Raw genomic sequence first — 144,179 nt, 5'->3', positions numbered from 1 at the left:
CTCGCCCGCAGCTCCCTGTGGCCCACTCTGCCCCCCTGCACTTGGGCAGACCACACGTGGGTCCGGGGGCAGGGTGGCGGTGGGATGCTTTATCTTTTATGCTCTGGGGCTCTTGATAGGATTCTTTGTTTTACTGCTTTTCAAATCCTTTGCGTTAGGTTGTATAGGAAAGAAGAAAGAAAGCCTTGTAGCTCTGATCCACGTCTGGTGTGGGTCTGTATCTGGAGTCGTGTGGACACCTGCAGAGCGTGCAAGGGCACCCAGGAAGTGGCAACCAGAACAGACCTTGCCTTATAGGGGTCTCCCTCACCCCACTTCCAGGAACAGGCTGGCTGCAGCCTCGGGACATGATGTTTCCAGGAAAGGGGGAAGGCGATGCTTGTGTCTGTGCAGAAACACCTAGCATGGGGAACACTTACCTCGACGGAATCTTCTTAAGTTGAGCAGAGGAGTTCAACTTTGCCAGCCAGTCTTCCTCCCGACACCCATCCCCCAATTTGGCCCATCCTCCCAGCACTCCCTGGAGGGTTCTTCCTGTGCTCGCGAGGCTGAGATGTGGGCCCCACACTGTGCTGGCAGGGCCCATGGAACAGAGACTGCATGTCACAGCCATCCCAGTCTGGCCCTGATCTGTCCCTACTCGCATCCCTCCCCTTGTGTGGAAGAGGGGCGACCAGTCTGCCCAGAGCTGCTGACAGAGGCAGCAGGGGCAGATGCATGGGAACTTGGCCACAGGTCCTCTGACTCCGGTGGTCAGGACACGTGGGCCACACAGACTCCAGGTCCTCTGGGTCCTACCCCCACGAGTGATGACCACAGAAGCAAGGTGCTCGCTATAGCTGCAGGAAGAAGAATGCTCTTCACCACCTCCAATGATTCAAGAATAGAATTCACTGGCTCTCCTGCTGTTTCTCAGCGATGATGCCACTTTCTACACCCCTCCTCTCACCAGAGCCCCTCCCGCGGCCCCCCCAGCCCACGTGTAAGCAAGGGCGCCCACAGCTGATGGACGGCACAGATTCTGCCAGGCCTCCGAAGTGGACGCCCCTGAAGCAGCTCTGCCAGAAGCAGATTTTATAGAAAAGGAAAGAAATGCAGAGGATCTGGGGGCAATGGAACTACTCTGTATGATACTGTAGTGATGGATATATGTCGTTTTACAGTTGTCAAACCTATGGAATGTACGACACAAAGAGTGAGCCCTGATGTAAACTATGGACTTTAGTTAATAATAATGGTAAGGCTCATCGTTGTAACAAACGTGCCACATTAATGCAAGATGGTAATAATAGGGAAGACTGGGGAGGGTGGAGGAGGGCGTATATGGGAACTCTTTGTACTTCTGGTTATTTTTCTGTAAACCTAAAACTGCTCAAAAAAAGTCTATCAATAAAAAACCACCTAGAGGGAAAACAATCAATGAGTCATAAAAAATGAGAAAGGAAAGGGGAAGGGTGCAGGGCACTGTCCGTTCCCAGAGGACTGCTCATGCGGTGTAGACACAGCCAGGCCTCGTCAGGAAGCAAGCGTCTCCGTGAGCTCTGACAGCTCGTGAGATTGGGGCTGAGGCCTGGCGACAGGACACTAGGCTGATGACAGTTTCTCTCTGGCCCTTGGCCGCCGGTGGGATTCCATACAAAACCCTGATGTGGATGGAGATGAGACCTGCCTGAAGGGAAATATGTTGCCTTCATAAGGAGAGGTCCTCTTCAGGTCCGACTGGCCCATGCGGGGGGGGGGGGGGGGCACGGGGGCACACCCAGCCTTTGGTTACCTCACCGCCCGGGCACCCCAGTGCAGCCTCCTGCTTCAGAAGGCGGGGATGCTGCATTCCTGGTTTGCACAAAGATGACGCCCTGTGGCTGGCATAGCCTGGTCCAGGTGAGCAGAAAACGGATATGACCAATCCTGGAGTGTTCACTGGACCATTCCAAAGTCAGGAGAGAGACTCTTAGCTGTGGTAAGCTAACTTTCTGGAAATTGAAAGGAAAGATCTTAGGGCAATACGGGTTGTCACATAGAAATAAAATAGCATTAATAGATTGCTATAAAATTAATAGAATAGAAATGTTTATCGAGCACCCACTCTGAATATGGTACTGTGTAAGGTAGCTATTTAATAAAACGTTGGCAGGGATGGCCTTTATTAGTTTGTGTAATATCTGACCCTCGCCGTTAGCATTTGGCCGGCTGTCTTCTAGTGGGCGTTTCACTTCACTTGTTTCTTGTTCACTTCAAACGCTCGTTGAGTGACTTCCAGGAGGCAGATGTCATGCTGGGTCCTGAGAATGTGGTGACTCCAGGCTAGAGCTCCCAGAGCAGGGGAGGAGCTGCCCTGGGAACCTGTGCTGATACTATTGGTAACTGCTCTGGGGGCCGGTGGGGTGGTACCAGGTGGGGGAAGGACACAGACACTTAGGGAAGAAATGGCTGCCCTGTCAGCTTGACAAGGCTAAGAGGGTGTGTAAACCCGTATCTCTCAAGCATCCCATGACGTCCTGGTGATGCTTGCCTTATCCACGCACTGCCAGCAGACTGTTCACTTGGTCATTTCCTTTATGATGACTCACTCGTGCATAAATAACTGGATTTAGGGTGCATACTTTGCACTGCTATCAGAAATGAAAAGCCAGTATCACTTGTCATTAATAAATATCAGACTGAACCATATGATCAACTTTATATTGATAGAAAAAGACCGCAATGAAACAAAGCAATGTTCTCCATTCTCTGGCCCATTGGAGCCTGAACCTCAGGCTTGTTCTCTCTGTGGAAAAGATAGATCAGCAAGAACACAGACCAGTAAAAGCAGCCACTTTTTCTCCTTGATGAGGTCAGAGTTCAAAGAGAATGGAATAGGACAGACCTGTTTTCCTCAAAGACCCAAGGTCTAGGAACAGCTAAATCTTCCACAGCAAACAGTGCCTATGGATGAAATCGTGTGTGTGTGTATTGCTGGTTCATTCATTACTTAATTCCAAGAACGTCCTTAGATCATCTAATACATGCGAAACATCCTGATAGGTCATTGAGGAGAACATGAAAGAGACGTGACCCTCGCCCCCAAGGGACCAACAACCCTAGTTGGGAGATAGTAACTGTATCCCCCAATGTGGTCCAACACACATGGAATAGGAGCCCTAGCTAGGCCAGCACACACTGCCTGGGAGGGGGCACTGGGAAGAAACAGGCTTCTTCTGTTGGGCTGAGTGAGCTGGACAGGCTGCTCCAGCAGGTCCTTTGAGCTAAATCCAGAGGTCTAATTGGGATTTGAGCAGAGGCTTCAAATGAGAAAAGGTAGTGAAGAATTCAGAGAAAGCCTTGCTGATTCATTAGATTTTCAGGCCACAGGAATAGGGGCTTCCAGAAGATGTAAAGGGAGTTTGGGTCAGATCCTGGAAGGCCTCGAATATCACTGAGGAGGTTGGGGTTTTGGTAGACAAAGGGGACCCGCTGAAAGTATTTGAGCAGAAGGTGACACAGAGCTAGTCTTTTAGGAGTTACTTGGCAGTGCTGTAGAACCATGAGTGGGAGCCAGGAAAATGACACAGGAGGTGTACTGAAGCAGTCAGGGCCAGAGGAGAGAGAGAGCCTGTGCTTGGATGTACACTGGGCGCACATAGGGAGCATGCCCACGAATGTTGCAATTGGGTTATTACGAATAGCATGGCGTCTGCACATTATATAACATGTGGCTTCTGTATATTTCATCTACACTCTTGGAAATGAACACACAGAACATGGCAAATTTTATTCATCTTTGAAAACTCGCTGTATTGAACATTTGATATTCCCAATGACAATATAGTTAGGCTTTGTGAGTACTAACTACATCCAAGGTGCTGTCCTCAGCCCTTCAAACGTATTAATCACTTAATCCTTACAACCACCCAATGAAGTAGGCACTATTATTATTCTTGTTTTATCTGTGGGAAACTGATGCATGCAGAAGTTAGGTAACTTGCCTGAGGTCGCAGAGATAACCCCAGAACTTCTCTAGGATAACTCATAATGGACTTCCTTTAAATAAAATTCCATTCAGGCATTCACGATGTAATTCTTTCCACAAAGTGGATTTCACAACTTTTTTTGGAACAGAGAACTTGAGCGCAGGGAATAAGCACCCAACAGGTGCGGGTTAGATGTGGAGGGATGCACTGGAGAGTTGGCCCTTAAGCTTACTGGTCAGACATTTCTGAGAAGCTTCTTCACCAAGGTTTACAGTCAGTTTCAGAGGTGAATAAACCTTTTCAGATGATCGGAAAGATGTGCTCTTTTAGTATCCTCTGAAGAATAACCTTCCCTTCTGTAGTTTGCTGATAAAGCAGGAGTCAATCCATGATATTATCATCATGACATGAATGTTTTGCTCAAGTTCAGATGTCTAATAAGAGCCATTTTTTTTCCGAGGGCGTGTTATCAGTTTCACGAATATATGCTCTGTATTTCATTAGTATTCTTCTAGCAAAACACGATTCTGAGTCATTTCTGAAATATCTGCTCTCGCCTGCATGTTGTTTCTCAGTTTTTACAAAAATTGCCTTTTCTACTTACTGGCAGAAAAATTTAATACCACACAAGCCTAAAATGGGTGTGCTGAGAAAAACACAGCACACCTATCGAGTTGTGACCACCCAGCCCATCATTCTTGATCACCCATCTCCAGGGAGGAGCCTTGAGAGGGAAGACTAAGTGGGAGGGATAGAGGAAAAGTTCTATAATATGGTTGGATATTCACCATCATGACTTCCTCAGATATTGAGCCAAAATGAGGTTCAGAGAGCTCGTCAGAGGATGTCGAGTGAAGAGAAATGGAAAATTGGAACCAATATGTGAAGAGCGGCTTTATTCATCACAATCAGATGATGTCTGATTAAATACCACTCACTTGCATTCAGTGGAAAGCAGTTCTGGCCCAGCCTGGTTCCCTGTCCCAGGTGGACACTTTCTCTAGGATGAACAAGAAAAGATGTTCTCTACTGTACTAACTAGTAATGTGTTTCTTTCAGCTGGAGGTACCTAGGTCCCTCACTCTATCTCATTATTGTCACAATGGTCTAGCTCACCCCTTAGAAGCCAACCAAAACATTCTCCTCTGTGCTGTGCCCACTGGCCCCTTCCATAGCAGTGATGCCCTAGTGGGTCTCTGTCCCAAGTGATCACCTGTATTTTAATCACTTGCTTTGGAAGGACCCTGAAGTTCAGGCACTGTTCTGTGACTCTGCCCCTCCCATTTCCATCAGATGCAGATTCTCCATCATTTGAGTTCCATCTGTTTTCCAAAGTGCGTGTCTTTGAGATGGAAGCCCCAGACAGGGCTTCCTCTCCCTCTGCAAGTAGGGTTTTGACAAACTCATCTCATTGCATAGCCACGAAAGACCCCCAAGAAGTTCTAGAAACTTCTGATCATGAAGGCCACCTGAGCAGACCCTCTCTGGGTGTAAATCAAGTTGTTTTCAGTGGGTTTGTCTTTGCACAAGTCTCTGATGGGAGGCTTGGTCTCCTGAGCCCCAGACTGAAGGCAGGATCTAGAGAGTGTGTTACTGGATCATTTCAGTTTCTTTCAGCCCATGAGAGTGGTTCTTGCTTCTTCCTGGACCGTTGCGAGAAACTGAATGTGACGGCTTGGAAGTGTCTCTGGTTGGTCCTCCAGTCCCCATGTTGCTAGCTGACTGGCTCACACCTCTGAGAGCTCAAGGCTGGTAGAGCTGAACACTGAGGACCCCTTTCCCTCTGGTAGGTGGAACTAAGAACGAACTGGGAGGAGGTTGCCGCCTCCAGAAGAGGTACAGGTGCCTCAGGGAGAAGCTCAGTTAAGGAGAAAGCAGAGAGGAACCCCTTCACCCCTCTGTTATCTGTTACCGTGATGAGGCTCTCGACCCAGGGAGTGAAGCCTCAGTCAGCTTGGTCATCGGCCACTCACAGACACATTGTCAGGGGAGAGGGCTTGGGGCCCTCTTGGATGCGTGAGTCAGTGCCAGGAGTGGGAGGGGAGGCTTGTCTGGAGGCCCAGGAGGCTGGAGCTGCATTGCGTCCAGGTACTTCAGATGCACATCTCAGGCCATTTAGGTGACTGTCTCCTGGCTCTTCACCCACAGGCCTGGGACCTCCCCCTGCCTTTCAGGGCAGAGCAAGGGCTGCTCAGTACTGAGGCTAGCAGTCCCGGGTGTGGAGCCTGGGATTCACAGCCCAGAAAAGATCAAGAAGCAAATTTCACGGTCAAGTCATTTCAACACTTTCTTTTGGACATTTACTATAGCTCAGTTGTATGCAAAATACTGTGGAGGATATGATATGACAAATCCTACCTGCCCTCCCCGCCGAGGATACGAAGTTCTAGCAAAAGTGACCAGCCAACAGGCCAGCTCTAACCAAGGTTAAATCAGATGGAGACCATCCTGGACTTTTATATATGCCTTTAGAATACATATACCTTTAAGAATAAATAACCTTGAACAAGTGTGGTCATTAATATATTGGGGCCTATAATAGGGACTAAATTTGTCCTTTCATGAACTGGCTGAGAAACCCTTCATGACAACCTTCCCCCCTAGGCCATCGAAGTCAGTTTCAGGAATGTCCTCCAAGCCATGTTGGTACAGTTTCCAAATGGCCCATTGCATTTTGCTTCTATGATTTTATAAAAATGAACAGGAAACAGAATGAAAGTGTTGTATGCTTGTGATAAGAAGCTTCAACTGTATACATTAAATAGAGGGAAGGCCAAGTTGAAAAATCACTGAAGGCTTTCATTCATTCGTTCACACATGCATGCATTCACCCAGCAGATGTCAACTGACCACCTACTATGTACAGACAACTCTTCCAGGCAGACTGAGGTGCCTGCCCTCAGGGAGCTGACAGTCTAGTGAGGGAACAGGAATAAACAACACGCATAATGTGTAGAGTGTAGACAATGAAGTGGGTCATGGATGAAGAGCAAAGCAGGAAAGGGGTGAAGAACTCACATCGGGAGAATGGTACAATTTGAGAAGGGTGCCCGGGAAGGCCTCACCGGGAAAAGGCGACTTTGGGGTAACACCCAAAGGAACAGAGAACATGATGTACTCAGATTCCCAGGGGGAAGCGAGCTCACGGCAGAGAAAGCAGCAGATGCAAACGCCCTGAGGCCGGCGCCGATGGTGAGGCTGTGGCCTTCTTCTGGTGTTGTGTCTGAGTCTGTGTTGGTCAATGGGGAGCACTTCCAACAGCTGCTGGGGCAGAACATCTGGAAAATGGGCTTTTCCTGAAAAGTGTTGGATGAACATAACTCACATGAACTTCAGCGCAAATGACCAGTCTGTGAACATTGGACACCAAACGTGATTTGTTTAGTAATGAAACATTACTGAACATGATTTCTCTTCCTTTGCTGTTCTTGGTCACTTACTCCCAGTGCCTTGAGTGGTGCTAGGCCCGTAGCCATGACTCAATTAGAGTTTGTTAAGTGGCTATTCCAGAAGACACATGAGGGCCATCAGTGTGGCATTTGTCAGTGGGCATCCGGGGCCTTAGGTGAGTGCCCCATGGGGCCTGTACTGTCTAAGAGCCAAGCATGGGAGCCCACGGGCCAGTCACCTGAGAGGTTCTGAGAAGCCCTGAGCACAGGGGCACGGGAGAGGCTACACTGGCACCTTGCAGGTTCAACCAGCCCAATCGTCAGTAAAAGAGTTTTGCCAGGTCACCTTAAAAATAATTACTCAGGGCTTCCCTGGTGGCGCAGTGGTTGAGAGTCCGCCTGCCGATGCAGGGGACACGGGTTCGTGCCCCGGTCCGGGAAGATCCCACATGCCGCGGAGCGGCTGGGCCCGTGAGCCATGGCCGCTGAGCCTGTGCGTCCGGAGCCTGTGCTCCGCAACGGGAGAGGCCACAGCAGTGAGAGGCCCACGTATTGCAAAAAAAAAAAAAAAAAAAAATCCCTAATGTCTTGAGTATGCTCAGTATCATGGAGCCTCTGTTTCCAAATTTCCAGGCAAACTGTTTTTTCTTCTCATCAGCACACTGGAGGGAGGACTGGATTCCCCTTGCTGCCAAAAGTGCCCTTGCTTTCAAATTCAAACCCCAAAGCAGCAGCAGGGCTGTTCTTTAAGCTGATCCGTTCAGAGTAACCGCAAATGCCAGCCCGGGTGATGGTTTCTAATTGAATGTGACTTTCTTTGTTAACGCCTGTCCTTGCCCCCAGCAGCAAACTGACAACCAGGACCTGCCTTTGTGAGCTGAAATGATGTGGCTGATAACCAAAAGCTTGTATTAGTTTTTCCTGATAATCTCACAGTGCTTTTAATGAGATTGGTGGCAAACATGCCGTTTCTGGGGCAAATTAATTTGTCCTTGCAAAACAGAGTGTCAGCGATTTTTATTTCCTTTGTGTCTGACATACAAGTGGTGGTGTTTTCAATGGCAATCGATACAACCTAGTATTTCGGCTGCACTGTGGGAAGGACAAGATTTTGCCAAGGGCCATAAAATCAGCATAACCACAATTAAATGTCAGATGACTGACATTTGGAAAATGGTATGCTGGTATTTTTCTCCCTTCATTCTCTGTTCTGTGACTTAGCAAAGGGCCAAAGAGATAAACAAGGCAGCTCAGGTAGTTGGCCACGGAGGAGCAAAGTGGGCATGAAATGCAACCCTCTGTCCTTTCTGTGGCCTCATCCTCAGTAGATGGGTACTTGCATCCCCTGTATATGTGCTGTTTGGTGACTTGCACTGATGCTGTTTTGCATTGCTGAAGCCATGAAGGTGAAAACTGGCATAAGAGTTGGAAATACAGCACCCAGCTCTTCCAATCTCTCATTTCCAACGTATTGTTGCCCCCATCCCCAAACAAAAATCAACTCGAATTTTCTATCATAGTTGGAAGAGTTTTGGCCCCAGTATCAGTCATGACAGTTTCCATCGTCTCTGCTGCACATCTTTTATACTACCTCCTTGAATCAAAGTTTAGGATAAAGTTTTGATTTGGTTAGATCATGGAATAACAATGAGAATTAGCCGTCTCTTTCTGAAGTTAGGCAGAAAAGAACTTGCATATTGAATCCACCAATGCAGTTTTAAAATTCAGCGCTCCCAGGATGTTAACTGGGGCATTTTCTGCTGTTAAGGGACCGATCACAGAAGAGAAAGGGATGCTAATATCTTCTTTGATGAGCATTGGGGGATATGAAAGGATATGAAAGACCTGCAGGGCAGAGTGGGGTCTCTCCACCGGCACAAGGTAAAGAGTAGGCGGGTGTGGTAGATTTCATTCTACGCTCTATTTAATTTCATCAACAAACCAGTCAAGAACATGAGAGGCTGTTCCCAGAGCTCCTTTGTCCTGTTAGGGGCTGGCCTTGCTGGCATGGCTGGCTGTGGGTTAGATCACACCTGCTAAAAATCAGCAAAGAAAGGTGATATTAGCAACCTGAAACACTATGTAAAACGGGGCCATGGATCAACTCTCTTTCCTTTCTAACTTTTTTTTTTTTTTTTTTGCGGTACACGGGCCTCTCACTGTTGTGGCCTCTCCCGTTGCGGAGCACAGGCTCCGGACGCGCAGGCTCAGCGGCCATGGCTCACGGGCCCAGCCGCTCCGCGGCATGTGGGATCTTCCCGGACCGGAGCACGAACCCGTGTCCCCTGCATCGGCAGGCGGACTCTCAACCACTGCGCCACCAGGGAAGCCCCCCCTTTCTAACTTTTGATTGACAACTTGGAGCGGTCAGTGGTGACAGCTGTGCCCAGAAGGTGAACGTTTTTCCTTGCGCTGAGGTCTCAGTTCTATTATTCTTAACTTGGAGTTAAAAGAAGCAAATCATACAGGTGAATAGTTAGGAGTGGCTTAGAATCCTTTATAGCAAACAAAAGCTGGGTATTTTTAAACATTTGCAACATTGGCATGGACAACAGAGCTACGTAGAGCTCTGTAGCCCCAGTATGGGCATGACTCTTTCCTGAGCCACACAGTCTGCTTGTCCCCTGCTGACATTCCTGTGTCCTTGATAGAGTCCTTAGAATCTATCTCTGAAGAGAGTTCTCCAGCTCAAAAATCATCATGTTCAGGACCCATGCATGGGAGAGCATTTTCAGTCATGTATCTTACCCAAGACTTTTGGTTCAAGTGATTTGGGGGAAAACATGGGTGGGTCCTTCCAGAGTCCACAGGGCATGTGGATGTATAATTCAGTTGGTCTTTCAACTGGGCAGGATTAAGGACAAATTAAAACATTTTTCACATCAGCCAGACAGCTCTGTCTGTTTCAAGCAGGCTGGGATTCAGGTACTTGAATCTCACCCTGCCCAAATCTTTATAATATGGGAACTCAGATTCCCTTGGCTGGACCCTTCCCTCAGGCAGCAATATTTTTTTCTTTAATGTAAACCTGCCAAGATCACTGATGATCGCATTTACAGCTTGGAATAAAACGTTGTTTATGATCCTATAAATAGGACAGCATATGGTTTTGCTTTTTACCTAAGACCATTGATTTCATTTGTCTTCATATTCAAGAGAAGGATAAATAAACTGCTTCCCTTGCTCAGTGGCTTGGCCACCTGAAAAGCCAGTATCTGAAGTCAGTTCCCAGCAGGAGAACTGTGCTTCGCCACATCTCTCTAAATCAGTCTCAGATGTTCTGGTTCTGACTCAGGATGCCACCCCGTAAACGCCAGCGTCTTCCATACTAGACGAAGACCGTGTTGCTTTTTGGGTGCTCATGGAGTCACCTCTGTGACCGAAATATTGATCATGCTCAGAGGTAAAGCGAAATGCTTGCTGTTACACACGAATGGTATCATTTAACCTATCCTCCAAATTATCTTCATTTGGTGGTTAGGCCAGGTTCTTTCTGGAATTTCCCCAATTTCACCCAAGCAAATCACATATTTTCATAGGCGCACCAATATAAATGTATTTAATATAATAAATATTGATAAACATATAAATAAGTACAAGTAAATATAATGTATATAGCACAGCTAACAAGTATAAATACAAAATATAAATAAATGTATTGTGAATGTGTACTTACAATACAAATATCAATAAAATGTTGTTGAATGAATAAATGGGTCCTTCCCTAAAACAGTCTAAGTGTCTTGAATAGTCGCCATGATTCATTCGTCTTGTATAAGCAGTCTCTCTCTGCGCGTAATTAATATGACAAATTGAAATTTTTTTTTTTTTTTTGGCCGCGTGGCTTGTGGGATCTTAGTTCCCCGACCAGGGATTGAACCTGTGCCTGTGGCAGTGAAAGCACGGAATCCTAACCACTGGACCACCAGGGAATTCCCAACAAATTGATTTTTATTTGTCATCATAAAATGGAAAATTGTTTTCTGCTATTCTGACTCTCCTAAAGTTAAAATAGAACAATGTTGTAATTTTAGGGTTTATCATTTTTTCCACCCAGAAAATCAATACTTTATATCTTCCTGATTTCTTATTTAAAAACAAAAAAGAAAAAATTATGACAAACACAACCCAATGACTATTCATACTATATGTAAACACCAAATCAATATTTAAAATAATGTTGCTAAAAATTAGTTCCAGATGGCTGACAGGTTTAAATGTGAAAAGCAGAACAAGTCTTGAGAAGAAATCATAGGAGACCGTCTTCATGTTCTTGGCAAAGTCAAAGGTTTCTTAAAGCGGACACCAAAAGCAACATAAAAGAAAAGAATGGATAAAATAATGTCATTGATGTCATGTTGGGTACTGAAATTAATTTCCTCCACCTGGATGACAAAGAAGGCTATGAGAATCAGAAAGAGCCTGTGGGTGGGACATTTTCCTTCTCCTGGAAGAACGGGCTTTGGAGAAGAGTGTTAATTGGCAAACAGGTAAACACTCTTTGGGGGGCAGAAAGGTTCATGGGTGGCAGCAGCAGCCACTACCATGTGGGGCTGGGGAGCTTGCAGTGTGCTGCCCCTTTATGCACGATATCTCTTTCCATCTTAATGGTGAGCCAGTGAAGTAGATAAGATGCTAAGCAAGGTCAAATGACTAGCCCAGGATCAGGCAGCTCTTAAATGGTAACTGGGAAATTTGAGCCCATGTGGGTCCAGGAGGGCACCATGCCATACGCCCCCTGGGTGCAGGCCATGGGGCTGTGCCCTTGACCACAGCCCAGTGATTGATTCCCAAGCTTAGCATGAGTTTCTGTCTGCTCCATCCCTGCTTTCTTCTGATGAGACCTCCTGTTTGGCCACGTGTTCTGTTTTGTTTCATTCTGAGTATGGAGGAACTGTTTGATTAAAAAAAAAAAAAAAATCACAACGTAAATTCTAAACGAAGCATGTATTCAAAGAAACGGTGCTGTTAACTTTCCTTACTTCTAAATTATACTTTCATTGGAAGTTTTTTCAGTTTGAGGATCATATGACACAATTAGATGACAGGGAACAATGAGACCAGCTCCTCCCCGTAAGTTCCAAGGTAATTCAAGGTGACAGTTAACTACTGAATGATTCGAGAAAGGCCTGTTGGGACCTGGCCCAGACTCAGTGTCCTTGAATCTCCTTCCCTCCATGGTGTCTGGTACACTTCACGTTGCTGGCAGTCAACAGCTGTAAGATTTACGAAGAACGAGGTGATGACACTCGTTTTGGGGTCTTGGGCTCTGAACACTTGAGTGCCATGTAGCATGTTAATATCAATTAAAAACTCCAACACCCGTCTGCTGAGGTGAATGGTATTAAAAGACTTGGCACATATGCCTGGATATCAGAACGTATTTTAGACTTTTGCTTTTAGGAGTTCCTCCTATGATTTAGACTCAAAAAGAAACTTCAAGAATTAATGTTCAAACTTCCAGATTGAATGTATCACCCATGTGCTGTAGGGTGTGAATAAAAATTTGTAGCATAGGTTTTGAATAGATGCCTTCATGTGTGTGAGCAACAGTGTGTCTGTGTCTGTGTCTGTGTGTATAACCCTTGACAATTTCAGGACGGGGCCAGGCTCTGTTGGTGCCACAGTTTCTCTGCACACCTCAAGTCCCAGATCAGAAGCCGTGTCGCTCATATCCGTAGCTCCTGCTTGGTCTCTGAATTGCTCTAGACCCTTTGCTACTCAAAGCGCAGTCGTGGGGCCAGCAGCAATCGCCTCACCTGGGAGCCTGTAAGACGTGCCGAATCCTGGGCTTCCTGGAGACCTTCAGAGCCAGAATCCTCAGGGCATCTGAATGGGGAAGATCCCACATGCCGCGGAGCGGCTGGGCCCGTGAGCCATGACCGCTGAGCCTGCGCGTCCGGAGCCTGCGCTCCGTGACGGGAGAGGCCACAACAGTGAGAGGCCCGCGTACCGCAAAAAAAAAAAAAAAAAAAAACAAACAACACTTCTCCCCAGCAAAATCTAGATTAAAAAATATTTTAAAATCCTATTTTGCCACTTTGACTTTTTACATAAATGACTCATGGATTTAAAGGCAACTAGTTCGAAGGATCCATTCTCCATCTTGGATTTACCCACATATCCCCAGCTTGATTGCCTTGAGTTTTCATAAAATTTGCTGTGTCGCATTAGTGTGACTTCAGTGCAGCTGTCATGCTTGGCCTCCCTTTCCTCTCCTCTTCCCTCTCACCAGCCTCCATCTCTGGCTACACACACCAGCTTCATTCGCATTTACTCCCAGCCTTGACTCCTAGGTTCCCAGCCCCGTGCACACAGGTGCCTTGTGCCCAGACGTTCTTCACTGGGCCCTCAGTCTCACGTGCTGGAAGGAAAAGCCTGAGTCCCTTCCCTGTTTACCACCAAGAAGTGACTCCACTGCAGCTCAAATCCAGGTTTTGCTGTTTCTATGGCATCTCATGGACTTGTCAACCGCGCTATAAGGCTCGGTAAGAGACAGCCTCACAGAGACTCAGCCAGGCTTCAGTTCACGCCGTGCCCCGGGGTGAACAGGTTGTGCAGGAAATCTGGCCCAGCCTCATCAGCTTGGAGACAGGGGACAAGGGAAAGGCCTCTGGGGACTCCAGAGTTAGCCAGGGCCCTCCCTGGCTTCCGTGCAAATCAGCCCACACATTCACGACACGGGCGGTGTGTTCTCAAGCTGTAAGGAAATCAGCATTTTGTAAGCAGAATAAGATTTTAGTTGCACTGGAAGTGGAGGATGGGATTATCTTGCAGCAAAGTGTACAATGAGGAGCCCTCCTATGATGCAAATGCAGTTCACTTAATAAAAGCCTTCGAAAAGCAATGCACAAACCCCACGTGTCCATAGATACATTTATAGACGAGCAGATACATCAGATAGAGTCACACCAGCAGCTATAAACAAAGCCCTGCATCCTGGTGACTTAAGTCTCAGGAACCATCCAACCACGTGGTTCCTAGTCGTCAGGCCCCCTCCTTCCCCTAGTGATTCAGAGACCCTGGCTCCTCCCATCTCACAGCCCCCATTGTCCCGAGCCTCAGAGGAAGGCGTCTGCATCCAGCCAGCAGATGGGAGAGCTGGAGAAACCCCACGTGCCTCTCAACAGCCTTGGCCTGGGTGGGACGCACTTCTCATCACCCCTCATTGGGAAGAACCGGACGCACGGCCCCAGCAGGCTGCAGTGGGGCTGGGTCACGAGTTCTGGGCACAGGTCACAGTGTGCAGAGGGAGTCCCACATTTTGGTTGACAAACACCTTCTGCACCACATCTTATGTGCTTATTCAAGGTCTTAACAAGCAAATCTCCTCTAAGATGTCTGGTACTTCTTATGTGGAAGTTTGAGTGACTGGTGTATCTTTATTTATGGAGAGTAAATCGAAGCCCTAGGGAAATTTATTTGTGTTTTGGCAGCTGTGGGAGGAGAAACAAAGATTCCAGGGACTTCTTGTGCTTTGCAAAGCCTGCTGTTTTCATTGCTATGGTATTGATTTTAATTTTAAAAAAAAGAAAGCAAGCAAATGAGAAAGGAATTAAGTGCACAGAAGCCGCTCTGTGGCCTGCTGTCTTAGACAGGGCTCAGGGCCGTGCGGGCCCCGCCGGTGCACCCACCATCTGGTTTATCTCGAGTCTGTTTCTTGAGAATCAGGGTTGCAGAGGAGTTGCTGAGCCTTTGAAGAACGGGCCCAGGGCTCAAGCCAGCTTGGCACTCTTTACTTCCCTGGATTTCACAACTTTACTGGAACCTGCAAAGAGTTTTGTAGAGCTTTTTTCCCCCGCTAAAACACAGATGTACCAAGTTCTTGTGAGACTAAAAGTCATCCAGTAACCAAATCCCAGCCCCAATCTCCTTTGTTCTGAGTGCAAACATCTCAAAGGGCTGGGAAGGATGCAGCCTTTGCCTGGAGACATAGGGCTCTAGAGGGAAGGACCCAATAGTGGAGTCCCACAGACTTCGGTCTTGACCAAGTTCTGCCACCTGATGGCATCTGACCTTCGGCAAGAATCCTCACTTCTTAGGCCTCAGTTGCCTTATCTATAAAATGGGGCAACATTCCCCACTTTGCCGAGTTCCCAGGTTGGATGGAGGTATGGGGTGGGGAGCGGCTCATGTGTCCAGTAAGCCGTGGGTGGGAAATGGTTTACATGGAGTCCACTCCTTCCCTCTGTCTCCTTCCCACACCCCCTGATGAAAGAGTCCTCCTCAGGCCCCTGCTCCCTGCAGCCCAAACCCCATATCTGGTTCTCTAACCCCAGCTTGCTTGCCCCACCCACCCTTTTGTTCTCCTATCAGGGAGCATCTTCTCTCCAGGGTCTCGGGCTGCAAATACACACGCCACAAACCAGCTGGCCTCCTTCCCAGGCGTCTCGTCCTTCGTCCTCCATTCCTGTTTCATTCCACCATCCCTTCTCAGGCGCCTGCGGGCACCTCTGTGTGAGTTTCAGTCTTCATCTCTGGTGATCTTTTTTCTGCCCGTCCCACCAGCCACTGCTCCATCCCCGGCATCCTCTGTCGCTCCAGTCTGCCTTCCACATCAAGGCCAGATGCGCTTTTTTTTTTTTTAATTTTTATTTCACATTGGAGTAGAGTTGATTAACAATGCTGTGTTAGTTCGGGTGTACAGCAAAGTGATTCAGTTATACGTATACGCATATCTATTCTTTTTCAAATTGTTTTCCCATTTAGGTTACTACAGGGTATTGAGCAGAGTTCCCTGGGCTGTCCTGCTATATTTAAAATAGATACCCAGCAGATGCGCTTTTCTTACAGCTCTTCTCCCCCGAGCAGCCTGCTGAGGCCACCTGCTTCCCACAAGGTAAGAGACTTGCTAATGACCACCAGGCCCTAAACATCCTGGGTCTGAAATAAATCTTTTTTTTTTTTTTTTTTTGCGGTACACGGGCCTCTCACTGTTGTGGCCTCTCCCGTTGCGGAGCACAGGCTCCGGACGCGCAGGCTCAGCGGCCATGGCTTACGGGCCCAGCCGCTCCGCGGCATGTGGGATCTTCCCGGACCAGGGCACGAACCCGCCTCCCCTGCATCGGCAAGCGAACTCTCAACCACTGCGCCACCAGGGAAGCCCTGAAATAAATCTTACTCTGATGGTCAATGTCCTGCAGTCTAATCCCATCTTGTTCTTCTATCTCCTTCGCCTCTCCTCCCCAGCTGACGATTTCCAGTTCAATCTGATTGAACTAAACAGGAGCCAGTCGAAGCCACTGACATTCATGGAAAGAATGAATGCCTTCCCCCTCCTGCTCTCTGGACCCACCTCCTTCACTCTTGGTCTTCCAGTGCCTCAACTGCATTCTTCATTTCCCCCCTCATTTTTTATTTTATTTGTATCCTTACCCCCACCCCTGCCCCAACACTTACTTACAGAATCACCACCCACTGGTGTTGACAGTACTGGAGAGGCAAGTATGACCAGAGAAGACAGGTGCAATTGAGTGAGGTTTAAAAATGAATGCTAGAATTATTAAACATCCCCAAACCTCGTTTCCTTAGGCTTTAGAGTTCAAATTTATAAATTTGAATAAATTTCATTTATAAATTTCATTACTTTATTTACTAATCCAGTTTCACAACCAATAATTACATCCCCTAAATATTTTAAACTGCATTTAACATCTAATATATTTTATTGTCCTCTTAAGAATTCCCAACGTCCGTAACAAGCAAAACTTTCCAAGCATTTAAAACAATTTCTGTAACTCTGTTGAATTCAACTTGCCATGTATGTTCAATCCACGTACAACCTAAGACAAATCATTTTCTACCTTTGAACTTATATCCTGATTCGAAAATCAAATACCCAATTATATCTTCTACAATCAGTAGGCTAATCTGTTAGATTTGTTAACATTTCCGAAATATTACAAATCTTTTAAAGATGCAGCATGCGCTGATTGCTTACTAAAATTAATGCGGTTCATTTATGGGTTTGATTTACTGCCTCATTTCTCTGCTTAATTGTGACCTTGTGTGTTAAGAGACACATGTGCACCGATTTCCCGGAAGGAGCAAGTTGGAGTTTCCGTCTCATGGACCCACCAAAGGGATTTGGTCTCAGACTCAGGATTTGAGTTTTCCCAGCAATGTTTGTATCCATTCTGGCACAGATACCACGACTTACCCAGAGAAGTTCCTCTGACCTCAGCCCTTATATCAAAGGTGTACATTGCCCTGTTCTTGGTCCCTTTGACTCTGTCATTGGCTGAGTGTGCATTTCTGGTTTTCTTCTTCAACCCCACTCATCTGGCTTTAACAACTCTCCACTCACCTCTCTTCAGAAATTCACCTCCTCCTATCAACCGGCAGAGGCTCTAATTTCACACATGGTTTCCATGGAAGGGAGGCTGTGATCCGTTCCCATTTTTCTTCTTGGGTAAGCCCCCAAACTCTTAGAGGTGTTAAAATGACATGGAGAGGATTCTCCATCTCTTGCAGGCTCTGTCTCTGGGTTTACACACTGAAACCCTGCAAGGACAGGGGTCTTGGCAGGATGGGGGTCTGTCTCTTCTCTGGGCCTGTTTAGGACCTACTGCACATGCCAGTCAGACCTCATATACCTTTGAAACTGCAGTGGGTTTTCTGTGATTCATATGCTGTCCTCCCCCGCCCCATGGTACCTACCATGTTACAGGCAGGTAATAAATTACGGTCATCTTGCTGAATGCATTTACCCTGGAGGGAGGGCCAGATGGGAGAGTGATTCGCTCAGGGCCACACAGACCACTGATGGCAGGAGTGGGATGGATGTCTGCTGCTGTCAGCTGCACCATGTTGGCTGTGCTTTGCACCTCTAATTCAGCTGCTCACATAAAACCAATGGATTTGCTCTTATCCCCGTATCCTCAAGGCGGCTTTTAATGATAGAAACACTAATTCACATTCCCCAAATGAGAGAGGCTCTGAGATCGTAAAATGTCATCATAATGTTGGTCCTTGGGGTTAAAACTTTGGTCAGTCACTGCAGCTGTGGAAAATGTTCAGCTCGTGAAGTTGTAAAAATTACATGAAATACTGTCGTTTGGTGTGCTGGGTACCTTGGGCTGCAGAAAGGTGGGGTGGGGGTCAGATATTGTGTTTGTTAGGCTTTTTTGGTAGCAAGAAAGAGAAAACTGGAGGTCACGTAAGAAAGAGAGTTTATGGGAAGATTCAGGAGTATCTCATAGAATCAGAAAGAATTTTGAAGAGTGAGGCCTGGGAAGGGGTGGGGCACAAGTCAGTCCATGTCAGCCCTGGTCCCCGGAGGGCAGAGGGGCTAGCAGAAGCACAGCAGATGGGGACGCAACCCTGTGGATGGTGGCAGGGGTGGGTATGTCATTTTCTAGATTTGTAGACACCCTCCAAGGTACCTGCTCTATCAGTGCAAACTAACCTGGCCTTAGAGAAAGCGCTGCTGGAGTGGAGGTTTGATTACCACGGAAAGGATTGCTAAGTCACAAAGATGTTAGGAGGAGGACCTGGGAGAGACAGAAACAGGTGTGCATGTGGAAACAAGGCTCCTTGGTCCTTGAGCAAAGAGACACAGCCCCTGCCGGGGAGGGCGGCTTTCCCTCAGACCCTGAGTCCACGGCACAAGGTATATACTGAAACACTATATAGATATAGATACAGATATAGATATAGATATATAAAACTTTTCCAAGTTCTTTTCCATTATAGGTTATTACAAGATATTGACTATAGTTCCCTGTGCTGTACAGTAAATCCTTGTTGTTCATCTGCATCTTTTTAAAATCTTTTTTGATTAAAATTTTTAAAATCGTGACAAAAATATATATAACATAAAATTTACCACCGTAGTCATTTTTAAGTGTATAGCTCAGTGGTATTAAATACGTCATAATATTGCGCTACCCAGAACCACCATCTGTCTCTAGAACTCTTTTCGTCACCCCAAACTGAAACTCTGTACCCATTAAACAGTCACTCCTCCTTCCCTCCTCTCCCAGCCCCTAGAAACCATGGTTCTACATTCTATCTCTATGATTTTTGACTACTCTAGATGCTGCATATAAATGGAATCATACAGGATTTGTCCATTTGTGACTGACTTATTTCACTTAGCATAATGTCCTCAAGGTTCATCCACATGGCAACAGGTGTCAGAATTTTGTTTCCTTTTTGAGGCTGAATAATATTCCATTGTATATATAGACCACATTTCGTTTATCCATTCATGTCATGGACACAGGTCGCTTCCATCTTTTGCCTACTGTGAGTTAGCTGTAACAAACATGGGAGTACAACCATCACTTTGAATACCCTGCTTTCCATTCTTTTGGGTATACCCAGAAGTGGAAGGTCTGGATCATTTGGTAATTCTATTTTTTTTTTTTTTTTTGCGGTTCGCGGGCCTCTCACTGTTGTGGCCGCTCCCGTTGTGGAGCACAGTCTCTGGACGCGCAGGCTCAGCGGCCATGACTCACCGGCCCAGCCGCTCCGCGGCATGTGGGATCTTCCTGGACCGGGGCACGAACCCGTGTCCCCTGTGTCGACAGGCAGACTCTCAACCACTGCGCCACCAGGGAAGTCCTGTGCGTGTTTTCTTTAGCCACATGTGTTTTTTTTTTTTTCTGGCTGGTTCTCTCACAGGCTTTCCCTCGCCTCCCTCTAGCTGTGGGGATGGGCCGTTTTCCCAGGCGCACCATCTCGGCCTGGGGAAGCCGTGAGAACGGATGAGTGCCTTTTGAAGGAGGCGTTTGGCTTTTGCAATGGAAGAACCTTGGTGTTTGGGGAGCATGGGAAGATTTCCTTCTGCGGCTGGGGAATGACGTTGTCATGTAAACAGGCTAATAGACCTGAGGAAAGGGCTATGGCTTTAGAACGATGAGGATGGAAATGTACCACGATAAGAGCTGCCGGGAACTAAGCAGCTGTGGGATTGAAGAGTTCCTTTTGTCTCGTGGGCCAGTAAGGGAGCTGGTAGAATGATGACAGAGTTTGCCTTATCCAAGCAAGCCTGGGTCTCCCAGAAAATTTCTGTCTTCCACCAGAAGGTCAACGTAAGAAATTATTTCTCAATGTTAACTAGTTCCTTGAGTAATTCGGTCAACTTCCTTTCTCTTCTGAGGCCAGTAGCAGAACCCAGTTATGTTTCCAGGATGTTCCTGCTTAGGATCAAATTCTTTCGAAGACATTCAGGGGATGTTTTCGTGCCAGGCATGGGAGCCCTGTGTTACAGACCAATAAGGCCCTGTCCTGGGGTAGGGTGGGAGCGCAGGCGTGGAGAGAATGAGGGGGGCATTGAGGGGGTGGGGGGACTCGACTTGCCGCCAAAATAAATACCAGAGAAAGCCCCCAGGCTCCTTGCTGTGTAGAATTTCCTCTCAGCCAGCTCTCTGCAAGACCCAGTGACAAAAATTCATGTACTTGACACATTTTAGCAAATCATATAAAAAGCCTAGACAGATTTTTCTCTGAATTGAAAACCAGATTTAGAGAGCAGATTAAGAAATACTGTCCTTGCCGCGTGAATAGCTTTTGAGGGAATGGTGTCCCCACTGCATAGAAGTGCTGTGGCTCCTGCCCATAGGCATTTAGTGTGTCTTTCTTGGCGAGGGGGGATCAGAGCCAGACACGGAGCCCAGCCACCATGCCCACCCCGCCACGCATCCTCCTTGCCTCTCCTCTCCCCTCCCCAGGGCCCCCAGCAACCAGCATACTTTCTATCTCTATTTCCCCAAATCCTTTCCCCCAACCCCTCTAATATAAAAATAGAATCTGGCAAACCATCACATGTTGACACAAAGCTTTTACATAGTCTTGCTTTTATTTATTCACTATCGACATATAATTGATTTACAATGTGTTAGTTTCTGCTGTATAGCAAAGTGATTCAGTTATACACATCCACTCTTTTTTAGATTCTTTCCCCATTAGGCCATTACAGAATTTTGGGGTTTGTTTTTTTTATAGATTTATTTATTTATTTTATGTTTTGGCTGCGTTGGATCTTCATTGCTGTGCGCGGGCTTTCTCTAGTTGTGGCGAGCGGGGGCTACTCTTCATTGCGGTGCGCGGGCTTCTCATTGCGGTGGCTTCTCTTGGTTACGGAGCATGGGCTCTAAAGCAAAGCCTCAGTGGTTGTGGGCACGTGGGCTCAGTAGTTGTGGCTCGCATGCTGTAGTTGTGGTGCATGGGCTTCGTTGCTCCACGGCATGTGGGATCTTCCCAAACCAGGGCTCGATCCCATGTCCCCTGCATTGGCAGGCGGATTCTTAACCACTGTACCACCAGGAAAATCCCATTACAGTGTATTGAGTAGAGTTCCCTGTGCTATACAGTAGGTCCTTATTAGTTACCTATTTTATATACAGTAGTGTGTATATGTCGGTCCAAATACACAGACATGCTTTAGACCAAAGCCCACTCTGGGATTTACAGTTTACCCCAGGCTGCCATTTAAATGTCTTGGATGATGAAATAAAAAACTGGATGAACGAACCTAAGAGCTTTGTCTGCACTGGATGGCAAGGAATGAGCCCTCATTGCCTCTCACACAGCTGACATTGCTGTTTCCACAGCCCTTGAAGCCGATTCTGAAGTCAGCTCTTACCTTCTGCGTCTGTTTTTACATTATTAGGGAAATTGGTGAGTTTTTGCATTTGCTGTCAGTTCGTTCATGGGACTTGCCACTCCCGGCCTTCACACATCATATTAACGCGTTGTTTAGTTGAGCACGGTAATAAATAAAACTTTGGTTTATTCTTAGACCCAAAGATAAACGTTGGGAGCTATTAAATGCTCTTCTAACTTAATAAGGCCTCTCAGGAGGAATTTGCCTTCAGTAAATCTCAGAGTGAAGTCTAGAAGTGCCGACCCAAGTAAAATTACTGACGCTCTAATCATGGTTGGCTGATTTATGCACGTTGTTATTTTCCCCTCATCTTTCCCAGTGTGCTTTGTTCAACATTTATTGAGGCTCCAGGTTCTGTAGAATAGCTCAGCAAGACACAGTCTCTGTCATTCATTCATTTATTCATTCATTCATCTGTCCATCCATCTGTTGAGCAGAACTCTATGCCAGGAGTTCTATTCAGGTGTCAATAATTCAGTGAGGATGGTTTGGACCAGGGGTCCCCAATCCCCGGGCCTCAGACCACTACTGGTCCATGGCCCGTTAGGAACCGGGCTGCACAGCAGGAGATGAGTGGTGGGTGAGCGAGCAAAGCTTCATCTGTATTTACAGCCGCTCCCCATCGTTCTCATTACCGCCTGAACCATTCACCCCCACCCTGATTCATGGAAAAGTTGTCTTCCACGAAACCGGTCCCTGGTGCCAGAAAGGTTGGGGACCGCTGGTTTGGACTAAGACATACAATGGAATACTTAGAGAACGGACACTAAATTGGATATTCACCCAAGAAAACTGTTGTTTGGAGAATGTATTAGTCATCTAAAACAGGCTTTAAGCAATAAACTTTTATTATTTTCCCAGTTTCTGTGGGTTAAGAATCTGGACATGGCTTAGCTGGATGTCTTTGGTTTATGACCTCTCATGAAGTTGCAGTCAAGAAGCTGTTGGTCGGGGCTGTGATCTCACCTGAAGGCTCAGCTGGGGCTGGTGGTGTCTGCTTCCTGTGGCTGCTGCCAGGCCCTGACCCCTCACCACTTGGCCTCTCTAGAGAGCAGCCTCGTGACGCGGAAGCTAGTGTGAGAGCACGCGAGGCAGAAGCTACTGTCTTTTTATAACTTAGAAGCAGGTCAGTAAGTCCAGCTCAGACTCAAGGAAGGGAAAAACACAAGAGTATGAATACCGGAGGTGACTTTTGGCCTTCACACATCATGTTCATGTGTCATTTAGCTGAGCACAGAAATAAATAAAATTTTGGTTACTTTTATATCCAAAGATAAATACTGGGCATTATTAAATAGTGTTCTAACTTCATAAGGCCTCCCAGGAGGAGATGATGGGCCATGATCAGATGGGGACTGCCTACCACAAAGGGTGCGTGGGTCAGGGGTTCAGCTGCTAATAACAGACCTGATCCAAGTGGCTCAAACACAGCATTTATTTTTCTAACATAATGAGAAATCTGGAGGCAGGTAGCTGCTGGCCTTTGCTCAGAGGCTAAGGGCTTTGTGGCTCTTCTAGCCTTTTGCTTACAGCTCCAAGATTGCTGCTGGAACTCCTGCCATCATGTCTGCATTCCAAGTAGCAGTGGAATACATTGGCAGTGGAGGAAGGAGGTAAAAAGAGTGCCAGCCCACCATCTATCCTCTTCATTCTAGGGTGTTCCATTCAAAAGCTCAATTCACATTTCCATGGCCATCCCTAGCTGCTAGAGAGACTGTGAAATGTAACCATATCCACCATTATCTCAAAGTGCCCATTGCCTCCAGCCCCTTCCCACTGCTCCTGGCTACACATAGACCTGACTACCCTTCTTCTGTACCACCATGCCTGCCCCTCTATCCAATGTTGTGCCCCTGAAGTCACAACTTGACTAATGATTGCTCTTGTGTTTTGTGAGTTTGTGTGACTGAGCAGGGGAACCTCAATACCCCCTCCATCCCACTCACTCTCAAGCCCACAAGGAAGGCAGCATTAGAGCTTTATCACTGTCAATGGGGGCACAGAAATCACAAGCACAACCTCCTAAATACAGCTCAGGAAGTTAATTCAAATATCTGAACACAACTTGGGTAAGTTCACGTTGCAAAACAGACTGAGGAACTGGGTTATTCATTCAACCATCAGAAGCTCTCTTCTGAGCGTCTGGAGTGCGCTTGGCACCGCCTGGGGCCACTGTGGAGAATAAGAGAGGCAAGCATGGAGTAACTCGGAGAGTCCCAGACCCACCCTGCTCTGCCAGGGGCTTAAATGAGTCCTGGAGTGCCATCTGCCTGGCTTCTGTCTTCCTTAAAATAATGAATAGCTAGGAGTCCAGGTCCTGGAGGAAGACCATCTAGGTGTGGGTCCTCGCCTTAGCACTCCTGGGTCCCCTTGGGTGAGCTGCTGAATATCTCTGGGCCTCAGTTTCCTCATTTATAAAGTGCCCGCCTTAGAAAGCCATTGGAGAATTATATGAAAAGATGCACGTTGGTTAGCATAGTGTCAGGGGCATGGTAAGAGCTGTGCTCATATCAACCAGAGAGATAATTGTGGTGATGATTTGGGGAGAATAATGATTGTTTCCATTTTAGAATGTAGTTACCCTTTCCTTACTTATGAGGATATGTCTATCTGTATATATTGTCTATTGTTCCTAATGCAGAGAGAACACGTTTACACTGCAGATGGACCCCCTTGCCTCCTTGTCTCCCAGGGCAGGGAAGATTCCAGAACAACTCTTTTTTTTTAATTTAATTTTTGTTGAATATAGTTGAATTACAATGTTGTGCTAATTACTGCTGTACAGCAAAGTGACTCAGTTACACACACACACACACACACACACACACACACACACACATATATATATATACGTTCTTTTTCATATTTTTTCCATTATGGTTTATCCCAGGATACTGAGTATAGTTCCCTGGGCTATACAGTAGGACCTTGTTGTTTATCTATTCTATATATATCAGTTTGCACCTGCTAATCCCAAACTCCCATTCCTACCCTCTCCCACCCCTCCCCCGCTTTGCAACCACCAGTCAGAACAACTCTTGATTGGTCCAGATGCCCATACAATTCTACAGACAAGTGACACCTGACTTACGAGCTTACATGTGGTCCCAGGTATTCTTTTAAAGTCATAACTGTCATTGCATTTTCCCAGGAAAAAAATGATATAAATTGCACCCAGGCCTGCTCACCAAAGGTATATTTCACTCTTAACCTGGCTTACCTTTAGCATTAATAGGACTAACCTGAGTTCTGGGTCCTGGGAATTAGGAGAAGATAACAGAATAAGAAACAGAGAAGAAGAGATTTAAAGGAGACAGGTATGCCAAAGCAAACTTTTGAAATATGGTCTGTTGACTGAAAAAAAAAAAAGCACAACCTAAAAGTTGAGAATTATGTTTTATTTGGCAGACAAAACTGAGGACTTAAGCCTAGGACACAGCATCTCAGATAACTCTGAGGGACTGCTCTGAAGAGGCAAGGGAAGGAGCCAGGACATATAGGAGTTTTTGCACAAAGACTGGGTAGTGGGAACATCAAAAGATTACTGTTAATTAAAGAAAATCAGACATCTCTAGTTAAGGAATTCAGTGCTTTTCTATGTATGGGAAGATGCAAGAGTCTGGGCTCACTGAAATCATTCCTTGATATGCACCTCAGCCATCTGGGGCCAGCATCCTGTGCTTTCATCCTGAGTTTCCTCAGGGTGCACCACTGGGGGTGGCTGCAGCAGCTGACTGCTAGATGGGGGGTATCCTTTTTCTGTCCTGAGTTCCCTCAGGGCTTACCTTCAGAGCTGCTGTAATGTGATGGCTGGATGGCTGCAACGTCCTTTGTTTACTGAAAAGGCAGGCAACATTGTTCATACACAGTCACTTGCATCTCCATTCTTCAGTATAATGTCCACCTTCCCATGTCCTTCCACTCTTCTTTTGCTGAAGCCAAGGTCACCTCACCCTGGGGAGGCGGTCAGTTTAGGGACAGACAGCCAAGCAGGCATACCCGTACCCAGGTATGTGCTCCTTCACAAGAAAATGCTTGTGAACTCAAGCACTGAGTTCTAATTGTCAACATTTAAGGGAGTCTGTAAAGAGTCATTCTTCAACAGACTATATCAAATGCTACAATATGTGCCAGGTACATGCTAAGTGCTGGGAGCACAGAAATCTACATGTACACAGAGCCTGCCCTCACGGTGCTGCATTTTTGCAGAAAAGATGTTTTGCTTCAGAGAAGTCCAATCAGACACCAGGGAGCCTCACCAGGGTCCCTTCTGTGGTCAATGCCGGAGGCTGCTCATTGCATCATGCCTGCTGTCTCCCCTCATCCAGGTCCACAGGCTCTCTGTAACCTCAAGTGTGCTCTCCACGTGCTTGCCACGTGTTACGGGTGGGGACCTGGTCGTTGGGCAGTCTTCACCATGCCAGGACTGTGAATTAGGACAATTCTTTTCTTTTCTGGAAACTAAAATGAGCAGTCTCACTATCCCACCACACGATCGATAGCATAGTTTCCTTTTTCTTTTGGCGTCTGGATTTTATCACCCTGGGGGTGCTGTGCCATGAGCCTGCCTCCTTGGTTCAAAGCCAGTGTATGTTTCTGCAGAAAAGAACTTCTGTATTAATGGGGTTGCCTAGCAGGCAACAAACTACTGGTCCCTGCGAGTGGGCAGCTGAGCAAGTCTGGGCATGTCCTTCCCATCTGTCTTAGTTCTGAGTCTGTCTTCCTGTGACTGTCTTAGTTCTGGGTCCTGTTCAGCAGACCAGGAGCAACCCGCAACTTTGCAGGGAACTCGCCTGTGTGTGATGAAGACTGGGTGTGATGATCCCTTTGAGGACCATCAAAGTTTTACCATGAAAATAGCCCTCCACTGTGGGCACTAGGGAGTTTTAATAATGGAGAATAATGCTTATGTTGTTGTGTTAAGTGAAATAAAGCAGGGCACAAAGTTATGTGTACAGTGTGACTGCAACTATGTAAACCAGGGGAGAGAGAAGGAGAGAGAGAGAGAATGTGCATGAGCAGAAGGAAACGCAGCAAAATATTAACGGCGCTTTGGTTTGAGGAGGTGAGATTAATGGTCTCTACTCCTCTGTATTTTCTAGATCATCCCCAGGCAACATTTATAATTCATTTATAATTCCTACAATCATAAAACAATAAACTTTATATTAAAATATACATGGTTTCAAGACTTGATACTTTCCCAGCTTCAAGAACATCTGATAAAAGAAGCTCTGGTTCTCGAAGCAGCAGCTGCTACCGTGATTACTGTATTGTTAAAAAAAAAAAAAAAAAAATGGAGTCACTTTCCCCCCATGACAGCACACCGAGACTTAAATACAGTTTCAACCCCTCCCAGAAATGTGACCTTCAAAATAGTCCATCTGAAATTTATCAATCAACACTAGTGAGGAAATCTGCAGGATAAAGACCCTTGCTTTCCCCTTCCAGTCCCAAAAGTAGAAGTCCTGGTCCCGAAGAACTCTTTCTTTTCTTTTGCTAATAACCTTCTTGCCCCACCCTCTTTTCTATAAAAACCTTCCATTTTGTACAACTCTAGAAGGTTGCTAGAAGGGATGTTGCCCAATTTATGAATTGCCAAAGAAAGCCAATTAGATCTTCACATTTACTTGGTTGAATTTTGTTTTTTTGACAGTATTCTCTCACCATTGATGAGATAACTGCTAAACAGAAACTAGTGTCAGTTGGGTAATTGGTAGATAAAATTGCCTATGAAATGAAAAGAAAACAAAAGCAATATGAAAACAAAATTAAAATCTCGTATTCTATGTCAGAAGTGAATTTGCTCTTCAGGACACGTTAAGAAATGTTCTGAGTAAAATTAAGGTACTTTTCAACAGTTTTTCAAGCCTACGTTGAACAGAAGGGTGTAGTAATCAATGCTGTTTTCCTTTACTGCTTTGTAGATCTGTCTAGAAACTCCAGGGTCCAGGGAGGTCAGAGATGACCACCTTGCCTGCACTTGGCAAGTTCTTTTTTGCCATTTCTAGTATGGAATTGTGGGATCATTTTGCTTGAAACTGTTAGTGCCCTGACCAACTTTAAAAAAAATATAGTTTATATACTGTTTGTTGCAGACAATGAAACCTTCCTTCCTTCCTTTTATAAAATTGTGGTGAGAATATTTATCATGAAATCTATTCTCTTAAAATTGAAAAAAAGCACTACCATATGATCCAGAAATCTCACTTTTGGGTATTTATCTAGAATAATTGAAATCAGGATCTCAAACAGGTATTTGCACTCCCTTATTCATTGCAGCATGAGCCACAATAGCCAAGGTGTGGAAACACTCTAAATGTCCGTCGACAGATGAAAGGATAAAGAAAATGTGGTATATACATGCCACGGAATATTATTCAGCCTTAAAAAAGAAGAAATTCCTGCCACTTGTGACTACATGGATGAACCTGCAGAACTCTATGCTAAATGAAATAATCCGGTCACAGAACAAATACTGCATGATTCAACTTATATGAGGTACCTAACATAGTCAAACTCATAGAAGAAGAGAGTAGAATGGTGCTTGCAGGGGTTGGGAACAGGGGGAAAATTGGTATAAAGTTTCAGTTGTGCAAAATGAATGCATTCTAGAGATCTGCTGTACAACAGTGTGCCTGGCCAATTTGGAAAGTTCTAAGAGAATGAGGAGGTCCATCAAATCCCAAATGTTGGTGGAGTTGAGACTGCATTGCAGAGTCCTACGTTTAGGTACCCAAATGATTGATTGGTTGATTAGGATAGAGGCCACTGTGTCAGTTATGATTAGAATTAGTTGTACATTACAGAAACCTCCAACAACAGAGGCTCAAATACGAGAAGTTTTATTCTCTCATGTGAAAGAAACCCAGAGGCAGGCAGTCTAGAGTTACATGGCAGCTGCCCAACTTGGCTAACTCAGGCCCCTTCTAGCTCATCATCCTGCCCTCCTCAGGTGGTGGCCAAACCAGCTGCAAGGGGGACTAACAAATGCAGAATCGTCCTAGGAAGAATTATTCTGTGCCCAACTGAAAATCAAGAGCTCCATTATTGGGGGCAAAAGGAGAGCAGATATAGGGTTAGGCAGCCAGCAGTCGCTGCCATGACCACAACTTAAGCTACATTTGGTGGAATGTTCCTGGATCTCCTGGGGAGGCATGGCAACCTCTTAGCAGTGTCCCAGCAGCCTATAAACACATAATAAAGCAGTGAGATGAAAGAGCTGCTCCACACAGGCCAGTTTTCCTCAGGGCAATAGGAGCAGGATAACGACAACAGCACTGCCATTCCATGAGGGAACGATGGCAGGTACCCAGGGGCTCCTGGTCCAGAAATTCTGAAGTCTTCCAGGCAGATAGAGTGCAGGGTCCCACCATCTGTGGGTTCATCTTTGGGGGGCCTCCCCATCCATTGTTCTCTGGGGCCTCTGGTTGTATATCATATGGGTTGGGAACCTGCCCTGAGTTGGGGCAGCACAGTGTTTCCAGCCCACCTCCTGATGCTGACGGGTTGGAGTTCCATAGTTGGATAGTAAATGCTTTTTAAAAATTGAGGTGAAATTCACATAATATAAAAGTAACCGCTTAAAAATGCATAATTCAGTGGCATTTAGTACAACCACAGCACTGTGCCACCATCACTTCTAGTTCCAAAACACGGTCATAACCCCAAAAGGAAATGCTCTCTCCGTCCAGCACCTGCTTCCCATTCCCCCCCTACCCCCAGCCCGTGGTAACCACTAATCTGCTTTCTATTTCTATGGACCTGCCTATCCTGGATATTTCATATAAATGGAATGGTACAGTGTGTGATCTTTTATGTCTGACTTCTTTTAGTTAGCTCTTGTCTTCAAGGTTCATCCATGTTGTGGCGTCAGTAATCCACTCCTCTTCATGGCTGAATGATATTCCATTACATCAAATGCTTTTTTTAAGCTCATGGTTTCTTTGACAATTCGGGTTAAAAAAAAAAGAATACGCAGTCAGCTTCTGATCTATTTGCTTCTAGTCAGTTCCACATGGCTACAAGCATACCCAGAGCTCTTGCCAAGACATTGGTCTCAGACCTGCTTTATTTCCTTCCTTTCTTGACTCTAACTTCTCTCTCTTTTGATCGAATGGTAGCTCCCCCGAATCTTTCTGAAACATGGTGTGGGGAAGGCCATGCCTTTCTCTTCCTCTCTTTCTGAGTCACTTAGGCCTTGATCACTCAATGACCATCCCAGGCTCAGCTCTTACTATTTGACGTCTAGAAGCAGTTGACTTTTTCTGACTTTACAAGGCCCTGAATTTCTAAACTCTCTCCGCTCCTTTCCTGACGATAACAATTCCGTTGACTCTCAGACACCATTGATTGTAAAACAGACCATGATCTTATGCACCACCAAGGGAAAAAAAAAACCCTCTGCTAATTAATCACGACCTGTCATATAGTACAAATGCTGTTACAATGTTAAAAAAAAAAGTGCATCTCAGAGTCCCTGGCATGCAGTACTAATCATAATATGAATGGCCAATGTCTACTGAGGTCTTACGCGGTGCCAGGCATTGTGGATTATCCTTGGAGAGAGTTTTCATTATTATTATTATCTCTTTCACACAATGGAACAATGGAAGCAGACAGAGGAGTCAAACCCAGCAGCCTGACTCTACAGCCCTTGCTCACATCCTGTTGGGATATATTTTTCATTTGCCAAACCTGACTACGTTTTCTGTTCTTTCCATCACCCAGTGACCGACACTGATGGTCACCTGTAGGAATGTGCATGTGGGTTGGAGGGGATTTTCCCTCTAGGACCTTTCAGTCTAGAGGGAGGGGTAAAGGATTACAGTAAAACAGGAAAGCAGGAAGGGGAGAGGGGTACCCATTGGGAGCCTCACTCAGGCTCAGGCTCTACCCCTTCCCTGGCTCACGTTTGTCTCTGTGCTGCCAGTGTCCACCGTGTGTGGGGCTGTGCCCCTCCAGCCTGTGGTCCACAGGGAATGTGGATCCCCTCTCTCGCACTGTCATAGACCGGATCCTATGGAAGGGCACTGATGGCTCAGCCTGGCTATGCCATGGGGTTACTGCTAGCTGACAACTGATATCTCATCTTCCCTTCTTGCTTAACTCAAAAACAGATCATACTTCAGATGGCGATGTATCCAGTGAAAAGAAGACTTCCAAGACTAGCTTGCAGCTAGGAGAGGCCATGAGATTTAATTCTACTTGTGGAACTATTATTTAGAACTTTCAGTAAGACTCCATAGTGGTGGGGCTGGGGGAGGCATTATACACTTTTTTGTCTTCCCTCACTTCCTCCTAATGTCAAGATGGAGAAATATAGATTTGCTGGCTGGAGTTGCAGCAGCCATCTTGGACCATGAGGTCACTTTGACGTTGAAAGCCATGCTCCAGGATGGTATATCAGAAAGATAGGAACCCAAGGTCCTAGTGATATTTTGGGCCTGTCACGTCAGCCCCTGATACCTGTGCCAGACTGCTTTTACATGAGTGGGAAATAAAATCCTAATTTAAACAGTTGTTTCTTTTTTCTAGTAATATACAACCAGATCGAATCCTGGCTGATGCACTCCCCCACTGTGTGATAGGTGGTTTAGGTCGGGTGGGAGGTACACTAGGATGATAGAACCACCAGGGCCAAATAAAGTGGGTAGGGGAGGGTCCACCAGGCAATAGTTCTCTTAGACAAAATGACAGCATACCCACTACAAAGACCTGTCACTTGCTGAGTGCTTACTAAGGGCTCAGCTCTCTGCTAGGTGCTATACCTGCATCATTATTTAATCCACACCAAAATGTGTGACAAGACTCTCTTGTGACCATGGTTATTCTCAATGTACAAATGAGGGAACAAAGACTCAGGAAGGTCACTTTACAAGGCCACTTATTTGGGAGCCAGGCTGTAAGCTGGATCTTTTTGACTCAGGGACAAACCCTTAAGCCCTACATGGACCCCAGAAAGCTGTGCAGATATGAAAGCAGGAAAGCGCCCCAATCAGATCTGTGGCTTTGTCTCATCACAAAAGTGAAAGAAACAGATCGAAGAAGGGAGTGGTACCTGGCAGGCCAGAGGCAGGAAGACACACGGCAGAGCCTGCCGTTGAGTCGGACTAAATGGAGACGGGCAACGCCTGCGAGGTTGCGCTGAGTGGTCCCCGGGACCGGAGTGCTTTCACCGGTAACTCCTTCTCAAGCCCTTGGTGGGGCTGGTCCCTATTAGATATGAGATTTAACTCGTAAGTTTCCACTAAGAGCCACTATAGATGAATGCACTATCTCAAGTTCATGCTTGACGACACGTTATAACCCATTACTGGCCATCAGGAAGTGTGCTGATTTTTTTTCCATACCGTTTTTTTTAATCATGAGCTTTTCCAGGGGCAAACTCAGATTGCTTGGGTGTGTACGTGTCCGTGTGAAATGAAATGAAAATTAAGAAGCTAATGCTGCTATTGAAAAAAATCACTCGGCTCTAAATCACGATGGTACATCTGAGGAATAGTGTCCATCTGATCTCTTGGCAGTATGTCTCAGACCAAAGAACTGTTTAGACACTAAGCATTTTGTTTGGTTTTGTTTCACCAGTTATCAAGCCTAAGAAACTTCCCAGTTATGCCAAATCCTGCAAAATAATGAAGACTATCGTTTGCCACTATTTACAACGGAAAAAACCATTCATAAGTTCTTCCTGCTGGCCAAGAATGGAGGATTTTCACTGCCTTGGCTCTTAATAATACTTCTGCTTTATGTTTTTCTTGTTAACATTTCAAGAGTGTAGTCTGTCTTCAGCAAATCAGAGACAGCTGATACAAACAGTAACTAATAACGTTTGCCCGGATGAATGGTATCATGCTATGTTCACTAGCGTCCACCGAGCCCCCTGATATAATACCTTCCCCATTTGAGAACTGTTTGTCTTGGTTTTCTGCCAACCTCACTGGCCGAGGGCTCTGGGCTCCATCCCTGTTTCTACACATTATCTCTCTCTGTCATCCAGGCCAGATCTTTAATTCCATCTCTACGACACGCTCTCCAATGTGCCCCCAACGTTGAATTTTCCCCAGAAATCCAGACCTGCTAACATCTCCACATGGATGTCTGGTAGGCATGTGCAGATTAAGATGGCCAAAGCAAGAACCCTCAATTTTTCCCTGCCCCAAACCGCCTTCTCTCTCGACCTTCCCATCTCAGTCAAGGGCACCACTCAGTTGCTCAAACCCAAAATCTAAGGGTTGTGTTTGATGAATGTCTCTCCTTCACTGCCCCCAAATCCAACCCATTCATCAGCTTTACCTCCAAACAGTTAACTCTGGTATGTCCTCATCCTCTATCTCTGCCGCAATCATCAGACTCCCAACGGGACTCACTGCACTTCCTGTTTCCACTTGGTCCCACACAGGGCTTTATACTCAGAAGTAAGAGTTAGCCTCGGAAAATCCAAATCAGACCATGTCACTCTTCTGTTTAAAACCCTCCAGTACCTCCTCGTTGACCTTGCATAAAATCTGAGCTCCCTCCTCGTCCCTTTCCCAAGCCCATTCTTTCCTCCCTGTTGCTTACCAAGTATCAGCCTTGCTGGCCCCCTCTGAGGTCCCGAGACACACCGCACTCCTTTTTGCCTTGGGGGCCTAGGCTCTAGCTGGTTGCTTGTCCCCGAATGCTGTTGGTTAGTTCCTGGCCATCATTCAGAGCTTAGCTTAAATGGACCTCTCTAGAATGGCCCTTCTAGATGGTCTACTCATCTCAAGTAGTATACTTCTACCCTGTGTTACGTTTCTGCACACTTCATATTGCTAGCCTGGATTTTTCTCGTGCCCTTATTTTCTGTCTCATCCCACCAGAATGTTAGCTTCATGAGAATAGAGACCTTTGTGTCTTTTTTCCTGCTGTGTCCCCAGGACCTGCATCAGTGCGTGCCCTCTGGCAAGCATTAACTGAATATTTGTTGGATGGTTGAGTTTCCAAAAGTCTTGTATTTTGCTCCGTATGGTCTGACGTCTTCTCTATTACTGTCTGCTTTGTTACATAATTTTTTGTAACCATGCAGCTCATTCATAAGTCCTGAGTTTTCAAAGGTGATGTATATTTAGTATGTGATTCACTCTTTAAAAATTCTAGACTTTTGAGTGTATCCTGTGACTCAAATAATGTATTGATGGGAAAACTTTCAACTGGTCAACCATTTTACCAAGTCAATGGCATCTATGACTAATAGACATTACTTAGAGACAGTCCTTATTATTCCATGCACTTTACATATATTAACTTTTAATCCTCATATAACCCTGTGAATCTGGAACTATTACTGTCTGCATTTTGCAAATGGGCTGGATGTATTCGTTTTCCAATTCTGTGTAACAAATTACCATAAACGGAGTGGCTTAAAAGAACCCCTATTTACTATACGCTCACAGTTCTGTGGGTCCGAAATCTGGATAGAGCTCACTGTGTTCTCTGAGCAGAGTCTTACCCAATGAAATCAGGGTGTTAGCTGGGCTGGGCTCTTGTGTGGAGGCTTTGGAGGAAAATCCACTTCCAAGCTCATTTGGTTTGGTGACAGAATCCAGTTCCTTGTGGCTGTAGATCTGAGGTCGCTGTGTCCTTGCTGGATCTCAGCTCTTAAAGGCTGCTCTCATTCCTGAGCACATGATCCCCTTGTGCTTTGAGTCTCTGATTTCCTCTTCTGCTTTCAGCCAGGGGAAACTCACCTAACGGGGTCAGGCCCAGCCATATATACCCTTATCTTACGGTCAATTGACTTGGCCTTCATTACATCTGCAAAATCCCTTCCCCCAAATAGATTAGTGTTTGCTTGAATACCCAAGATACAAGACTGAGACTATCATTATTGTCCAAACAATCATTAAGTCCAAATTATAATCCATGCTCACAAATGATCTTAATTAGAAAAACTTCTAGGGAACCACAACAAGTGTTTCTTTTTTCTTCTTCATTTTTACCCCTTGACAGTGACGGGGATCACTTAACAGCAAGAATGTTGTCGGTTTAAGTCTAACACGGTGCTTTTGGGGGGATAAAAGATGAGGTGCCAGGACTGACCTTGAGCAGTTGTAAAATACGGCTCCTGGCTCGGCTCTCCGCAGAGGCGCTGGCAGAGGCCCATCTTGTTCCGAGTGAATGAATCAGAGAGAATGGAATGTGATTTATTTGAGCTGGTGTTCCAAGAGATGAGCGTCTGTGCCCTTCTGAGGAGGACAGCTGCCTTTTACAACTTTGCCTTCTTGGAAAGGCCCCGTGTGCCCGTGCTCCCTGTGGTATAGACCAGGGTCAGACCTGCAGCTCCCCGTGGCCAGAGCTCCTAGCTGGCACTTAGGAACAGCCCTCTGCTCTGCACTTGGGCCGGTGTTTCCTGGAGGGCTGGAGTTTGCAAGGTTGCTGGCCCTTGCCGTCAACCAAAACATCCTCGGTTCTGAGGTTCCTTCATATTTTAATTCACGTGAAGAAAAGACGTAAACGTGAGATTCTGGATTGGTTTTGCACCTAAAGAATTAGGTTACTGCCTAATGTGTCAGATATCGCCTCACACCAGGCTATGAGTCCAAGTAAACAGTAAAGTTCAGAACTGGAGTGGACCTTGGGATCATCTGGTCCAGGGATTCCAACCCCAACATGCCTGGACACCTAAAGCATCCAGAATTAGAACCCATGGTCCTTGTGTACAAAATTTTGTGTGGTGTATAGTCTATGGTTCTTTAGCAGAGCCGTCTGTAGCTTTTGTCAGACCCTCAAAGACATCTTTGTGCACCCCAAATGAAGAACAACTTATCTGAGGACCTACTGTATAGTACGGGGAACTATATTCAATATCTTTTTAATAATCTATAGTTGTTCAATTTGGGACTTTCTGAAGATGATAAGAGGACTTTTGGAGAATGACTAAACCCATACTCTGGAGTGAAGAGAATTTTTACCTCATACATGGGAGGCACCAAGCTATAGACTATCCGGAAGACCTAAACCAATGGAGAGACAGGCTGTGATCCCAGATCGGAAGACGCAACGTAGTAAAGATGTGAATTCTCCCCAATCGATGATGTGTATTTCCTTTCAAAATCCCATCAGGATTTTTTGATAGATACAGAAGAGCTGACTCTAAAATTTGTATAGAAAGAAACAGCAATAGCTAAAACAATTTTGAGAAAGAAAAATAAAGTTGGAGGAATCACATTACCTGGATTTAAGACATCATTCAGACTGTATGATATTCAGACTGTGTGATATTAAGGAAGGGATGAATACATAGATCAATGAAACAGAGCAGGAAGTCCAATACAGGTACACACAAATACGGCCAGCTGATCTCCAAAAAAAAAATTATTGAAGGAAGAATCCTCCTTTCAACTAGTGGCGTTGGAACAATTGGACGTCCACAGGCAAAAACCAAAATCAAACAAACAAAAAAGAACCTTAATCTAAACCTCACACTCTGTAAAAAATTAACTTAAAATTGATCATAGATCTAACTATAAAATACAGTACTCTAAAACATTTAGAATAAAACAGGAGAACATTTTTCATTCCCTAGACCTAAGGTTAGGCAAAGACTTCTCAGATATGAGACCAAAAGCACATTCCATAAAGAAAGAAATCAATCTATTGGACCTCCTCAAAGTAAAGAGTTCTGCTCTGTACAAGATGCTGTGAAAGAGGATGAAAAACAAAAGCCACAGTCTGGAGAAAATATTTGCAAATCACACATCCGATTTAAAAAGCTGCATCCAGAATGTATAAAGGCAGCTCTAAAGTCAACAGTAACAACACAAATAATCCAATTAAAAAGCACGTGGGGGCTTCCCTGGTGGCGCAGTGGTTGAGAGTCCGCCTGCCGATGCAGGGGACGCGGGTTCGTGCCCCGGTCCGGGAAGATCCCACATGCCGCGGAGCGGCTGGGCCCGTGAGCCGTGGCCGCTGAGCCTGCGCGTCCAGAGCCTGTGCTCCGCAACGGGAGAGGCCACAACAGTGAGAGGCCCGCGTACAACAAAAAAAAAAAAAAAAAAAAAGCACGTGGAAGATTTGAACAGACAGTTCACCAAAAAAGATTCACAGATGATAAGATGCACATGAAAAGCTGTTCAACCTCATTAGTCATTAGGGGAATACAAAATAAAGCTATGAGGAGAGACCATGCTCACCCGCCAGACCAGCTAAAATAAAAACTACTGACAATAGCAGTGCTGGTAAGGATACAGAGCAACGGGTCCCTCATACACACATTGGTGGAGATGCAGAATAGATGGTACAGCCACTCCGGAAGACAATTCTGCAGTTTCTTAGAAAGATATAGCTATATCTATATACATCTTATAAAGATAAAGATACCTATATCTGTATCTATATATCTGTTACCATATGAATCAGCAATCCCACTGCTGGGAACTTACAACAGAGAAATAAAAACTCGTGTCCATGCAAAAACCTGTACACAAATGTTCCCAGCAGCTTTCTTTGTCAACACCAGTTCAGTCCTTCAACAGGTGAATGGGTTAACAACCAATGGTATGTCCATGCAATGGAATAGCCTTAGAAAGAAAAAGAAGCAAATATTGATACACCTAACTTGGGTGGATCTCAAGGCCAAGTGCGCGCATGTGAGCGTGCTGAGGCTATCTTGGAGTACACTAGTACTTTTGCGTCCTCAGTCGTTTCCCAGCAGAACCCAGGAAGCTCCGTGCCCAGCCTTCCCCGGCTCTTTGCAGAGTATCCCCTTGGAGTCCGTCTGTGGTGTCCGGCCCCAGAGCAGGGCGTACTCTATCTCACTGATATTTACCCAGCAGCCTTCCCTTTGGGGAACTGGGCTTGACCCTCCATCCAACCTGGGCCACCGCTGGCAATCCTCTCTAGGAACTGTCTTCCCTTTCCTATGCTTCTTCTCCACATCCCCAATCCTACCTCTTCTGTCCCTCTAACGCATTACCATAGTGAAAAGTCCCACCTCCACATCAAAGGGGACATTAGTCTGTAATGTTTTAGGGTTTTTCATAGAAAGACTATAATCGTGTACTACTTGTCACTGCATTTTAAAAATTGGTGTCATTTTTCTTTTATTACAAATGATGAAACATACAAGAGCATGTAAATCAGGTCTGCATTGGCCCTCCCCACTGGGCAGCATCCTGTGCTGCCCGTGAGGTTCCCCTCGCGGAGGCCAAGCCTTCCCCACGTGCGGTAGGTCTGGTCTTTCCTCCTACTGGACCAAATTCTTTTTCCCTCTGGTTCTCTCCTGTAGCATCAAGTTTTTTCCTTTCTGGTAAATCATTTCTTTCAGTGAGTTTACAGACGAGCTATTATTTCTCTCATCTTACGGAAAAGGAAATTTCTCTTGACCCCATTTCCCCTCCAGTTTTAGCTCCATTTCTCGAAAGCGGTGTCTCTTCTCACTGTCTTCTGTCTCTCTCACCCTTTCTCCAACTCCACCCAGACCTTCACCCCATCCTCCCCAACGAGACCTCCTCTTGCCGAACTCACTGATGCTCTCCGTCCCCACCTCATGTGACCTCTCAGCAGTGATTTACAGGGGATCGTTCTCTCCTCTTAAAGCCCCCTCTTCACTTGTCTTCCTCCCACCTTGTCCGCTCCTCCCGACGCCGCCTCCATTCCTTTCCTGCTGACTCCTCGTCACCCCCCGACCCCTGAAAGATGCAGGGCCCCGGGCTCAGTTCTTGCTTCCTTTTTCTACCCTCGTTCTTCTGGGAACTCCTCCAGCCTCCTGGCTTTACAGACTATATTCCATCTAATTGAAGATGCCCTCAATTTTAAAAGCACCACTGAGTTCAGCTCCACCAAGGATGGAAAAAACACTGCCAATTAAACTCTAACCTCCCATCGTTCCAATGTCCATCATGTCCCATTGTTCTAAGAGTCCCTGAGCTGCTCTGGGGTGAGTGGCACAGCTTCTCTGTCCCAAGCCATTGGGCTTGGGGGCGGGGTTCACACTCTTTTCTCTGTTCCTTTCCCCCAGCTCTCTTCATTGCCCAGCCTGTGGCATCATAGAGAGGTCTTGGAGAGGTATCACCTGGTACTGTGACCAGCCCTGCCACTTACAGGAGAACTTACCCTGTGGGGTTGTGCAGTATACAACATGCACAGCTGTGTATTGTTACCTGGCTTCACCCACTCCTACAATCTTTTCTTCTCTCTTCATAATACCCTGTCCTCGACTTTTGAAACTTAAAAGCAAGAATGAGACTCTTTAGTTCTGTGCATTCTTCTCTGTCATCCCTGAGGCAATGGCAATACCCTTGAGCCCATTACCATGGCTAAAAGTAGTGATGCCCTAATTGACATGGGCCCGGGAGCCCATCCCAGAATCAGTCGCAGTGGGATTCTCCTGTTTTGCTTCATCCAATCAAATTTCTCCCTTGGGTATGGGTGGTGGAGTCCATTCCAACCAAACGTCAAGACTGCTGCCAACAGGGAGGGATGGAATGAACATGGGGGCATCCATGGGGTCTGCGTCACAGGGTCAAAGGCCAGGGAGGGTGTTTTGCAGACGGAGGAGACTTGGGCCTGTGTTTAGGCCCGTGGACAGGAAAAGGTTAAGGATGATGGAGGGAGAGGGCCTATATGTGATTAGGAGCAAAATCCTGGAGAAGAAGTGAGGTGGAGACAGGGGGAGGGGTTCGCTTTGAAATGAGGGACGGATCTTCTCCCTCAAAGGAGGGTGGTGATGAGATCCGTGAGTCAAGTGAAAGGAGGACCGCTGAGGATATTCCCTGCCACCCTTGTGTCTCATGTGGGGCGAGCACCATCTTGGCACGTGCACTTCACGGGACCCTTTGGGAGGTGTCAGTGGATAATTCTAATTGACTCTTCCCATTAATGAGAATTGTTACCATCTTAAGGGGTAGGGAACTTCAAGGCTAGGGTTTTTATTCACTTCTCTAATGAATAGAAAGTACGTCTACCTTACACATATCTGCAGAATTTGGGAGAACACATCATGCGATAAGGGGATGTATGGGCAAAGGTTTTTAAAAAGTCCTTCCTGGGAATCCCTGTGGCCTGGTGGTTAGGAATGTGGCCTCTGACACCAAACAGCCTGGGTTCACATCTGGGCTCTGCAACCCTGGGCAGGCTCCTGGCCTTCTCTGTGCCTCGGAGTCCTTGCTAGACGTGGGGATGGTGTCGCTACCTTCCTCATAGGGCTATTTGAAGGATCAGAGGTCATAATACCTGTGTGTGTTTAGGAGACTGACTGGCACATATTAAACACTCTTACACGTGAGCCGTCAGTATTTGTAAGAATCCTGTGACAATGCTAGTAGGCACTGTCTTCGGACCGTTCGCTGTCTTTAGGAGTGAAACTTGTTTATTTTCCTAAGTCACGGAAACCCAAATTCTTCCAGTGCTATTTTCATTGGGGAAAAAGCATGCCGATGTTTAAAACGTGTTTCCGTGTAGCCACGTTTAAAATGTCACCATTGGTTCCTTGCTGTTGAACTATGCAGAAGTGAATCCTCTCCAGAACATTCCGTATTAACAATCATGGGAGGTGGTGCTGATTTGCCTTAATAAATGATTTATTTATGAATGTACTGATGGCAGCCCCTTCTCACACCGGTGCCCTTTCCCACTTCCTGGCCCGGATGAGAAGAGCTTTGGAAGGAGGGGCAGTCAGGAATGGACACAGTATTCCTGGGATCATCCGATGCAACGCTACATGGAGAACACAGTTCCACTGTCCTTCCACATTGGTGGCTCAAGGCTCCTGCTATAAGAGGAGGCCTTGCCCTGGAGGACTCCGGAAGCTTCACCGAAACAGCGTGGCTAAGGAAGAAACCACTGGTAAAGCAATGACGCCTCTGGTAGGGCACTTCCGGCAGGAGGGAGTGGCTGTCCCTTGGAGCCTACCTTTCCCAACTATTTCAAATTTCTTTAATTCATTCCTGGTGTTTTATTTTCAATTAATAATTTTTCAGTTCCCCCAGGGATTAATGAGTTGACCTAATACAAGTCTTCATAAGTAGAGGCTGGCTTTCTACATATAACACAAAAATAACAATTCGTAGTCCCTGCTTCAATAGCACTCACAGACTCCTGGCATCAATGCCTGCTTCTCGTGGGGCTGCCAGACCCTCATGCCCTAAGATGTGTCCCTTTAGGACAGGCTTCTCACAAGCCCACCGCACCCACCCCCATTCCCACTCTCCCCCCAAAGAAAACACACTGCAACGAATTGCACAACATAGCTGTTCTGAAATTCCAGAAGACCAACAGGCTTTCCACTCTCCTGGAAAAAAATCAAAACACTGCCAGAAACACGAATATTTGGCCAGTTGACTAATAGACTGCAACTTTCACAGGGACCTCAAAGCACTTGGTGTTGTCTGATAGAAAATGCCCCGATTGTCCTGTTGAAAGAACTGCGATCTAGAGTCATGAACAAGTATCATTTCCCTAAAATGAATCCAGCTGTAAATGGAGAATAGGTTTCCTGACCCCTCCCGGGTGCACACAGATGCCGCTGGCCTGGGTCTTCCGTCCTCTTCCAGAGCATCATTTCCTCATTTGCCCTCTGTGCTTTCGGGGTATCAGAGTGTGGCCTGCACGGTGATAGGTACTAAGTTAGAAAGGGTGAAGGGCACCAGTGTTCACCCGTGGTCTTTCGTGGGTCACCCTCCAGAAACCAGGGTGGGCCTGACGGCAGCCACAGCCACGCTTCCTGGTTGCTCATCACACAGAGTCTGCTCTTCCGTTGCCTCTCATAATTTAAAAATGTGGGAAGCTGTGGAAAGCCGCCCCACCCCCGGGATCATTCCAAAGAAAACTGGGAGGCTGAAGCTGGTCTCCGTTCTTGCATGGAAACATTCATCAACGGTTTTTAAAATTGCCAGAGTTCTACTTTCATTTCATCCCTTGGGACTTGAATATTCAAATCTGGTCTTGAAGCCTGAAAGATGGACTGAAGAGATTTTGTACATCGCTTGATCCTAAAAACAGGGCATCCAACGTCTTAATAAATAGCTTTGAAGAGATCATGATTTTAGAGCCCGTGATTTATTACTCTATCAGAGGAAGAGGTTCAGGAGAAAACATGCACTGAAATAAGCATGACTAAGGGCAAACTAACCTCCTGATAGAAGAAGATAATACCTCATTCCTCTCTCCCCCTGAAATGCTCTGAAAGAGCAGTTTAGTTGCAGGAGTTTTGCAATCCGTTACAAAATTTCAGTGTCTATCGGAGGTTCAAATGCATAGGAAGTTCATGCATTTTCTATTTCAGCTGTTCCCAGATCTCCTAAATAAAGCATTTCCCTAGTGTAGGCTCCCAGGGCTACATGTAGGGCAGTGGCCGGGTCTGCTCGCCGGGGTCAGGAAGGCTGTTCTTCCAGGAAGGGCTGCAAAGACCCTGGGAACGGGACCAGCCCAGCTCACAAGTATGAAGAGAATGTCGGGAGAGGAAGTGGTGGCTGTGAGTCAGCATGAGTCATCTCGTTCCAATGAGAATGAAGATTGAGGTGTGCGCCTTTTTTTTTGAGTCTCAATCGTGTGGACATCATTGGGAATGGAGGGAAATAACTGACTGTATGGTCGTTGCTTTTTAAGTTTCAAACTGACATTCCAGGCGGGCTGTGCCCGAGCCAGCATCTGTTTTCACATCTTCACAGCCTGGTCCTGGGAAGGTGGAGCCCACAGCTTCTCCCTGGTGAGTAGGTTTCTGTCACTTTCATGTTCATTTCTGCACTTTGCCTCAGAGTCTCAGCTCTAGGAAAGCTGAGGGGGTCTTGGAGCGGATACTGTGTTTCGTTCAGACGTTGAAGATCTTTGGCTTTAGAAAGGTGGCTCTCTGCCCTGTCCCTGTAGCTACTGTCTGTGAGCCTGATTGTTTGGAGTTTCTTAGCGGTTCATTGTGAGAATGTTCATCCTGTATTACCGAGGAGACAGTGATGCTTGGCTGGTTTAAAAGCTGTTTGAGACTCCTCTGTGGAGCCGAAGGGAAGTTCAGAGGTGGAGGTGGGTGACTAACTCAGGGGTGCTGAGGCCGGGCTGGCTTCCGCTTCTCAGAGGTGGAGGAAAGACAGCTTCTGAGCAATTTCTGGCCGCGTGGTCTGAGCTGCCCACGTTTAGTGCAAGAAATACAATAAAGAGGCAGAATTTTGGCTTTTCTCTCTACGAGCATGAGAAAGATTCCGGGAGCTTATCTGGTGTCTTTCGCCTTTCCTTAACACTGAAAGTCACACACAATAGTAAAATCAGAAAGAAAATGATGCCGCGGACTGGGGGGCAGGGGGTGAGGAAGGGGGAATTGAGTGGTTCTGAGACCTGACTTGACCTCGGTGTGTGTTTCTCAAGCTGTTAACATTCTGATAAAGCTTAGCTTTACTGTCAAGTAAGATACAGGAAACTTTTTTTTTTTTTTCGAATGTCGTCTGGTTACTGTAAATGAAACGGTTAAAATGTCATAAATACCTTATGGTAAACAATTTTCAAATTTGCTTAAAAATTTGCACATCAGTAAGCAGGGTATGACAGAGCTTTTTCAGTACAGTCATTTGAGTGTGTGGGCTTCCTGGGTTAATAATGAGTCAGCATCTGATTTCTAAAATTGGAGCAGCTGAGAGAACATTCGATTTGCCCCCAGCACCCGTGTGGTGGCTGGCGGGCCCCCTCTAGGAGGATTCAGCTGTTGCGTCTTCCGTTAAAACCAACTTTGGATGCCTCCCCTGTTTTGGTGACGTCTCCAGCTTCGGTCCCAGTTCTACCATGTGTGGCTGGAGGGGTTCCCTGTGCCGGACCATCTCCTTTGGCTGACGTTGATGGTTTTTAGGTTATGCCATGACCGGATTGGTTGAGTATACGGTTGGTTCAATTAAAAATCCAGAGTTTATGAGAGGCTGGCGTGGCCCAGGGCTGAAGCTGTCCTGGCCGAGGGACCCAGTGGGAGAGGCGGTCACCATGTGAGCTCCAAAGCCCAAGTTCTGCAGGTGACACGTGGCGTGGGAAGATTGTCAGCTTAAAATCCGAGAGCGGGATTCCGAGGAAGAAAACCTCCCTCCGGTTTTATCCTTCTTATCTATAAAATGAGAAAACTATTAAGAAAATTTAAAAAAAATTAATGATTGGGTTGCCGGCTAGCAGCTCAAGGGCCCAGTGCAGGCCTGTTTGAATCCATCCCCCCCCACTAAGTTCTGCTGACCTGCCCGGGACTGATTTCTTGTGTTCTGATGACTGTTGTCAGGGATCCCGTATTCTTTGGGTCACAGGCCCTGATGAACCCTCATGTCTCAAGGCTCTGATAGCCTTGGGCTTCCAGACCGTGCGTGACACCACCCGTTTCAGGGCACGCCTGGGAGGACTCAGAGAACCAGCGTCTGCCAAGTGCGTAGAAGAGGGTCTGGACTCAGAAGGGACCCCCTCAACGTTAGCTCTGCTAGCTTCTCTGCTTACCTGTACCCTAAAGGTATCTGGGCTCCCCGAGTTAGTGTCTTGACATTTTCAAGCAAGATCCTGCGATTCCAGTGGGATCAGCGGTGTTCCAAAGCTTGAGCCACAGCCATGCAAGTGTCAACTTGGGACCCCAGCCAGGCAGAGACCAGGGGTTTCCAAGGTGGGAGACCTGCCCGGTGTCCTTTTCTTGGTGAGTCATCTTCATAAGTGCTCAGAGAAATGCCATCTTCATGGAGAGAAGAGCCCGTAAGAGGAGAAATGCCTTAGGAGGTGCCTCTGTGTTCCATGGCTGCCTGCACTTTCTCCTGTCCTCGTTTCAGAGGCCACACCAGGCATCAAACTTGTGTTTATCACTGTCTTTAAATCCTCCCGGATAAGCACTGTTGGGAAGTGGCTTTGAAGTGGCTGATTTTATCCTAGACGTTGATTCTGTCCTGTAGAAGTCAGGCAGTTGTATGGATGCTAGAGGTCCACTGGTCTCTTACCCATGAGACACAAGCCTGTGATGAACTGCTGTTATCATTTCTGTAATCAGGAGAAAGAGTCATTTAAAAAGGTCAGAAATAAGGCCACGGCTAGGTCTGAAAAGAGAGCATTTAGTAACGTGATTTGCTGCGTGGTCATGTGTTTCTAACTACCCAAAGATGCTGATTCTAAGTGTGGATGCAGGCAGGGAGTAAAGAGGGAAACATTCTACGATAGAAACTGAGCAGACGTTTTAAAAGGACATCTACATCAAAAGCAAGCAAACAAACAAACAAACAAATGCTGAGAGTTTGATGACATTTGGAAGTTGCCCGGTGCCCTAGGGTCGTGGCATCCTCAACCTGGGGACTGGCTATGGCTTGCTGGCCTGGTCCCCCACTCTCCACTCCTAGTCAACACCCCGACCTGGGCTCTCATTACCTCCTGCCACAGGGTTTCCATGGTACCCGATAGGGGTGTGTGTGTGTGTATGTGTGTGTGTGTGTGTGTGTGTGTGTGTGTGTGTCCCTCTGTTTGGCAGTTTGGGCAAGTTTCTTAACTTCTTGGTGCCCAACCTTCATCATCGTGAAATGGGAATATAATAGCACCACCCTCGAGGGGCCTTGTAAAAATCAGTGATAATTGGCACACAAGTTACAAGGAGACTGGACAGCCGTTAAGTACACATTCAGTGATTTAGAAATATACCCACATGCCTTTCCATCTCTCCCTGGGCCCTGAACCCTGGGAATCCAGAAGGAATTGGCTCTCATGCCCCCGAAGTAAGATCCCGTCTGTGTCATGAATTACATGGCATGTTCTGTATTTGCAGGATATTTATTGATTAGGTGAATGGGAAGTGCTTCTTGGTTCTCTCCAGGAATACCTGGGGTTCTAGATGTCACGACCATCATCATGACCATCATCGTCATCATACTTACCCTTCACATCATCACAGTGAGAACAGCTCCCATTTCATTCAGCTCCAACCATATGGTAGTAACTTTCTGTATATTACCTTTAACCCCCTCCTCCCAACATACACACATACCCACCCTGGAAGGTAGAAAGGATGGCCAGTTACTCAACTCACTGGAGGTCCAGGATTCCCAGGCGGGCGTATCAGGCAGAGCAATTGCTTCAAGGAGCGCACTGGTGACGGGAGAGCCCCTTACCCCCGTCAGGAGAGGAGAGTCAGGAAAAGCAGGGGCCCAGGAGAGTTCATCATCCAGCAGACAGAGGTCACGAGCCAGAAAATACAGGACCACTGAATTCAGACCTGCCCCCGGGGTGGAAGCAGCTGGACTCTGTACTCGTGCTTCCTGTCTTAAAGCCAGCTACAGTCAACTTCTGGTTATTTGAAAATCATCATAGTATATGGAGCTGACTCATATTGAAAATATTAAGTAAGACACACTTAAAACTAAAACCCGGGGGAACATAACAGGACCTTTCCTTGTTGATTCTGGAGGTATTCAAGTCTCAAAAGCCATATCTTTACAGTCATTCTGCAGGGGTCCAAGAGAAGTGTACCCTTTTGCTCCGTCTGCCCTCTCCAGAACGGCCCCGTCAAAGTAAGGCGCCAGGTGCACTGTCCATCTCCTTTCTGAGTTTAGGCTTTGCATCCTGGGCACTGGCTCCAGCGTGTATGTCAGTCTCAAATGGCGTCGCTTTGTGGGGAGTTCTTCCCTGCAGCTGCCACTTGTGCCATGAGCCAGAGGACCCTCTGCCCAGCGCCGTGGGCGGGGCGGTGCTGCGGGGCAGGGTCTGGGCTCCTACCAGACTCAGGAGGGTTCTGGTTAGACCACAGAGCTCAGGCAGGGAGAAGCCGACAACAGATCAGAAGGAAGTCGAGGCCACAGGAAGGAGGGGTGGGTGGGATGCTTGGCTGTTCTCAGAGGATTACTCTGATTCAACAACAACAACATGCATCTTGTATAATTGGAAAAGCTAACAGTGATGGCCGGTCTTATCCATTACAGTTTTCTTGCTTATCTTTTGCTTTCAGGTTTGATTATCCTGCGAGGAAAGACTTCTGCTGCAGGGACTTTCAGCCCTTCTAGCCGCCCTGTCCTTTCAAAAATGTGTCATACTTAAAACGTTGGAATTTTTAATGATGGCAGAAATGTACCATTTTAGCTTTTCTCACTGGACAAATCATTTACAGAATGTGAGAGGGATGCATGGGTTTCTATCAGTTCAGCTGGATATAAAGGGGTGTAAAGGGAAATTACAAGGTAACAGTACCTCCAACAAGTGTTAGATTTACTTTCTCTCAGGTAGAAACAGACAAAGCAAGCTGTCTGTCCAGGATGAAGGTCAAAGGGCAGTCAGTTCATTCATCTCTCTTCTCTACCATCCTTAGCATTGGCTTCCTTCCTCAACATTGTCTTATGGTTTCATGAAGGCTGCTAGAGCTCCAGCCATCACCTCTGCATTCCACACTGGAGGAAGGAAGGAGGTGGGGGCAAAAGGCTAAGAACCCTAGATGTCAGGCTCCTTTAAAGAGCCTTCCTAGAGTCCCCAAGGAACCCTTTCTGCCTAAGTCTTTGGCCCCCTATCTGTAGAGGATCCTGGGAAATGTTGTTTTTTAACTGGGCACATTGCTGCCCCTGACAACAGGGGTTGTTGACAACACAGGAAGCAGGGGAGAAAGGATATGAGAGGGGCAAAAAGCAGACATGAAATAACACGTTGCTCTCACTGGAAGTATCAGGAGGGGGGTACAAAGAGACCACGGCTTCAAGGGCTTTGAACAACTGGAGGAGACATTCAAAGGGACAGAAATCACTTGTTTGATTTTTTTGTTATATCTAAGTAGGATTTCCTTTCATTCATGCATTTAGCAAATATTTCTCATTTACCCAATAAAAGAATGATAATTCGAGCACTGCTTTGTTTTTGGAGTGTTGACTTGGTAGCAGGCGTGGTTAAGGAAGCTTTGTACATATGACCTCACTTAGTGTGCAGATTCTATCAAGTATCGTCCCCATCACCCAGATGAGGAACTTGGGGCACAGGAGGGTTTAAGGAGGTGAGTAAGGTCACACTGTTAGTAAGTAGAGGAGCTTGGCTTCGAACCCAACCGTCTGGTTCTTGGACCCAGAGATGTGAACCGGCAGACAGGTCTCTCCTATTTATATCTTTCTGGTGAAGTAGACACAAATACGTCCAATAAGGTCAGGCCGCCATAGGTGCCCCAGGAGACCAGCCCAGGGAAGCGGGGAGGCCTCACCTCTGACAGCACCTCCTGCCTGGGGAAGACGCATTAGAGAATCCAAGCTGAGCATTCTTCCCCCCCCCCCACCTCCCCACTAGGGGACACACCAGGAATCTCAGCTATGTCTGGGCTCATGACTCGCCCCTTTCCTCACAGCCAGCTACTCGGCCTCCTGAGTCAGGACCACGCCCTTCCAGTCCTGAGGGTGCAGCAGGGAAACTGCCCAGACCTGGCTTCAAAGGCTGGGCAGGGTTCCAGCGAAGAGCAGAATGGCTGAAGTAGAAGAGGTTGGGCTTCAAGGGGCTACAGTTTAGTCACATCACTCAATCTGATCAAAGGCGAGAGAAGGGGAAACTGTCACATTCTCCACTCCACACAACTGCCTGTTATCTAGTGACACAATCAGGGCCAGGAGGATGCATGAGGACAGGAAGGATTGGGGGGAGGAGGAGTGTCTGCTGTTACCCCACCTTGGACCTAAGGCCCCTCCTGTGCTTTGCTTGCCCTGCCTCCCAGGGCCTTCTTCCTCCAGCTCCTGTATAGATGGGGCAGCCAGTGGAAGACACAGTCTGCAGTGGGGTAGCTGGGGATTTTCGGAAGGCTCCTTAAAGGACCTTGACATCTAAGAGGCTTAACCTTTTCCCCTCAGGTCCCTCCTTCCTCCTCTGTGGAATGCAGAGGTGATGGCTGGAAATCCAGCAGGCTCCTTGAAACCATAAGACAATTTGGAGGAAGGAAGCCAGTGCTAAGGCTGGCAGAGCCAGCGGATGGAGCAGGTTTGGGAGGCCAGGAGCTTTACCTGGAGATGTGACTCTTTTTGGAGTGGGTTTACCTGCATGACGCAGAGAGAGGTGGGAGAAATCACTGGTGGAGAAATTCAATCTGTGGGTCAACGAGGAGGGTCCATAGGGTCGTCAGGGTCCCTTCTGTGTGCAGCTGCATTTCATATCTCTGGTATAACAGGCAAAGGCTCAGGGCTGCAGAGTGACTTCCATGGCCCTCGGGTGCTTTTGCCTTCGTGGGCCCTTCCTGATGCAAAAAAGTATCATGACTGTCTTGGTACAAAGATGCACGTCATCCAGACTGGATTTATTATTATATATTCAATTTCATTATATTCAGGTTTTTCTTCTGATGTGAAAATAAACTATTTTATTTTGAGAGCATTATGGGCCCAAGGCCTTGTCCCCTGTGTGCCCAGTGCAGAGGAAGGCCCTGGGAGGGCCTCGTCCTGGAGAATGGAGGCTGGTCCCGGTGTGCGGGGGGGGGATGGCGTCTGGACTGTGGGTGGTCCCCGGGACTGTGGGTGATCCCCTGGACTATGGGTGGCTCTCTAGACTGTGGGTGGTCCTTTGGACTACGGGTGACCCTGGCAGTGCCTCTGAGGGTGGCAGGCGGGTCTGGCCTATTGTGCATAGCTGGTGAGCCTCAAGTCAGCTTTGGAAATGACGATGTGGGTTTTCAGATGAGGATTCTCAGAGCAGAGTCATCTACCCCGTGTCCATTTTTATTTCCCCTTTCCTCGTTCTCCCTGTAATCGCTCCACTCATTCAATGGGTTTGTTCAGGGGGTAAGGGTTTCAGCCTCCAATGCTGAGGCATCAAAATTGGAACTCTCCTTTATTCTCCAAATCTCTAAATTACGTTAAATCTGTTCCAAGCTTACCCTGCCCCTACTTTACCCCCTCGACCTGCCTGTTGGGGAATTCAGATTCTTTTATGATTAGGGATCCCTGTTTGTCCTGGTATCATCAAACAATCCTGGGGTGACCCGGTTCCAGAAAACCGGGGCTGGAGGTGGGGGGAGTCCACTGAGGCGGCCGCCAGCACTGCTGCTTCAACGCTGAAGACTTGGCCCCAGAGCTACTCAGGGTCTGGTCCAGCCGAATGGGGACCCGCATGACCTGGGGCTCTGTCGCCTGACCACAGAGCCCTGCCTGGAGGTGCGCCACCGCTCCTGGGGTCTTGGCATGAGCTCCCAGGCCCTGTAGCTGCCCTCGGCTGTGTCCGGTGGGAGTGCCTTCTGCATGCCTGTGCTGCCTGCTGCTGGACCTCTTCTAACCTGGGCCTCCGTCTTGGCCATGATAACAGAGGGGAAGAAACAGAAGACGCTCGGGGGACCCATGGGAGTCACATGGTGTCCTCTGTGGCTTCCCAAACCTCCAGGGCAAGCCGTCCAATGAGTGACTGCAGCCACATGTGGCTAGTGTGACTGGGTGCTGAATTTAAATGTTTACTTCATTTCAATTAATTTTTTTTTTTTTTTTTTTTTTTTTTTTGCGGTACGCGGGCCTCTCACTGTTGTGGCCTCTCCCATTGCGGAGCACAGGCTCCAGAGGCGCAGGCTCAGCGGCCACGGCTCACGGGCCCAGCCGCTCCGCGGCACGTGGGATCTTCCCGGACCGGGGCACGATCCCGCGTCCCCTGCATCGGCAGGCGGGCTCCCAACCACTGCGCCACCAGGGAAGCTCTCAATTAATTTAAATGTAAGGGCACATAGCCACATGTGGCTAGTGGTTACCCTATTGCACAGCACAGATCTAGAGCTTGTTTTCCTAATCCGGGCAGCTTTGAGAGTCGGGCTGTCACCCTGAGGAAGGATGTGGCACTGGGGTGAAAGTTCAGAATTGGGCACCGCGTGTGCTGAGGTCCCCTGGAGGGTGGGTGTCCCTCCCAGGTGGAGAACCCTTCAGCCAGGAGCTGTGGGCCAGGCAGGTGGGGGGCCAGGGCCTCTGCCACCAGTGGCCGTGAGCCTCAATATCCCCATCTCTGGGGGATAAAACCCCAAGTGACTCTCAGGGGCTCGAGGGTCCCAGCTGAGGGACCTGTCCAGGAGGAAGCCGGGGCTGGGTGCCTGACCCCTGGAGCATTTCTGCCAGTGGGGTTGATGGCGTTTTCGAGCTGCAGGGGCCTCAGGTGAGGAGCGCACAGCCTGACCGTCTGTGCATGTTTGATAGTGAACTTTCCCGTTTGGGGATAGGCATCCTTTGTTTTGTTTGCGTGAAGCCATTCCAGGGACTGAGCTCAGGCGTGGTTCCTGTCACTGGCCTCCTACACATCCCCCAAGTGTGTCTTTTGACTCTTTTGACTTTTTAAGAGAGAAGCATTAAACTGTGTTCAGCCATCGTTGACAAGAAACACTCAAGCAGTGGGGGGAGATGATCTACCCGGGGGGAAGATGGCAAACCTCGGTCCCCGGCCTTGCAGCTCTCGGCACAGCATACGTTCTCTCGGGCACAGATGATGTCCTTGCACACGTATGGGATCGTGGGCTGAGACGCACTGCCATCCCTCCCCTGAGGCACCCCCCTCAAATTCCAAGATTTCGCTCCTGGCGGCTCCCCCAGGCCCAGTGCCGTTTGCTCTCGGTTCGTGGAATGTCTGTCGGTGGGGAGGCTGTGGGGCACTATGATGAAGCAGCTGCTGGAGCTGGACCTCCAATTAGTGTGCTGCACACTGCCTGGCAAGTCATCTGTGCCTCCTGACCTCAGTTTCCTAATTTGTGAAATGGGAGCAGGAGCAATGAGCACAGAGGATTGTTTCGAGGATGAAAGGAGTTCCTTCATGAAAAATTCTTAGAAAAGTGCCACACATAGTGTTTTATAGTATTAGCTTGGAATTGATGCCCTTTTGCCATTTACCTGTTTTAATTTTCCCTTTTTTTTTTTTTGTTTAAATTAAGGCGTAGATGATTCATATGCCATTTACTCCTGACCTTTCTTTGGGCCCCAGATCTCCACCCCAGCAGTGGTCCATCCACTCCAACCTCGGCATCCGAGGAATCCCACAGGCTTTTTTTTCCAGGCTCAGGGGCAGCATGGCTGTGGAGCCCTAGACCACTGGGGGAAAGAGATTCAATAGTCCATCCTTTCCTTTTTTTAAAATTTTTATTTTATACTGGAGTATAGTTGATTAACAATGTTGTGTTAGTTTCAGGTATACAGTAAAGTGATTCAATTATACATATACATGTATTTGTTCTTTTTCAAATTCGTTTCCCATTTAGGTCATCACAGAATATTGAGCAGAGTTCCCTGTGCTCTACAGTAGGTCCTTGTTTGTTATCTGTGGGGTTGGCCAAAAAGTTCTTTTGGGTTTTCTGTAAGACGTTACAGAAAGACCCGAATGAACTTTTTGGCCAACCCCATATTTTCAATACAGTAGTGTGTACATGTCAACATCCTTTCATGCACTCATTATTCAGCAAATGTTTCTTAGGACCTATGGAGGCAGGGGATGAACAAATGTGATTGTGAGGAGGGGGCACAGCAGTGCTGGGCGAGGGTGTCTCCCACATAAGGGGTGGTCTCTAGTTGTCCCTCTGATGAGAAGACGTTTGAGCGGAGATCTGAGAGGCGTAGGGGTGTATGTGTGTGTGTGTGTTGCTTGCTTTTCCTGTGCAGATCTGGCAGCTAGAGTGGAGCCCTGTCTCCTCCTCACCAGCTCTGTGGCCAGGAGCCAGTCACTGAGCGTCTCTGGTCCTCGTACAGCATATGGGCAAAAGGGGACCCACAATGGCAGGTACTCAAAGCCCAACTTGGAGTCATCATCATCACAAAGACATGCTTCATTTGCCACTGGGAGTTCCCTGGGTTCGAAGGGCACTCCCACCACCCTCACAGTCCCTCTGTGTGAGCCCCATGAGGCAGGGGTCCCCAACCCCCAGGCCACAGACCAGTACTGGTCCACCGCGTGTTAGGAATCAGGCCGCACAGCAGGTGAGCACCTGGGCGAGCGAGCGAAGCTTCATTTGTCGCTCCCCATTGCTCGCATTAATGCCTGAACCATCCCTGCCCCCGACCCCGTCCCTGGAAAAATTGTCTTCCACGAAACCGGTCCCTGGTGCCAAAAAGGTTGGGGACCACTGCGTAAGACGGGGACACCTTATGGCATAAGGGGTCATCTGATCTATACTTAAACCCCTTCTCTCCTTCCAGACACAGCTTAATCCAAAGCCTCTTTTCTGGTATTTGCACATTTTGGACCTAGCTCTGCCCCTGAAGCCACTCCATCATAGTCATGATCATAATTATAGTCATAAATCAACACATTCATTAGCATTCATTGAGCAGTTATTCTGTCTCCCAAACTGTTGAATGATAACATGAGCCCCAGCTTCTTCCACACCAGAGCCCTTCCACATGCACGGACATCAGCACTTGTATTCAAGCTCTTCCCTCCTCCTGTGGTTCCTGAAAGATGCAGCAACTGTGACCCTGTGCTGCCCTCCTTGGCACAGACTGCAGTTCTCTGATGTCCCTCTACACATGAGCACCATACTCTCCCTTGTGAGGGATACTAGGCTGAGGTCTGGGGCCAACACGCCCATCTGTTGGACCCGCAAGCATCCCTGCCTCTGTGTGTGGGGACACGTTTAAAGCCACATCTCTCTCATTTTGCATTTGAGGTGCTGACTTAGTTTTGATTTTTTTAAACAGAAGTAAAATTTTACATTCCCCTTAGTTTGATCTTCTAGATTTGGCCCATATATTCGCTAATTAAAATGCAAAGCTTCACATCACCTGCCAGTTGGAGAGGTATCCCTTTTATTTCTTTACCGGAAGATCTTTTGAATCAGTGTAGACCAGGAGCAGAGACCTGTGGCGCTCCGCTAGTGATCGTCTTTGAGGTTGCCAGCATTTAACATTCCGGGGCACCTCGCCTAATGTAAACAGCTTACCTTGCTGCACAGGTTTCAATCACGTGGATGAAAGGACGAGGAACATACAAGCAGATGTGTGATGTGATCCCATAGACTGGTGGTGCAGGCAGTAATAATTTAGACACTCAGCCAGACTTCGGATGGATTGCCATCCTCCTTCTCTCCCGTTCTGTTCTTTCTTTCCCTCATCCTCAAGCATGGGGAGCTTATGGCCAGGCTGGCTAACTCTTGGGCAGCTGTTAATTAGATGCTAGCAGTAAGTTATCTTAAACTTTCAGAACGTTTGACTGCTCCATTGTCAAATGATTGCTGTTTCAGTCGTTGTACATAGTCACATCCTCAGAGTTTGTGGGTTGGATGCATTTGATTGGCTTCAGATTTGCCTTTCAAGCTGGAGTCACTGAGCCCAGCCTGACAGACGGGTGGCTGTCTGTGAACGGTCCCTTTGAAGTCCCCAGGAGTGCCAGCTCAGGGTTAAGATCTGCGGAGGGAGAGGTGAGACGCAGAATGAGCGCAGACTGCCACCCAGCAGCACAAGAGGTGACTGCAAACCACGAGCTTCCCCGGGAGAAAGTGAGTCTCCCAGGCTCTGTCTGCTGGTCCAAAGCGGGCATTACTTGCTCTGTGTTCGCCAGCTGAGTGCATCACTGGGGGACACTTGGATGGAACGGGAACGGTCACTCGAGAAGGGATTCTATTTTCCAAGAGCACATCCAGATGAAAGGCTTTTAGGATCATTCAAGTACATTATTTCCAAGAGAAGACAACTCTTTTGTAATCCCTTCTGGGGCAGCTCGCCCCTGGCTGCGGGGAGTCTCGCAGGTGCTCTGAGGTTGGTGAGTGAAGGGGCGCACCCTCCGGCCACGGGCACCCAGAGGGCGGCACCTGGAAAGGGGTGCACAGGGGGCGCTGTTTAGCTGGTGTGTCTCAGCGTCTCTTGAGATGACCCTATGGGTTGTCTCTTTTAATCTGCAATAAGGCAGATTTTAATAAGGCAATAAGGTTTCCAGCTTTAATGTGTTCGAAGAAGGTTCAGAAATAAAACTATAAAAAGCTGTCCAGTGGAAAGCATGTTGCTCCCACGGTCTCCCATCTGGTTCCCACTGACCTCCCCCGTCCATGACCCTATTCTTAGCGTCTTACATATCCATCCAGACTTTATGCAAATATAAGCACGTAGTTGAAAGAGTCTTTTTCTTTTCTTTCCTATTTTCCATGAAAACGATCACAGTCGTTGACTGTGAAACCGCTTTTGTGTGTGGAGAGGATAGGCTTATGGGCGCTGGGCTCAGCAGCCCTGCTCTCGGGGTTCCAGCGGGGCTGGCTGAACGTCCCCTTCTTCTCTGTACTGCGGGGGAGGCCCTGAGCTTGCCCAGGTGTCCAGGGGACAGGCAGGCAGGCCCTCACACTCTGGGAAGGCACGTGTGGGCTCCGGTCCCCAGCGAAGCCCCAGGGAGCCAGAGGGGTGAGTTGCCAGGATGGGGCAGCTCTAAGACACGTTCCCAGGGGTTGTGTCTCCGTTCCCCAAGGTGAGAATCTGGAAACCGGCCGAGGACCAGGAAGGAGAGCAGTGACTCTGAGGCCCTGTGCTTCATGAGAGTCCCAGACCCCTGGAGTCACCTTGACACCAACTTATATTTACAGAACAGGCAGATCCGGAGACGGGGATTGCGGGTTCCAAAGAATTAATCTCAGAATTCTCCTAAGCAAACCTCCGCGCCTAGTGAAAGTCAGCGCTCCTGTGGTGGGAGAAGTTTCCCCAAGCAGTCACGGCTGGCTTTCTATGAGCACCTGCTCTGGGCCAGTGTCTCACACGCTGTCACTCACCGAATCCCCCTAAACGAAGGCCCCCATTCCTCAGAGGGGGAGCAGCGCCTGAGTCACTGTGCTGACTCAGGCGCTGCTTCCCCTCTGAGGTGCTGCTTTTTCTTTTTTTTTTTTTAACAGATTCAATGTAAAGTGGAATGAAAGGGGCTTATTATTTTTTTTTAATTTAATATTTATTATTTTATTTCGGGCTGCGTTGGGTCTTTGTTGCTGCGCTCGGGCTTCCTCTAGTTGCAGCGAGTGGAGGCTGCTCTTCCGTGTGGTGCGTGGGCTTCTCATTGTCACACAGCTGACAAGTGGGGTAGCTGGAGTCCCAGGCCAGCCAGTCGCCCAAGGCCACAGCCACGCCAGCTTCTCCATGGACAGCTGTCCTCATGGCAGCCCCCAGGCCTGTGGGACTAGCTGGATTTTACCCTCAGAGCAGCCAGGGGCTCAGGAGACAGAAGGCAACTCAGAGGCCCAGGGTGTTTGACAGCTTTGCCGAGAGAGGATGGCCCGGCCCTTCTGTCCGTCCCTGTCTCTTTTAGATGCCAGGCTGGCCCGGTGGCTTCCTCAGAGGCCCTTCCTGCCGAGGACCATTTAAATCAGCAGCAGGATTTTGAGCTGGAGGGAATTCCACGCTCTTTAATACCTTTAGTTTAACTCCTTCTCGGCACAGAATTGACTCTGACGGAAGAGAAAGCACATGACAGGTGTTTATTAAGAAGGGGACTTATTTTCGGGGGAATGAGTTTGGGGGAAGAGTTGGGCAGAGTCAATGATAACGAAAGTGAGTAGGAGTCCGACTTTGTGAGTCACCGTCGAGGGCCTCTGGGTGTGTCACGGGTTGGGTTGTATCTCCCCCAAGTTCACATGTTGAAGTCCCGCCCCTCCAGTAACTCAGAAGGAGACCTTATTTGGAAGTCGTGTCACATGTAGTGAGGTAAGATGAGGTCATCCTGGAGTACGGTGGGCCCCTAGTCCACGATGGCTGGCGTCCTTATAGGAAGGGGACTTTTGGGACACCCACATAGAGAGGATGCTGTGTGAAAGTGGCCAGGAACTACCAGAGACGAGGAGGGCAGCTCGGAACAGATGCTTCCCTGGAGCCTTCCGAGGGAGCGTGGCCCTGCGACACCTTGATCGCCGACGTCTAGCCCTCAGAAGTGTGGCATAATACGTTTCCGTGCTTTGAGCCCCCCAGTCATTTTGTGATGGCAGCTCTATGAAATGAATACGATACGGTGCACATCCTTAAAGGTCCTGAAGGAGGTACCTCGGAGCGGGTCTCCATCCGCGTCCAGCCCAGCGAGGATTAACCCTCAAGAAGCATCTGCCCACGAGTAGATGAGTGGATGATGGACGCAGGCAATCAGATTTTATTTAAGCAAATAAGATGTTCTCACTTTGTTTTCACTTCCTGAACTGCCGAAAGGCAAAGGCGCAAAAATGGGATTTGGTCTTTACATTTGCTTAAATAAAAAGTCAAAAAGGAAAGAAAAGGAAAAGCATGCTTCATCTTTGTAAGTGATGGGATTGACATCACATCACTTCACGTAGCCTACGGGGTGTGTCCTCATAGGGGGCTGTTTGGGGCCGTCACCCCCAAGGGCCCGCGACTGACCCATGGGCCCCATGTGAGCAGAGAACCTCACACGAGGACCTCCCCGACAGTCGGAACTTTCACCCGCAATGTCGTTTTCTGGCTCCTTTCCCTTCTGCCCACGTTCACATGCATCACTCCAAATTCACAGGACGAGGGCAGGGGCTCCCTAGTGCCCGGGAAGCCACATTTTCTGAGGGGATTTTTTGCCGCATTTCCTAGTTATTGAGCACGGGTGTCTGTGAGTCTAACATAAACATGGGTTTGACAAGCAGTTCAGAAAAACAGGAACCATCAATTCATGAGAACTTAAAGAAAAAAATAGTTTAAAGAACCGAGAAGTTGCCACATTATAGTGAAAGAATGTCAGGTTTGGGAAATGACAAAAGTGAGCAGTTTTCACCTCGAAAACCTGGTGCAATCAGTTACACAAGATGTAACCACTCACAAACATGGGCATTTCTTATCATATAAGAGCATTTACAGTCAAGAAGCTTCTTTCAGAGCATTTCATGGAAAGTTATTTTAGCAGCAAGACGAGCCTTCAGCAATGAGTAGTCGTCAAGTGAAACCTTGACTTCAAAGTCCACAGGAGCCCAGACTCAGAACAGAAGGCCACCGGCAGGGTGGACGCCCACGTACACAGCCCCCGTCTCGGGCATCATGTGCTGGCCGGGATGCCCTTGTGGCTGGGCCGGGGATGCACCTACCGCCGGGGTCCCCTGCTCGCCACCATTTGCTACAAGTGCCAGCTTTTACATTTTTAAATAATTCTTTTATTGTAAAATTGAGGGCACGATTTGAAGCAAAGCAAAAACTGCTTAGGAAAAAATACTACGTCTGTGGGACGTAAATGGCTTATTACCTTAAGGTACTATCTGAAGAAAATACAAATGCGCCAGGTGAAGGTGACCTGAAGGTAGAGGTGCTGTGTGACTGTCCCAGGACAGAAAAGGGGTTCTGCTGGGACCCCATGGCAGCACCCAGACCGCTGTCCTGACACCAGGTGCAGGCTTTAGAAATTAAGATTGGGGAAAAAGTGATGCTCACCTATATTCCTATTGCTAGAACTTTCTGCTCTTCCCGTTCACACATATTTCCTTCCAGTCTTTTCCCTCTGTACTTATTTAGTAATGGCATAAGTAATCTCTAACATAATTAATCTCCTTTAACGTTTAGACTAGTACACTTTAGGGAACACCCTTTGCCTCATTTTTGGGGTCAGCTTACCTTGCAGTCGTGCACAACTGGTCGCTCTTCAGGGGACTCTCTATTCAGGGATGTCTTTAAATTTTGCCCTTGCTGCTAAAGAGTTTTATGGCATAAATCTGATAAAATTGTAGCTATGCATCAAAAAATATAAAGGATGAAACCCAACCTCCACAAATGCTGATTTTTAAAAACAAATGTAAAAACTAGCAGATTGTTCTGGGGAGAGTTGGTTTAAAGGAGAAGTCTGTGGCTTACTAATTATTCTTTTAAAAATTGCCTACTCATCTGTTTTGCCCCGTTTCCCCTCCTTCCCTCCTCTTTTTCTTTCTTTCTTTCTTTTCTTTCTTTCGTCCCCCCTTCCTTCCTTCCTTTTCTTAATTTCTCCCCCTTCCTCCCTCCCTCCCTTCCTTTCTTCCTTCCATCCTATTTTTGTTGTTATTCTGTAAGAGCTCTTCAAATATTCTGTATTTTTAACCTTTGATGTATATCCTGCAAGTATTTTTTTCCCAGTCTGTTGCTTGACATTTTACTTTGTTTCTTGTGTCTTATTTCTTTTACAGAAATATCGAATTTTTACGTAGTGCAATCTGTTATTATTTTCCTGACCTCGAGGTTTTAGCTTGCCTAGAAGGTCTGCTCCCACCTCTAGATGACAAAAATATTCTCACATATTTTTTTCCTTCAGGTGATTTGTAATTTTATTTTCGAGATTCAAAATGCCAAGTGTATGGGGATTTATTTTTGTTTATGATTTGAAGTGTTGGGGGGTTGTCAAATTTGTCTCTAAATGGCCAGAAATTGTTCCCAGCACCATTTACGAAGCGGTTCACTTTTTCCTGCTGAAAATATATTTTAAGTTTATAGATTTTAGGTTGGGGGAGTTAGAAGGGGGTGACATAGGTGATTTTGGTTGGAATGTGGGATTGAGACCTTTGACACAACCCGTCTGCTTTTCAAACATCCTGTGACTTCAGGGCTGAGGGATGCTCGGTGCTTTTAGAGAATGTGAAACAGAAACAGGAAGGGGTCGGGGCAGATAAATGGGGACATATGAACAGTGCACACAGTTGGAGGACAGAACAGCCACAGCAGAGGGGAGAGGATGTCAGGAGAGGGCTAAGGGGAAGCTTGGAGTAAGCGTGTCCAGCGGGCGGCCAGCTCATGGAACACAGATGCTCAGGTGGACACAGGCCAGGCCGGGCCAGTTCCTGGGACACTCATGGGCGCTGGGAGAATCAGGGTCAGATGGATATCTGTGTATTGACAACATTTGACCTGAACCTGGAAAAGTAGACATGCTACCAAGGTAGAAAAGAAGCCTGATTTTTCTGGGGCCAAAAATAAACAGATCAATGACGATCAGGTATGGACACAATCTATAAGAAAGAGCCGACCCCACCAAGTGGAGGTGGAATCAAACCAGATGATTAGAGGGGCTGTCAGGTCTGCTAAGGGCACCCAGAGGGCCGGCCTGAGAGCCCCCTTTCAGAGAAGTCTTCCTGGGAGGCTGTGATGTCTGTCTTACCACTGTGAAGACTTAGGGTGAGACCATTTAGTCTCCAGGGTCCATGGCAGAGATTGGCTGAGCCAACCACGGGATTGTGTGACCTGTGCGTCACACAGGTCCCCGTGTTCACAAGGTCCGTGCCTGATTTAACGCCCTGCTGTCACCATCTTGAAATTCTTAGTAGTGTTTGAACAAGGGACCGTGCCTGTTCCCTGGGCCCCATGTGTTCTGAATTTGGGCCTGGACGTAAGTAACAGGTCCCAGCCGCTGTCCTGGGAGCCCAGCTGTCGTTTGCAGTCCTGCACACCCTGTTCCAGGGAGCCCCCGATGGAAGGAAGGCAGGGCCTGCGGGAGGCGAAATGGACTTGTCCATGGTGACGTGGCCTCTCCACGGCTGCTTCATGGAACAGCAGGTCCTGATTTATGAAACATGGCTTGAAAGCAGCTTACGGAAATGAAGGGGAAGGGGGTGAGGAGAGAATTTGCGGAGAAATTCTGCCCCTGTGAAAGAACCTCCAGCCACATGACTCCCTGCGCTTGGGCTGTGTCCTCTCTGCTGGAAGAGCCCACAGAGAAAGGAGGCTGCCAGCAGGAGGCCCAGGAGCTCTGCTCAATGGATGGCTCAACCCTGCTCTTCTAAACAGGTTCCCTTCCAGAACTAAGAGTCCAGGAGGCTGAGGGACTATATCTCTGTCCTGAAAAGGCACACTCCAGGGGGTGGAGCTGTTGGACCACGTTTCCAATTGACCCACCCATTCCTGGGGAGCCCTCAAGATTGAGAGAATCGTGCTTTCTGTTCATGATTCTCTCAGCACCCACGGTCCTGCTACCTTGTGGTCCTCCCTGTGCAGAAGACACCACCGTGGCCTCCGCACCCAGCACTGAGAGAGCCCCAGAGGGATGTTCCTGGACACTAGGCTCAGGCATCCCTACCTGGGGACAAACTTGCTGTCAAGTTATAAAGAAAGCACCAGGGGGCCTGATGACACCCCAGGCTCCTGCCCCAATTCTCCTAAACCCGTGGCTCCCAGGTGAGTTCTCCTGGATTTCATGAATCGCGTTGTGACCACTGAGCGCCCACTGAGGTCAGCCCGCTGCAGGGTCCTTGGAATCTGGTAGCTCAACAACATGATGGTGAAACACCCAGAACATCTGGCTGCAGTTGCCCCCCTAGGAAGCAGAGGCTTCAGAACAACTTCTTCTCTGCTGCTTTCATGTTCAGGCCACCTGTGGGTCAAGTCATTCATAACGTGGCCATGGAGGTGAGGGTATAGACCACAATAAAGGATATACTCCTCCAAAAGCCTACAGGCAAGGATAGAGTGGGAAAATCCAAGTTGATCCAAGAGTGTTTTTTTTTTTTTTTTTTTACTGCAGGACTTCTCAGAGCCTTTGGCCATGCTTTGTAAATATCCAAAATAGCATAAAATAGGCAGTAGGTGGTAGATGGTGGGGAAACCCCCCTCTCTTTTATTTTTTGGAACCAGAGTTCCAGTGAATGCAATTTGGGATAACACATTTCAATATTATAGAAGATTAGAAGGAATATATTAGTATGGGCTGAAAGAGAGGTGACATTTGGATTGAAATTTTTAAATGGGAAAAGAACCCCATATGGGAGGAGTGGTGTGGTCAGCGGCAGAACACAGTGGCACGTGGTGCCTGCAGGGCTGGCCGGGGTGCAAGGAGGAGGCTGGGCGCTTTGTTAGAGCCTGGATTGCCAGGTCACCGTGCTGGGCCTTTCACCTGCAGGCAGCGTGTGTGTGCCCATGCGTGTGCGCAGTACTTAAAGGTTTGGAGTAGAGAACAGGATGATGGTGATTTAGAAAAGTGACTTTCTGGGAAGAACTGAAGACCTACTGGAGACTCAGAGCCTGCTTAGAAGGCACTCGGCACGGAAACTTGCCGTGCGTGGCCAGGAAGGACTGGCCTGGACCACGGCGGGCGGGCGGCACAGATGGGTACACAAGAGCCGCGATCAAGACAGAAGTGGCAGCGGGGAGAACTGGCTGAGTTGTGAAACTCTAGGCCGCCCATGTCACCCTTGACATTTGAGAACTCAGAGCAGATGGTAACACCTGGGCCCATCTATACACGTGGGTCAGGAGGGTGACTGCGACCATGTGAGGGGTGGGCACGGGGTGGAAGTAGTTTCTCTCACCCAAGCATCAGGAAGATTGCAGAGGGATTCCCCCTCTCTCTCTTGTGTGCACTGGCTGAGTGGCACCAATACCTAATGGGAACACCCGCGTGCCAGGTGCACATCGTGTCAGCGTGCCCCGCCGGCCGCCATGGCGTGGCCAGCTCCTTTGGCCAGTTGTCAATGCGGAAACTGTGTGGTGACGAGCAGAAGCTGGAGGAATAGGCAGGCCCTTTCAGTCATGGATGGCTGAGCACCGCTGGTCAGTAACTGCAGTCCCAGACGTGCACTTCATAAGGCATATTCCAGTTGGATGTGGCTTTTTTTTTTTTTGCGGTACGCGGGCCTCTCCCGTTGCAGAGCACAGGCTCCGGACGCGCAGGCTCAGCGGCCATGGCCCACGGGCCCAGCCGCTCCGCGGCATGTGGGATTTTCCCGGACCGGGGCACGAACCCGTGTCCCCTGCATCGTCAGGCGGACTCTCAACCACTGCGCCATCAGGGAAGCCCTGGATGTGGCTCTTTTAAAGCAGAGGACTTTCTTGCTATTTGGAACCTCCAAAATTCGCTGCTCACTGAGCTGCCTGCCCTGGAATCTCACAGATTTGCACGTTGAAGTTCTTAATAAAGGACTAATTAGATGATTAAAGCGAGCCCTGTGGTTTAGAAGTCACAGGTTCTGGGGCTGAGTGTCCATGCAGGAGACAAAGGTTGAGGAACAATATCTCCTAAACCCAGGTTTTATGTTTGGATCACAGGCAGCACTACCAGACCGTCTCCCAAAGAAATTCACCCGGTCTCTGTCCGTTCCCATCTTCTTGCCCCATCCCGGGCACACATTTCTGTGTGAACGTGCTCTGATATGCCCTCATATGCAGACACTGGGACCATGAAATTTTAATCCCTCTTCAATCAAGGCATATAACCAGGACAGATTGATGGAAGGTTTTTCGTACTTAGAGGGGCAGACACAATCATCATCTTACATTATAAAGGACACCAAAATATACTATGGGAAATATTTCTGGTGGCAATGAGGAAGTACTGAGATTTGAATGACGTGGAAACCCACAGATATTTTATTAAGCACCATAGGTTCTGATGAGGACGCAACCATCAGTCAGAAAAGAATGCTGGTGGAAACGACTTACAGTGAGGGGTACATGCCTAAGCTGCAGGGGGCTTTGGGCCACAGGAACTGGAGGTCAGTGGGGAGAATGACTTACGCTGAGACCACGGTGCCTGTGAAGGAGGCGGCATCTGGACCAGGCCTTGAGAGGCAGGTGGACTTGGACCTGGATGTGCAGTGGTGATGACAGAAGGCCGTCCAGGTGTGGGGGGCAGCAGGTGTGGGAACACGGAGGTGGGCGAGTCCAGACGGTGCCAGAAATGAGTGTCGGCTGTCATGTGGCTGGTGAAAGAGTGAACAGAAGTAGAGGCGAACTCAGCAGGAAGGGAAAAGTGTGTCCTGATCAGACCTGCTGTGACATAAATATGCAGATGAGTATGGCCCCTCACCCCAGAGCCCTCAGGACACGCACTCTGCCATGGTTGACGCTGCCCCAAACAGGGCTGAAATCCCCTCCGGGGGACTCCTCTCAGCGCCCCGGAGAGCCACAGTGGAAAGGGCCCTGGCCGCCCTAGCTGTGACCCAGCCGGGCCCGCACCCCTCTCACTTCACCTGGCAGTTTCTAAACTCTCTCCCGTGGGATTTGTCACTCTGTTAGGCATCCAGGAAAAGCACGGTGGCCCCGGAAGCTCTTCCAGAAGAAGAGCTTGAAAATGGAAACCTAAGCAGCCCAGACTGTGACTCCCAAACCACAGGGTTTGTTTGAATTACCTGCTTAGTCCTTTATGAACAACCTCGATGTGCAAACTTGTGAGATTCCGGGACAGGCATTTCAGTGAGCAGTGGATTTTGCTGGTTCCGAATAGCAAGAAAATGCCCTGGCTTGAAAGAACCAGATCCCTTTGGGATATTCTTTTTTTTTTTCCGGTACGTGGGCCTCTCACTGTTGAGGCCTCTCCCGTTGCGGAGCACAGGCTCCGGACGCGCAGGCTCAGCGGCCATGGCCCACGGGCCCAGCCGCTCCGCGGCATGTGGGATTTTCCCGGACCGGGGCACAAACCCGTGTCCCCTGCATCGTCAGGCGGACTCTCAACCACTGCGCCACCAGGGAAGCCCTGGGATATTCTTTATTGATAACATGTTATAGCAGGAATAAGGAATATGACTCCAAACTGCGTAGTTGGGGTCTTTCTTTTGGGGATGCTGGGCGCTTTTTTCCTACCATCATGGACTTGTCACAGTGCTCAACGTGGATTCAATTGCTTCTCTCCACAGCTCTCTCTCACTAACTCCACGGGGCGTGTGTGTATCTGTGTGATTCAGTGCTGTCGATGTGGCAGTCTTGGCTCTATTCCATAGTCCTTATTATTTAGGATTCCACTGAGAGGATAATACTAAGTTTTGTGAAATCCAAGTTCATAAAGTGGCTGAGCCCATGTGGGTTGAGGGTCCTCTCAGCATTTGCAGGCTGGCACGGCTTCCGTTGTGTCCGGTGGCCCAGAAGGTACAAACCCTGGACACCTTGCAACTGTTTGTAAGCAAATAGAAAAACCAAAGTGATTTGGAAATGTGCATTCGTTTGCTGGGGCTGATGTAACAAAATACGACAGACTGGATGGCTTAAACAGAAATTTATTTGCTCACAGTTCTGCAGGCCAGAAGTCCGTGATCAAGGTGTTGGTAGGTTTGTTTTCTCCTGGGGCCTCTCTCCTTGGCTTGCAGACGGCCGTCTTCTCCCTGTGTCCTCACATGGCCCCTCCTGTGTGCCTGAGCACCCCTGATACCTCTCTGTGTGTCTTATCCCCCTCGTCTTATAAGGACAGTCATATTGGATTAGGGCCCACCCCTACGACCTCATTTTGCTTTAATCAACTCTTTAAAGGCTCTACCTCCAAATACAGTCTTATTCTGAGGGATTGAATGGGGGTTAGAACATCAACCTATAAATTTGAGGGAAACACACTTCAGCCCGTTTATGATGATGCATTTCAAAGACTCACAACCATACCAATGGATGAATTATGCAGACAGTGGCTGGGTGAAATGTTTGGCCAGTTGATATCATCGTTCTTGATTATAAAGACAAAATACCTTCACCATTCTGGGCTCCATGTTTTATATAGCAAATGCAGAATTTTGCCAGCTGGAGTATTACATCTCTTTCTGAAGTACACTTTCATCTCTACATATTTTGACCCATGTGATTCTCATGCTTGTGGGAGCACAGGGGCTCCTGGTGTTTGGAGCAGGACCATTTATTCCCGTGATAAGGGGCTGTTCCGCCTGCTAAATGGCTTGATCTCTTTGGTCCCCCCCCCCACACCGACGGAAGGCAGCTCTCGGGGTCAGGCAGGCTGACGACCAGTTCAGCTCCTCCCACTGAGACCTGGCGACCCCCTCTCAGGCTTGAACTTCCTGCCCCCAGGCAGGTCTGTCCCATCATAGGCAGGCTTCCGTGTGGCCCACCTTCAGGGTTCTTCTCTAAGCACATTTCAAGGTCAAATTGTATAGGCTCATTCTCCAAAGGGTTGGCTATCTTTGGTGGTGCTTTTCTGCTCTAGAGGTATGGGTTTTATTTCTTTTACTTGGCAATTTTTGATATTAATTTCTCCCACATGTTCTATTCACATAGGGATTCACTCAGGTGAGGGCCAAGAGGACCAGAATGAATAAGTTAGGTCTCTCTCCCAGACTTTTCATCTGTTTTACGCTCTTAAGTACTATCCACTTGACCTTTCCTTGAGAGCTTTGCTTCTTTTATCGCTGGAGTCCCACAGACCAGGGTTTGGACGTTGAGCCCACCACTTACTAGTCACGTGACTTAGGCTAATTCAGTTTGCATCCCTGAGTCTCAACATCCGCACCTGTAAGATGCAGGTAAACGATAACACCGATTTCTGAGGCTGCTGCCAGTGTTAAATGTAAAACTCAACACAGAGTTCGATACTGAGTCAGTGCTTGGAAAAATGTCAGCTACGTCATAACTTTTACTCTCACTTTGCACTTGCTGTGGCATTTCACAAAGTTATTATTCCTTTCCCTAGACTCACCTCAAGCTTCGAGAGGACCCCGTGACCATCTTGTATAACCCCATCTATACCTCTCTACTCTGTAACACCTCCTCCCATGACCAGGTGCCGGGCCATCTTCTAATGGCTGGAAAAGTTGGGTTTTCATCGAGCCAGTCTGTTTATTGAAAACTTGCCAACTTCTCGTCCACATTTGGCCCCTTGTACAGAGCAGTTCAATCTGTCTGTTCTCACATCCCTCTTGTGTCCCTCCAAGATAAGCCCAGACCCAACTGCAAACAGGTAGGATGTGATTCTCACCTCCTGCGCCTCTCCCCTTCGAGGCAGCCTTGTCTCTTCCTGCAGCCCACCTCTCTTCAGCTCCCCCCTGATTCACCCTCCCAGTCTCCCTTCCCCTTCACCCCAGCTCTGGGCCTTGCTACTCTTCCTTAGTCAGCTGCCGGTGGCATCTTATTTGGTTTGCTCCAATTTTTATCTCTTCCTCACCCTTAAAACCTACCAACGCTCACCCTCAACATCTCCAGAATCCACCTTCCTTGGAAGGGATGAGAAGGTGAATTTTATATAAATCAATTTAAAATTTGATGTCTTCGGGCTTCCCTGGTGGCGCAGTGGTTGAGAGTCCGCCTGCCGATGCAGGGGACACGGGTTCGTGCCCCGGTCCGGGAAGATCCCACGTGCCGCGGAGTGGCTGGGCCCGTGAGCCATGGCCGCTGAGCCTGCGCGTCCGGAGCCTGTGCTCTGCAACGGGAGAGGCCACAACAGTGAGAGGCCCGCGTACCACAAAAAAAAAAAAAAAAAAAAAAAGATGTTTCCCAGCTAGAGTGCAGGTTGTTGGCCGAGTCCGGGGGTGGACTGTTAGTTTGGACCTCAGACACACTTACTCACAGAAGACAGGTGCCAGGGAAGGTCCCCGGGTCCCTAGTGAAAGCTTGTTCACCCTCCCTGGGGTGACTCTGAGACTAGGAGTCCTGACAGCCCCATAACTTTGAACACCGGGATGCTACATTCCTTACAAATGTACGTGAAGACCCGCCGATGATGCCACTGGGATGCAGGGACCCTCCTCCCTTCCCCGCATCAGGGAAGATGCAGCTGGTAGGGTGGCAACCTCCAAGCTCCTCAGGGAAGAACGCAGGGAAGGGAGATGACCAACGTCCCCCGCAGAGTGGGAAGGAGACCTAGATTCTCAGATTCCCTCCAGGGGTAAGAAAGGGATGTGGGTTTCCCTGCAGGCCAGGACACCGGGGAGAGTCCTGAACCAAGACCAACATTCCCTCCCAGATATCAGCTATGTTTAGTGACAGAGCTGGTATAGAACATGGTTTTCGTATGTGGAAACAATGAGATTCCTAATCTCACATCCCAGTGCTCACCAGACGTGTCCACACAGACCAGGGAGAGGAAGGTCATTCTTGAGTAAACGGTGTTCACGAGTTGGACAGAATTTGTACATTTGGTTATTTTTTTCCCCTCAGATGGAATAGTGTGTGTTGGGCAAAAGCAAATGCCTTGACTTCTAGCTTTTCCAGAATCTCGGGCAAGTTAACGTCTCCAAAGTCTTGGTTTTATGAACTCTAACTGGAGACAGAGCCCATCTCATGGGTCCCACCCAATGTAGGGATACTGCTCAGGCCAGTGGCGGGTGGGGAATCAGTGAACAGCCCAGGAGGACTCCACCTGTGCAGTTACAGCTCTTCTTCAACCTGGCCTTGTGCCCGGGACCTTCCTCCACGGAGGCAGAAACAGCCTCTAAGTTTGCTCAGAATCCCTTGCAAGGAAGGGTGGGCTTTGTCTTGCCTTACATTGGACGGGGCTCACCGTGAGGGCTGCAGGGCAACACCCTCAATGTGCATCAGCTTTCAACTGAGTGACAGGTCACTAGAGGATTTCTTTACTACTTGGGGCTTTCCGAGAAGCGTCTGTGCTTCGGTAGTTTTTGTCTTATAAAAGTTTCCCACCTGCAGTGGAGTTTATAATTACTTCAAAGCTTTTTATAAATGAACTAGATTTCCTTTGCACTCAGGATAATTTACAGAGTCATCAGTCACTTCACTGCAGCTGGAGCTTCACACAAACCCTGCAAATGCACCTTGAAAATGAAACCGCGTGTAAGCGGGAGCGAGGAAGCATCCCTTTGAGGGAAACAGAAATGACTGTCCAGCAAATGGTTCCTCCAGCGCATCTGCTTGACATTAAAAAAAAAAATCCTAAATCACTCACCAAGATTATGTGAATCTCATAAATGAAGCGATAAGGATTACAACTTAAAAGAATCATTCCGGTCTAAAACTTGTATTAAAATACCCCTAAGTGATTTATTTAGCATAAAAGTGCTGGAGGGCACGCCTTTCTGCCCATCCCCGCTCCATCCCCAGATTTTACCTGCATCGTTTCTGCTTGGGAATTTTTTTTTTTTTTTTTTTGTCAGCATGGATGTTACCTTAAATTATATCACTTGAGTTAAACTGCAAATAAAATCACACATAATGCAGACAAAAATGACTGTACTTTCCAGTTTCGAGAACGTGACTTGCATGTGAATTAGACATTTGTCTTCCTAAACCCCAGGAGACCCCAGGATTCTAGAAGGAGTCAGAACACACCTCCAGTTGTCTCTTTCTTCGGATTTGTGTAATTCCTGGCACACGCCTTTCAACGTCCATTTCTGTGAGAAGTGTGCTCTTAGCCTCAGGGCTTTCTTCCTGCCACTGCTCCTAATTCATTACTTTATATTCGCGATTGCCCTTCGGGAAAAGGAGAATCTTGTTTCAGAATTGCACCTGGGCATTTTAAAATACGTACGTTCACTTCAGAGTGAAGAATGAATATGTAAGACTGGGAGGGGGTGAGGTGGGCGGGGAACTCATTTGCATAATGGTGTTTGCTGCAGGGGGAAACTGAAACCCGGGCTGTGTAGGTGGAGCCCTGTTTCCTAACGTCAGCGCCGTCGCCCACGACCGCCCCCGCCGACACATGATGCTCTACAGCCAACCCCGGAGACAGAGGGATGGCCGGGCGCTGGGGGCTGGGGAACCAAGTGTGAAACCAGAATCAACACCTGGATCTGGGCCGGCTGTGCGCTCCCTGGTCTCACCCGTGAAGAAACACTCCTCCTTTTCTCCTGAGGCGTGTGTGAACGTCTCATCTTGTGTGACAGGGCAAGTCTTGAAAAATGGGGATAGATCACATTTTTAAAGAATTACTTCTTCCCCGCCCTGAGAGTCAGTTTCTCAGTCGGCTTGAGTGTTTGCAGAGCCTGAAACCAGAGGATTCGGGCAGCCCTTGGCCGCCTATTTCGTCGAGAACAGTTCAACCCTCGGGGTGTCATAAAGGCAGCTCCCTGGAACGGCATCTTTCACCTACTCGATCTGTACCCCTGAAGTACTGCAAAGCAGTTTGGGTTTGTAGTAGTTTGAAAATTATATGATCTTACATGTTCTGTCGTTTTTGCCTAGCTAATGTCTCCAAGCAGCAGGGTGAATTGGGGGCAGTTGGGGAGTTAGCACCAGAGTGTTTTTCATACAAGACGGGTTTGCTCTCGGTACTAGATTTTCCGCTGTAAAATATATACTCCTTATAGGAGTTGTGAGAATAGGGGCCTTATGGTAGCCGTGTTTCTTTTTGTTCTGTCTTCAGCCAGCAGTTGGCCGAGACCCTTGCTCGTCAACAGTGGGGAGACGGTCTCCTGGACGAGTGGTCGCACCCTGGAGGTCTCAGCCCCACTAATGTTCTCAGGCCCTCTGAAGTCCATCTGCATGTCAGCCATTGTAAATAACTGAGAAACTAATGGCTCTGGCATTTACGTAGTCTATGACATAGGGGCTCTTTTTTTTTTTTTTTTTAGCATGTGGGCCTCTCACTGTTGTGGCCTCTCCGGTTGCAGAGCACAGGCTCCGGACGCGCAGGCTCAGCGGCCATGGCTCACGGGCCCAGCCGCTCCGCGGCATGTGGGATCTTCCCGGACCGGGGCACGAACCTGTGTCCCCTGCATCGGCAGGCGGACTCTCAACCACTGCGCCACCAGGGAAGCCCCGGGGCTCTTTTAATGTATATGATAAACATTCTTTTATATGCCTAAACGCCTATCATTTAAAAAAAAATACCAGCTTATAAAAATAGAACCAGTAGCATAATGTGTGTGAGGGGTGATGACAGAGGCTCAGGAGATGAGCGGCAAAATGTTCTCTAGGAATTTTCACTTATAAACTTTGATTACTGTTCATTTGGCCTCAGGATTAACATCACGGAACTACCTTTCATTCTTCCATAATGGGTATAACTTCTCACCATCAACTTCTTAATTTAAAAGGATTTATTTTATGGAACATTGAAAAGAAGATAATTTACACATGTATGATTTTATTAGGCCTTCGTGGAGTGTTTGCACTGAAAAGCTGTGATTGAGGCCAAAAGACAGGAGCAGGGGAGCTTTATTTAATTCACCTAAACATTTTAACTGGGCTGTGTTACTTTTCTTGTTACAGTTTGGAAGAAGGAGGAAAAAACAGTTTTAAACCTAGGATTGGGTTATGACACGTGTTTATTTCCACACATTATTACATAAATGATCTTAGGTCCCAGGCGCCAAGGCACCCTAAGGAAATAGTGCTTTTGTCCTTAGGAAGATCACAGTTTAGAAGGGCAGACAGTTGTGGAAGATAATGTGATATCAACATTCTTGTTTCCCAGGGGGCAAATGTGTGCCAGGCTCTGGACCAGGTTCAACTTGTGAATGATCTCACTTCCTCCTCACACAGTCCAAGAGAGTGGTCCTATTATGATCCCCATTTTATAGATGAGGCAATTGAGGCACAGAGAGGTTAAGTAACTTGTCCAGGGTCACACAGCAGGTTAGGTGGCAGGGCCTGGATTTGAAGCCAGACAGTTGGATCCCAGAGTGCATATATTCTCAACTGCCATGGCACTAAACCACACTATGAACGAAGCCCTCTGGGAGCACAGAGAAGAACCCTGAGGCTTCTGTCTGTGGGCGTCCAGGGTGTGTTCAAAGAAGAGTTGATGTTTAGCTCAACCAGGAAGGGTTGGGACACCTGTGTTGGATAAATACATAAGGTGGCTTCTCCTGCTAATGACGGTAGAAGGAAAGTGTCACAAGGCCATTTGTTTGCACCGAAAGATACATCACATTTTAAAGGACCCTGCTTACCCTTCGTCTTCTTCGATCTCACGCCATGGCCATGTGGTTAAATGTTGGTGAGGATGACATTCCTGCCCCACAGAGCAAGATGGTACTTCTCATACACGTCATTCAGGGCATAAAGTGAGTAAAAATACAACACTAAAGACAATATTTCATCAAGATATGCTGACTGCGGATTTCACTTATTGAAGTCTAGTATTAGACTTACTAGAAAGTCTCCCAGTAAGTCATGAGAAAAATCGACTTTGAAATGTTCTGATGTAGGTGATATGCACCTGAAAGATGCCAAGCCAGGCTCTGGAGAAGCCTGATGGCCCTCCTGCCCTTCGGTGGCTTTTAGTTAGAAAACTAAATATTTGTTTGGTGCCCAGCATGGCCAGCCTTGCATGAGATCCTCTTGGGGCAGCTCACGTGCCAGTTCAGGCAGGAGGGTGATGGTGCCTCAGGAGGAGGTGCTGAGAATCCAGCACCGCTGTGACCTCGGAGAAAGCCCAGCGTCCTCCTGCGTGAGCAGTGGGAATGTATCTGCCTGACAGCAGGGACCGTGTTTTACCCATCTTTGTCCGCCCCTCTCCATCCCATGGTATTTGTTGATGCCTGTTGTGGGTTCTTATGTTGAAGCCCCAAAACCCCCACTACCTTAGAATGTGGTGGGATTTGGAGATAGGTCTTCAAAGAGGTAATTAAGACAAAATGAAGTCATTTGGGTGGACGTTAATCCGATAGGACCGGTGTCCTTATAAGAAGGGGAGATTGGGGCACGGACGCATATAAAGGGAAGACCATGTGAGGGCACAGCGAGAAGGCAGCCACCTGTAGGCCAAGCAGAGAGTCCTCAGAAGAAACTGAGCTTGCTAACACCTTGATCTCAGACTTCTGGGCTCCAGAATTTTGAGAAAATCAACTCCTGTCATTTAAGCCCCGCAGTGTGTGGTGCTTTGCTATGGCAGCCTGAGCAGACTGACACAAGCGCCGATGTGTTTTTGTTGAATAAACCCATGGTGAGATGGGTGCGGGGAGGAAACTGTTGCATAGCTAGAGGAGAAGCAAACCGTAGAGGTCTTTCTTAACCTGGGCAGAGAATTTAAATTCAGAGTTGGAGGCAATAGGGAGCACAGTAGGTCCTAGAGCAGGGGAATTCCATGGCCAAAGCAATGTTTTAGGAAGACTGCTATGGTGAAGCTCTAGACTTCTGAGCCAGTGAGAGGAACCAGGCCTGGGAACCATAAGAAAGCTTGACAAAGGGCTAGTGGATAACTGATGGGAGATGATGAAATGAAGGGGGCTCCTTCCTTCCCTGTATGTCAGTGTTCTCTCCTGGAGGGACAGATGAGAACCTCTGAGGGACCAAGAAATTGCAATTCTACCTGGAGACAGGCCCACAAAGGCTCTGATCTGACTGCACAGAGACCAGCTTCCTCACCTATATAATGAGAGCGAACAAGCCGGCCTCCAAGGAATTGAGAATCCACACCCCTGGAGTTCCACAGGGCAGGTGAGATTTTAGGGGGACCTGGTGTATTCCCAGTGCCAGACAGATGCTTTCATCTAAGGGGTGTGGCATCCCGGATACCCAGCCCTGGAAAGCGAAGAGAGGCTGAATTGGGGCATCCATGATCAGAATCCATTCGTAGACCAAAGAGGCCATGAAGGGTGAGGCCCATGGGCAGCCTGATGGGCTCCCGGGCTGACTTGGCCACGAGCGCTTCAGTGCCACCAGCTCTTTGGCTTTTCGGCCACTGCCAGCGGGAGGCTGGCTGGGGTTCCTTCCCTGGTTCTTGCTTCAGTGGATCTTGGTTACACATTAAACTCTAGTTCAATATCCTGTTGCTCTTTATTTGTACTCAGGGCTGCACAGTGATGAATGAGTGAAAGATTAGGGCAGATCAAATGTCAAATCTCAGCAGATGCCCTTATGATTAGAGTTATTCCTACAAAGCAAAGCAAAACTTATGGTATCAAGATTATTTTTTAAGAGTGCACTTTGATCAAAGTTGAATCCGTATTTCTTATTGTTTCAAAGTTTACAATGTGTGAACACCTTTTAAAAGCCCTATTATACAGAGCTGTTCTGAAACCCGTAAGGCCAAGAAACCTATGAGCATTATTTATCATAAAATGAAAAGCAAGAGCTTTTATATTTTAAACTCTTCAAGAATTATGCTAACCTACTTGGTCAGATTCCATAGCAAAGACTGTTGAGCCCCAAAGAAAATAGAATTCCTGGGGCAGGGGGAATTGGAGTTTTATAAGATGGCAGCTGGATGAGAAATAATGTTGAAAGTAGAAGGAAGTCTAATGATTATATCATGTAGTCCTTTGTCATGACTTACTCTTCTCTGTTTCAGCAGTTTCATCTGACTTTCTATTATTTTCTGTATGTTTTAACTTCTATTTTTAACTTTCTTTATGATTGTACAATTCTAAGGGACTCTCAGAGGGACCCACCTGGGAAGCCTGGGGTAACATCTCTGGGAGTATGCTTTCTCATCGTGCTAAGTCTAGGAGGGACTAAGAGAACTGTTTTCTGTTGAATTTGATTGTATCTTTCGGTGTACATTTCTGTGTCTTTAGTTAAATGGGATGGACCGTTCAGTAACGTCAAATACTTTAGGGATAAAAGAGGAATCCACACTTGTAGACCCTTTCCTTCAGGAATGGAGAGTATATAATTGCAGAGGCTTTCGGATTTAATTAAGAATCTTTCCAGGTTAAGAGTGACAGAAAATGCAACTCGAACTGGCTTAAACAAATTCTAGAACTTACCATCTCATGTCAGTAAGCAATCTCGGAATAGGATTCGCACAGATACCTCTCAAGTGAAGTCAAGACATTTCAACTTTTTTCTCCTCCTGGTTCTGTCTCTAACGTGTTGACTCCCTTCTCAAACAGACCCAACTTTAAGGGCCTCAAGTGGCTGCCACTTGTCCTCTGGGTCCAAATCCAGCAGCAAAGAGCTTTTGTCCCAGCATTCCCTGCAGCAGTGCTGAAACTCACTCTGATTGGACCAGCTGAGGTCATGTGCCTCTCCCTGAGCCAATCACAGAGGGTGAAGGACTGTGATGTACTCATTGATTTACCTGCCTTATCTTCACTCCTCTGCCTGGGCAATGGAGTTACGAAGATTGAGAATGGATCACTAAGGCAGCAAACCACAGGTGTCCACTAGATTTTACTCACTGACACAGGTGACTCACTAAACGTATGCTTCGTGGTGTGCAAAGGAGCCATGTCTTGACGTCCAAGTAGCCATCCGTCCCTTACTTGTCACACTAGCTATCCCTTTTGTAGGTTGGCTGGAAGAGGGACCTCAGTATCTTACAAGGTAGCCCCTTACAAATTGAGTATTATGTCTATTATTCTTAAGCCTGGCGTGCAGCTGGTGGCAGGATAGTCTCTATTTAGATATTGTCTGTCGTTTCTTCCACCTCCCTCCCAGCAACCCCAGCTCCTCGTGCCAAGTGTCTAGCTCCTTCCGTATTGGCCCAAAGCATTGTCTTTTGTGTTTGAGAAGGATTTCTTATTTCATGCAACCACACTTTCTTTCTGTGAAGCAAACACAGGCCTTTTGTCTTTCTTTTTCTATGTGTCATTTAGCTAGGATAATTTGCTTCAAAAATGCTCTCTGATGTTGATAAAATGTTTTGTCTTCTCTTATGCCCAAGGAGCAAGTCCTTCCTTAGCAGAAACTATCACCTAAAGGTTCATCTGTTTTGCCAGTCAAATGCTGCAGAGATGTTCTCTCTAATAAGAATCCCTTTTCTCAGTTTTGACCACTGAGAGGTCGATCAAGGCCACTTAGCAGAACAAAACAACCTCCTATTTCTTTGTCATCCAAGTTCAAGGCATATTCAGTGAGTTCTCAATGATTACAACCAGCAAGCAAATGATGGCTGCTGTATTATTTGGTGAACTTCATTGTTTATTGTGATTGTTCAGTTCACTTTTAGACCTCACTTCATTTTCAGCCATTTAGAAAGACACTTATGTGTTCTGCAAGAGCATTTGCAGTCTGTTTCTGATTAGTTAAAATGGTCTTGACCAGGGCTAAGTTCACATTTCAGCTTTGATTTATGCCTTCCCTATCTGCAGATATGTTTCTTGTTACCCCGTACAACAGAAGACCTCTTCTTATTTATTCCTTCTCATTTTCATGTGAACAAGGTAATTCGGTATCAGAAATACCCAGGCAAGGCTAGGCATGCTAATGTTATAAGAGAATAAGATATGGAGATAATATATAAAATTCCGGATTACTGGGGCACAGAAAATAACCTAAGCCATTTCTTGAGTTGATGATTCCAAATTCTTAGGTGTCCTTCTTGAGAAGAGAAGACATGATCTTAGAACTGTTCAGAGAAGGGTTGCATGGAACTGGGCCAAGGCCTTTGATGAACACGTGTCCACAAAGATAGACTGTACACTCCAGGCCATTTTGAAGAGAAAATGTGGCCACCAGGTCAATGTTTTAAGTTCTGTGGCCATTTATTCTCTATTCCCTCAATCTCGCTGGCCCTGAATCTTGTGTAAAATGTGGGCAGGGTAGGAGCCCAAAGAACGACATGGTAGTCAGATTAAGGAAGAAAGACAGAGTTCACAAAAGTCACTGATAATTCAGTAATCACCTCATGTCTTAGCTGGAATGACCCTCTCAGGGGCCGTGTTTCTATGAGGAGAAATACAGGTGTCTCAGCCTTTTGTCCACCTCTGAGCCTGGGAACTGCAGTGGACACCCTTCACCTTGATCCCGCATCTTCATCCTTCTCTTACACAACCCAGCTTTGCAACAGATGTTATGGGTGGCATTTGTATTTCCCTTGTCTTCATGGGTCTGTCTGGCAAAATGCAAAATCTTACTGATAACGTGTGAACTCTTCCAGCATAGAAATGAATGCCGTCATCCAGATGTACGGAAAACAAGCCCACTTAAATATTTTTAATAACATACAACTTTTATAGGATGATGCATTCTAGTTATTTCATCTTAACCTCTGCCACAAAAGACATTTGAAGCCCTGAAGTGGGTTCCATGAAAAAAATCCAATTGTAACAGCCTTGGAAAAGATGGTGTGTGTGTGTGTGTGTGTGTGGTAAGATGTTAGAGTGAGCGCTTTTGTTTTCTTTCCCCCCATTTATACAGACTTTTGTTCTGCTCTTAGATAAAATACTAATAAACAGGAAGTTGAAAAAAATGTGGTGCAATTGTTCTGAGCGTTGTTTTTCTTATGAGGCTTTATTACGGGCCATCCCAGACCATCCTATTCAAAGCAGCCCCTGTAGGTGGTGATGTTAAAAAAGAAATGAACCAGTCGGGCTGCTGGAGCCGCCCCGCTCTGCAGCTGCCTGCTTCCCACGTGAAGCCTCAGCCTCCAGGACCCTGGGGGCTGCTCAGACTTCCCAGTGGTTTCCTCTTTATTGGCCCTGAACCAAGTTGTAGAATTTTAAGGATGTGAAAGTAAGGCCATTCCTATGGAAAAAAAATATTTTTCTTCTTTACTCCTCATTCTGAGTTCACGAGACTTTTTCATTTCCCCTGAAGGCTCATTTGTGTGTGTGTGTGTGTGTGTGTGTGTGTGTGTGTGTGTGTGTGTGTGTGTTAAAGAACCAGGAGCAAACAATTTAACAGGAATGTGCGACCTTTATTTATCTTTAAGACAGTTCATTGGCTACAACCATGGGCTGCTGCCATTTGGAGCAAGTGGTTAAGAGAATCTGAATCTTGTTTTCCTTTGCTGAAAGGGTGACTTGAATAATCACAGCAGTAGTTCGTTTCATGATCTATGATGAGGTGATGGGCAAGAATGGATACTTCTGAAAGTAACCCTCACCTCCCCAGGCACTCTGCCCCTCAGTGAGTCCTGGCCTGTGTGAACTGGGGTCTGGGAGCTCCGGCCCCTGGGACAAGCAGAAGCTAGACAGGGAAGGTGCGGGGATGTGCCGATTCTTGTGGGACAGTTATCGGTCACAGGGTAATACCACGTCCGTTCTTCTAACCCTGCACTTGTGGGGTTTCTATGCCTTCCAGGGCTTCCCCGGTCTGTGTGAGGGCTTGCAGAACCAGGCCTGGAGTTTTAGACCCTCTAGCTTTTTACCTTTTTCCCCCAAGATGGTGTCATCTCCCTGGATGTCCCATAGCTGGGGATGTCAGGCAGGAAAGAGGGGGGCAGAGCTGCAGGAAGGGGATGCTAGGGAGGGGGCAGGCCAGGCTCTGTCCCAAGTGTGCCCAGGGTCCCCACCCCTCCCTAGAGGCACCCAAGGGATCCCCTTCCACCATCACCCGGGCTTTTCATCCATAGCCACCTGGGTCTCATCTAACCTCCCCAGTGCCTGCTCTGGTCAAGCCTGGGCCCGTGGCTGACGCCTGCGCCACCCAGACAGCTGCCTGTCCTGAACCTGCCCTTCTGTCTTGCTTGTTTTTGCACTTAGTACTAAGTGAAACTCAATGTTAAAAACTAGAAGGAAAAGATAGAGATGCCGTCACAGGAACGTGAGCATAGGCAGAGGTAAGAGGGAGAGTGCCAACTGCCCAGACCCTGCCCCAAGGATCCCTCGGTCTGCAGCCTCGATGCCATTCAAACAAGCTCTTGTTGCTGTAAAAGTCAAAAAATGGGAGAGAGTAAATAAATCCCTTCTCTGTCACCCTGAACCTGGAGAAAAGAAAACCTCTGGGGCCGTAGGATTTCACCAGTTAGAAATCCCATGAGGTCTCTTCTGGGCTTAGCCCTCTTTGGGGAAGATGTAGGATGTGTATAAGTGTGTGACATCCCCCCAGGTTCTGGGGAAAGGTTCCGGGGAGACAAATGTCTCCATGTGGAACTTGGTGTTTGAAGGACCTTTCAGGGTCTTTTTAGGGCAAAGAAGCCTCATTTTGACAGGATCAGCCAGTTTGCTTTCAGAGGGCAGTGGTCACTGTTTCTGGAAAAGGTGAGCAGTGGGTTTCCCTAAGATGTTGCACATTTTAGGTTGAGTACATAGGTATCCGGCAGTCTCATGACTATTTTTACCATTTTATTTTCTGTGAACAGAGTCAAGAACTGTATCCACCTAAGTTAGCCCCTGTCAGTAAATAGAATGTTCCGGCAATGGAGCATCTAAGTGCTTCCTGGACCAGAGCCCTGCCATGTCTGTGAGAATAAATGATTGGCGTTAAATCCAAAAGTCGAGTCAGGTGAAGATATTCTGCAAGAAGTGTCGGGTTGCTTTTGTATATTCTAGCTCCTGAATTACTGAGTCTTTTCTTAGATGGCTGGGCTTAGAGGTTAGAGAGCAGATAAGTAATTTTTCTCTGTAACGCTGAGCATTTTCACTGATTTCAGTCTTACTCATTAGAAAATAGTCTGCTCACCCACAGATGCCAAGGCTTCCAGAACAGAACCACTCTACCTCCCCCTGTAGCGGGTTTAGACCTCTTTCCCCCTCTGTGGCTTCCACAGTCAAATGTGAGTTGACTAGCAGTCATGTGTGAGCGAGAGGTATTTTTGAAGCATGTTCGTCCCCACTCTGTCACAATATTTGGCGGTGGTGGGATGTGTGTGAAATAAAATACCCACCCCAGAGTCCTGTGAAGGTCACCCACCCTTGGATTCTGCCATTTGAAAGTTTGGACAATTTATTACCCTAAAATGCAAGCCAACTGAACACCAGTTTGTAAGGGCCCTGTTATGAAATTGCAGGAATTTCCATGACCTAGGCTGTCTGAGTCGTTTTTAAATATTGGTGCCCTGAGCCTGATCAGCCCGTTTTTATTTTTGACAATTTATAGTTAAGGAGGGATTGAAAATGAATTTGATCTGTTTCGCTTTGAAATTTCCCCAAGGTCATTTTACCAGCTTAAGACCAAAGTCGATAATGCTTTCGTTTTAAACATAGTTATTTTCTTTTTGTGAAGTGATCTCTCCTTGCCTGGTGTGTGGTCTAGTGACTTGATGATTTCAAAACCCTACGGTGTGAGCAGGCTCAGTCTTAAAGAGTCTGGCTCTGGTGTGGCCGGGCTGCTAACTTGGCCCATTAATCGGCCTGACTTTGCAGCAAACAGCATATGACTGGCAATTAGATTTTGTCCAAAAGAAGGAAACAGTAGAGGACCTCAGTGGTGTCATTTTAGAGCCTTAATGTTTGGTCATTGGTCTGAAAGATCCATTCTTTTCTATAAATATATGTAAATATATACTCTCTGTAACCTCTCCCTCCAGATAATTCAAAGAGCCTACAATTAATTGTGCCAAATCAGGAATTTGCTCTTCTAGAAGATTTTCCTCTTTTTCTTAGGAAACCTGTTACTAAATCTTCTTGGTCATTGTAATAGTTCACATATATTTATACATTGTATATTTTATGTAGCTAATGTATATATACCAATGATCTGAGTCCTTTTTAAAGAGAAAAATAATATTAATTGATTCCCCTCCATTTCTTTTCAATATCAAAAAGGACATTATAATAATCCCAACAGGAGAGGGTTCAGAAATGGAAACAAGTTGATATCTGCTGAGCTCTGAATTAAAATGGAGCATTTAGCTTTCTTTTTTTTTTTTCTCTGTTAAGCCTTAATAGTTTTTACACATCAGGCCTTTTTAGATCTAAGGTAAATATGATTTAGAATTATATTTCAAATTAGAACTGTCATAGGATCATTCACATATTTTGCTGTTGTTATGATATAGTAAACAGTGCTCTTTAATCAGTAATTCACATACTGGGTCAGTGATTTTTATCTCCAAATTCACCCACATTGCATGGCATAAATATTTCATAATTGCTTACCTATTAAATTAGTATTTCATATTTGCTTGCCTATGCAATTAAGTTTTCTGTGATGCTGCAGCTCACCTTGTAGTACACAAGTCAAAAAAATTAGCAAGATGCATGTGGTTCCATGTACGAAATGAATGACGCATGCTGGCCTTATCCGTAATTTTTGATGTTAACAGATGAATTTGAAAAATAAAACTTGCCTTGCCTAGCAGCAAGAAAACCTTTTTCTTTTTCTCTCCTCCCTCTTCTTTTTTTTTTTTGTTGGTTCTTTTTAATTTTTTAACCACTAAATCATCAACCTCAGCCCTCCCTTCTTCAGGGGAATTACTCACTGTATTTTCTGTTGGGATCCATGATGAGTTTCCTGTTCGTTCTCAAAAGTTTACTCAGTGGTGAGAGCGAGCTCGCGTACGGAGGACTCATGATGGGTATGAGATAGCAGCCTGGCTAATTTTACTTCTGAAATGACTTTTAAAATAGCAGTTTTTAAAGTGTGTCTTTTACCAAACCAAAACAGCGGTATTTATCACTGGACCTCTCCCGGCATGTAGGCTTTCTATGCAATTAGATGTCTGGTCTCAACTTCCACTTTTCAAATCTGTGAAAAAATTTCTCACACCAGCGGCCCTAAAGGAGGCCACTCTGTTTTAATATAACTTACATGTAGCAGGAAAGGAAAAGGACAGTGGACCAAATAAACCGTAATCCTATCTAATCCTCACCATGCTGAGAAGGTTCGTGAATATGAAAATATTGTATGATTGTCCTTACAGGAGATGCCTAGGGCTGTGAAATCCAAAGAGAAAGAAAGTAGAAGAGGGGTTACCAGGGACTGGGGAAAAGGAGGAATGGAGAGTTCTTGTTCACCGGGTACCAGATTTCTGTTTGGGATGATGCAAATTTCTGGACATGGATAGTGGTAATAGTTGTACAACATTGTGAATGTGCTTTTTGCTACTAAATTTTAAGCTTAAAAATAGTTAAAGTGGTAAATTTTATGTTATGTATATTTTGCCACAGTAAAAATAAAACCACATGCATGGAAATAAGGCATCTGAATCACTATGTGTAATAAAGTTAGATGCTAGATGTGATTTGCAAGGAATCATAGGGGGAAAAAAATCTCAATCGCCACCACTGAGTCCAGACGTCTGGTTTTACAGATCTGAGATCTGAGGCCCGGGAGGAAGCCTGTTCTCACCCCTGAGTGATGACGGGAGACCAGTCCAGGACTCTTAGACGACGCTTGTCTGCCTCTCCCCAGAATGGCCATTCCTTCTCATTTGGAGTAACCGTGCCATTGGTTAGATTAGCTTTGTGATAAAGCCCTGCAGCGAGGACCTTTTAATCCTGCAGCCTTTAATCCAGACGGTCCATGCGTTAGCTGGGTGCGTCACTAAGGGAAGGCTCCCAGACCAGAGGCTGATTGATTCCCCAGGTTTTTATTTCATGGGAAAATCGTGTTGAAACCAAAGTGGCTCCTACAGGGGCAGTTTGCAGCCCACTGGCTCTCCCAGAGTGCAAGACACCCGTCCCTCGATGTGAGTTTTGGATTTGATGGGCTCTATCTATGCTTTCAAACCTTAATTCATATTTAGTTTACATCTACTTTTCTCAAGTGTACCATCTTACCAAGGGAAGTATATATGCGAGACTTATCCATGTGACGTTTGTAATGTGGTTTAAATCAGCTCGGGAGCTAAACCCTCATGAAACAAATTTCAATAACCACTCTGTGGCGTTGGAATACAATCTCTCAAGCCTCTTCTATGATATGCCTTTATTTTTTACTCCAATGTATAGCCCCATCATCAAACAAGTTCTTGAGCCACGTTTGACTAAAAAAATTCCACTTCATTGGAATTAACACGAATTATGTTCAATTTCACACAAGCTATAGTCCCACTTGTAGACGACTTGCCTACTTCCTGAGGGTAAACACTGTGCCCGTGCAAGGTTTTATTGTAACACATTTGTGCCCAATGTCAGCATTAATAATTCTGGGTAGAGGCTGCAGTAAGATGAAGGAACTGCCCGAGCGAAGGACCACAAATGCTTGATGTGTGAGACAGGCATGTCAGTGAAACAAGAGCATCACATACTTTTTCTTTCCAAATGAGGCAGCACTACAACTAAAAACCCATTTTGCCTTTCGCTTTCTAAAATACGTCTTGCTGGAGAAAAGGATCGCTTCGTCCCATCCATTGCCCGTGGAGATGCCATTCGGAAAAATCTTGCACAAATGACAGCACTTCTGGGGGATTCATAAGCGACCAACCCACGCCGTCCCAACGTGGAGCCAGATACATCACCTTCAACATCAGGGTTGTTCCGGGCTGTTTTCTGTGGTTAGTTTTGTAATTCAGCTCACTGGGAATCTTAGGCGAAAGTATATTTCTCCTAATCTGATGAGTGTTTCCCTGGGTCTGAGCTCCTTCAGAAGCGGACCGCACATGTTCAGTTGGGATCATCTGTGGTAGAAAGGAGGTCACCGCGGACAGCCTGGTGATCCAAGCCTCTTGAGAATTAAATGCGTTGATCTCGCCTGAAGGGAGCTCGGGCGGGAAAAGGAATAGAACTCACCAACGTGAAGGTGACTGATGCCCAGGAGATAAAAGCGATGTTTAGCATGGTAGGAAGGGTGACCAGAGTAATGGGGTGAAACCAAGGAGGGACGTCCTGGAATTTAATATTAGAAATTAACTTCCCAACAGGGGTGTGTCCGTCAGAGTGTGAAATGGGCTTATCAGAAAAAACTGGGAGACTGGTTCTGGTGACATTGCCAAGAAGGTTAGAAGGGAAAGCTGATGAACAGGACGAACTAGCAAATAAGGTGTGTGCTGGCAGGGCACTGGGCCAGGTGAGGGCCCAAGGGACAGTGTGGCTTTTTACAGACCCCACCCCCCCCCCCCACCACCAAGCGAAAGGACATCAGGGAAGCCAGGTCTACACCTGCAGTTGTGCTCCTGAATCAGGAGCTGCCGAATGCTGAGCTTTTTGTCCCCTTAACACCTAGCGTCCCAAATGTGGCCGCTGGAGTGCCTCTGACAGCCTCTTTATCACTGTGAGTTAGTGTTATGAGGCCACAACAGGGAAGGACATGGATGACCATAATGGGTGTACCTTTTCTTTTATTACATCTTTGGACTTTCCAAATAAATTGCAGAGTTCTCATTCATATCGGAACATTTTCCATGAAAACATAGCTTATTAAAATTGCCCAGAAATGTCCCGTTGCCTCCCCGAGTGGTCTGGCTGCATTTGTTTTCCCCCTGCAGGCAAGGAGATTTAGTCCCATAGCAGGGGTTTCCAGTGTCATGTTGACAGTCTTGAGATAATTCTTCCTGGCTTCATGTACTGACCTGCTTTTCAAATAGTCCTGTCTCACTGCTAGGTAGGCAAAGTCATATTTTCATCACGAGGGAAGAGTGCCTCTTCTCAACGTGAAAGGATCGTGCTCCACAGAGTAGTGATTCTGTGACCGAAGCTCCTTTCCCCTTTAATTTCTACAATTGCTTTTTAAAAACTGCATGGAATAAGTACCTGAATCAGAAAGGAGGCCCCGTCTTCCATCAGGTTCTCTCGGGAGGAACCTCGGTGTCTGTGTGGATTTCTCCTCCATCCCTCCCTCCCTCCCTCCTTCTTTTCTTCCCAAACGTCTCCTCTTCCTCCTCTCTTTGTCCTCTTGCTTTTTTTCCCAGCCCCTCGTCTTTTCTTTTTTTTTTTTTTTGCGGTATGCGGGCCTCTCACTGCTGTGGCCTCTCTCGCTGCGGAGCACAGGCTCCGGACGCGCAGGCTCAGCGGCCATGGCTCACGGGCCCAGCCGCCTCGCGGCACGTGGGATCTTCCCAGACCGGGACACGAACCCGCGTCCCCTGCATCGGCAGGCGGGCTCTCAGCCACTGCGCCACCAGGGAAGCCCTCGTGTTCTCTTTTTTATGTACTTTTTTTTTTTTTAAATGTACATAAATTGCTTTAAAAAATACAGGAAAAATTATTTTCGTATTTTTGCTTGAAAAAAAAAGACAAGAATTAAACACTGAAACCACCCCTTAATATATTAATGTACAGGAAGAGAAGAAGGCCAAGGGAAGCAGCAAATAACAGAAGCAGAACTATTTTATTATGTTTTTTCCAATTGTGGAGAGACTCAGAGAGGTTTGCACTCCCACCAAGCTGGCCATACGGGGCCCATGCTCCCCCCCGAACCCCGGGAACGAGATGGGTCAGAGCACCAACAGTGGGAAGGAACAGAAAAGCCACAATGCCCTGGGTGGTCCGAGACGGAGTGCCACCTGGGGCTCACTGGCCTTCCCGGTGACCACGGCCATCTGCTCTCCAACGTGGTACTGCGGGCCAAGCAGGAGAAGAAACTGCTTAAGGAGAAACAGACACCAAGGGCTCCCCTGGGAGAAATCTTGGAATCTGCTAGCTGTGGGGACAGTCTTATCTCCAGACATCACCTCCCCTCCTCCCAACTCCCAAAGTTTGCTCTGAAAAGAGACCAGAAATCCTGCTTGGAGAGCTTCACGAACACACGAGCCTCCCCCAGGTGTGTGTTCACCGCTGGTCTGGGAGGCTGAGCCCAGGGGCGGATGACCACAGCCCACCTCCTCAGTCTTTCCACGGAAGGGCAGAGGGGGGCGGGGACGGCAGACGGTAGTGTTTGTTAGGACTTGGTGCAGGTACGGTGGAGGAGGGCCTGTGGGGGACACTCAGGGACCACGGGAGTCTAAAGGGTGGAGACCCAGGCTCACCGAAGTGCATGGTGGGAGTGAGGAACCTTCTCCAGGCGGGAGGGATGAGCCTATTACTCGGATTTCTTCCTCTTAGCATAAGCTCAAACACCCAATACTGAAGACACTGTCCTCTTGGCTTTGGAAGGCTCCACGGGCAGAAGATGGCAACCCACTTCTTAAACGCTAATGGGGTGTCCATGGTGCTCCAGCCAGGGTGCTTGGTGCTGGCGAGGCTGCGTCAGCCAGCCACGGGGTCCGTCCTGGAGAACTTGCAGTGCACAAGACACACGGATCTGTGGACCAGCAATCTCCGTGGAAGGGGCTCCACGGGCTGTGGGGTGGTGGCCACTGATTTAAACAGTGGTGAAGGCGGCCTGGTGAGAAGGCAAGGACGTGGGCGGGGCCAACAGACGTCTGCCATCCTTTCCGACTGCTGTCATCTGCAGCCAGTTAAACCCCCTACCCCGACCCCATGGCTTCCTTCTCTCTAAATGAGGGTAATAAGGGTATCGGCCTCAGAAGTTTGGGCAAAGTCGATAATTTACACCATGCGCCTAGGACAGGACCTCAGCAAATGGTAGCTGTCAGTCTTGGTCACCCCATGGTACCCATCTGTGCCCACCCTGGACCTGTGGTGAGTCCCAAGCTAGCGAGTGGGCTCGTGCTACCTGACAAGCCCGTCCACCTGCCATTCATGGGTCCATTTAGCAGATCCTCACCCAGGACCAACTCTGACCAAACCCCGTGCTGGCAGGGGACACACTGCGAGCCTGACTGAGCTTGCCCTGACCCTGGTCACCCAACTGCTCGAAGGAAGCCTGAAGCATGAGGCCTACATGTTGCCCGGTGACAAGGTCCATCCTCCCAGGGAGAGGTAACAGGCGGTACATTTCAAACCACAAAGTGACATCTGCCCTTCCATTCAAACGAGGGGTGGTAGCGTCTATAGAGAGAATGGCTCACTCCATCTCCACCAGCGTCTGAGTCACGGCCACCAGCAGGGGCCAGACTCTGGCCACGCCCACGGAAGGCACATGAGAGAGCTGGGGAAGCCACGTCCAGAGAGTCAAGGTGAGTCTGGGTTTGAAGACGGAAACTGGGCTTTGCTTCCCAGTGGCAAGAAGCAAATATAGATCATTGACACCACCACAGTGTTAGACTTCTCAGTGGATCTGAGTGAAAAATGACAACGGTTTCCAAGTGATTTCTGGAAATAAACTGTGGGTGAATAGCATCTACTTAAAGCCTGGAAACCGAGTTTCCTTTGGTTTGTTTTTAAACGCTTTGACGATGTGGTTTGCTTCTCTCCAAGAACAAAAAAGAAAAAAGCAAATAAAGGCTGACAGGGGAGTGTGATCCACATCCAAGCTATTCTAATCGCCTGCCGCCACCTGGGGCAGGACGGTTGGTGACAAGAAGAGACAGTCGGTGAGGACGTGAGATCCATCCCAAACCCAGCGTTAAGAAGAAGAAAACACACATTCCAGCGTGGAGCAAATGTTGCCATCCTTCGGAGGGAACATGCAAATGAGGGTGATCTCAAGGATTGTTTCTACCTTGTCACCAAACGGAGACATTGCCAAGTGCTCGTGGCGGCCGCTTCTGTTCCCTTGAAGCGATTAGGGCTCATCCCCTAGCAACAGGCAGCAGCGGAAAGAAAGCAGAAAGTATTGCAAGAATGTCACCTAATAAACACAGTGGGAACAGCATCAAGGACAAAGGCGGCCCCAGAGGGAGGGACACGCCGGGCAGAGTGCGTCACCTCCCGGCCATCTTGTCTATGCCCGTGGCCACAGGCAGGTGGGAAGGGTCCTGCCGATGTGGGAACCCCTCTGGTGTGCTGAAATATTTGGGCGATTTCACATTGGATTTTGCAGGCTCGCATGGCCGCTCTGGATTCGTTCCATCAGAAGTGCTTCAGTGCTATCTCGTAACTCCTTTCTTCTGTATTTGTCCTTCTCAAAACCAATCCGTCAAGCAAATTTGCTGATCCGTTGTCCCTGGGACCTCTGTGCACTGGCTCAGAACCTCAGTCTGGTGTTCAAAGGACCGGGCAGATTGGAGCCTCTCAGAATCTAGAAGCAGAGCCCCCTGGGTTTAGGGGAGAGTGAAACCCCTTTCTCCCACCCTCCTTGGACACCAGCTTTCCTGGTACTTAGGCATTGGTTTTTGTAACTTCCCAAACGAATGCCACTGCACAGGCAAGAAGAGAGCTCTTAGTAAATGAAGTCCAGTTGCCTTTGAGTTTAGAAAATAAATCAAATGGCTATTTCCCACTAACAAGGCAGCTGCAGAGCAGATAATAAGTCGTACCCATTTTTGTCCTCTGCCTGTTCCCTGGGCCCCTGTACTGCTTCCTTTTCTAGCGGCTTTGTCAGAACGCTGGTGGGGATTTCCTCTGACCTGGCTCTCCTGGGGTTGAACGGCAACCTATATGGACACATTTTACGCTACATCTTTTTTTTTTTTTTAACAAAATGATTAACAGTGAAAGAGTTGAGTTTGGGGAGAAGCCCTTTTTCAAACAAACTATGGAAAGTAATTGATGGGTAGTGGCAGTCTTAGAAAACACTTCTTTCCGTAACCCTTTAAAAACTCTGTTGCTAACTGCATGCAAACTCCTTCATTAATATCCTGGATCTGGTACCCCTTGAGCTCTATGATGTGAATTAAGGTCAAAGGGTCCCAAGGAACAGTGTTCTTGTTTGAATGTACATGTTGGTCATATAACATCAACAACCATTTCCCTTTCTGTTTGAAAGCTCTGTGTGGTCCCAGGCATGAGGCTCTGTGGTTCAGGGGTGCTGCTGGCTGCAGATCTCGCTTGGGTCTGCTATAGCTTGTCTTGAGCCGAATTTGTCTTAGAGCTTAATTTCCATTTTCAGCAAATTAGGCAAAATGAAAAGCGGTCTTTGGGAAAGAGTGAATGAGTGACTAATCCATTCTTCAAACATCTTTCTTGTGATAGTTAAATGGTGGTGATTCACTAACCCAACTCTTGATAAAATATAAGGCATGAATTTACGGTCACTAAACAGTCTGACAAAACTACCAAACCACGTTCCTGCTTGAAGATGCCTAAAGGCCGATGTTTCTCTGGATCTTTTTGCTGCTCCTTTGATGGGACTTTTACTGAGACGGCTCTAGCTTTCATCGTGGTAAAACTTCTGGTGTCACTCTGGGTTTTCTTCGTCTTGGACAATGTTAAGTGTTAAGTGAAGGGCACCCCGTTTTATCAGAATGTTTTTTCCAAGACATGCAGCAGGAAGTAGTGGGCTAAAGGTTTGGACCCCTCTCTATTTCAGGAAACATCATGCTTGTCAGTAGTAACTCTGTCCCTCCGTGCTCTGTTCACCGTGGTTTTCTTGCTCTGTCCCCATCCCCGTGACTCGGTGTGAAAGCGGGCTTCGATTCCACTTTGTCACCCACGGCCCCACTTTCTTTTTAGTTGATCTTAGGTAAGGAAGTGAGAGGACATGGAAAGGATTTGTGTTCTGTAAATAAGAGTTAAATCTTTGCAGATTCTGAGGCTGGAAAGCAACAAAACAAGATTTGCTAGCAGAAGTGGTTACTTCTAAACTAAGTATAGACTGGAGATAAATCTGACAGCCTCTGACATCTTTAAATGTCAACTGCACCGCACAGCCCAGATGACATCGTACCTAATGATCGAACTCCCTTTAAAATATACTTCATGTAAATACATTTTTTGTGAAACCACAAGCTGTTTCTCTCAGTTTTGTTTTCAGCTGGCTTTGATAAAGACATTGGTTGGCATCTTACAGCTAATTAAACAGCTTTCAAGCCAACATCATTGAAGAGTTTTAGACTCAAAAATATACTATACTATTCATGATCCAGGGGGTGTTCACGATGTTTTTTAATGGTGCTAACAGACCCTGTCAGAGGAGAATCATTTAGCTCAAACTCGAGTTTCCAGCACAAATCGTCCTATTTCTGATGCTGCAGTTACAGGGTCTGATCTCTGTCAACTTACCAACACAGTAGGTTGAATTCATACTGACAAGAAAAAATGCAATGCCTATGTTCACTTAGATATATTAGCGTTTGTGAGCTTGCACATTTCTTATACTTGTTACATATTTCATCTGGGGACTAGAGAGCTATCTGTTTTTTCTTTGTGGAAAATAGAAAATGGAATGTGAGAGACCTTTGTTTCCAGGGCAAGGATTCTGAGTTTCTGAGCTTTTCTTTCACTCTTGTCTGTCTGGCTTTTTTATTTTCTTTTTGCCAGTTGCAGTTATTTCTAGATTCTGGAAAATTATTACTTGCTTTAAAGAAGAAGAAGAAGAAAAAAAAAGCTTGGTTTTCTAATTTTAATTTTACAGTGTAACCTGTCCTAACCCTTAAAGCCAGATTTGCTCTAACAAAATAGTGTCATTTCATACACAATGGATTGGCTCTCAGTAAAAATGTGTATTTAATAAATGGGGGAGAAAACCCTTACTTACACTTAGGAATGGCTCTAAATGTAACAATGGTATTTTAAAACCTTGGTGTTAACACATGCATTTTGTGAAAAAAAAGGAAGAATAAGTTAGCTAGTTGCAGGTGAAGTAGCTGTGCAGAGAACATTAATTTATAATATGGAAGAGTTTACCTTTGGATTTTTCTACTTGCCAAAAAATTGGGAATTTTAAAAAAATGCTTTGAATCTTTCTTCACTGAAAGCTTTTGTCCTGTGCTACCCTGATCATAAGAAATTCCCAGGTAATAGGTACAATTGAGGGGGAACTTGAATTTGTTCCGTGAGCACGGCCTTTTTACTTGTGGTGAAACAGAGTTAAAATGACAACGGTTCTGAAGAAAGTGCTTGAGGACCATGTCATGTTTCACTCTTTCCAGATGACTAAAATCACAATCATTTCCAAGTCTTATGTCGGGGGAAGGGGATATATGTGGTTTAAGAGGCAAGCATTAGCTAAGGTCAGGGGTTTTCTGAATGTGAATATTCGATTATGCTGGTTAAGGGTGAGGACAGATATTCTAGGGTGAGATACTCATACAGAAAATGTCTTCAAGTAACAAATTCAGGTGATTCCCAGAGACTTTTTATTCCCTGTCATCTTTCATTGTAGGGTTCATTCAAGGTTTTTTGGTTTGTTCCTAAACGCTGTTGTCTTACACAAGTCAGGCTGCCTGCTCCAAAGTGTCAGATCAGTGCCGTAATACTGAAAGAGCTGGATCATAAAAACAAGAAGTGTGTAAATTCTGAACCACATGTTAAAACATGTCTGATGTTGAGCAGCCTAACACATTCTCTTGACCAGAAGATGTGATTACATTGATATTGTCTTCAGTTCAAGTTTACGAAAAGCCTTGCCATCCTGTCCCAGAGAGTACTGTAAATTCACAAGTGTGTCCCTCCTTCTGAAGGATTGAAAATTCCTCCAGAGTTTTCTGTCCATCAGTACATGTTCTCAGTGTTCATCCTGAGTTGTGTTATTTGTTTGTAGTGCTTTTCAGTGTTTACTTGGCTGCCCTATGTTTTAGGAAGAAATCCACTTTCAGAAGAAGTGACTTCGTACCCTCTGTGGGTGTTTACTTTCTTTATTACCTTAAGAATTTTCAAGTAGGAATAGATTAGGAGAATATATATTTGTGCAAAGAACATGGAGGGGAAAGAATTAACTAATTTTTAAATTGTTTGAAATCAGGGGACTGCTGGGCTGGATCTATTGGGGTTTTTCAAATTGTTCCTGTATTGAATGAGCCAAAGCACTGAGTAGTATTTCTTTCTGATAGAGATGTTGAAAACAGCTTAGTTTTTCTGAGTGTAAATAGCAAGGACTAATGCTCTTAGTATTGCCTGTAAAATCTAGAAATGTCTGCAGGCTGTTGTGAACAATTCTGTCTCTTTATGGAGAGTTGTTTGGGCTTTTTAGAAACTCATTAAATTGATTGTGAGTGCCTGAGTGTTATCAGGAAAAGGAGCTTTAGAAAATGGTTTCAGAATGTGTCATTTTCTCCTTGGTTTAATCTGAGATAGTGTGTGGGCATGCTGGTATTTTAAAAGGCTAAAAATGTACATAATGTTGTACCTTCCAATATGAACTAGGATTGCAGAGAAGAGTTTCCTTAAGTCTTCTGTCTGAAATTCTGCTTTTCTTCCAATTAGTTAATTCTTGGATTTTTAGCGAGGATTCTTTCATCCTTTTTTTAATCTTCAATTTGTTGTTGACATTCAGCACAAACAAATTTTGAAAAGCCATGGCAGCTTTCTATCATTTTGGATCTGAATATTTAATGTTTCATCAAATAAAACCCTGTGTTTTCATTTTAACTAGTTTCATTATTTTTTTTAATGAAATGATTTGTGGTAGAAGACTGCTATTTGGTTTCAATATTAATATATAAGATGAACTACGTGGGTGTCATTTATTTTCAGTAGTAAATAACTGCTTAACCGATTCTTTTCCTTTAGCATAATTCAACTGACTCCTTTAGAAATTTGCTCTTCACTTTCACACAACATTTGATGTGTGTGGATGAAAAATAAAAATTCCATGTTGTATCATTAAAAGCACCTTTCGTGGTGTCATGTGGTCAGAATCAGGGAATGTCATGTAGTTAGTTTCAAAATCCAATCTGTAGGTTAATCATTAATTATTCTTGTTTCCAGGAAACTCTACTTAGGTTATTTCAGAATTTGAATTTGCTAGAATTCTTGTTTTTAATCTTTTATGTGTGTGTGTCATTGTAACCTGAAAAAGGGGTTAATTTAGCAAGATTAGGTACCTTTTCTGTTTGTATTGTGGCTTCTTCAATTACTCATAAACTATTTAGTAGCTAAAATGTTGAAAGCAGTTTGGGAACAAAATGTCTGCTTCAACCATGATAAAATTGGCCACAGTTTGCCGATTGGGCAGATAACAAAAGCCAGCAACACAAAATAGGTAGAAAAACAGTTTGTTCGCTGATGTGAGACCACTGCAGGGCTTTTTGCATGTTTTTTTTTTCATTCTGATGTTTATGTTGTGCGGGCAGAACGTGGAGAGAGGTTTTTGCTTACCCCTCATTCTGATGAACCATTTCAGCTAGTGGATTTCTTTTAAAACTTCAGAAAATAAGCTGCTCCCCTGGCATCTGAGACACATTTGAGTTAAAATCCAGCTTTGCACCTAAACCCCACGTTTCATCCGGGCTCCACCTGCTTGTAAATGTCTCGAAGCTCATAATTGGATCTTTTCAAGCAACACTGTAAATTCCCTTTTTTCAGGACCCAACGTGGAAATATATGGCTGTGACTGCATTTTTGCAAGTGTAAAACAAAAATGATAGTTTGCAGTTTAAAAAAAAATTCCCTATCCGAGCCTACAGTGGACAAAAGTTTTAACAACTGAAAGTACACCTTGCCTCTCATGTGGTCGTCACAGACTGTAAACAAATATTAATGTTTTACATGAGACAATACATTTTTTCAAGTGATAGGATGAGATATCCTCTCTCTCCTCTCTGTTGCTCTGAATTCTCATGCCTTGAGTGTGTGTCTGATGGTCTTTTTCTTTTTGTTCTTTTTTTTTTGTTCTAAAAATCAGATACTCCAGGGCATTAATTAGGATGAGGTTTATGTTTTTACTTATCTAATCTTTGTTTTCACAAATAAATACAAATAACTCAAACTGAAACTTGATGGCTTTGGTGATAATAAAGTAGCAGCCACGGGGAAATTTTCTTCATTTTAATGTTCTTTCACAACCCACATTCAGTTTCGGTAGGAAAATTATTAACCTTTTCAACAGCATGCTAAAACATAGGTTCATAATAGACGCCTGAGTATGATTTGCAGGTTTTGGTTCTATTTTGAGATTTTTTGGTGTTCAGAGTTTTTTCTTTTTCTTTCTGTCTTTCTTTTTTAAATGGCTTTCTTTGACAGCGATCGTCATGACTTGGAGTCCTTTCGTTGGGATCTTTTCAGTGTGGGCCCATTTTAGAACGTTCGTATTTATTTTTTATGGTGGGAAGGGAAGATTCCTATTTCCTATCCTCCTACTGTTTTGTGCTGTGAAAGAGGAAATGTTCTTTAGTCTCATTGTTTTCCCTCATTTGAATTCTTGGGTGGACATTGTGAATCCCATGCCCCCATTTAAAAAAAATCCATTTGAGCCACATTTCAGCGAGGGCGGATGGCTCTGGGTTAGGCATCTGACTGGACTCCTATCTGCCTTGGGTGGCCTCGTGTCAGTGCCCATCAGACCAAAGCACGTCGGGCCAGTTTGGGCTTGTGGTCCTGAAGGTCTGCACAGCCACCAGCTTGGATGGAAGGCCTGGGATGGTGAGGTCTCCCTAGCTGACTGCTGCTAGGAAAGGGCGTGGGGGGAGGTGATCATGATCTGGTAACTCCTGTGTCTTGACCTGAAACACACAAGGGGTGGAACGTGGGGTGGGAGAGGCCGGCGCGTGGGATGCTCTCGGAGAGCAGTTTCCATTTTAGGTGTCTTCTTCCCCAAGTCTGGCTGGGACAGTCACACCTGCAGGGAGGGCCCTGGATGAGACATCGTCCTACCCCACGCACACTGCCCTGTGTCTGATAAGGCTGTGCCTTGTGACTCACGGTCCCCTTCTTTGTTGCGTCCCCATGGTTTGTAAGTCCCCACCCTCCCCTGGTGCCCTACCCTACCTGTTCCCACAGCCCCTGCAAAGTGGGAATGGAAACTGAGGAGCCCTCATCTTGTCTGTATCCAGTGCCACTTTCAGTGTCATAGCCTGCGTTTGTGTTTTTCTTCTTCTTCTTCTCATACTTCCTGTATGAGGTTCATTTTTTTAAAATGATAAACAAACTCTTTTTTTTAACCTTTTTTTTTTTGACCTGGTCATGTGTTGCCTCCTACCTGTCCGGTTGTGAGCCTTTGGCTGGCGATGCCCACCTGAACATCATCAGGTGTCGATGTGAGCAGGGCCCCAAAACAGAGTGGGCTCTGCTCCCCTCTCCTCCCGGGGTGGCAGTCAGGAGGGTCAAGCTGGTGGAGACATTTTCTAGCCTCCTATTTGAGAGAAATGCCAGTAGACAGCTGGCTCGAGATTTCTCCTCAGGCAAAGAGAGCAGGGGAGAGGAAGGCTACAGTGTGGGAGGGTGGGGCTTGGCCAGGAAAGAAATGTGATGCAGAGGGGAAGTCCCGGGTGCAGGTGTAGTATCCCATGGTGCCTGTCCCACACTATACAGACGAGCAGCAACTGGAAAAGGGGATTGAGGGATGAATCATACCAACATTTCTCCCGAGGTCACCCCGAGAACATGTTGAAAGTCTCAGATGGTTTCTGGGCCGCTGGCTTCTTCCTCCCACTCTGGGGATCCTGGGACAGAGCCATCCAGTGAGGAGCTTGGGTACAGTTGACCAAACTGAGAACGTCAGTAGATGGCCAACCGGCAGTCACCGCGGTCACAGGGACTTAGCCCGCGGCCCAGGTATCGCTCACTACTGGTGATGCTTGGGCGTGCGTCAGAATCACTTGAGGGCTTGTGAAAACAGACATCCCTGGGTCTCATCGCCAGAGTTTCCAATTCAGAAGGTCTGGGGCACACCTTAAAAATTTGCATTTCTGAAAATTCTCAGCTGATGCTGCGGATCCAGAGATCCTCACTGAGGACCACTGGTTAGGGCCGTGGGCCGTGGGTGACTGGAAAACCTAGAAGCCTGTAGATGGTCTCCATTTTCTCTCTAATCCTGAGCTGCTCTTCGTGTGTTCTAGACCAACCTTAGAGGTAAAACCAGCCTTTCAGAAAGCCCTTTGCATCTCTTAGTAATGGTATAGCAAGGTTCCCTGTAATTTTGACCTTTTATAATGTCAACCAGACTATAGATCTGCTAAAATGTTTTTGAGGTTTAGTTCTTTGAAAAGTAGGTTTTCTTTTATGGATAGAGAAAGTGACCAAGGTGAGGGGGACGGTACTGACTAGATCAGGAAAGAATCCAGGGAGGCCCAGCCCTTGGGTTGCCCACTCTTATCTCCATTAGTGGAAACCTTTAGTATGAACAGAGGGAGGTATTTTGTGGGTCCCTCTCGGTACCAAAAGGTGGGCAAACTTCTGAGATCTTCAGGGGCTCAGGGTATTTGAATCACCTGTGAGATCCTGTTCATCCCAGAAGGTGGCAGAGTGTGAAGGTCAGGATGCTGGACTGAAGGCTGGGTGCTACCATGTACTGGCTGGTGGTTGAACATCCCCTGCCCCCAGGTGAGAGAGATTCTCCTAAAGCAGCAACCTGAGAGGGCGGATGCTTAAAGGAGAGCACACATCTGGAGCAGTATCTAGCGGATGGGATGAGCTCAGCACATGATAGCCAAGAGGACCCGGCGGCCAAGAGGACCCGGCTGTGTTCGGGGCAGCCCTGGGGAAAGGCTCGCACTCTGCTGATGGATTAGTTAAAGACTGAAACTTTCTGAACCACGGGTAAGTCTGTAATGATGCGTGGCACACTTCGTAAAAACTGCTTCTCGGGGAGGTCCCCTCAGGAGAGGTTCTAAGTCTGCTCAGAGTTATGTGGCTTTCATTCTACAAATGGACCACCCTCCCCAGAAGCAAAGGAAGGGGGCCCTCAAGGGTGGCTCCTCTCTCCCCTGCCCTGATGTCTCTAGTAGCACAAAAACTTAATCTTTTACATACGGGATCCGTATCACTCATCCCTAAAATTAGTCTTAAAAAGCGATGACATTTTCTGAGCATGTCCTCTAGGTTTTAACTTTCTGAGACATAAAAGCCAAGGACTCCTGAGAGCGAACACCTTGGTGTTGTCTACCGGGTCCCACCCTCCTGGCAACTGTTTCAAAAACTCAAAAAATGTGGCTTCCAAGCCTGTCCGAATCCAACGCGAGTCAGCGCGAACAGGATGTGAGCGCCTGGCCGGTTGTTTTCCCAAGCGTTGACGGAACCCTTGAGGCACAGCGGGCTCGAGTGTGTGTTTTGCACACGGGTGGCTGGGGGCTCTGGGCTGGCTTTTCGGCACTGAGGTATTGGCAGTGTCATGGATGTTACAGCAAACTGAAGTTTGTGCTCCTTGCTTCCCACACCCCTGCCCTGGTACCTACTGCCTGGGAAATAGAAGTTTGGATGGAATCAAGGGCAAATGCCCTGACAGGTGACCCATCCAGTCCAGGGATGGGCATCTGAGCTGCTGTCTCTCTCCCCTTCTCAGTGTCCCAGGCTAGAAGCCTTTCCTCTGCCATTAGGGACCAAAAGGGTGTGATCTGGGAGCTGACTCTGGGAGCATCCAGGAGATTGCCTGGGCTGCATCTCAGGCCCCTGATGAGGACTCATATTCACGGTGTGATGTACGTGACCCTGAGGCCATCCCTCGGATCTGAGGGAAAGTGGAGCTGGGTACCCACGGTGGGGAGACCTACTGGGGGCCCCCTGAATGCTACAGACCTGCAGAAACAGCACAGCTCAGCCAAACTGGGAGTAAGAATAAGGAAGTAACGTGTGACCAGAAGATTCTCTAGGAATGTCCTGACCCAGGGGAGGCGCTGGTGGTCTCCACCCCCTCCCAGTGTCTGCTGGCATAAGGGAAGCCAGATGTGCGATCAGCTCTGAATTGGGGGCAGATCTTTTAGAGTTCCTGAATGTTCCGTCTTGGGTTTCTTTAGTGTTAACCAGACAGCCAGGTCAACGTGAAGTCACTCAGGATTTGACTTAGGTGTGCAAAAGCTCGCACACAAATTAGCTCAGGTCTTACAGTGGAAAGCTGCAATTCAGAATCTAGGGACGAAGGTAGGAGAGACTCAGGTCTCGGTCCCAGCAATGTCTTTTCCAGTGCGACCTTAGGAAGATTGCCGACTTCCTTGCTCTGTGTGCTTGTAAAATGCAGGTTGACCAGATGATCCTTCCAGCCCTGCCACCTCTCACTCTGTGATCCTGGTCCAAGCCCACGTGGTTGGGTCCATACCGAATCCTGCCCGGGCTCTTGCACTTTGGTTTTTTCCTCCCCACTCAGAAGTAGGGTAACTGGAAAGGAGCGTAGGTTCCTAAGCTGTCTATTTCAAACTAAAGGAACAAGGTCGCCCCTTCCACCCATGTCAGCCACTGATGCATTTCTTAGTTCCTGTTTCTCTTTGCCCACCCAGGAAGGCACTGCGTATAAAATCTTGGGCCCAGATTCGGATATTGTCACATTAGAAAATGCTAGCTCATAGAATACACGTCAGGAAACTGGTTTTCCCAGCAGGCTCATTTGAGCAGTGTTCTCCCCAGAACGCTAGCGACCACACAGCCAGGCTCATCCTCTCTCAGAAAGGCCAGTATTTCACTGCCACTAGGATAGGAGGCCTCTGAGAAAAAAAATAACAAAGGCTGCGGGAGTCTGTGCGCTTCAGCTAACTCATACGTGGAGGGCATTTGGGGAAGATATTGAGGGAAAACAATACAGAGTTTCAAGAAATAAATGCAGACTGTCACAACTGTCGTGTGAGTGTCAGGACGGCAAGGACTCAATCAAAGAGAAGCTTTGCTGTCTGCTGCCCTGTGGAACGCTGCGGGCAGAGGTTCCTGGGTAAGAGGGTTTCCACTCCACATATGTATGGGAAGCACACAAGAAACTAATGTAAACGGCTTTCTTTATTTCCTAACTTCTCAGGGTCTTCCGTATGTTACCGTGCATTGCGAGTGAATGTCTCCCGGAAGGACAGAGCTTTTCCAGAATCACGCAGCCCCGCCCACCCCAACCTTTTTGCAAATAATTTTGTGCCGTTAACGAAAGTCAGGAAATGGAGAGGGGCCAGGGCAGCTGGCTTTCCCCGTGAACTCAGGGCTGCATCTCGGGCAGATTGCATGTGGAGGGGATTGCGGGGTCCTCAGGGAAGCTCTGAGCAGTCATGGGCAGAGCCCATTTCTTCTCCGACCATCAGTAGTGGCTGGTCAGAGAACATGGCTGGGAATAGCAGGCAGGCGTGGATTTGACCTTGCTCCCATGGCAGTGCTGTCTCCACCCCTCTCTTCCTACTCCAAGCATCTGAGCGGCAGATTTAAGCACAGAGCCGGTCTTTGGGGGAGGTGGCACCATTCGTATTTATGAATCAAGCAATCCTTCTGTCAGTCTCTCGAAGTATCCCTTCATTTGCTTGGGAGAACTAAGAATGAGATTCCGCAAACGATGTGCTGCTCGGGAGCTGGTCTCAAGTGGCAAAGGCAGTTTTTAATAGAATCATAGGTTTGGGAACTGTTCTCAACCCTGTGCTGTCCTCAGGGTCTTTGCTTGGTCAGGGTCCCCCCTCTTACCATCTCTCCTTCCCTCCACCTCGCTGAGGCTGCTTGGTACAAGCTTGTCTGATCACGATGCTGTGATGTCCTTGGGAGCCCAGCTCTCTTGGATGGGAAGAGGAGAGGGGACCAGAGGTTCAGCCACCATCCCCCTCCTCCATCCTCGTTGGACCGCAGTTCCACGGTGACCTCTTTTAAGTCTCTTTGGACCCCTGGGGAGAGGTGTTCAGGACATCACCTGGGCAAACACCAGAGTTGTCCTGAGAGTCCTATGTGACTTCAGCTAGACCAACAGGAGCACCTAGGGGAAGGGCCTCGGTGTGCCCCAGGCTTAGACCTGGACCCGGAGGGGCAGAACTGACTTCAACTTTTCAGTAAACAGGCAGTGGGCTTCTGGGAACATCTGCCTTCACAGTGTCTTGTGAATTATTTTTAAACCGATGCCCCGCCCCCCATCCCCACCGCAATCTTTGTTGATTATCACTGTTTGAATAGATGCTGATAATTTGATTCCCCATCTTACTGTGGCATTTAAGATCTGTCTTTCCCTTTTCGGTTTCCATGTACTGGAGTGACTGTGTCTCAATGCGGTTGGCAGTGACCTGTGTTTTTCGTGCATGTTTTTGTTTCAGAATAACTGGGAGATTAAACAGGAAGCTTTATGACACACTTGCTCGAAAATGACACAGGCGCCGAAAAACCAGGACTCAGCCCCCTGCAGCACCTCTACCTGCTGCCCACGGCCGAGTGCAGGGGAAGGGCTGGCCCTGGGACCTGACTCCATCTGCCTTGGACTCTAAGGGCCTGCACATTCCGTGATGATGTCTCTGCGATATTGTGGTTAGGGTCTAGTCTGGCCAGTCTCTGTGTGTCTTCATCCTTTTTCCTTCATTAAAAGCATAACTAAAGAAAAATGGATTGTTTGCTTATTAGTTATGTTTAAATATTGATAGAAAGGTTACCAGATAACATTTGAGATGCGTTTCTCTAGGACCACAGGGCAACGCTGCCGTAACCACACAGATCATTATGACAGCGTCTAGAAGAAGCGTGTTGAACTTGAATCACTTATTACTCAGACGTATATCTGGGTCACAGCCCAAAGGTCCCCAACTCTGAGGGGTCTCTCTGACCACCTGTCCTGAGAGACCCGCCCCCCCCCCACACACAGTTATCCTGTTTTTTCACTTATTAATTAGCTGTCACCCTTCACCTGCCCCTCAGATTTCAGCTCTATAAAGGCAGCTTCTAGTCTGTCTTATCCCTCAGTCTGTCCCCAGCACCTGACACTCCGCTCAGTGATGATGTGTTGACCGGATCCATTATCTTCCTGCTTCTCAGAGCAACGATGTGAAGCTGAGCAGCCCAGTATCCTAACCACAGTTGGGTGGATGAGGAAGTTGCCAGTCCCTTTACTCTGATGAGCTAAGGAGGTAAACAGAGTAGCCTCGGAGAGGACCCAGGCTTTCTGCCGGCCACCGCCCAGCAGGAAAGTTTGATCGTGAGCTTTCTGCCCTCTGAATATTCAGATTCTCATCTGAAACCAAGCTTTGCATTGCTAATAAACATCCTTCAGTTACATTGTGTTTGCTTACGTTCCGGGAGATGACAGGTGACCATGTAGTAGAGGCATGTGTCCTCCGAGGAGTGTCTGGAGGACAGGGCTCTCATCCTTGCCTCGGATGAGTCACCAGACTTCTCTGGATGCTAATTTCCTTCGCAGAACACTAGGAAGACCAGATGAAATGATGCCCAAGATCCCACCCTGCTCTGAGATTCTTTTCTTCCACCTCTGCTGGTTCCATCTCTCTGGGTTCTAGAAGAGGAGGAAACGGTGCAGAAAAGTATCACAGGGCAGCAGAGACAAAGACCCCGAGAGTGTCACGAACCCAGGCCCAGTCGTGGGTTTGTGGACGTGCCCTGTGGGTAGATGTTTGAAGTAATGGTTCTGAACCCAGGTCAGACATTAAAATTACCCAGGAGTTTTAAAAAATCAAATGCCCAGGCTCCACCAGGACTAATCACACCAGAATCTGGTTGAGGGGAGGGCGGGGGACAGGCACAGACATCAGTGTTTTTTAAACCTCCCCAGGTAAGTCCATCGTTTAGCCAAGGTTGAGAACTGCTGGTCTAGGGTTTTATTGTCCACTATGGTAGCCACTGGCCACAAGTATTTATTGAAAACTTAAAATGTGGCTGGTATAACTGAGGCACTACATTTTGAATTCCTTTTTATTTTGATTAATTTAGATGTAACTAGCCACCTGGGACTGATGGCCACCATATTGGACATCTCAGATAATAGAACATGTATATTGTCACAGAAAGTTCTACCAGACAGCTCAGTCTAGGGCAACTCTTGACGCCTGTAACTGCCTAGTGAACTGACGCTGAAAGCAGTTTAAGATAATTGTCCCTGTCTGTTACCTTGACTAAGGCCTGCTCTCCTGTCTTGGGCCTGCCTTGTAGTTTTCACCTACCTTTCGAGCCAGAGCTTGTACAAGCAGCAAGAGTGGTGGGATTGAAAGGAATTTAAAATGTTTGCAGAAGTCTAAGCCCCCCACTGAGGTCGTCTGGCGTTCACTCTGACCATTTTATCCGGTTGCATCTTTGAAGACCCAGCCCTGGAAGGGGAACTTTCTGCATGATTATTTAAGCAGGGGGAAGCAGGCCCTCCAGAAAGAGCTTTTGGAAAAGCAGCTCGCCAGAAGAGGGGTTTGGCGTTTGGGAGGTGTTGGGGTTTTGAGCTGGGCTCAGCTCGGCGGCTCGGCGAGCTCTACCAGCACGGGGTTAGGGCTGGAGAAACAAACAGAAGCCGGCGCTGAATCACTTTCTGCTTATCGCTTGCAGACTGTCAGATTTTTTTTTTTCTTTTTTTGGAGGGAAAGCACCTTCCACCAAATAATAATACTATTTTGAATTTCAGAGCTTTCCCTTTTTCAAAGCGCTTTACCACTTTTGACTTATTTTGTCCTCACAACAAGGCTGTCCCATAAGTAGGGAAGGGATTTTTAGGGCTTGTCACAACTCCCAAGAGCTTATTATTATGGAAAAGAATTTGCGAGTGAAGGTGAAGACTCTGAAATGTTGTTTTGTCATGTCTGGCCACACTCAAGTAGTTGTGGCACGACTAGGATCAAGTGTACCCCGATTTTGGGCTCCTACAGTGAGCTGTGGTTTGAAAGGAAACGTCGGACTTCACATGGGTTCTGTCTTGTTTCATCCCAGCTTTCCAACTCGTGTGAGTTGATTCTTTGAAACCATTTTTTTCTCAGAGGTTTGTGTGATTTGTAAATTTGATAAATATGCTTTCAGTGTCTCCCTCCAAGTTATCTTTTAATTCATTGATTTTTATATTGAAGTACAGTTGATTTACTAGGTTGTGTTAATTTCTGCTGTGCAGCAAAGTGATTCAGATAGATAGATATATATATATGTATATATACACACACATACACACACATTCTTTTTTTATGTTCTTTTTCCATTATGGTTTCTCACAGGATATTGAATATAGTTCCCTGTGCTATACAGTAGGACCTTCCTGTTTACCCATTCTGTCAAGTTATTTTTTAAATGGTGATAGGACTGGGCCCTGGGCCCCTACATGGAAACATTTTTTCCTCCCTCCAATGGTTATAACTGGTGCAAAACTAGCTACAGAATGACACCGTCCCCTTGCAATCTTTAACCTTCTCTATGTGTGGAGCTGCAGAGAACCATTTCAAACCATACTTGCCACAGGGGAGAGAAGACTGAATAGTCTGTCCAACTAAGACTTCCCAGGCGGCCAGCCTGGCCATCTCCAGCAGCTGAAGTGGGATTCAAGGTAGCAGGATTGACACCATGCCGTGAGTGGACCTCTTTGGGATGTCTGTCCTGCCAACTGTGAATTCTTCTGGTCACACCGTCCTCTGGCCCATCTTTTGTATCTTATGTGCATAGGATCCGATGAGAGGTTTTCAGATGCTTTACTGAAAGCAAGACACACTTTCTGGGGCATTCCCCTAATCGACTGTTCTGGTGAAGCTCGTCAAAACAGGAAATGAGGTTAGCATGGAATGACTTTCTCTTAGAGAACTCGTGTTGCCTCTGTAGAGACCACCACTTTCTTCCCAAACGCTTGTGAGCTTTGTCTCACACCTCTTCTGGGCTTGCCCAGAAATCGGAGTGAGTCTCTCTTCTGTAGTTTTTAGAACCCATTCTTTTAGGAAGTGGTGGGGATATTTGCTCGTCCCCAGTCTTCCAGACCCTCTCCTTTTCGCTCCAGTATCTCTAAGATGTTTGCAAGTTACTCTGAAGTTAAATCTGCATGTATTTCAATCACAGCACAAACATGGTTGAGCTAAGGGTTCCATGTACTTGTCCGGATGGACATGGTCACACACGGGCTCCCCACCTGGGATTCAGGTGGCTTCCCCCTCATGCTGGTGGGTCCACGTGCTCCCTTTTCATCAGAGATGCCAGTAAGAGAAAATGAAGCCGGTAGAGATGAAAACTTCGTGGGGTGAAGCCACGTTCCTCCCCTGCTCCCCACGTGAGCATCTGGCTCAGAAATGCACTGTGATTGAAACAGCGGGGCCCGGCTTCGCTCCTGTGAACCCCCACATTGGGTTCTGACTCCGTTATCAAAAGCCATGGGGGTTTCATCATTTTAGGCGAGCTGCAGCGTGCTTATGGAGGCTGAGGCTTTCTGATAGATGGCTCTGCTTGAAATTTCTAGATTGACGTATCTTTTTGTTAAGACTGGAGTACTTTTGAGTCACATTTGCTTTGATTCGGTGGCAGGGAGTCTACCTGGGGAACGTCTAGCCTTGACTCGCAGGCGCCTGGGGAGCACCGATGTCTCCAGATGTGAGACTTGGATTCCCTTGTGAAGGTCTGCCTATGCGTGATGCTCTCACTGCTGTAACCCCGGGTCTGTCTCTCTTTTCCCATGATTTACCTGGATCTCAGAAGCCATCTGAGTCCCCATGGCTGGGAATGGGGCACAGCCCCTCCACACCGCATCCTTCAGCTGGGAGTCCCGGCCTCAATCTTCCCAGGTCTCCAGTAATGACTGGCTCAGTAGATGGATTGATAGAGGTGCACCTTGAGAGCCATCCCAGCTCTTTGGTGACTCACAGCATTATTTCCAGTCCTCATAACCGGCCACAGAGGTGGGATTATTATCCTTTCATTTCAGCTAAGAAAACCGAGTTTCCCTTTGTTTCAAAGCACAAAACTAGGAATGTGATGGTTCATCTTGGTTGAAATCCAGAGCAGTCTGGCCTCGCTCATCTCTCTCACGGTGCCTCTCTGTATTACATTTTATAAATATGTACAACAAGCAAATGCCATTTTTTTCCTTACGAAGGACTGTGAATGGGAAGTACCAGTCGGAAGGAAGATCCTAGAGAATCATGGAAAATGGGGCGATTGGAAATCAAATGATCCGTGTGAGGTCCTCGTCCCCTTCTTGCTGCGGCAGCCCTGCAAGAGGGTGGCAGCCCGCGAGCATCTTCTGGGGTAACTCAGTGACCATGGTGGCCCTGCCTCTTGCCAGCCTTGGGTGAGGATCCTCAGTCACAAAAGGTTCAGGATGTGGACACACCTGTTCTCTGAAAAGTGCCTAATTCTCAAAGTGTGGTGGGAGGGTGGGTGAAACAGGCAGAGGCCCCACCCTGGCCCCTTGGCACCAGTATCTGCTTTTCAACAAGATCCCAGGGGACCGGAGAGCACAGCTGTTTGCTCTGCTCTCTGGGCCCCTTGAGGTCAGAGCTCTGTGGTCACACCTTTCACCTCCAAAGCCCAACATATGCCTGCCTGACGTAGGTGCTGAAGAAAGGCTGGTAAAGTGAATTTGGTCTTTATTCTTCTGAGGAGCTCGTGGGGTGGGTGAGGAAATCAGTTAGACAGAGGCTCCTGGGGCCCCAGGCAGGCCCCCAGCCCTCAGCTAACGGCGGGGCCATTCAAGAATCAATGAGATGGAGAAGGGGTCCAGGATAAGGAACCATGAAACGAGTGCCGCCAGTGGAAGTGGTCCTCGCTGCCATTTGAGAAGGAAAAGCAAAAAATGAGAGCAATCTATCATCCAAAACTACTAGTGTCCTGTCTCCAGCTCCTACCGGTTCTGATTCCATTATTTTTTTCATCTTTGGAACCTCTAGAGGCAGCACAACACGACAGTCCCTTTAGGGGAGGAAACCATTTACCGTATTTGCCCAGGACGATCCCATCCATGCCAGTTAGACATCAATTAGTGCCTGTTAATTCCTTTCCGCTCTGCTTTTCACTCTCAAACATGTCCTGGTTCGGACAATAAGATAGTGGGCGCTCTATCTTTAGGTCACCTTATATCTGCTTTTGAATTTTCCCAAGAAGTTGCTTTATAAACACTAATTCGTGCACACAACGGTCACCCCTTCCAGAAGGAAAGGGGTTTGGCAGCGTATCCACGGTTTTGGCAGGGCTGCCCTAGAATTAGCAGAGTCGAAAACGGGGGCGTGAGAATGAGTGCGTGCATGTATACCTGTGTGTGTGGGGGGGGTGTGTGGTCATGTGAGTATTGTGGGGTGCACGTGTGGTATGTGTGGGTGGTGTGTGTGTCTGTGGTGCGAGTGTGTGCGTGTTCGTACGCGCTTGTGTGTGTGGTGTGTGTGATGGGGTGTGGTGTGTGGGTACACGTGAGCTGGGTGCCCGTGGCACGTGCGTGTGGAGCGGGTGTGTGAGGTGGGCGTGGTGCGTGGATGGGCGGGTATGGGCACCGCCGTGTGTGCTCTGTGTGGTGTGTACGTGTGCACGTGCGTAAGCCTGGACGTGGGGATGGCACGTGTGTGGCTCACGTGTGTGCGCTCAGTGTTTGTGTGTGGCCTGTGTGCTTCGTGCGTGGCTGAGCGTGGGTGTCTGTGGGGCGTGAGCACCCGTGCTCCTGCGTGTGTGGCGGGTGTCTTTGCAGGGCGCACAGGTGGCGTGGGCGTGGAGGCCTGGGTGTGTCTGTGTGTGGAAATGGGTAGGTGTGGGGGGTGATTTTGAGCCCTTGGGGGTCGTTGGCAGTCTCCCTTCAGACCCACCTGACACCGCGGAAAGGGAGGCCTCTTCCCACCCCCACCCCCACCCCCACCCCAGCACTTTGGGGAAGCCACTCTGAGAGGTGACGTGGATGGAAGGTATGGGGACACCTTCCGGGCCTGGTGAGCCCAGGCCCTGAGCCACCTGCACCCGGAGCCCTCGAGGGTGGGCCCGGGCCATGTTGTTCACGGCCAGCTGGCGACTGGCACACAGTAGGGCCTCAAGAAGGATGTGCTCAGGGCAGAATCACTCTGGAAGCCACTTCCCTCTGCCCTGCTCACTGACTTGGGGCACTCGAGGAGTGCTCCTTACTCCACATTTCATGTCCAGTGTCCGTGCGTGAGGAGAGATAACCTTCTCGCTTCAGCTCGGCGTCCCCAGCTGGCACCCCGATACTGCATCCTCCTGGACCGACTGCAGAGGCCTCCAAGCACAGCCAGGCGGGGCCCTTCTCTTGGTCAAGGCCAGGTTTCCACAGTGATCAGCACAGTGGCTAGATGCTGACCACGGGCGAGGACGGCTGCCCTGGCCCATGGCCGGCATGTTCCCCTGCCCAGCCCTCACCTGCTGTCCCCTCTGGAAGAGCATTGCTCACGTTCGCTGAGGGCCACCTGACTTTCCCTGACCTGTCTCTTCCCGAGGCAAGAATGACCCCGGAAAGTACTTCTGAAGGCATGGTCAGTGCCGGGGCCCTTCCTCTAGAGTTGGAGAAATGGAGATGCCGTAAATGCCAGAACTCGATCCGTCGGGCCCCAGGTCTGGTCTGCAGGGTCTCTGGTCTGCATGTTTGATCTCTTGGAATCTCGGTTTCCAAAATCATCAACTAGGGAGGATAACGCTTCCCACGCTGACCTAGGAGGGTATTTGCAACGATGTATGAAAGCACTTAGCCTAAGGCCAGGCGCAGGGTACAGAGTCAATAAATGGTGACCATCATCCTATTATTTTAACGCATAAAAATTGAGGTTTAAAAAATAATAAATGTATCAGGAAGTGTTAGAAATATATCATCAGCAAAAATACTCAGATGGGGTCCTAATGACCTAAGATGTAAAATCATAGCAAAAGGAAGAAAAGATCTAGAAAGCAAAGGAAGCAGAGACAGCAGTCTCAGGAAAAGAAAAAAAAAAAAGGGGTAGAGAGAGAGCGAGCCAGAGCAGTGCAGGGCCAGCCAGCCAGAGCACGGTTTCCTCTGCCGTGACAGTGTGACAAGGGCCCGATCCTGCATCTGCAGAGCCAGACATGGTAGAGGGACATCGATTTGCTTTAATGTAAATATTTTGATGTCTTTCTTTTTCCTGAACTTTTAACCTTGCTGGTAAACAGGGTTCATACAGTAAATGAATTGTTTTTCTGAGAACTGCCTTTTGAGGAAATAGGAAGAAAAAAAGGATTTTTATTAGCTAATTGTCAGTCTTGAGCATGATTAAAAGCTTCATTTTTCTGCTTCTTAACTCTGCCTTCAGGAGATGCTTGGCCACCGAAAATTGATGGAAAACACTTTAAAATGTATAAACATACCAATTCAAAAAATAGCAAACCTCACACAATAAAGGGAGAAAAGTCATTCTGCAGAAGGTTTCTGAGACAAGAAAAACAACCAATCCAAACTCCAGTTTGTTGTTTATAATTAGAAACTCCCCGAACTTCATTTCCCTGGAGATTCAGGCCCTGGCTCACCGTCTTGGTCCATTTCCAGCCCTTGTAACTTCTGAGATGTTAATGGAAGTCAAGAGGGCATCTGAAGTCCCGGCAGCAAAGGCTGAGCCTTCATATACACGTGTAATAGCCTTTCTTTCTCCAGGCAGGTGGCTCACAGCCATCACTGTTTACTAACACTGTCCCCGTGGGTGGATTGTGCAAGAGTATTTTGTGATAAAGGAGAACCAGGACAGGGAACTAACCAGAACAAGGAAGATCTAGGTTGTAGCATGAGCTTTTCACTTGAAACTGTCATTTAACCTCTACCCTGTAATTTTCTTAACTGTTAAGTGAAGATAGGACCTTTGGGCTGTGAAGCCTCAGGGAGATGTGGTCAAAACACCAGATCTGTAACTTGCTTTGAAATAGTTGGAAGAAAAGAGAAACTCTCTCCATATCAAGTTGTGATGGAGTTGCGTCAGCCTCCTAGTGGATGATGGCAAGTCCTTGAATGTTCCTAAGACCCGACAGCAACCCCAACCTCCGAAAACTCTTCCTCTCCTGACTTTTATACCTCCAACTGTTGTGTCTCTCAGGTGAAGGCTGGCAGAGCCTACCTTTCAAGTCATGCCCCCATTGGAAGGGAAGCCAAGGAAACTGACGATGTTTCAAGTCTCCTAAGATATAGGGCAGGGTTGAAAGGACTTCTAAGAGAGTTTCTTGCTGCCCTCTTAGAAGAAGGAGGAAGAAGCAGAGGAGAAGGGGGCAGAGAAGATGAAACAAAGTGCCAAAACCTTAAAATTTTATTTATTTATTTATGTATTTATGTGTTTGTTTATTTTTATTGCGGTCTAGTTGATGTACAATATTATATGAATTTCAGGTGTACACATAGTGATTCACAGTTTCTAAAGATTATATTACATTTATAGTTATTGTAAAATACTGGCTATATTCCCTGTGTTGTACAATATATCCTTGTAGCTTATTTATTTTATACATAGTAGTTTGTACCTCTTCATCCCCTATGCCTATCTTACCACTTTCCCCTTCCCTCTCCCCACTGGCAACCACTAGTTTTGTTCTCTATATCTGTGAGTCTGTTTCTTTTTTGTTATGGTCACCAGTTCGTTGTATTTTTTAGATTCCAAAAATAAGTGATATCATACAGTATTTGTCTTTCTCTGTCTGACTTATTTCGCTAAGCATAATACCCTCTAGGTCCATACATGTTATTGTAAATGGCTGAGTAGTATTCCATTGTGTATATATATATATATATATATATATATATATATATATATATATATATATATATATATAAACACTTCTTTATCCATTCATCTCTTGATGGACACTTAGGTTGTTTCCATATCTTGGCTATTGAAAATAGTGCTGCTATGAATGTTGGGGCCCATGTGCCTTTCTGAATTATTGTTTTTGGCTTTGTCAGACATATACCTAGGAGTGGAATTGCTGGGTCATATGCCCATTCTATTTTTAGTTTTTTAAGAAACCTCCATGCTGTTTTCTGCAGTGACTGCACCAATTTATATTCCCAGCAATTTTAAAGATGTGATTGAAGCAAACCACAAAATGTATTGAGAGAGGCAGCTCGTGGGAAGTCAATTCCTAAGGCTCTGGGTTCCCATCGTTCTCCCCTCCTTTCTTTCAGAATAAATTAAAGAATGGGCTAAAATCCAGGTTGTGTGTATGATATTTTTATCTGATGGATGACCTCATACTCCTAATCAGTGCTTATCTGTGTTGTAAAGCACCCCTTTCCTGTTCTCCAGGCGCCTCACTTCTGTAAATGTTATGAACATACACACATAGGAGTCTACTCTGCAGAAAAGCCTAAGGAGGTCTTCGGTCCCCCGCAATTCATCTGAAGGTTTAGTTCTGGAAGGCCTGAGCTTGCATTACCAGCGAACTGTTCCACACACTGCAATAGCTCTGTAAATCACCACTCTCCCAAATCAAACAAGGGGAGACGTCAGTAAATACTACAGAATGGAAACTTCTCCATCATTTTCTGACCTTTCTAGTTGACAAGGGTATCAGTCAGTGCAACGTTTGCTGGGACTGGTGAGTCTGAATATTCATTTGTAAGACTTTACTTGTAAATAAAATATTTTTGAGAAATTCAGTTGCCTGCAGTTCATACTTTTTTTCCTCTTGATTCATTTCAAACTATTTTTCTTTAAAACATTTTATTTATTAAATTATAGTTGATTTACTATAGTTGATGTTGTGCTGATTTCAGATGCACAGCCTCAGATTCTTTTCCATCATAGGTTATTACAAGATACTGAATATAATTCCATGTGCTATCCAGCAAGTCCTTGTTTATGTATTTTATACATACTGGAGTGTATTAATCTATTCATCTATCTATTAATCCCATACTCCTAATTTATTCCTCCCCCTCCCCTTTCCCCTTTGGTAACCATAAGTTTGTTTTCTATGTCTGTGAGTCTGTTTTGGTTTTGTAAATCTGTTGATTTGCATTGTTGATTTGCATTGCAAATGCAATATTTGCATTTGCAATATTGAAATTGGAAAAATTGTGTGCTGTTTTAGGATGCACTTGTAATCTTGAAAAAGTCATTTAGTTGTGGTGGTGCTTGCTGTCCCTGCTCTGGTTGGGTGCTTGATTCTAGAATCTACGGGGCTCTTCCTCCCTGGGTTCCTAGTAATGACTAGGCTGCTGGCTGTCCAGCCAGATGATGAAATAGGAGTTTTAAAGGCAAAGACTGCATGGGTAGTATTACTAAATATAGCTCCTGCGTATGTGCACGTGTGTGTTTCTATCTCGAAAGTGCTTTGCAAAGTTACATAAATACTTGTATGGAAGTTGTGGTGTGTCCCGAGAAAAGTATATTTGAAAGTATTCCTTCCACTGGTAAATAAATCTTCCCCAACAATTCATCCTCCCCACTGCTAGTCACGTTTGAATCTCCTTCAGCTCTCCTCTCCTGAACCCCTGTTAGGAAAAGGGCTCCCCGAAGGTGGCAAATACTCCCTGTTTCTTATATTGAGTTCAAACAGGAAAATTCTAGTGTTTACTGGAAAAAAAAAAAAAAGAAAAAAACAGTGCCTACTTTATATCTGTTGCACCACACTGGCTTAAATGACAAAACAAAGAAACACAAGTACTGGAAAGCTGGGCCTCTCTTAAAGAAAAGGTTGTGAAATTACAGGGTTCAAATTAGGCAAAACTTTCAAATCCTCTAAGAGTAACATGTTGGGGTGTCATTTAGATCCCCCCCCCAGTGCCTGTAAAAATAGATTTTTAGCTTGATTTATGGCAGTGTTTGCACGATCTCCTCTGATTCCTCCTTAAATTCAAGGAGAAATACATCTTTCCATCAAATTGAGACATGAAAATAATGTTTATTGAAAACCTTTGAGCATATTTGTTTTAAAAAAAGCACTTCCGTACACTCATCCATGGCCCATTCCTCCCCATTTTAAGATGGAGAAATGAAGACTCAGAGTGGGGCAAACGAATTGCCCCAAATGACCCCGTGAGGAAGCGGCAAGGCTGGTACTCGGAGTGGGTTTATTTAACCAAACTGTTTAAAATGTGAACTTAGTTTGTGAAACAACCTCACGTGGTTGGTATTATTGTCCCCAGTTTATCACCCATCACGAGGCCCAAGGCAAAGTCATACAACTAAAGAGCAGCGGGGCCAGAGCAGGGGAGACAAACGCTCCTGAGCGCTGTAGGGTTTGCGCATTTCCTCTCCTCCGGGTCCAAGTGCAGGATGGACGCGAGTAAGGAACCTACTTCCAGAAAGGGGCTCCCCTCTGAGAGGCGATGCCTTTCCCTCACTCTGTAGGTCCAGAAGGCTTGTTCTGCCTAGACCGACACAGAAACACGTGACTCTCCTTTTTTCTGTGTCTCATCACAGAAAGGAGGTAGGAAAACTTGGGAAACGGGAGACCTCCCTTTTCTGGAGTCACCAGCAATCAGCTCCAAGAACCTGAGAACAGACCCTCGGCAGGGAGCGTGGAGGCCTCTGTCGGGGATTCGCCACGTCTCTGGCGCGGTGGCACGGCGGCCAGATGCTCCTGATTCTTGGGGCCTGTGTGGATAGCACCCGATTCGGCATCTCGGGCAAAGCAATGCGGTCCTTCAGTCCCGCGATAAACCCTCGTCCCGCTGACAGCGCCTTCAGCTTAGCGCTGAACAGTCGGTGAAGGTCAGATACAGGATCTGTTCTTCTCGCCCATGAAGACATTTTTAAAAAGGCTCTGCACACTCACCCCCAAGTCAGGACCTTGATCACTGTGGACTGACAATGTACTGTGAGCAGAGGGAGGGAAAATCCTTTCCCTGAACGTTCCCATCCATCGTTGAGTAAACATCATAAATCTATGGCAGGAACAGGCTGCCTGTACTCCAGTTAGCTCCTGCTACAATTGTAGCTTCCAGGCTTGATGCCCTAAACGTGAATAACGTCATAGCCCAGCACAGGTCTGATTAAGGAGGTGACTTTGCCAACCTCAGGGTCAGGGAGGGGCTCCCCGCTCCCTTCCTTCATTCCCTGTGGCTTAGTAACCACTTCAGCAAATCTCCCCATTAAATATACAACGCAAGTGAGTGCAATAGAAACTAAAGGATGCGGCGGGTAAACACCAGCGTCTCTCCTGGAAGACCTTGCTGGGTGACAGAGAGCATCCCTGCTCCGTTTGCCCTCCGGAATCCTAAATGTCCCCCATCGCGAATGCCAGGATAAAAGTGGCTCACACCTTGCTTCTGCCCACTGGGCTTCAGTCTGTGGGTTACACTTCCAGGACCATCTGCTTCCCAGGCGGTCACGTGGTCTATCCATGGAGTAGCTGGATGTTCCCTAGGTACGTGTGACGTGACTGATGCCCACACACGGCATCTGAGAACGGGGCTGAGGGTCACACCCAGGAGGTGACTCGAATTATTAGCACCTCATATCCAATCAGGAGAGAGCGGGGCTTTTTGTCTTGCCCAGATGGTACCAGCCCCTCAAATACGATTATGGGTCCCTTGAGTAATTCCTGGATGGAAGCCATATTTGTTGAGCTCTTAATGCATGTTGGGCGCACTTAATAAGAAATGCTGAGTCTTCTGCGAGGTGGCAGAGGGTCTCTGCACATGTGACCTTATTCACTGTCCATAACAATCCCGTCCAGGTGATGAATTATCTCCGTGTTTTTCACCTGAGATCAAGCTGAGGCTTATTATGGGGTGACAGTAATGGAGCTGGAATTTGAGCCCCACTCTGACTCCAGATTCAACATTGTTAAGCAGTAAAACTTTCCTCCCTCCCCATCCCTGTTTCTATTCTCATCCTCCTAACACACACACACACCCTTGTGTGGGCCAGTAATACCAACAACTTACCACAGCACAACTGCATTGGGCCAAATTATAGGGATTTAGAGTCTAAATTTTCCATGATATTGAGGCTTTATAGAGTCAATATTTCAGGTCAGTTTGTATTTATTTATTTATTTATGGCTGCGCTGGGTCTTCGTTGCTGTGCGCGGGCTTTCTCTAGCTGCGGCGAGCGGGGGCTACTCTTCGTTGTGGTGCGCGGGCTTCTCATTGTCGTGGCTTCTCTTGTTGCGGAGCACGGGCTCTAGGGGCACGGGCTTCGGTAGTCATGGCACGTGGGCTCAGTAGTTGTGGCTTGCGGGCTCTAGAGCACAGGCTCAGTAGTTGTGGCACACGGGCTTCATTGCTCTGCGGCATGTGAGAATTTTCCAGACCAGGGCTCGAACCCCTGTCCCCTGCATTGGCAGGCGGATTCTTAACCACTGAGCCACCAGGGAAGCCCTTCAGGTAAGTTTTGATTTTCTCTTAAACCAGGGTTCAGCAAAATTTTTCTCTAAAGGCCAAATAGTAAAGGTTTTAGGCTTTGTGAGTCTCTGTCATGACGATTCAACTCTACCATTGTAGCACAAAAACAGTAAGAGGCAATATGGAAAGGAATGGGAGTGGCTGTGTTTCAATAAAACTTTATTTACCACGACAGGCAGTGGGCCAGATTTGGAAAAGAATGGGAGTGGCTGTGTTTCAATAAAACTTTATTTACCAAGACAGGCAGTGGGCCAGATTTGGCCCAGGGGCCACAGGTTGAGACCCTATAGTTTGAAACTCAAGCCATCATTAAAACACCCTAGGGTTTTAGACACTGGGTCTGTCTAACCTATGAGAAGCAAGGCTGGGAGCCAGGGCCCTTGCAGTAAGGGGCAGAAGTTGACAACTGTTTAAGAAGCACTGCGGCCAACATTGCTACTATCCCCAGATAGCCAGACCAGCAGGTCTCAACATGTGTTCCACAGACAGATAGCAACAAGCATTTTGCCAGAAAAGAGTTCTTTGAACTAGTAAGTTCTGCAAACATTGTGCTAGAGAATTAAACTGTTTCCATTACTGCAAGACTTCTCAGGGCCTTTAATGTGCTAATAATCCTATTAATCTCCAGGAAGGGAAAGCAGTTCTAGTCTCCCCTTCTGGCCTGACCTCGTGCACAGTCCTTTGTGTGCAGAGCATGATGTCTGCACTGTGGGAAGAGTGTTCTAGACCCAGGTCCTAAAGTTTTTCATACTGTCTTACTTTTCTACCTCTTGTCCCACCTGTTCCCACTTGAGGGTACCCACCTCAGTTGCTACCACGCACACAATAGCCCACTTCATCCTCAGAGCAACACTGCGGTCTGGTCAGGGACTTTGGACACTGTGTCTCCCATGACCCAGTGTGGATGAGCTCAGAGTGGAGGGTGTGAGAAGGACAGGGTTGGCGTGGAAGCTGGCACATCTCTTTCCCCTGTTTCTACAACCTGCTGCTTGAAGGTCTGGTATTTATGATCTGCTAGAATGTTCCAGAACCTCAAGAGTCTCCTGTGCTCCTGGTTTGAGAGACTAGGTGGCAAATCTCCATAAGAACACAGACTCAGAGCTTCATGAAGCCTGACACAGGAACAGTTGGCTTTAGTCAGGAAATGTAGGGACTCTAATGGGAGCACGGTTACCGGACATTTATGCCCGGAAGGTTATCATCTCCTGAGACCTCGGTGAGAAGGCAGGACTTGAGGTCGGGAGTCGCGGCTGTTGTGGAGAAACCATCCAGGGAGGGTAGTTTGGGGCAAGACTCTTAGCTCTGAGGAGCTTTCGGTGCACCATCTCTACAATAGAAATGCTGATGCCTGCAAGCCTGGGCTGGGAGCATGGGGGCTGGTGGGGAGGTGTGTGAGAGAGCTTTGCAATGAAGGCTGAGTGATTGTTTGGAGGAAGCGTCTGGGAGCAATTCAGACCTTTCTGGGTCCCTCTGAGGAGCTCGGCATTGTGGCGAAGCTTGGGATTTGACTCACAGGACAAGCTTCTTTAAGCACATGCTTTAGCCGCCGGCTTTGAGCCCACTCTTGAAAACTAAGCAGTAAATAATGAGGGGTCTAAGAAGCTCCGTCCAGTCGGAAAAGACCTCCAGCATATGGAACGCAGCGGCCGATGGGGGGAGGGCCTCTGCCCCTCCACGGGGCAGTGGTCAAGGGGTTCCTGAGCCTTATTTATCATGTGTAGTATTTTACGAGGAGGCTGTGAATTATTTCTGTAATTGAAAGTTGGTTTTTAAAAAAGACAAAGGGAATCAGGAAAAAAGATGTGACTTTAGGCACAGACTCATTTCCATCTCAAAACGATGGGCGAGTCCTGTGAAAATGTCCTTAGATTTGTTGATCTGGTGTTATCACCCCGTTTTGTTTTTCTCTCTCCCTCTCTCTTTTTTCCATTTGTGTGGCCACCTGACTTTCCTAGTGGTGATTACTAAGAAAAGTCCTAAACTGAATCAAAACAACAATGACAAAAGCAAAAACAAAGCCCCAAGTCACCGGCAGCCCAACTCAGACCCTTTTGGCCAGTGTGGGTTTTCCACAGGCCGTCTTTGTGTTTCAAATGCACCTGTTTCCTTTTTTCTTTCTTATTTCCCCGAGAACCACTGAGAAGCCCTCCCTCTTTCCCAGGGGCCCAAGAGGACCTCCCTGTGGTGGGACCCACACGGGCCTTGGGGCCATGCATTTCTGGCAGAGCTGGGGAGCCCCATCCTGCTTCCCCCCACCTCCCCACCCCAGGATGAAGGGCCTTCCCAGGTGAGGCTCGCCCTCCACCCAAGCAGGTGTCTGCTCCTCAGGCCAGGTTTCAGGGAAAGCCTTCTGGGGCTCTCTCCCTCATCCTCGGTCTTTCAGAGGAGACTTTTTTTCTTTTTTTGGCCACACCGCGGCAGCTTGCGGAGCCTTAGTTCCTCCGACAGGGATGGAACCCGTGCCCCCTGCAGCGGAAGCGTGGAGTCCTAACCACTGGACCGCCAGGGAATTCCCTCAGATGAGACATTTTATGGGCAAAGGGACCCCCTTCTTATGAGGAATCAGTCCACAGGGAGACACTACCCCTATCAGTGTGGCCCTTGTATCTCCTGCCTAGAAAGTACAGTCCCCTGTTTCCTCCTGGGTTGTGAGAAATGGGTTCTAATCCTTCCATTTCCATAGTCTCACCTCCCCGGCATCTCCATTTTACAAATGAGAGCTTCCAGGCCTCTCTCTGACCCAGGCAGGCAAGGTGAACGTGGCCTCCCCTCACCACAGTGAGCCCGGAGAAAGACCGCGCAGGTTATGAGCCAGACAGGCGTGAGTTCAAATCCCAGCCCTGACCCTGACTAGCTGTGTGATCCAAGGCCACTTACCCAACCTCTCTGAGCCTCAGTTTCCTCATTTCTAAAATGGGGACAAGACTAAACCCTGCCCCATGGGGTTGTTGCAGGGGAGAAGTGACGCAGTGCCTGTGCAGGGCCCGGCGCTCGTGCCCAGAGGAGGGGTTTCCGAGCGGGGCCTGACAGCTCACCAGGAAAGGCTGCGGCCCGTCCATCCCGGGGAGGCCGTGTCAGATCAGGGGGAAGCTCAGCAAGCCACTTGAAAGGGACCTTGACTCATTTTGTGGTAACTGAATGTGCAGTTCAGGAAGTGCTTCGCGAGAGCGAACTGGGCTCCAGCCGCCCCCTCGTACCCCTGCCCTCTGCTCCGAACCTTCGGTGGGAGGATGCTGCTCCCAGCAGCGTTCCCGGCCTGAGCTGGTGCGCATGCGCGTGGACCGCAGGGCCCGCGCATGCGCACTGCCAGCCCACTGAAGGCTCGCAGGGTTGGGGTCCGTGGCTGGAGGACAGCCCGCCCGACCACTTGGGTCCACCCCTGAGGCCAGGCGCTCCGCTTTCTGAGCCTCTGGTAACTGGCGCTCCCACGTGTCAGCCCAGCGCCCAGCACTTGACATTTAATAGTCACAAGCAGCTCCCCTGGAAAGTACTAAACTTCTCACCATTTAAGGATGGGGAAACTGAGGCACGCAGAGGTTATGAAATGCGCAGGCACGTGGAGGATGATGTGTCTGGAGCTGGGATTTGAACCCGGGGAGCTGGACCGCAGGGGCTGCCTCTTAACCTAGCCGCTGGCGTCGAGAGCCTGGCACACGGTAGGTCTCAGTGGGTCCTAATAGGAGTGGAGATGGGGCCACTGCACGTGATGTTGTGAGTATGGCGGGAAAGAGGGTGTAGGGTGACCTCAACCCCTGCTGCTGTTTCCTGGTGGGTGGGGAAGGGGCTGTGAATGTGGAGGAACCTCAGGGCATGTGGCAGGGTCCCCTCTGGCTCCTGGTGGGCTGCCCCCCAAGCCTCTGGTATCAACTGCCCTGGGAGTTGGCATGGTCATGTCCACTGCACCCTCTTAGACCCTCCAGAACCCCTGGTTTCCCACTGAACACCCCAAGGACACCGGCAGCAGGTGCCCAAGTAGCAGGTACTGAGGCCATTGGAGAACCATGGGGTGACCTGCTGGGAGGTTGGTGCCACTGGGGACCAGAGACTGGATGAGGTGGGGAACCTCTGAGAGGAAGAGGCTGCCTGGCCGTTAGCCCTGATCCGTCCACCCCCATCTGCCATCCCCAGGCTGGCCACGTGGTGTTTCCAGGGAGAAGGAAGTGGGGGAGTGAAGTGACGTGGGAAGGTGGGTGGCACAGAATTGCAGAGCTGGCCCCCAGGCCCCGAGAAGAGCAGATCCTCCTCTGTCCCCTGCCTCAGAGGCCTTGGGGAGCAAGAACTTTGTACATTGAGCTGCACCCCTGCTGGGAAGTCAGGGCCTGTCCTAGTTCCTCATTCAAGGCACACACGCTTATCCCCAAGGCAGTTAAAAACCCCGAGTTGCCCAACTTGGTCCAGGGAAGCCTGGCCCATCATCCCACACCCCCTTACAGCCCGAGCCCTGGCTGCTAGGCCTGGTCTGTCTGGCCTCCAAGGCCAGACAGTGACCTGCATCCTGGAGTCCACGTGTCGAGGAGGAAGCTGCCATTCTGACGGCCCAGAAACATCTGTTCCCCATTCGTCATTGTCGAGCTCTGATGTCTTTGGGGGCTAAGTCTGAAGGACAGTTTTTACTGTTGTAACCAAAAAAGCAAAAGGAAACAAACAATTACAGGCCTCCTTTATTTCAGAACTTTTGTGTGTGTCAGTAGAAAGCCATTCCAGTAAACAGGAGTTTGACCCAATTACCCTTCCCCGTGATGAGTCGCTGGGGCGTCTCCTCCCTCCGCTCCCCTGCTTCACACCCCACTGTGCTGAGAAGTGTTGAGATAAATACATTTGGACTGAGGCGGGAACAAAAAGAGCAGAAAATGCTTCATCTTCACCTGGGCTTGTCTGTGCATCTTCAGAGGATACCTGTGACGGGGCCCGTGTGTCTGGTGCTCCGGGATCAAAATGCCTTGAGTAACAGCGGCGGCCCTCAGAGCAGCACCACTGTTTACCTTTCTAGCCTGTAGCTCAGCTCCTCCTCCGATCTGGGTGTTTCCAACATGCGCTTGTTCATACAATGGATGCGCTAGTTCAGACTCACGGGAACTGTGGCGGCACCCAGATCAGCCCTGAGAGCTCTTACGACCTTCCCACCCCGGGCCCTGGCAAGCGCGCGTGTCGCCAGATTCAGAACAGCCATAAGATGCCCTGTCTGCCGGAGGCTGAGGGCAGGTGAGCCGTCCTTCTGGAGCTAATGAAGGACCGCCGCTTGTCCCAGGGCTCTACTGAGCCCCGGAGGACTCTCCCACTTAGGGAGAGGTTCTGGGTTGGGACACGAGGACGATGCTCCCCAGCAGGAGGCAGGGTCTGTGTTCCTGGGATGTGACAAGTGAGCCCCTTGGCCCCTCTCTACCTTCCTGCTTGTCATGCAGAGTGTTTTGGTTTCCTGTGGCCGCTGTAATACCCTTGGTGGCGTAAAACAACACAAGTGTATTCGCTGACAGGTCTGGACGCCAGATGCCCCAGGTCAGTCTCACTGGGGTCAAGGCAAAGTATCGTTCTGTTTTGGAGGCTTTAGAGGAGATTCCGCTTCCTTGACTGTTCCAGCTTCTAGAGGCTGCCTGCACCCCTGAGTAAGTGCTGATACTTGAAGAAGCCTAGTTACAAAGATGCAACCAGACCCTGTCAGGAGAGCTGCAGTATGTTCGGGGCTACCCGTCTCTGTTGCATCCGGTTTCCTCTGGGGCAGGGCCCCTCCCTTCCATTGTAGTATCTTGGGGAGGGGGGAATGACTGCAAAAGCCACACCAGAGCGAGAGGTACCAGTTCTTCCCCCACTCTTTTGGTGCAGCCGGTGGGGGACACATCACCACACTCCGTCATTGGGATGCTGTTTTCTGAGACTTGGGCACTTACCTTGTTCAGCTCAGCAGTGCCCCCCTGACCACATTAGTCCTGCTTTGTGCCTGTTTTTGCCATTCTCTTCTCCTCCCCGCCCATTCCCAAACCCAGCGACCCAGCCTTCCCCGTGTTCTTAGCACACAGGCCCTTTGTGATGGAGTTCAAAGATGAAAATTCTGTTGCTTGCACTCAGGACCTGTGATACAAGGATTGTCTGTCTACTGTGTTGAATAAACGGAGGACTTGAGAATTCACTTTAGTGCCGTCTTACAAATGGCTTGAGGCGTCTAGGAAACCAGGTCCCGGCATCAAGGCCCTGGCTGCGGTTAAGGAGGGGTGTGCCGGGGGTGCTTTGCAGGGGAGGGGCAGCGCTAGAGGATGGAGTTGGTTTTACTGATCTCTGCCCCTGCATATCTATTGTACAACAACAGGCTCTTCGATCACATACAAGGGCATCATTATCGCCAGAGCTGTGATGGGGTTCAGAATATGCTACTCCAAGATAGGGCACCTGGACATATCGGGTATTTTAAGCTGAAGGGACTTGAGAAAGTACAGCTGGAAGCTTACCCTGACCTCTACCCCACTTGCCCTTCTTCCCTGAAACAGGTCATAAAACCCTCATGTGAGAGGTGCCCTCCCTTTACCTGGAGGAAAAGAGCATCCTTATCTCTAAAGACAAAGAGACGCCAAGAAGAACCCTAACAAACAGACCTTGTTAAGATCCCCCCAGTTTAATACACTCATACTCCTTCACCTGTCATATTCCTCCATGCCTGGACGCTCCTCATTAAACCCAGCACAAAACACTCAGGTCTAACTGTCACTTCAGGTCTTCATTTCCTTATGAAGACTTCCAGATCACCTAAAACTTCTGTTAAATAAATGCATATGCTTTTCTCCTGTTCATCTTTGTCAGTTTAGTTTTCAGACCCCAGGACCCCACAATGATCAAGGAAAGACTTTTTCCTCTCCTTCAGCCGTATATTTTTTCATTAAACTCCCACTTACCCGGCTATGTGCAGGACACAGAGGAGGCAGAAGCGGGCATGAGGGTTAGTAACGGCAGGCCAGAGCCTTAGTGAGTGCTGGCCGCATTTTTGTTTAGTTTCATCTCTGAAGCACCTCCGCGTGCAATGCATATTTGTTGAATGAATGAATGAATGAATGAAGGTTGCAGTCCAAACCAGCCTTCTTGCTGGTGGACCGACGTGCCCATCTAAAGCTGCAGGCACGCCTCAGCAGCAAACCCCCAAACCCAGCTGAAGAGCAGTGAACGTTGCTCATTTCCTTTTTGTTTTGTGTATATGTGTTACTCCTCCAGGACTCCCACGGGCCAGAAACAAAATCAAAACTCGAATCCCCAACTCGGGCTTTTACTTGAAGGTAAGAGGGCTCAGAAAAGGGCAGTGAATATTGATGCTGTACAGTTTTCAAGCATTTTGGAATGACATAGATCTAAAGAAAACAACAAGAAGTAAATATTCTTTATCCTAAGAATGGATAGCCGTGAAATTTACAGGTAACTTACAGTTGTTAAAAACTCTTTCTAAACTATGGGTCTTCTTGGCAACTAACCTGGTGTCCTTGGGCTGGAGGTACCAAGAAAAGCCAAGAGAGACTGATTGTAGCTGAGATCCAAGGAGTCATGGGATGGGGTGGATGCTATCAAACAGAACTCAAAGTCAGGAGAACTGGCTGCAACAGGCAGGATGTAGGTGGAGATACCCACATCAAGAAGCCTTTTGAACAGAGGCTCTAAGTCAGGAGGCAGCTGCCCTGTGGAGAGGGACAGCCTCTGACCAGCAACTCCTGACCTGCTGGCAGGGTAACTGAGAAATTTCCTGAGATACTGGGCTTTCGCTGCTAAAACGGGGACAGTCTCAGGCCAGCTGGGATGGTGGGTCACTCAAGTTCCCAACTGTCTCTAGCATCCTCTAGCGATGAAAGAGCCTCAGTCCCCGGGGCCACCAAGATGCCCTTGTTGTCCACTGGTTACGCTTGGGGTGGGGTGAGGATAGGGGGAAGGATCCACCCTACCATCCCCTCCTGGAGCAGAAGAAGGGCTTTTCTAGGAGTTTGGACTCTGGAGTGGAAGGTGAATGCGTAAAAACCTTTAGGATTTCATGGGAATAATAAGGTTTTCTATTTAACAATAAATTTTAATATTCAAACAAATGCAGACATGTTTCTCAGAGTTGGGACTGAGTCGGTGTAGAAAATATCCTTTCTCAGGGAAGGACTCGGGGTATGGGATTAGCAGATTTAAACTATTATATATAGGATGGATAAACAACAAGGTCCTACTGTAGAGCACAGGAAACTATATTCAATATCCTAGGATAAACTGTAATGGAAAAGAATATTTAAAAATGTCTATATGTGGGCTTCCCTGGTGGCGCAGTGGTTGGGAGTCCGCCTGCCGATGCAGGGGACGCAGGTTCGTGCCCCGGTCTGGGAGGATCCCACGTGCCGCGGAGTGGCCGGGCCCGTGAGCCATGGCCGCTGAGCCTGCGCGTCCGGAGCCTGTGCCCCGCAACGGGAGAGGCCACAACAGTGAGAGGCCCGCGTACGGCCAAAAAAAAAAAAAAAAGTCTATATGTGTGTAACTGAATCACTTTGCTTTACACCAGAGATGGGCAAAACGTAAATCAACTATCCTTCAATTTAAAAAAATAATTAAAAAAAAAAAAGAAAATATCCTTTCTGTAGAGGTGAAACTGCACTGGAGTTCATTTGAATTTCAAAGGGAGTGCAGCTTACTTTGAGCCAACACAGCTTAATGAATCCTACTGTGGCATGTCTTATTACCAGGCGTCCACCTTAGTGCAGAGGGACTCTGGAATCTAGATTTGGAGTCGTGAGGTCTCTGGCCACTGTTTCCCCTTCTCTCTTCCCAGAGGCTGCTTCTCTCATGGCCCATCTCTCATATTTTGATCCTCTAGAAATGCACAAATAACTCAAGTGCATGTCGGAAGTGCAAAAAACTTTAACTTTCATCTTTTTTTTGGTTAATATCTAAGCTCATCTTGCACTCAAAGCCCCTTTCCTATTGGTAGCAACAAAATTTTTCATTTAACTAACTGAAGAGTCCACAGTTTCTACTGCTTTAAAACTTAGACTCGGTGAGATCTAAGTTTCTGATGTCACCCAAGGTTTCTTTCCCCCTTTTCCTTTCCCAAGACACAGTCCAGGCGCCAGAAGTGGACCTGTGTGCCCTGTCACATTCAGAAAGGAGGGTCTGGCCTTCCAAGGAAGCAGAGTTCCTCCCTCCTGGCCTTTGGTCATCAGCCTCTGACCTCACCGTGTCCCCCACCTTGGCATCTGTGTCTGGGGTTACTTGTGGGCTGTTCTCACCATGGGCACAGCGCTAAGGGCTGCTCTGACCTGTGTCTGTCCTCAGATTGGCTGGGAAGTCATCAGTGGCAGGATTATACCACAATTTGTTTATCTAGTCACCTGTTGATGGTAGTTTGGGCTATTTCCAATTTTGGAGTCCTGTGAATGAAGCTGTGAAGAATATGTGCAAGTCGTTTTGTGGACAAATGTTTTTTTATTTTTTTTCACTGGGGAAAATACCTAGGAGAAATACCTAGGTCATACTGTAAGTGTATGTTGAATTTATAAGTAAAAGCGATTGTGTGTTCCCACCAGCAAAGTACGAGAGTTCCAGTTGTTCTACGTCTTTGCCAACATTTGCAAGGGTCGGTCTTTATAAAATTTTAAGCATTCTAGCGCATGAGAAATGATATCTCATTGTGGTTTTAATTTGTATTTGTCTAATTACTAATTATGTTGAGCACCTTTGCATGTGCTTATTGGTCATCTGCAAAGTGTCTATGCTTGTTCTTTGCCTATTTTTAATACTGGATTGTATATCTTTCATTATGGATTTATAGCAATTCTTTCTTCTGGATACAAGTACTTTGCCAGTTAAATATATTGTGAATATTTTCTCTCAGTCTGTGGCTTGTCTCTTTTTAAAGAGAAGAATTTGATGGGGACCAATGTATCATAAAAAAATTCGATTAGGGCTTTGCATGTCCTAAGAAATCTCTGCCTGCCCCAAGATTGCCAAGATCTTCTGTTTTCTTCCACAGGTTTCGTAGCTTTGGGATTTTACTCTTAAGTTTATAATGGATAAACCTAAATACGTGCTGATTAATTTTTATTTGGAGATTTTCTAGATACTCTGTTGGTGATTTCTAATTCCCGTGTGGTCAGAAATACATGCTGTATGATATCGTATAGATCACAGGCAAAAACAATTACTGTTATCTCTAAAAGAAATTACAGAAGGACAAAAAGGTAGTCTCTTATTTTGCTCACATGTTTACCATTTTTGGTAGCTTCTTCCCCTGTTGAAGACCCAGGTTTCCTTCTGATGTCATTTCTCTTCAACCTGAATAACTTCCTTTCACATTTCCTGATGAAGAATTCTCTCAGCTTCATTTAATTAAAAATGTCTAGGACCTGAATTTTTTGAAGGATTTATTTAACTGGATGTAGAACTTTAGCATTAATCATTTCATTATCTTATCGTCCCATGATCTCTGGCTTCATTGCTTCTGACAAAAAGTCAAACGTGATTCATCTTTGTATCCGTGTCATTTTCTTCTCTGGCTGCTCAAAACTTTTTATTTTTCAGCAGTTTAACTGTGATATGCCTTTCTGTGGTGTGTGTGTGTATGTTTATCTTCCTTGGAGCTTATTGAGATTCTTGGGGTATACAGGTTAATGTTTTCCATCAGATTTAGGACGTTTTCAACCATATTTTTTTAAATACTTTTCCTGCCCATTTTCCCTCTCTTCCCCTCTGAGATTCCAATTACACGTTTATTATAATGCTTGGTGTTGTACCAAATGTCACTGAAGCTCTGTCGTTTTTAAAAATCTGCTTTGCTCTGTGTTTTTAAGATTGGCTAATTTGTATTGGCCCGTCTTGTAGGTCACTTACCCTTTTTTCTGTTGCCTCCAAGATGTTAGAGCTATCCACTGAATTTTTCACTTCTGAGTCTTGTCAGTTCTGGAACTTCCATTTGGTTCTTTTTAAAGAATCGTTTCTGTTGCTCTGCCGAGATTCTCTACCTCTTCACTCATTATGGCAATGTTTTCCTTTAATTCCTCAAATATATTTATAATAGCTGTCAATACCATAAATTTCCAGTCTGCTAATTCCAACATCTGGGTTACCTTGGAGTTCTGTTGATTGATTTTTTTCTTGAGTAGGGGTCACATTTTTCTGTTTCTTTGAATATCTAGTAGTTTTTTTTTATTGTACACTGTTTTGTGGACAGTGGGTTTAGAGATTCGGTATCTGTTGTCTTGCTTTGATGATAGCAAGGCAGTTAATCATGGCATATCACCTTGAAGTTGTGGAAGCTTGAGTTTTACTCTTTAAGATGGATCTGTTTTGATAGTTTTCTTAGTCTGAGGGAAATGTCTTTAAGCCTGGGACATAATCTTTGCTCCCCTCCCCTCCCCCTTCCCTGGATATCAATAGAAAGTCCAACATGTTTATGAAATCTCTCCTGGAAAAACTGGCAGGATTCACACTCCAAACTCTGTCTCTCATTAAACGGGCAGCAGTTAAAATCTCTACTCAGCTTTTAAAAGTTTTAGCTTCTTTCAGGATCCAGCTCTTCAATTCCCAGCCACTCTGGCAGCCCTGAACTCTGTCCTCTGACACTTCAAACAGTAAGATTGCAGCTTTCTGTCTGGCAGACTGAGGAGAGCCCTCAGCAGAAAACTGTCTAAACATAGATCTCATGCAGTGCAGTTCCTTCTTTCAAAGGTCAAAGTCCCCTGCCTGCTTCTGCTTGCTCTCCAATGCTTCCAAATCGTTGGTTTCTAATATTTTGTTTGGAGTTTATACTTGTTATCTGCAGGGGAATTGGCCCAGTAGGAGCTACTATACCATTATCAGAACTAGAACTTCTTCTATACCCGTTTTAAGGATTTTAAAATACATTGCAAAACTGGCCTCCACAAATATGGTACCAAATTACATTCTCACTGGTGGTGGATGAGAGTCCTTGATATCCTGCCCCCTTGGCAGCCAGAGTTTCTGAGGCTAAATATAATGGAATGCCAGAACCTTAGAGACCACCAGATACAGTAATTCCTGGTTCAAGGTCCCTGGACCCCAAAAGGAGTCATGAAGGTAGTATAGGGTTGAAGGACAATGTTTATAAGTTACAAACACTATTTCCAAATATAAAAAGCGGAGTTACCCATAACTAAAACTTTAAGTGACATTACTTTTGGTTAAAATGACATTTTTCATGGAGACTTTGGTTTCTTTTTCTAGTCAGGACTTCTGCTTGGTAGTTAGTTATGTTTTTGGCCAACCCAAATGGCAAAATGCATTATTACTGATAAGCAAAGTGTGGCTTTTAGGACATGGGAACCTTGGGGAGAAAGTGAATCAGAGGAATTGCTGGTGGCCCTGGACCCTTTGAGCAGTGATGGGCGTTGCCTGCAGATGAATTTAGACTTCATCACTGGATCTCTCTTTGTCTGGATAGCTTTGTCGGCTAGAGTTTTAACCCCTTTATTTACTGAACCCCAAGGAGCTCGAAAAACTTTGCCTGGAGTCGCACAGACTTACTCCCACTGTGGGTGCAGAGATCAAAACCCAAGATCAGCCTTTGTTCTGAACACAGAGACACATCTTTTTTTTTTTTAAAAATTTTATTTATTTTGTTTATTTTTATTTTTGGCTGTGTGGGGTCTTCATTGCTGCACGCGAGCTTTCTCTAGTTGCGGCGAGCGGGGGCTGCTCTTCATTGCGGTGCGTGGTTTCTCATTGCAGTGGCTTCTCTTGTTGCAGAGCGTGGGCTCTAGGCACGCGGGCTTCAGTAGCTGTGGCACGCAGGCTCAGTAGCTGTGGCTCGCAGGCTGTAGAGCGCAGGCTCAATAGTTGTGGCACACGGGCTTAGATGCTCCGCGGCATGTGGGATCTTCCCGGACCAGGGCTCGAACCCGTGTCCCGTGCCTTGGCAGGCGGATCCTTAACCACTGCACCACCAGGGAATCCCCTACAGGGGCACATCTTGATTGTGAAGGAGTAATTCTACTATCTACCATAGTTCAGAGAGGAAAATAGAAAAAGGTAAACTCAGAGAAGAGTATTTTGGAGAACTGTCTTGGGAGCATTTTAACAGATGGGCAGCTGTGTTCTTTGAAGTGTCTGTGATTCCCGTGTCACTAACTTTCCAAGGCAAGAACGACCTGGTGGAATCCAGGTGAACAAATTTTCGCTGAGCACGGGACCCATTGTATCTTACCAGGTTTTCCTTTATTTGCTACAATGTTCATTTCTTATATTTTGGTTTTTTTTTTTTTTTTTTTTGCGGTACGCGGGCCTCTCACTGTTGTGGCCTCTCCCGTGCGGAGCACAGGCTCCGGACGCGCAGGGTCAGCGGCCATGGCGCACGGATCCAGCCCCTCCGCGGCATGTGGGATCTTCCCGGACCGGGGCACGAACCCGTGTCCCCTGCATCGGCAGGCGGACTCTCAACCACTGCGCCACCAGGGAAGCCCCCTTTCTTATATTTTGATGCTGGATTTGGCTTTGCGTGTGTGGCTTCACTTCAGTCCTGCTTCCTAGATTTCCAAAGGCAAACACTTGCCGTCTTTCGTAAAAGCCGAAACGACTGGAGTCATGTAAACACACAGATTGCTTTTCCTTTTATCACTCCTCCAACATCCAGGCAAATGTTACATATTCCTTAGTATATATTTTCTGTAGCCAAACTCAAATTTATTTCACCACGTTTTTTTCCCAGGGAAATCAGAGTCCCCCATTGGAGGCAGTGGTCATGAAGCCTTGGAGACTTTTGTCAAAGTTTTATTGCTTCAAAAGGACTTAGGTCAACCTTTAATTGCCTCTACCCAGAGATACGAGGTACCTTTTGCTGCGTGTGTACGTGTGTGTGTGTGTGTGTGTGTGTGTGTGTGTGTGTGTGTGGTCATGTGTGTAAGAGTGAGTGTAAGAGGCCAGGCCTCTTAGCCACTTTACTTTTACTCGTGCTCTCAGAAGACCAGCCGGCTAAGTAGGGTCAGGTGAGGCCAGGGCACTCCTGCCCGGTGCCGTACGGAGCTGTCTCAGAAATCCAGGACCCAGTTCAGCTGCCTCAGACCCATCTCAGGGGTCTGGGATTGGGATGACCAGATCCCCTGGGAGGCAAGGAAGCAGCCTCACAGGAAGGAGAACCCATGGAGTGGGTCAACCCATGGAGTGGAGAGGCCTGTAACCTCCAGGACACCATAGGCTTTTATCCCCTTCAACTCAGGATCAAACCCTTTCCCACTTGTTTTCCATCCAGCCAGGCCAGCACTGTCACAAAGAGGGAAGACCCAAGGGCCCCATATCCTGGCGCTGCAGCCAGGACTAATTTCAAGAGGACACCTGGGGACTTCCCTGGTGGTCCGGTGGTTAAGACTCCGCACTTCCACGGCGGGTTCGATCCCTGGTCCGGGAACTAAGATCCACATGCAACATGGCCCAAAACAAAAAGACACCTGGGCTGGTGCTGGGACAGGGTGCAGCGAGGGGGCAATAGCCCTGTAGAGACTGGCTGTGGAAGGAGCGGGCAGGAAAGGCTTCCCAGAAGAGGGGAATTCAGCCATCTGTGATGGAAGGTTCAGGACACCGGCAGCGGGAGGCCTGGAAGGCTGTCTCTTCTCCACCTTGAACCCTGTGAACTCAGTCAAATCCTTTCCTTCTCAGTCTTATATCGAGAGAACAAGGCTGGAAGCACACCAGGCCGGGGGCCCCTCCAGTTGTGCAATGCTAATCCTGAGGGCGGGGCAGTTGCAGATAAGATGTGAAAGGGGTCTGTTCTCGGTCCAGGCCTTGCAGCCCTCTGAGCAGGATGCATGATTCCTTCTGGGGCTTCAGATCCCCTCGCGCCATCTCTTTCTCCTTCTCGACCTTGTCTGTTCTCCTGCAGCTGGAACTGAGAGAGCCTCGCTTTCTGCCTCTGCTTTGTCCTTGTCACCATTTGTTACAATTATATGTGGGGTGAGAACAGGACCAGGGGCCCCTTTAGACTTTAGGCCAGTCCATTGGGATCTGTAAATTGTGGGGTTTTTTTCACTTTCATCTGAGCTCTTCAAATAAAAAGATTTGAGAAGCTGAATGCTTTGGACTGCCAACAAAAATAATCAACAATTTCTAATAGGACTGGAAAAGAGTTTTATTTGAGCCAAACTGAGGACTATAGCCCAGAAGACAGCCTCTCAGATGACTGAGGAACTGCTCCGCAGAAGCATGGTTTTCAGCACAGTTTTACATGTTGTCAGAACAAAGAACATTACATGAGTCGGGGATCCATTCCTTCAAGGTACCAGACCAGATCATCGTGTACATAGTGAGTCAGAATGCCTTTGGCACCTGGGAAGGGAGTCTTATCATCAAAAAGGTACCAGCATTGGCGTCCCAGGAAGAAAGGCATTTGATCTTTATGTTTAACACGGACATTCTTTACTTTTGGTCAACGCACCCTTTTCTTTAATAATTAAAGCAGATGTACAATGTATGTTTGGTAGGCCGCAAACAGGCTGTTTTAGTCAGCATAAAATTCAAGTTAACCCATAGATAAGCCAGAACGACTTCCCCATACCTCAACATGTGAAATTTTCTTTTATCAGGACACATATAAAAACATGTGTGGGCTCTGAAGCCAGACTGCCTGGTTTAATCCCAGCTCCAACTCATACTAGCTGTGTGACCTTGGGCAAGTTACTTAACTTGCCTGGTCTTTGGTTTCCTCATCTGTAGAATATGACAATAATAGTAGCTATCTCACCATTATTAGGATTATATTAGCTATTGTGTGTGAAATTCTTAAAAAGTTCCTGGCATGTAGAAAGTACTATATAAGTGTGAGACATCATCGTTTTTACATTATTTTGCTTCCTTTCCCTTTGTTCATTTCACATTTCTAATTGCTAAAAGAGATCCCAATTTTCTTTGCGTTTAGGTGAAAGGGAAGTCTGGCTACCTCCTGCCTCCTTAGCCCTGGCCTGTACACACTCCTCATCTTTGCTTTTCTTGCTGGAGCCAAAGACACCGTTGTTGTCCCCATGCCCAGTTAGGGGCATTGAGACACAGAGCAGATGTACTTCCTAGACTGTGGTTTGGGTCCCGGTACTGTCTTTCAGCTGTTTTTTCAACTCTGTGTCATTTTTGTCATCCTCATTATCAAGGATATTCTTTTGTCATAATTATTTTTTTTGAAAATTAACATATGCACATTGTAAAAAACTTCAAGTACAAAAAGCCCCCTAACCCTTGTCCGAAGGCTGATTTCCTTCCCTTGACCGGTAATCACTGTTACCAGTTTCCTGCATGTCCTTCCAGGCTGGTTCTAGAACAGCATTCATTTGTTAACATCTTCTCTGCTTACCAATCGACGCCATGGGTACAGGTGTGTAAATGAGTGTGGGTGTACAGGGCTGGGTGAGAATGACCTCTGGGCTAAGTTGCCCACCTCCCCACAGCCAAGGCCATCTGCAGGCACCTGCAAGCCACAAGGTTACAGGCCTCGGGGCTGGGCCTTTCTTAGTCCAGAGGAATTCAAGAGCCAGTTCAGTGAGTTGAATGTCTTGGCACCAAGGTCATTGCCTGACCTTGGAGCCCAGTTCTAAAATCCACCCTCAGCCTTTGGTCTGACACCCACAGCCTGGTTCCTGAACCCCTCCGGCCGCTTCCCTTGAGCCTGGCTCTTTGACCTGAGAGTTTACTCAGGAGCTCACCCTGTCCCCTCCAATCTTGCCCAGAAAGCCACATGAGAGACCAGGGCTGACCCACTGCAGCCACAGCCCACCCCTCGTGTCTGGTCCCCCTTGTCTCTCTGAGTCACTGGGCTGTCTCTGCCAGGACCCTTGCTGGAACCCTCTGACACTGCCCCTGTCCTGCACTGCCTCTGATTCTGTGGGCTCCACACTCTATGGGGAAAACTCCCTCTCCCTGGCTTGTTGCAACCCCAAGCACCTTAGAATTCAAGACCTAGCGGTGTGACTCGGAGAGGTTCACTTAACCTCTATGAGCCTCAGTTTCCTTATCTACAAAATGGGCGTGATATTCCCTACATACCTCGCAGGGTTGGCCCCTAGTATTTAAGTGCTGCCATGTGGATAGAAGTCCCTTTGGCTTCCTTCCACCCACCTCGTGGAGATATCGAATTTCCAGGTCCTATCAGCTCCCTCCCCAAATGGCCCTCACGGCTCGCCAAGCTTCAGGCGCCCATTTTGATTTAAGGATTGAAACCAGTGAATTTCAGGTGACTTAGCTTTCATACCTCCCAGACTGTTTGGCCATTAGAACAGTTCCAGGAGAAGATCATCTCTAAGTTTCTTGGGGGGTGGGTAGCAATGACATAATAATAAAAATGGAGGTCCGTATTCATTGAGCAGTAACTGTGTGCCAGGTATTCTGCCAGGAGCTATACGTGAATGACCTCACGAATCCCTGTGACAAGCCATGGAGGCAACTACTGCCACTGACTTGTGATTGAGATGCCCAGATAGAGGCTCAGAGACCGGAAGGGATCTGATAAGGTTGTGCAACTAACAGATGGGAGACTGGCGTTTAACCTGTGGAAAGTCTCGAAGATCAACTAATTTATTCAGAGCTCGCAAGAGGAAGACGTCAGCCACCATCGCTTGCATGTGGCAGAGACTCAAAGGCAGACAAGGGAGCGGGAAAGCTTTATGGTGGGGGAGGGGTGGGAAGGGGTTGGAGGCTATTGGCCTGGGGGATCTGGAGACGGGCTGTACAGGACGGGGCATCCCATGTGAGGGATCACATCTGACTTTCTCTTGATGGTCCTGTGTTGGAAGTGGGGATGAAAATTAGGGAAGCTGCAGGGATTCATCAAGCCCTGGCCATTTGGGCTGAGTGTTACAGAGTCACTGTTTAGCTTCTCGGATTGTCAAACAAAATAGGAATCTGGGTTCCTGCGAGTGTGACTGAGCGCAGGCTCGCTTCCTGAGCTGTTTACTGCGGATAAGGGCTTGGTTCCCTGGGCAGGTTGCTGCAGGTTGTGGGGCAGAGTCTGTGTTCATATACGGTCTGGTCATTGTCCATTTGGATATTCAGTCTCTTAAACCCAGAAAGGAAGTCTAACTCTGTATTCTTGGAATCTGGAAAATTCCATAAGGTCCATCCCAAGAGCATCTCAGAAGAGAGCCCCAGATGCTGAAACTACAGAGGATCAGCCTGTCCCGAGCTGTGGACCGCCGTGGCTCCCACCTGGGCAGGGTTCTTCTGCTTCAGAGGCCTGACATTCCACTGGCTTCCGACAGCGGTAGCTGCAGCGTTTCTCGGGGGTCCAAGCTCCTCTCCAGACAGAGGCCACGCACAGGGTGAGGTTAACGGCCCCACCCCCTGGGTCTGCAGAGACCAGCTCCCCAGACTGGCCGACTCGCCTTGCCTAAGGCAGCCAAGACGGTTTCTACTGGGCACGTTTTCTGTGTGGTGTGTTTTTCTTTCTTTGGGAGCTCATAAAATTCCCCCGTCTGCCCTGGGCCTCTCGGTCTTTAATCTTCAGCCTCTCCTGGAGCTGTCCCTATTTAATTATGCCTGTTTTTTTTTTTAATGGAAGTTTCTTATTGACTTTTTATGAAGATACAGAGACGTGGATAGACTCCAACAAAAATGAAATCTTTATGGAAGAGTCATCTCTCTCCTGGAGCCTCCTGACAAATGTTCCTCCTTGGATACCTAGACATCTGTACATATTGGTGGGGAGTTGGGGGCAGGGGAGATAGTCGCTCTGGTCTTGGCTACAGCTCAGCCAGCTGAGTGGCAGGCAGCTGAGCGGGTTATTACTACAGAGGGAGTGGGGTACAGCTCAGCGGGGGGCGGGGCATGGCGGTGACCTGAGACACGAAAGAGGAGAAGTAAATCTTTCCCAGGTGCAATCCCTTTGCCTGGGTGGCAGCTGAATTGGCACTGCTCCCTGATCCCAGGCAATCTGGCTACATGACTGCGCAGGCATGGAGGTGACACGTTCAGTGACCCCTTATTCAGCATCTCCTGCCCTGGTTCCCCCCAAGCCTGGCCTGAGAAGCCTTTGTCTTTGGGCCTAACACCAGACGTGACTGTCTGGGGTCACTGGCTTGCTTCCCTTGGGAGAGCTTCCCAGAGTGTGGTCTGGGGACGGCTTGGGATCCACAGATGGTTCTCCAGGGATCAGGGGCCTATACAGGGTGTGAGTACTTGTGCCGGGAGGGGAAGGAACAATTATTTATTTACAAATCAGTATTAGGAACCACGCACACTACATGCCCGGCCCAGATCTGGGCACCAGGGACTTCAAAGTCATGGTCCCTTGTCCCATGGAACTGACATTCTTGAAGGAGGAAACAGGCAAAAATAACAGGCAAAAAAGACAAGTAAGTATGTAAATGACGTGACGATTTCAGATTGTGGAGAGAGCATATGGGACAAACAGAGAGAGGAAAGAAGGCTGTTGGAGACGAGGAAGGGCGTCTGTTTTAGACAAACAGTCAGGGAAGGCTGCCTGCTGACATTGGAGACGAGCAGGTCTCAGGTCAGGGGAGAAGCGGTCCAGGCAGCGGGGCCAGCAAGTGCAAAGGCCCTGGGGTACTTGTGGAGTTGAGAAACAGAGAGTAGGTGAGGGTTGCTGGGATGGTGTGAACCCCCGGGGAGTAGAGGGAGGTGAGGCTGGGTCAGGTCTGGGGGCTTTGTAAACAAGCCTTCCTGATTATCAGCTCTTATTTCAAGTACAACGTGAGCCTGTGAGTGGATTTAGGGAGTAGAGGCCCGACACAAACTGATGTTCGTTTTAAAGACGCCATTTTGGCTGCTGGGTCTCCGGAGAATGGACTGTAGAATTGTATTAAAACCAAGATGCCGAGTTTTCGGAGCTTCGAGAAGGCAGCAGGAGTTTTCTGCTCTCAAGGGATTTGGGGAGGAGGGAGATGTTGGGGTCACTGTTTCTTCAGGTTGTTTGGGTCAAGAGCTGTTTCCTTAAACTGCAAGGCTTCCTGCGAAACTTGTCCCCAACCTAAGTTTTGAGGACAACTGAGAAGTGATAGTTATGTTTGCCTCCCTGCAAGTATATACTTTCAGGAGAGGACAGAGCACTGTAGACCTCACATGTGAATTTTGTCAGGGAATGGAATCTCCTATGTGAGTGACAGCTGTCTACCCAGTAGGAGGAACGGTCATGTACATTCTGATAAGATATTTTAACACCTATCGTGGCAGACTCTATCCCGTGTATTAGGTCTTATAACTGCCACCACTGCCCTGAAAAGTACTGTTAAATATGAGATCTGGGACCAGAGAGGTAAAGTAACTTGCCGAAGGTCACACAGCACTAAAAGGCAGAACTGGGGTTTGACTCAAGTCTGCCTGATTCCAGTGCCCTTGCTTCTGTCACTCACCATGGTGGCCTTGGACAGCATCCGTGTGCTCCCTCCCATAAATACTGTCATGGTTCCTCAGGGAGAATGAAGATCATGGCTGGGTGAGGCTAGGGCACCCTCGGGAGACCCTTGTGTCTTCCTGCCGTGGGCCCAAGAGCACAGAGCCTGCCTGAGGCCTGCAAGCTTTCAAAAAACATGCTTGACACTGGCACAAAAAGCAGCTCCAAGGTGTAAGAACAAAGATGCAAAACCACAGCTGGGAACTTAGATCCATAAAGAATAAGAAAAGCGAAAGATTTTATTTTACCTTCATTTCTTCCTTCTTCCACACTCATCTCTGCCTTGTGCAGCCCCAAGTTTCTGACCTGTATCACTTTCCTTCTGCCTGAAAAACTTCTTTTAACATTACCTGCAGGGCAGATCTCCTGGCAATGAACGCCCTCTGTTTTTGTTTGAGAACATCTTTCTTTCTCCTTCACTTTTTTCCAATTAAATTTTTATTTTGAGATAATTGGAAATTCACCTGTGTTGTAAGAAATGAATCAGAGAAGTCCTGTGTGCCCCTTATTCACAAAAGTAACATCTTGTAGAATGATAGTAGATATCGCAACCAGAATATTGACATCAGTACACTTTCATGTATCCTCATTGGTGTGTGTGTGTGTGTGTGTGTGTGTGTGTGTGTGCACGTGCGTGCATGTGTGCACATTTAGTTCTGTGCATTTGTATCCCATGGGTTGGTTTGCGTATCTATCACCACAGTCAAGGTATGTTTTATTTCCATCGCCACAAGGATCTCTCCTGTTGCCCACTTATAACCCAAGCGCACTCCTTCCCACTCTCCCCACTTCCTCAACCCTGCCAACCAATGGTCTGTTCTCTTTTAATAATTTTATAATTTCAAGAATAATATATAAATGGGGTCGTGGTACATATGCCTTCTCTGCTCAGTGTAACTCTCTGGAGATTCATCTGTGCTGTTGGGTGTATCGATACCCAACCTCCCTCTTGGTTGCTGTGTGCTATTCTGTGGTGTAGGTGTACCACGGTTTGTGTGTTTAACCACTCATCACCAAAGGACATCTGGGCTGTTTGTAGTTTTTGACAGGGAAAAAGTGGTCCAAGAGAGAATGGAGAGAGAGACCCCACCAAACCAAAGCAAACCAACCAAGAAACAAAAAAATGAGAGAGAGAGAGAGAACAAACAAGGCTGCACAGAGAGTGAGGATGGAGAGAATGACGGGGGCGGGGGGGGCGGAATGGGGGGGGTGGAAGTGCCTTCTCCAGGAGGGGCCATCGGGGATGAAGAGAGAGCTACAAAGAGTGGAAGGTCATAAGATACGTAATCACGCCCCCATAGATTCCTTATTTGCAGTGAGACTCATATTCTCAGACAAACAGGAACTTTCACGATGGACTCTTCTTCTTTTGGGAAGAGGAAGCACAGGTCCTGCCTGCACGTGCTTGCGACATGCTCCCTCGTTTGCTCTTGCACATGCACTTTTGCAAACACAGTTTTGCACGTGTGCACACAAGGCCAGCCCCAGTGTAGCAGCGTTGTGAGGGGCCCCGTCTCCTCCTCTTTTAAGGCAGATGTTTTTGTAAACATCAGGGAGTGGTCTTTTCTTGTGTAGATGTAATATTAATAGCTCCTGGTCACCAGCCCCCTTGCCCACTGATGCTTCTTGGCGGTTGGAAGGCGAGGAGGAAAGAGCCATGTTCTTGGCATCCTGATTAGAACTTGGAATTTAGTGCCCACTAGAAATAATGCACGGGGCATGGAGTTTTAGAACTAAGTCTTTTGTGGAATGTCATAGGACTCTAGTCACCCCAAAACATTGTGTCCATGGGAAAATGCACCTTGAGTTCCATCTTGCAAATGAATTTTTATGGGCTTGAGTGTTATGTAAACTCTTCATCGTATCCTAGTGATATGTATTTATTGTAAAAACAGAACTTCGAGGATAAAGGAGAAAGCGAATATAACCCGTAGTTTTTTACTGCATACAGTTTTTTTCTTACAGAAATGTTGTCATATTGCACGTACTGCATCATATCTGGGTTTATTTGGTGCTTGTGTAAGGTAGAATTCTGAATATGGCCTCCCAAGAGTCTATGTCTAAATCCCAGAACCTATGAGTACCATGAGCTATCATGCCCATGAAAATATTACCTTACATGGCACAAAAGAACTCGGTAGATGTAATTAAGGTTATTAGTTAGTTGACTCTAATATAGGGAGGTGGTCCTGGATTATCTGGATGGGCCCAAGGGAATCCCATGTGCCCTTAAAGGCAGAAGGCGAAGTCAGAGAGTCTCGAAGCATAAGAGGGATTTGATGTACCACTGCTGTCTTTGAAGATGGGGCCACAAGCCAAGGAAATGGGGGAGGCCTTTGGGAGCTGAGAATGACCCCAGCTGACGGCCAGTAAGGAGATGGGGATCTTAGCCCTAGAATCACAGAGAAGAGAATTCTGCCAACTTTAAAGCATCTGTAAGCAGGGGCTTCTGCAGATCCTCCAGATAAGAGCATAGGCTAGCTAACACCTTGATTTCAGCTTGTGGGACCCCGAGCAGAGCCCCAAGTGAGCCCACCCAGACTTCTAATCTATAGAACTGTGAGATAATAAATGGGGGTGTTGTTTCAAGCTGCCAGAGTTCGTGATAAATGGTTATGCAGCATGAGAAAACGAATCCTGTCATAAACCACAGGCATTTTCCATGCCAGTGAGCTTACTTGACATGCCTTCACATGGATGTCCCATACTTTGGTGGGTGTCCCTTTAACGACGGACACTAAATCATCCTTGAGTTTAACATGCTCATCTGCAGATGAGACTCCCAAGCCAAGTCCTCACGTATCTCACTCTTATCGACTGGGGCAGAGGGTTCTAAGAATCACCCACCCTCCCTATCTGTGGGCCTCAGCCAGAGTAGACTAGATTCATTATTTCCAATGTGTGCGGGTCTTGCTGACACTGTGCCCTTACTTCAAACAACAACTCTACCCATGCCCTGCCTCACCTTAGTAGACACACTTTTTAAAAAGCAGATCCTCTAAACTTCTACTTACAGTCAAAAGGAGTAGCAGGGACCAGATTGATCCTCTCGCATGAAACAAACAAAAAATGACAAAGCTATATGAATCTACAAAAAGTTACTAGAACTGAACACTGAGTTCAGAAAGGGTGCAAGTTATAAGAGCAACATAAGAAAATCACTTGCATTTTTATGTACTAGCAACGGACAACCAGAAATTGAAATAAAAATACGATTTATAGCAACCTAAAAAATAAGAAATACTCAGGAATAAATCTGACAAAGGATTTGAAAGGCTGTATGCTGAAAACTACAAAGTATTGCTGAGAAGAATTAAATAAAACCTAAATAAATAGAAAAATATACCATGTTCTGAGTCAGAACACTCTGTTTTTAAGATGGTGATTTTCTCCAAGTTGATATATCAATTCAACACAATCCCAGTCAAAAATCCTTGAAGGCTTTTTTTTTTTTTGTAGAAATTGATAAACTGATCCTAAAATTCAAAAGAAAACATAATAGACCTGGAATAGCCAAAAGGTTTTGAAAAAGAAAAGAACAAATTTGGAGAACTAACACTACCTGATTTTAGATCTTATTATAAAGTTACAAGAATAAAACAGTATGGTATTGGAATGCAGAGGGACAAATGCATCAACAGAACAGAATCTGTATTTCAGAAATAGACCAACTGATTTTCAACCAAGATGAGAAGGCAGCTCAGTAGAAAAAAGATACTCTTTCCACAAGTCATGCTGGAACAATTGAATATCCACCTGCACGAAAAGTCGAACTTCAGTCAATAACTTGCACTCTATACAAAAATTAACTCAAAATGAATCATAGGTCTAATTTTAAAGCCTCTAGCTATATAAGTTCTACAAGAAAATATAGAAGAAAATTCTAGGCAGAAGGGGGAGGTCAGAGAGCCTCTGAAACTGAAACTGAAACTCTGGGTTAGGCAAAGACATTTTAGATATGACAGCAAAAGCATGACATATGAAAAATTTGATACATGAGACCTCACGAAATTTAAGGACTTCTGCTCTGTGAGAGGCACTGTTAAGAGGATGAAAAGATAAGCCATAGACTAGATCATATTCACGGGTCACATATCTGACAACAGACTCGCATCCAGAATATTAAAAAAAAGAAACCAAAAACTCTAAAAATCAGTAATAAGAGAAGAATCTAACTTTATAAATGGGAAAAAGAATTGAACATACGCTTCATCAAAGAAGATGTATGAATACCAAATAAGCACAATATCATTAGTAACTAGGAAAATGAACATTTAGACAACAATGAGATACCACTCCACACCTATTAGAACATCTGAAATTTACAATACTGATCATACCGAGATGTGGAGCAACTGGCACCTTACACACTGCCAGTGGGCACGTAACATGGCACATCCACTGCGGAAAACAGATGGGCAGTTTCTTAGAAAATTAAACATACGCTCATCCTATGACCCAGCCATTCCACTCTTAGGTATTTATTTGCCCAAGAGAAATGAAAGCACACGTCTGCTCACATGAATGTTAATAGCAGCTTTCTTTATTTTTTATTTTTTTAATATCTTTATTGGAGTATAATTACTTTACAATGGTGTGTTAGTTTCTGCTTTATAACAAAGTGAATCAGTTACACATATACGTATGTTCCCATATCTCTTCCCTCTTGCGTCTCCCTCCCTCCCACCCTCCCTATCCCACCTCTCTAGGTGGTCACAAAGCACCGAGCTGATCTCCCTGTGCTATGCGGCTACTTCCCACTAGCTATCTATTTTACGTTTGGTAGTGTATATATGTCCATGTCACTCTCTCACTTTGTCCCAGCTTACACTTCCCCCTCCCCATATCCTCAAGTCCGTGCTCTAGTAGGTCTGTGTCTTTATCCCCGTCTTACCCCTAGGTTCTTCATGACCTTTTTTTTTTCTTAGATTCCATATATATGTGTTAGCATATGGTATTTGTCTTTCTCTTTCTGACTTACTTCACTCTGTATGACAGACTCTAGCTCCATCCACCTCACTACAAATAACTCAGTTTCGTTTCTTTTAATGGCTGAGTAATATTCCACTGTGTATATGTGCCACATCTTCTTTATCCATTCATCTGTCGATGGACACTTAGGTTGCTTCCATGTCCTGGCTATTGTAAATAGAGTCGCAATGAACATTGTGGTACAGGACTCTTTTTGAATTACCATTTTCTCAGGGTATGTGCCCAGTAGTGGGATTGAGCAGCTCTATTTTTAATGGCTCAGAACTGGAAACAATCCAAAGGTATAGCAACAAGTAAATAAAACAGTACCATGTCCATATAATGGAATACTGAGCAATAAGAAGGAATAAACTATTGACACCTGCAAGAACATGAATGAATCTGCAACTAATTACTCTGAGTGAAAGAAGTCAGAGAAAAAAAAATACGAAATGCCTGATTCTATTTACATGCAATTTCAGGAGTTGCAGACTAATCTACAGTGACAGAGAGGAGAAGAGTGCGAATTCATAGTGTTAGATGCATATATTAGAAACAAAAGAAAGATCTAGGGAATTCCCTCGTGGTCCAGTGGTTAGGACTCCGCACTTTTACTGCCAAGGGCGCTGGTTCAGTCCCTGGTTGTGGAAGCTGCATGGCACAGACACGTTAGGAAGGAAGGAAAGAAGGGAGGGAGGGAGGGAGGAAAAAGAAAACCAGAAAGATCTAAAATCCACATTCAAGTTCTTAGGAAATTTTTTAAATGTATGCAAATTTTTAAAAATGATTTAAGAGGTTGAAGGGTTCTGGGATGGAATGCTGAATGTGACAAAAGAATCTAACTGTATTGCAAATGTATGAAATCACCTCACTGAAGGGGTGGACGGAAGAGGGTCCGACCTAAGTTGCATTGGAAATGATGGGAGACTGTGAGAGACCAAAAGCAGGAGGAATCGTACGTATCTCTGTATTCTAGTCGAGAAAGTTGGTTCCCATGGGGGTATGGAAAATGAAGCCACTAGTCATGAAATCTGGAGCTGAAAAGTTAAACAAATGGATGGCAGATTGTGGGAGCCAAGTTTCTCACCATTGGAGTGGGAGGTTACAGACAAGGCAGGGGAGAAGACTGCAGTGATCCACATGGGAATTGATACACTTATACTCCAACTTGACTTGCCTCGACTTGACCTACAAGTTGGAGGCACCAGCTTGCTGTTCCTTCCCCTTGGAAGCAACCGTCTCAGAAAGAAGACAGCCAGGAGCTGGCACTGGTGCTGGAATGCCTTCCTGTCCACAGAACTAGCCCTCATCTCTCTGTGCCAGGCACTCTCACAGGTAACTATGTCATTTGGTCAACCCCCAAAATGTCATGAGAGGAAGTGATTATCCCCAATTTGCAGATGAGAACACGGAGGCTAGAAATTGACTACAACTGGGTGCAAGCCCTTTTCCTTTTTCCCGATCACCTGTCCACCCTGGCTCTGGCTCTGACCAGCATCCACCTGCCCGGGGTCCCAGATAGAAGCTGTTCATTCCCCCAGGTGTGAGCTCATGACATCCATCACCACCCATGGCTTGACATGGCCTCCCGAACAGATAATCACCTGTTCTCTGCATATGAGTGTGCCTTAGGGAGCTTGTCAAATCCCAAAGGGGAAATTGCATCCTCTGGGGAAAATATCTGTGGCGAGGGGACCGTCTTGTTTCCTTTAGCCGTCCTTCTGGATCACAGCCGAGTCCCTCAACGCACACACGTGGCACCCGAGAGTGTGGGCAGAAGCGCTCCTGCTGAGTGGGATGAAACCTTGCAAGCACTCTGAGGGTTGAAACTTTGAAGAGGTTGACATCTTTGAGAGCTGAAGAACCTTTGAATCTCCCTTCGGCTCCCTCTACCCCGACCACAGCCCTTCTCTTGATGTCGAACACGTGCTCAGATAGAAAACAGTGAGGCGTGTGTCTAAGCCGACAGGACTGTTTTGCTTGTTGCTGCCTCAGTGGTTGGAAACAGACCTGCCTCGGAGATCCCCACGACACTTTAAAGGGAGGACACCCCCTGTCGGCCGTATCCACGGATTTGCAAGAAAGAGCAGGGAATGACATCTCTGCTGCCTGGAACGGCGCCTGTGTGACCTGGCAGCGTTGTGGGTGGGTCCCTCTTCCAGATGCGGAGAAGAGGGGACAAAGGTGCCTGGACTTACTGGGAAGCACGTCAAGATTAAACTGAAATGTCCAGGAGCCCATAGACGGAACCTTCCAGAACAGTGTATGACATGACCCCCTTCACCCACACCAGCCATACAGATGACATCCGCCTCTACCTGATAAACAGCCTCCCTTCAAACCAGAACACCTGGCTTCCATGCTCTCTTCTGCCACTGAACCAGCCATGGCACCCCGGGTGAGTCCCATGGTCTCTTACCAAAGAAGCGGACTGAATATTGTCTGAGGAATCCCAGCTCTAAAAGTCTATGAGCTCTTTTGTCTCTGAGTTAATGGGAAATCGGCTACATCTCGTCCTCTTCTCTATATGGTCGAAGTTAGGAAACATTAACAGCCAGAGATGAGCTGACCAAATTCTGAAGAGGAAAGGATTTGGGGACCAAATGGGGAAGGATGGGGGACCAAAACAGGTAACAAGAGTATATGAACAGAGGAAATTCAGGTTGAATCAACTTTCAACAAATCTTTACTGAGTAACTTCTACATGAGAGTCACCAAACTGTCGGAGGGAGCAAAGATAAAACCAAGATTCTCTCCCTGAAAATCCTACATTCTAAGCGATGCATTCCGTAACGCTCAGCAGAGGAAAAATAACCCAGAACTTGCATGTGCAATAGGCACTGTGGGCACAGTAAGGCTGAAAAGAGAGACAGATGGAGCGCAGGAGGTCAATTTCAGGCGTAGAGCAACGAAAGAAAGGGAGGAAGGGTAGCCTTCAAGCATCAAGCCCAGTAATAGGGCCTTACTTTGTGGTCAATCCTAGCACCGCAGGATTTAGCCCTAGGTACCACCATGCCCAAAGCTCCATCACTAGGAGGGGCTACCAGGATTCTGGGGATGATGGCAGGTTTCGAGAGGATGTTGGGGTCACTGGGCTGTGAGGATACTGGAGAGAGAGGGGAGTGGGGTAGGGAGGCCGAGGCCTGATGCACAGTGGGGGCTGTTTTACATTAAGGACTACATAGCGGGTCAGGGTATGAGGCAAAGGGGGCCCCCTCTACCCCCGCACACCTGTTTACTGACGCTCTGTAGGACCTAATTCCTCACCGGTGTGAGCTAACACTAGAAGCTCCTGGCCATCACTCATGAGTTTCACCGTGTGAACGAGTTTTCAGGTCTCCTCCTGGAAACAAGTTGAGATAACTGGGAAGTTCGCAAGAGGCTGGGTCTCTAAGTTGGCTGGACAAGAAGGATTTTTCTGCATCATAACTTGCAGAGGGTCCCACCTGCGTCCAGAAGGGGAAGTAGATACTTGTCTTGCTTTGGAGACCTCATGGGGGAATTAAGCAGAATATAATTTCTGTCGAGAACAAAGCAGGGTCAGAGTTCCGAGAAGGGAGTCCTCCTTGCTAAGGGGATGGTCTGAGCTGAGAACTCACGGGCTATGCTTGCATTGCACGGTTCTACCCTTCGTTCCAACAACAAAACGTAGACTCAGTGTCTGTAGAAGGGACCTGGAGGGGCCTTCACAGTTGGTTTTAAAGGTAAACTCACCACGACACCTGGGTCTTTTCATCATCCTTATCAGTTTGCTGGGACCATAACCAAGTTATCAAAGCAGGGGCTTAGAACAGAAACTTACTGTCTCAGTTCTGCAGATCTGAGGTCTGAGATCAAGATGTCGGCAGGGCTGGCTCCTTCTGAGGCTGCAGGGAAAATGTGCTCCAGGCCTCTCCCGGCTCCTGGCGGTTGGCTGGCTGTCTTTGGGGCTCCTTAGCTTGTTGCTGCATCACCCCAATCTCTGCCTCCGTCTTCACATGGTGTTCTCTTTTTGTGAATGCCTCTGTGTCCAGATTTCCCTTTTTTTATTTTTATAAGGACATCAGTCATGTTGGATTAGGGGCCCACACTAATCCCATAGGACCCCGTCTTAACTAATTATATCAGCCATGACCCTATTTCCAAGGAAGATCACATTTTGAGTTTCTGGGGGTTAGGCTTTTAACATGTCCCTTTAATTTAGAGGGGCACAATTCAACCCATAACAGCATCCTTTCTGCACAGGGAGCCCAGCTGGAGGACCCATCAGGTCCCAGGAAAAGGGATGCAGGGGGCTGGGTCCCTCCCTGTTTGAAGCAGCTTTGGAGGATCCATCATCACAGGTGTAGACTGAGCTCAGGTCCGCGGCAGAGCCCGGTGTGAGCTGAGATCACTGGACCTCCATCCCCCTGCTGGGGGCAGGCCCTGGGGCAGGACTCCCAGACCCACCCCGGCAGGGGGCTACCCCAGGGTGAGGATGACCCTGGGATTCTGGCATACACCCAGAGGGGAGAACCACTGCCCCGTGCGGCAGACCCGGAATAATGGGCTGCTCCGGGCACCAGCTGAACCCACCCAGGTAAGACGTGGCCCCGCTTCCCCCACTGTAAAACGGAGGTGATGCTCTGTCCTGCCCTGCCCCCTTCGGATCAGGCGAAGCCCCCGTAGGAAACCAAGATGGGACGGCTTTGAGAAGACCCCACACCTGGCGACACAGAGAGTACTGACGCTCTGTGCAGCCCCGGCCAGCGGGCGCCAACCGGCTGTCTCATCTCCTCGGGGCATCCCGAGTGCCTGCTGGCAGGGACACTGTCTGATGACTAAAACGTACCTGGCCTTCCCCAGCCCCGCTTCACACGCAGTACAGGCTCAGCCAGTCCTCGTTGGCAGCCTGCCCCGCCTCTCCGGCTGCTCAAGGCAGAGGCTGAAACCTACCCGGGTTGCGTTTCAGGAGTCCCGGCCTGCCCTCCCGAGCGCTGAGCTCTCAGGGCAACAGCCTTTGGGGCTGGGCTCTGGCCAGGTGAGCCAGCTGCACCTGTGGCTCCGGTTTCTCCCTTGCCCCCCACACCCGCCCCCCCCCCGCCCCAGCTTTTTTTCCAGAGTGTCTCCATCCTGCAAGACTGACAGCTGACTCCGGGCTGGGCACAGAGTGTAGGAAGTGGTCTTTTCAAACGTCCCTCGCAGCCCCAGCTGCCGGAAGCCCCGCTGCCGCCGCGTTGCCTTATTTACCCTGGCCACCGGGCCGCTCCTGGCTGCCCTGAGAAAACCGATTATGGTCCAGAGCCAGGTCCTTGCGTGTTTCCTCTCTGGAGGTGAATTGAGTTTTAAAAGAAAGGTTTCCTGCCTCCTGTGACACCGTTTTGGTTCGTTTTATCTGTCCCCACCTGCGGGGCAGGGAATTAACCTGCTGCCCAGGGCCGGGCCAGCGAACGTTGTAAGGCGAGCAAAGCTCACGAGCGTGGGTCTGACACCACACCAAGGAGGCCTGTTCTCCTCCACAGAGCATTGTGGGAGGGAGGCCCAGGCCCAAATCTGAACAGGGCTCTGCGTAACTCGATATGTTTTCTTTCGTTGCTGTAGTCACTGTGTGCCGGATTTAACTCTGCCCCGTCTGTGTCTGTGGATGTTGGGTTGTTGCAGGGGGAGGGGAGAAGGGGGGGGGCACCGGAGGGGGAGGGGAGTGTATCCATGTGCTTTCTTTTTCCTCTCCATCTTCCTTTTTTCTTTTGCCTGCCTTGCTCACCCTTTGCTATATGTACCCTAACACGACTGTCCTCATGTCTCGGTCCTTAACCCTTTGGGGATGAGCGCTGCGTTTTGTGCTTCCTGTAATGCATCTTCACAGACCCCCTCAGGCGCCCTGTCTGGGAAGCACCGGGCCTGTCAGAGTTAACAGCGGGCCTCTGGAAACTTGAACTTCCCCCAGAAGTGCTTGTGCAGTAATTAGCAGAGCCCCACTCCGATACAGAAAAGATCCCATCGATTATAAACAAACAAGCAGCAAAGGACCTCAGAGCCAAGAGTCACCAGTGTGCCCCAGGCCCGCGGCACGTACCCCCTTTGCCAAAGGCTCAGGTCCTGTACCTTCCAGAAATGGGATGGAAGGGTAAGCTTGATGCGCCAGCAAGATTCGGAAGGAAGGTGGGACTCTGTTGTCCAATGAAAACCTATCAGGCTGGGCCTCACTCCTGAGATGCCCGAGGTGAACCGACCCAAGGATGGTAGAAAGAGTCACTCTTGGCGGCCTGGGCTGATGATGGATGTTCCTTCCTGGCTGAATAGAAGCCTTGCTTCACATTGCTGGAGGGAGATGCAGGCTGACCAAATATTCTGGTACCTACTAAAGGGTGGTGGCCAGAGAGAGCTCCTCACACAGGGCGGACTCTGCTCTCAAGGCAGGTGGACATCATTCCTCAG

The sequence above is a fragment of the Delphinus delphis genome, chromosome 12 (genome assembly GCF_949987515.2).
Source record: "Delphinus delphis chromosome 12, mDelDel1.2, whole genome shotgun sequence".
Taxonomy (NCBI): domain Eukaryota; kingdom Metazoa; phylum Chordata; class Mammalia; order Artiodactyla; family Delphinidae; genus Delphinus; species Delphinus delphis.
The sequence above is the reverse complement of the archived record's forward strand: the minus strand, read 5'-3'. Positions refer to the sequence as shown.